The sequence below is a fragment of the Solea senegalensis genome, linkage group LG4 (genome assembly GCF_019176455.1).
Source record: "Solea senegalensis isolate Sse05_10M linkage group LG4, IFAPA_SoseM_1, whole genome shotgun sequence".
Lineage (NCBI taxonomy): Eukaryota > Metazoa > Chordata > Actinopteri > Pleuronectiformes > Soleidae > Solea > Solea senegalensis.
The window spans coordinates 31,566-153,461 of record NC_058024.1 but is presented as its reverse complement, the minus strand read 5'-3'; the positions used below and the strand labels follow the sequence as shown (position 1 = coordinate 153,461).

The window sequence follows — 121,896 nt, the reverse complement described above, 5'->3', positions numbered from 1 at the left end:
CTGCACAAAACCGTTAAATTCCACTCGATGTTTCCTGCAGTGGAAATGCACATATAGTTCCTGCTAAAATCCACGTACAGATTTGAGTAAATGTGTATCTCAGTGTCAGAGTAAACTAATGTTTTTGTTCAGAAAACCAGCAAATAATCCCATTCTCAATATTTATCTAAAATAATTGTGATTAAACCCTGTGCTGTGTTTACAAACTGAAAATGAGAATTCTAGAGGAAACGAGATTAATCTCAGAATTCTTACTTTTTCTCCCTCAGAATTGTAAGATTAAAGTCTATATTCTGACTTTAATCAGAATTCTGGCTTCTTTTTCTTTTCTTCTCTTATTTTCAAAGATGATATTTATGGTTGTGTGGTATATGAAGCACACATCTCAAAAAAAATCGTCATGAAAACCATGTTGGGAGAAGTAGAACGCTCTGGATGGACAATCAATCAAATAGCATCAGAACTTAACAGTAGATACATAGATAGTATCACTGTCACCAACAGCACCATGGATACTTCCAGGTGCCTCCATAGACCTTACGCTGTTTGAGAGGAAAAACAAAGCAATGTTGCCTATATAGACCATAGTTACATTCAAGTATACACAGATGCTTCAAAACCCATCCCAAAACTTAGGAGTAACCCCACACATTGGGGTTACGGGAAATAAAGGACACAATAATATAGATTTAGCAGTAAAATGAAGCAAAACGTAAATGAAGAGCATCATTAAACAAAAACTAAAGGAGAGGTGAGGTTAAAGAAGCGGGAAAGAGGAAAGTGTCATATCAAGGATCAGAATTGGTCATACAGGATTAAATAGTACACTATTCAGAATCAATACACACAAGACAGTTCAGCATGTTCTAACTCCATCCATCCATTTTCTACCGCTTTATCCTCACGAGGGGGTTGTCAGCTGTCCAGGCATGTTCTAAATCAATGTCTAAGTATGAAAAAGAAAGAGAAATTAGGATTCAAAAGTTGAGAGACAATGAAGTGGAGCAATATATGTATGCATATATATGTATATATGTATATGTATATATATGTCTGTGTATATTATATTTTTTAATATACACATATATATTTTTTAATTATATTTTTTTTGCAGTAATAGTACGATTGGACGCGCTCCATACCAGATGGTGGCAGTAATGCACCAAATCGTTGTTTTTCCAACCGCCATTAAACCCCAGCGAAGAAGAAGCAGGTTTGTGCAGTGAAGACCTCCTACCTGTGGGGGCGCTGTTTCGTGTTGTCCTGTAATTGCGGCGCACGCGGAAAGGAAACCCGCCATTGAAGCAAATCCTCAACGTGAGTGTTGCGTTGAAAGCTGTCTCGGTGAAAACAGCAAATATTTCTTTGTTGAAGCTGCCGCGGGTGTTTTGCTGAAACGATGGCGTACAGAGGACAAGGACAGAAGGTCCAGAAGGTTATGGTGCAGCCCATTGTATCCTTTTAATCTCCGTAAACCAAGTCACACGCTCCGAGTGTTTAGCAGCTAACCTAGCCACACAGCGCTTTAGCCAAGTAATCGTTCGTTTTCAATGAACGTGGACGAGGTTAGAGTTTAATTTCAGAGGTGAATACGTGTTTAATCAGGTTATTTCCACGGAGCAGAATTAGTTTGGTTCTTGTAGACGTAGATTTAGCGGAACTCCGTGCAGGACTTGAGGTATTTGTACTGTGTATTGTGTTGTGTTAGCTAACAGTCAGTACTAATGGAGCCAAAACAATGAATTTTATAAGTAGACTTTATATGCGTTAGTGTTTTGAGAAATTATCCAGTGTTGGACCAAATATCAACAGTATGTTATATTTACATTCTCTAATAAGATGATATGATTTTTTTCTATGTGATTTTACAGCGTTTATATTCGCGTTTGTCTTCAAGGTGATTGATGCTAGAACGACAATGTGTTCATTAAATTATCCAACATTCGTAAAGTAAATCATTTATTCTGCTTTTCAGATAAGTGTTAAGACTTTTAATAGGTAAGAGAGATACAGCTTTTAAAATATCAAGCTTTGATGAAATTCTATTTTTAAAATTTAGCCTTATGAAGACTGAGATTTAAAACAAATCCCCTTTACAAGAAGAGCCTTTAAAGCCAGAGCACAGTGCTTTTCTTTTAGGGTTAATGACATATTAATGTAACAGTTACAGAATCATAAAATATCAATATAATCAACAGTAAGTGATCATACAGGACGTTTTATCAGTTTAAACATATACTGCCAGAGTTACATGACTCTATGGCGTGTTTCCAGTGCACAGTTCTGGCACAGTGCAACCCAGCAGTTTATTTTTTTGCTTTTTCATTAGTGATAGTATCTGGTACTTGATTTTGTACCTGCGCTGCAAAGATTCCAATGGCGCATTTCCACTGGCACTACTTGCCTCGCCACGGCATGGTTTAAGTAGCGTTTCCACTAGCATAGTACCTGGTACCAGGTACTATTTTTAATACCTGCTCAGGCGAGGTTCCAAAGTGTGCTGAGTAAGTAACTATGTGATGATAGTTCAGACTGCGGGCCATTGACTGGCCAGAGTGCTGTCACAGGAAGAGATGTCCCACACACAAATCAAGCCGTACAGCGCCCAACTGTAGATCACTTAAAACTACTTAACAATCCTGAAAACGTGGGTTAATCTCCAGCAACTACAGGAGTCTGGCGTAAAGTCACTAGTCACTCGCTTGTGTGAGTCGCGTATAAAACAAAGTCACCGCCGTTTCACTCAGCCGTGCAGTGATGACTCCTGTGAGACCATTCCAAGCCAATGGAGCAGCAAGGTGGATGTCTCTCTTTCCCTATTTCGATATCTGGAAAAGTCTAATGTGTGATCATCAGGCAAAATTATCAGGAAAGAATTAACACAAGTAGCATAAGTAAGTCGCTTTGGATAAAAGCGTCTGCCAAATGACATGTAATGTAACATTTTTGTTTGTCACTTAACTTCCTTAACTCCCCATACCAGAACCTAATTTTCAGGTATCTTCAGAATGTAAGTATTTAGGCCAACATCATTGTATACTCTCTTCTCATTTGATTTTTTTGTGTTGATGTCTGTATGCAGTGGAATTTTCTCACCGGCTATGATTTCCTCAATTCCAGCGCTCGCGTATCCAGGTCTGGTTGTATGAACAGGTCAACATGCGGATAGAGGGCTGCATTATTGTAAGTTATCCATTTGCTCTGTTTCTGTTTGAAGGAACTGTGTAAATGTTTTATTTTTCAATGTTTCAGTGTTTTGAGTATGGCAATTATCAGTGAGTAGTCCAAAGAGGATTCTAACAGCATGGTTGCTTTTGACCAGTCAGATTTGGAAAGTAAGGTTTCTGACTGAGTGACTTGACCCTGATTTATCTCAGTAACAGCCATAATAAGAGTTTGAATTGTCTAAAATCAGGGGTGCCCAACCTTTTTTGACCCAAGATCTACTTTTCAAGTAGCCAACCTACCGACATCTACCAGTCCAGTGTCAACATTGCAAACCCACACACATCGTTTCCAGCATGCAGTAACTAACCTCTGTCACACCCTGACTCTAAAGGCATTACAAATATGCAAGATACACCACTTTGAGGAATAACAAAGTAATTTATTAAACAACTCTCGTAGCTCCTGTGTACTGTTTTAAAATGCTGCTCCAGGTTCCCTTTCTTTGCCAACGCCACATAACACACATACACCCAAAAAATTATTATTTTTTATTTATTCCAACACCCCTCGCCTTGGGATGAGTCCGCAATCCAGCAGTAGACCGCAATCGATTGGTTGGGCACTCCTTCTCTAAATGCTTAGGAAAGGAGCTTCATTGTGTCCTTATCATCTTGAGCGTAGGACACACTGGAGCCATCCTAAGGAAAGATATGCCTAGTCAAAATAGTCACAAATTCTAGTATTTGGCTTAGTACCTACCATACAAGCATTTTTTTTTTAATTATTATTATTATTGTTTTTTGTAATTAAAACAAATTCTTATTTTTCAGATTCTTAAAAGTGATTTTCTTTTGTGTAATAGTGATTCAGACAGACTATTTATACAAATGGACATATAGTCTTGATGCTATGACAGATTTTGCAACTGGAAATTCAGACATCACTTGCAACCAAGTGCCTTTTTGGACAATACCAAATTGCCTTATAAATCAACTGAGAAGTAGAAGATCCTTGTTCTACAGACTTTCATTTTAATGGTTCTTTTTGGAACCAGCACAATGACCCCCTTTGACTTCCATCCTAATTATGAGTCTATAGTTTTCAAACTGGAAGATTACATCAATTTTTAGCCATGTCACAATGCGATATGGACATCGGTCCGATATCAGCCAAAAAACGAGTATCGCATTATATCGGACTGCCTCTCCGATATAAGCGCTCCGATACCAGCACTCCATTCCGCTCCAGCACTTATATCCAGCAGTGCCCGTTGTGATCACATGGGCTCTGTGTGTTGGATGCATGTAGAGACCACATGATCACAACAACAGTGTATGTGTGCTACTGCTATTTCAGAGGTTAAACATTTTTCAGCTGTGTTTTAAATGTGTCCTGAAGCTCCACACACACACAGCGCTAAGTACGTCTGCAGGGCTGGTTTACCTGCGGGACGAGGCACTCAGAATCCAAAATAGTGAAAACAAGGGGGTAGTTCTTATCGGATCGATATCGGCCAATACTCAAGGCTGCTATATCGTTATCGGAATTGAAAAAGTTGTATTGGGACCTCCCTATCAATTTTCATATAGTCTAGGGGTTATTTTTTCATTTGATAGTGTTGAATAATTATGTCCAAGTCTTCCGTCATGTCTGAGTGTTATGATGATCTGCTGTTAACCACTGTCATTTTGAAGTTCCCTATCCATTCATATGACAGGTCTCTGTAACATAAATAGGTTTGCAAATGATTGAGGCTGAAATGGGTCTCAAAGATGTTGGTGATGGAGAAAGGGTGACGTTCCTTTTGTGAGGCAGTAGAATTAATTAGCTTTCGTGTTCTGTCTCAGGGTTTCGATGAATACATGAACCTGGTTCTAGATGATGCTGAGGAAGTCCACATGAAGACCAAGAACAGAAAGCCGCTGGGTAAGAGTAGACCCAACGGTCTGACCTCCTTTTGGTTTGAAACTTTCATGTGTTATTACTGACCTCACTTACGATACGACACACATGCATGTATTGTGGATTTAGTGCAAGTAGCCCCTGTCTGAACATCAGACAAATAACTTTTGAAAATAAGAAGCCATCTTAAATATGGTGTGGATGCAATTGTGCGAGTCATCACCGGTGAAATCAAAATGAAGTTTTTGGATAACAATTAATATCTATAATTACTAATTATATTGAATGACAATTAATATCATATAACTATGAAACATATGCATCATAAGCAAATGTTTTTTCCTACTAAAAATGCCATCCCTCATTAGTCTAAAAACACACAATAAGAAGGTAAAGTAAGGTTAGTAAATCATGTGATGTCATTGCTGAGTATTGTGTTTCTTTTCATATATATTGCTATACACTAAGATGAAGATAAATATAAGAAAAACTAGATAAAAATGAAGGAATTTTATTTATTTTTAATTTTAAGAAGTACATGCTAAAAACACCCTGATGTGAAATAAAACAAGCATTGCTCTAAATGAATTGTGGAGGAAAGGCCAAGCTGTACACTGTTCACTGTAGAGGGCGCACCGATTGTGCCACTGTTGACTGAGTGTGGGGGAAACATTCAGGTGGTTTCAAGTGGTTGTTTGCGATGTGTATATCGTGCATGTTTATCGCAATCATGATATATTTGCGGTATACAGTATTTTGCCACCCTTGTGTTTCTGCTGTGCAAACCAATGCTTACACAAAAATGACGATGAACAGGACACCAGAAGAAAGAAACTGCTAAAAATGTAATAATAAAAACTATTATCTTTTGGTTATTTTGGTAATTAATTAGTTATTTAGTCCAGAAAGTGTTGAAAAATGTCATCAAACTTTGTATCTCTGCGTCCATCTTCCTTATCTGCTCCACCTCCACTTCTGTCTTTGTCTCCCAGGAAGAGTCATGTTGAAAGGAGACAACATAACTTTGCTGCAGAGCGTGACCAGCTAGGGCGATGAAGGCACCCCCAAATCATCTTGCCTTTGAAAGTTTTTTTTCTCCTTGTTTTTCTGTTGTTTTTTTAAATGAAAAAGATCCATCTGTGTTAATGTAACAGGAATATTGTGAGTGTTTCTTTATACTACATGGATCCACTTTGAAAATAAAGTTTGGTTTTTCTTACGACTCATGTCTGAACTTCTCTTGACCCATTTGTAACCTCCTAAACACGTTCACTATTAGGGCCGTTGGGTTACACTGCCCTCAAGTGGCAGACAGCGACAGTACAGTACAGTTATGTAGGTCAAACTCCGGCTTAAAGTAGTGGCTCTTGGTTTCGGACATTTGAGTGATTTTGTCATTTTGTGTTGCTTTACAGAGGACATACTTTCGTTAAATTTAATTTATTCCAAGGAACATTAAGTTGAATTTAGACACGGTCCCCGGTGTGTATGTAAAACCACGTATATAACTAGACCCATTGAGTTTAAATGTACATATCTGTTTGGGAAATACCTAACATTTTTCTATTCTGAATTCATCGAAATATTTTTTAGAAAACCGATATCGGGGAAGAACGGAACATTAGGAAAAAAGGAAACTAAAGATTTGTGTACTCAACAACGTAATTACGTAGTAGTTCATGCAACGCAACGTGTCCCTGTTCCGTGGACTGGGAAGCCCCTAGCGCTGAGCTGCCAACGCCCGGCGTAAAGACCCAAATAGAGGATACGGTAAGAGAAAAATGTCAATATTTATGTAATTATCATGCATCTGTGGTCGACCTGTAGTTTGAATCTCGTCAACAACACATGTGATGTGTACTCGTGTGATTTATTACCTGTAATCATCAGTTAAGATGCATCATTTGGCCACCAGCATCCGCTAAGGTTAGCTCAGCTAGTTAGCCAGGAAGCCGACAGTGGGGGACAGACACACAACGAATGTAATGGACTGCTTAGCAAATCACTGTCGTGGAACTGAATTCACACACATCACGTCGAATTAATTTGTGATTTCAGTTAAATATGGAATCTGTCCGCATGCAAGTGAAGTCAATAAACAGCTCCTCGCTAGCACTTTATTCACAACGGAGCTCAATAAAAAGCCTAACAGACCTTTAACCGCTGTTTTTTCCTGGTAAATTGAAGCATAAGTTAATTGTACAGTTGTATGTTGGGTTGCAAAGCTGCTGGTTCAGTGGACTGAGGTTATTAAAAACACGGACAGCTGGTGGCTTCATCGTCTGTTTAAACCACCGACAGGAAGAAGGCCAGATTGAGGCCGAAATACAGCAGCTAAGGCTGCGTGCATCCGAGCTTGGATATGGTCAGTCTTTTGCCTGTCGTCATTCCCGCTATGCGACATTTAAATAGTTTTACCTTGTCGTTTACGACGATTAGTGTCGTTTTGAGTTTCTCAAATCGTTCGTGGTCACCATGCCAGTCTCTCCGAGTTGCGTTTTTCCATCAATTCGTAGTATGTTGGATGGATAGCACAGGAAAATGGCCTGACTCTGGATTGTATGTTAAGACGTATTAAACGATCCATAACTGAATGTTTTGGGATTAACCTAGCGCGAAGAAGTTGGATAATCCAGTCGTAATTAGTGGCGGGTGATTCTGTCAGTTTTGTACAGATATGCTCTGTGCTCAGATCCGATCACGTTCTGTGATTTTAATGCAATATATTTTATACACGCACACACTGTTCCCTCCAGTGTGGAAACAAGCTTTATGTAGGATGAACTGGCTCTCAGCAGATTTAAATGGTAGTATCCAAGATGGCCTGGCCTCAGTAGTACTGCTGACAGATGAACACAAAAGTGTGGCTGTTGTCCATGGACACAGACTCACTTGGATGTTTTGCATGGAAGTTTGTATATCAGAGTTATATTCACTCTGGATCTTTCGTTTACTCGTTGCCAAAGGCTTAACTTTGTTGTGTTTTGCAATGTTGGGACTGTAATATATGCCTGATTTATGAGTCAGCATAACAATCACAATTATTACATCCGTTCATTAAAATATGCTGAACCTTTGGAACATTGGTCCAAATATCCAGGTAACAGTGAGCAAAGTTTAGACTCGGTGCAGAATGGGAACAGCTCATTTCTTGTTTTAAAATGTTATGAATAACTTACATCCCCAGAACATATGATGTATTTTTTATTATTTTTAGTAACCTGATTTTTTTAAAGCAGCACACCACACAGTGTGTGTTTACATTTCTCTTTTCATCTTTGAAATATTTAATTATACAATCTGATTTGACCTTCACAGACACAAAGAACACTCTGCATCTCATCTGAACCAATAACAAATTGATCAGCTGTGACTGATTTATATAGTTTAAGCCTCTGCCACTGAATCCCAGTCTTTTAGAAGTGATATTAAGTTGTACTAATCAGTAATGGCTATATCTCTTAACTTTTATCTTGCATGTCAGGACATAGAGTACACATTTCATTTATTTTAGTAGTTAACAGGGGTAGTTCAGGTTTATTTGAAGTGTGGTACTTGAAAACAAATTCTAGCCATATAACAAAAGGCTTACCTTATAAAATTCATGTCTGCTTAAGTCTGCAATAGCTTCTCTGCTAACTGCACACTTTCCCACACCAAAGCCCAAAGAGAAAGTCAGCCATTTTACATCTTGGCACACAGGAGTTGTTGATCCTCTGTTGCTTAAGTAAGTTCAGATTTGTTGCTTAAGTAAGTTCAGATTTGTTATTTGTGACTTTGGTATTTCAAATCCTTTTGTTCAGATTTACTGAAGTGACACACTTATCAAATAAGACAACAGTGTACATCTCATGTGTCCCTGGAAGCATTGAAACATTGACTTTCTCTATGGGCTTTGGATCAGGAGAGTAAGTGATTTACAACATCTGTTTCCAGTCAGTAAGTATTCCAGTATTGGCGAGAAAAAGCAGCAACCATATTCTTAAAAAATGTCACTTGAGTGATATGTTATTCCTGGTTCCAGGGGCGCACACAGCAGTCAGCAAGTTAGTGCTGACAATGCGTCAGTTGGGGTAACAAAGAAAAAAATTCTCTTTGGGTAAATTCTTATACACAATTGCTGGACAAGCCAGTGTTTGGCTTCCTTTCATGCCACCTGTTCATAGCTTTACGGTTTTATCCACACAGAACTTTCCCCATACAATCTTTATCTTTATGTGTTGCTGTAATGCGGCTACAGATATACATCAAAATAGGAGAAGGAGACTTTGAGCTTGCCCATAAAGCATGTTTTCCAAAAAAAAAGCATTTCAGTGTTACAAAAACACTGTTTCCGGTAAATAAGCTGATACTAGGGATGCATGATATTGGACTTTTTACAGGAGTGCTTAGGCCGTTAACCAATATTATTTGTGTTATATATGCAGAGGTAATTTAGTCTTTAGAAATTAACACAATATTTATCATATCCATGTCACTGTAGATATACATTTTCATTGTGCAAAATAAATAAACATAAAAAAAGTGTTGGTGAGGGTGCAAGCAGAGATCGTGGGGAGGTAACAGCCTTTTTAGTCATTAGTCACATGGGGGGGGGGGGTTCATATGGTGTGTTTGCCTATATCTGATAATACAATTTAAATCACTATCGGCCGATAGTGATATTTAAGGCTGGACGACATGGCTTATAAAGATTATCTGTATATTTTTAGGCTATATCCCAATATACAAGATATATGTGGCTATAAAGCTGCACTCAATACATTTCTCTGGACTCATGAAGTTTTCTTAAAGGAGTGACAATACACTGTAAAATAAAATATATTCCACTTTTTATGATCTTAAAATACACTCCTTTATTTCAGATAAAATCAGGTTTATTTCTTTGGCCATTTAATTTTAAATGAAGTATATTTGCACGTGTTGAATGAAATGAAATTTACTAAAAATATGGTCACATTCTGCAAATGATGTGTTATTAAGTGACTTTTCAATATATTTTTCAATATATTTAATTTATAATATTTATTTATGTATTCAATATAACAAATATTATTAATGCAACAAATCACAATATGATGATGTTCAAAATCTTGGACAATATCTTGTCTCATGTCATGATATAGATAGATGTAGATATAGATGATATAGATAGTTTTATTGCCCAGCCCTATTGATATCGTGCTGATTATATATAGATTTTACAGTGCATCTTTAGCAGATAGGATATAAAACTAGAGGATTTCCATGATCTCTCATCTCATCCTCATACAGGCAGCAGTGGTGCAAATGAGAAGTTAAAAAGCTGTTTGATAAAACTAACGTGTGTGTGTGTGTACACTGTTTCTCTCTCTCCCTCTTTCTCTCTATGTGTGTTTTCTCTCTTGCCCTCCCTGACTTGTGTCCACCAGTGTCTTCTGTGTGTGTTGTATTTCTCTGTGTAAAGATTTACTGACATGTTTAAAACATCAGGATGTGTTTTTTATGTCTAATTTGTACTTCACAGGAGAGAAACTGTGTTTAAAGTTTAAAGAAAGCCATTAAAACAGTCTTTGAATTTAAATATACTTTTTGTGTTGATTCTACATTCGTTCCATGATTTTATATCAATAAATATCTGTTATAAGCTTCAGGTTTATTTTTGCGATTAATTATAGAAAATTGTGTGATTAAGTAGTTAATTGCTTTAATCAATTGACAGCCCATATATATGTGTGTATATGTATATATATATATATATATATATATATATATGGGCCATTCTACCGAATTCGTGCAAAGTCCAGAGTTGGAAACACATTTTCAAAAGTTGTTTTTTTCCAAAAACCTTGTCCATACATATATTGTACCATATTTCAATGGTACATATCTAGTAAAGGCGCAGTCAAATTTCATATATTAATGTCTGCCTGTTCTTGAAATGTTTTTCAACTCCTGAAATTTGTCACTACCGTAACACAGCAACACACTGCAATAAAAACCATTATATTAATCTGTTAATATTGTGTGTCCATACACCCTCTAAAGAATAATTTTAGTAATTTATTATGAAGGGTTTTACAACTAAATCACTTAAAATTATTTTTTAAACAAAATTTCAAAGTTTATTTTCTAAGACTCATCAAAATTGAAATGCAATCTTTTTTGTAAAATGAATTACACTGATCATAGAGATCTCAGAGTTCATTAGTTATTACATTGAATGTATATTTAACCAATAGTTATCATAAAATGTTATTTAATGACTCAATTCTTATTTTATTTTACAAAACATTCAGTGTTACGGTAGTGACCGCACTGTTACGGTAGTGACTGCACTGTTTTGCTTGTGACCACAGTATTTTGTTTGCAAGGTTGTATTATATCCCCTCAACCTTATTGCTTAATATTAACTCATAACCTGCCTTTTAATGTGAATTTTACAAACACAAATGTTATGTCTCTGATAGGTGAACTTTAGATGTGGGTTGTCTGCAGTCGTGTTGAGAGCTGCCTGTGGGAGCTGCCTAGTGTTTCTCTGAGCATAGAAACAAGATTGTATTTTCTGAGCAACCTGCTTGTCAATGCGCTTCTTAATCCATGTTTCTCTTTATAATTGGCAGACTTGTATTTTTTTCTGCAAATTGTGCATAAGTGTGTTATGGAAAAGAAGGGTCTTTCTGATATGCGCAGGAACTCTGTGCTTCCATACTTCCTTCTGAGTTTTTGTTCTTGCAGAACATTTTGACTTCTCTGGCCTCACGCACAATCTATGGCACCGTTTTCTATATTTTTCTTTCTTCCATTCAAGTTTATTTTTCTGTGGTCACGCATTCCAACGTCTCTTATTAGTCTCACTAGAAGTGCGTGGAGTAACAGTCTCACTAGAAGTGCGTGGAGTAACAGTCTCACTAGAAGTGCGTGGAAGGTAAGGCGGCATGGGAGAAGGCGTGGCAGAGGGTGTGGGAGGTGGCGTGGAAGTTGTGCACAATCTCTCCACCTCTCTTTGACTTTTCACCAATAGCCTGTGATGTTGCTGTCTTTTTCGCCATGATCTTCTGACCTTCCTTTGCTCCCTGTCAGATAAATCACTGATAGATTTGATCTTTCCTCCTTTCTTTCGTTTCTAGTTTCGTTCTCTTTCCTTCTTTCCTTATCATATCAAACACTATTTAGCACTCTGAGATTCTTAAAAATGAAATGTGCTTTACAAATCAAATATAATAACAATATTATTATTATTATTATTATTATTATTATTATCATGTTTAATGAGTATAATGTAATAATAATGATGAAAAATGTCCTTAAATATGTGGAACCGTACACCATAATGATTATGTCACAACCGTAACGTTACAATTCGTTACGGTTGTGACTGTTACGGTTGTGACATTTTTAGCTAATTCCTTGCATAACTCAAACATGCTAACAAGTAATTGGCTAGGAACAGATGTTTGAACAGTTGTACACACAACAAAACATAATATTTTGTTTTGAGCCCCCAAAAGTGTATTTACTTGGAGATAATATGTGTACGGTTGTGACAATTATTAATGTAACATGCTGATTTTCAGACTTTGGAGCCCATTTACTTAAAAATTATGAGAGGTAATATCTCACCATGCAGCCATGAGGGACAGGGATGCAGTGTCATTTCTTGGTCAGAAATTCTGGGGTGTGACTAAAACCAGGCTCCACCCATGTGGTAAAACAACTCGTGTTACGGTTGTGACATGAAAGTGTGGGACAGCATTTTTTAAAGCATGTTTTGTAATTTTAAAAAAAACTTCAAAATGAATCTAAATGTTTTACATTCTGTTTAAAAGAAACCAAACATATATTTTAAAATACACCATTGGAAAAAATGACAAAATTCTTTTAAGTATTATTTTCATGGATTGAAATTTAGGGCTTAGAGATTGGGACAACTACTTCCCAATAGAAAGTACCTAGGAAGGTAGCATAAATGATGATTTTGTATATATTTAGCTTAATTACTAAATAGTTACAGTCTTGTGTTTACCTAGATCATAACATAATCTTAGTAAATATTGAAGGTCTGAATTCTTAATTGTTTTGTTAAATAGTTTTTTTATTGTGGGACAGCAATTTGCACGAATTCGGTAGAATGGCCCATATATACATATATATGTGTGTATATGTATATATATATATATATATCTATATATATATACATATATATGGAATAATATTAAATGAAAAATTGAAAATGAACATATATACATACATAAATACACAATAAAATAGTGCAAATAGTGCAATGTATGTGTATGAGATGGGGAGAGAGGGATGATGATGCTGGGGGCTCCTGAGGAGTGGGACAATTGTCTGATATATTGCCAATCAAACAAGAATTAAAAAGTTCTGAGCTTTTCTCTTTGTGTCTGCTGGACATCACCTGTGCTCTGTTCTTTGATCAAACGTTAGGTGTCTGCAGTTTAGTCCCTCCTCCTGCTTCACTCAGTGACACCCCCACCCCCACTCAGTGGTGCAGAGCTCTGCAGTGGCTTAGCGCTGACATACTGGTTTGTGTACGGGAGAAACGGGGGAGCGCTGTGGTCCACATGCTACACGAGTTGCCTCAAAAATGCTCACTGCATCAAGCTACTTTTTGTCTTCCAGCTTCAAGGTCAATTTAAATGAGGTTAATTTCCCGTAACAGCAGGAAAACAAATGTAAATAGTCAAACTAATGATGGCTGAGTGTCGTGCTGCAGCTAGCAATTGTTTTCATGATGAAAATGACTAACTGATTATGAAAATAATCTTTCATTTCATTCAGTGCTTCAGCACTGTTCTTGTCAGCTCACTGTCACTGTCATGGTTTACTGGGACACTGTAGTAGAATGGTGTATCTATAATGTTAGTCACTATTATGTGCTTTTCTTTCCATGATCAAAGGCTCATTCATGAAGAAGACACTGTCTTTCTGTGCTGGTTGTGGACAGGAACTGTTTCTTACTGTCATGCAGCTGAATCTGTGACCTTTAATGATGGCATTGTTTGGTTCCTGACAGTTTTCAGGACCTAGTTCTCCCCCCCTTTTTTTTTGCACAGTTTAAACTATAGTATATATCTATTGCTCCAGCCACACATCAAACTGTATATATGTATATGTCAAAATGTTTGTTTCCATGTCGATAAGTCCAGTCTTTCTTAAGCACACCCGCTGCTCGGGCTGCACGATTCTTTTTGCTTAGAATTGAGATTCTCTGGCATGATTTTTTACAAATGGAAATGTTTATTGCACTCATGAACAAAAGATTAGAAACATTCAATAGGCATTTAGTGTTCTTTAGACCCTGAATTATTGTTTTTATTTTTGTAGTGACTTAAGTGACTTTTGGTGTGTTTTCACTCACTGGACTCGTGACGTCATAACCAGGGAAAATGCGTCGTCAGGCTGCCGTGCACTGATTGGTCAGAGTACCGTCACAGGCAGAGGCACAAGAATCTAAGCGAACAAAGCTAAACTGTAGATCAGTTAAACAGACTTAACAATCCTGAAAACCAGGGTTAATCTCCAACATTTAGCAAGGAAATGTCTAAAATATCATTATTTAACAGACAGACAGCACTGCTGAAAGCCGAATGCAAACCTTTTTTTGGCACAAGTTCGTGTGATTGTGTGATTCTCATCACTACCACCTGGGTTTTTGTTTCTCCTTTCTCCTATGTTCTGTGCCACACTCACTCACTCACTCACTCACTCAGCGCCGCTGTTTGTAAACTCTCAACTGCAGACGGGCTTCTGGCTCCACTGAATCCTGTGATGTAAAGGCTTCATGTGGTGAAAGAGACAGCTAGAAAACTCAGAGAGGAAAACAGGATTGTTCATTTGTGATGCACCTCATGAAATGCAGACGAATCGTTGTCATTTAGAAATGAGATCACATGTAGTTGTCAATCGAGATCGCAGGTTTTTTAACAATAGAGTCAAATATGCCCTCATCACTGAAAACATAGCCAGCTGTTTTTTTCCGATTATAAAATCATACATCTGTGATATTATAAGAAATATGTTAACTGCTTTTTCTCACCTTTGTACAATATTCTCACTCTGCACCAACGACCATAGAGAAAATCAGTGGTTTTACATCACAGCACTCAGGAGTCGATGCAGTGCTGCCTCCATCAGCAAGTTTACAGTCTTTTTTTATTTCAGTGTTTAAAATTCTTTGTTTGGGCTTATGAAAGAGACACAAACATATCAAATGAACGATCCAGTTTGAAAATAGGAAAAACAAAGGAGCAAAAGCATTCTTAAGATTGTATTTGGTTATGTGAATGTCTGGTATCCCCTGTGTCTATTTCTCATGCTGGTCGCTTGCACAGACTCACACAGCGTTGACTATAATGTCAGAACTTCACACAACCACACTTCAAAAAACCTGAACTACAACTTAATAATGTACAATAACACTCAGATCATATGACCCAGTATTCATTGACATATTTTATTATGTAAATGTATTGTTGTTGAGAGAGAGAATTTTATGGACAGGGGACAATGCCAATCTGGTGTTTTCTCTTTTCTACCATATGTACTCCACCCAAATGGATTTAAGTGAACACATGAACACAGCCACAAAATGTGACTGTGAAGTACATTGATACTGAAATAGTTAGGGCTGCAGCTTATGATTATTTTTATAATTCATTAATCTGTCGATTCTTTTAATTGAAGTAATTGTTTGGTCCAAAAAATAGTGTTTCTAAAACCTGGAAATGATGTTCTCAAATGTCTTGTTTTGTCCACTAACCAGAATTATTCTGTTGATTTGTTTGTTCTATGGAGCAAAGAAACCAGAAAATATTTATATTAAAAAAGCTGAGAAATAAGAAAACAAAAAAAAAAAGAGAAATAGAGCTTTGCACCCATATACTTGTCATTACAGTAGACTTCCCCTCACAGACGAGAATCACTAGCACGTCACACGTTTGTGGCGTCAGCTTCTCAGTACTGTCATTCCTAAATGGTTGAATAACTGCCAAGTATCGAAAATGAAAGTTCTCTTGGATAAAGGGACAGAAGCACTCACTCATGGGACAATTCTTAACTGGTGGTGACTAGAGGAGGTTTTCTTCTCATGAAGCTCACTGTGTCCATACAGTTCAGGCTTTCTTTTCTTTTCTTTTTGAAGGGATTACTGACAAGTTTGTCATGGACTCTTCTGTCTCCCCATGCTCTGCTCTATGCTTTCTTCTCCCTCCATGTCTCCTACTCATACAAAACAATGTCCATGTGGTATAGTAAAGATGCAACTAAGACCACGGTTATCCACAGATTCAAGGCTGCAAATGATACCAGTAATAATATCTTGTTTAAAATGTTACCAAGAGGATACAATGAAATGTGTTTCTTGTTATTTGACTTCATGTAAAGGCTATATGTGTGTTCTGTGTAGATTATAGGTCTTGATATTTGATGGGGAGAGTTGTCTGCAACTTATTAGTGCCTGCTGTGAATTAAAAAGTTTTTTTCTCTCCATTTGTTTTTCTGTTACAGATCTTGAATGAATAGAAAAGACTGTCAAACACAGCTATGCAGACCATCAAGTGTGTTGTAGTTGGTGACGGTGCTGTGGGTAAAACCTGCCTGCTCATCTCTTACACCACAAACAAGTTTCCCTCTGAATATGTACCTACGGTAAGTGTACGCCTGACTGCAACATTACAGATGATAACTGCCAGTGTGTAGAAACGCGTAGCTGTTAATCAAACTCCAGTTAGTCAGTTTCTAGCTCAATGGACAATTTAACATTGATACTGTTTTATGAGGAAATGTTGTGTGTGAAAGCTTAGCCCCGCCCTGTGAGCTGATGTCATCGATAATAGTTTAACAGCTTAAAACACTTCTACATAACACAGGATTGGGAAGCTCTCTGTGCACCATGATTCAATTAAAATTCAGAAATTTAATGAAGAATTGGTCTTTGAACATGGGGCGTTTAATGCTCCGCAATCAAATAATCAGATGTAGTAACTTCCAAAAGACTGTGTGAACCCGGCAAAGAGACATCGGACCTTTAACAGCAGTGATGAAATATTTTTCATTCATTCTTCACTACTTTATGATGATTGACTTGAGTTTTTTTGTCTGTGTTGCAGGTGTTTGATAACTATGCTGTTACTGTAATGATTGGAGGTGAACCCTACACTCTGGGCTTGTTTGATACAGCAGGTATGTCTTTTCATTTTCTAACCATCACCCAGGTTGTCCAGTTCATTATTTTCTGATTAGCACTATTCTGTTGTGAAATGTTTCTTAAAGTGCAATTTAAGTCTCAATAAATAGAGTTGCAGTGTCTTTGTGAATAAACACACATTTACTCTTTTTACAGATTTTGAATGCAGAATATGAGTGATATAAAAAAAATTGGCCTTTAGATTGGAGTATTGTTTTGGTTGTGTTGCTGTGATCTGATCCTGTTTTTCTTTGGTTTCTCCAGGTCAGGAAGACTACGACAGGTTACGACCTCTGAGTTATCCTCAGACAGACGTCTTCCTCGTCTGTTTCTCCGTCGTGTCCCCCTCCTCCTTTGAAAATGTTAAAGAGAAGGCAAGTGAAGCCCATCTTAATGAAGTCTTTTGCTGTTACATTCGTATTATTATTGTCCTGAAAAATGTCTGAATTCCACTTTGGTCAAAAATAGTCACATGTTCTGTTATTGACTATATGTCAGTCTTTGTGGTCTGCATTTGAAGTCAAGTAGTAGCTCATTAGGAACATTGTCTGCTCGTGCTCCATATTTCTACTGTTGAAGTGCTACTACTGGGAAGTCTGCTGTATGAAACTTGTGATACAGTGTGCTGATTGTAGCCCCGTTGTTGGTTTGTGTTTCCAGTGGGTTCCAGAGATCACCCATCACTGTCCAAAGACCCCCTTCCTCCTAGTTGGGACGCAGATTGACTTGCGGGATGATCCCTCAACTATAGAGAAGCTGGCAAAGAACAAGCAGAAGCCCATCACTCCAGAGACGGCCGAGAAGCTGGCCAGAGACCTCAAGGCTGTGAAATATGTGGAATGCTCAGCCCTCACACAGGTAATATACTCAAGATGCTGTACTGTGTGCATACACATGATTCACAGTCACATACACACACACACACAGAATGCAATGAAAAAGTCAAGGAAAGTGGAGGTAATGAGGAACCTGTGCATTTCCCCCTGGTCTGTGCATGCTGTGGTGAAACTGAGTTTTGTTTTGCATGCAGGTTTAGTGTCAGTGATGGATATTACTTTTGACTTAAGTTGTTTTATGAATTAAAACTGATCAGTTGTGTCATAAGGCTCAGAAAGCTGTTTGTAGAAATAGCTAGGTTTGTGTTTTCTATGTTTTCTTCTTTGTTGTTCGCCCATCCAGACTATATCAATGACTGCATTGACTACATTGATCCAGCAGATTCCCCATTTTTTTAGTGCTTTAATATGCCAGGAAAGTGTGGATGGCAGGTGTATTCAGAGCGAATTAGTGCAGTTTCACATGGAAACTGAGTCGTGTGCATGTAGCCACAGAGCTAACTGTGTTTCTGAGGGACTCTCGTTTCAACAGCAACAAATCAACCAATAACAGCAAATCTTACTTCTGAAAATCAAATGTTTGATGACATTTGAAATGTTTTGGTGAAGTTAATTTGGATTTGGTGATGCAGGTATCACCAAAATGACTGCATCAGATATTGGACAGATACAAATGTATGCTTCTCTATACACAGGCTGTAAATGTAAAGAAAAATCAGTAGCATCATTTTAGCTGAGTCATGTCATGGGCTGTTCATTTCTTCTGTATGGGAGAAGAAGATTTGTTACACAGTTGGAGAATTCTCTCTTTGAAATAGCTTGAAATGTCTGTAGTTGGCAAATGTTAAGGAAGAAGTGGTGTCACGCCAAATATGGAATATTGTACTTTTTTTTTATAGTTTGTTCTTGTTAATGTGTTTTTTTATATGGTTTTATTGATTACTTGATTATTGATTATTATTATTATTGTTCATGGTTTTGTGTATTCTTGAGTTGGTCTGCTTGATCGCTTGTGTACACTGAAGCTTTAAAGGTCAAGGTATGGAGCGAGTAGAGTGAACTCAGCAGCACATACAATATGAGTTAGACTTCACTGGGATGAGAACAATAGTGATGATGGAGCCACGGTGTAGATTTGTACAACTCCCAACTCTGCTACTTCCTTCCTCCCTCCCTCCCCTCTCCCTGGCACCACTGCTGCTCAGATGCCAGTGTCATTTCCTGTTTCCTGTGCTGCCTGTGAAATCCACACTACTGCACGTCACCCTTCATCTCTGTAGCATCTGTCCGTGTTCTGCCATGTTCCTCTCCTCCTCTGCCGTCTCTCACTCTCCGTGTTTGCCGTGCTAACCATGCTCTTGTTCTCTTCCTTCTCCTGTCTTTGTAGCGAGGGCTGAAGAATGTATTTGACGAAGCTATCCTAGCTGCCCTCGAGCCGCCTGAGACGCAGAGAAAGAGGAAATGCTGTATATTTTAAACTCTCTGTGCCATTGCTCTCATGGTTGCCATTCGTCTCCTTCCCTCTACCCCCTCACACTCTCTCTATTTACATCTGGACTAGCCTCAGCCATCTAACTAACTAACCCTCAGTTTTTCTGATCCAGTCTAACTCGCCACAAACTACTCGTCTGTAGAGACACTGCATTGTTGATGACTAATATTTGTTTTGGCCACAAATAACTTGCCAGTGACTTGTTGCCTTTTCTAACTTGTAACTGCTGACACTTGCTTTGCTTGATGTTACTCACTCCATATCTCTTTTCTGGCGTGGTCTTTGTGTCCACCTGCTTCATAAACTGTGACTGCTACAAATGTCTTTTTCTGACTTTTCTTACTTAGTGCTCATTAATGTGACTCTTGTACAGGAGTCATTGTACATGGTGTCATTAGTGGCCATTGTTTGCCCGTCCTGGAGTAGTAGTTAATGATAGGGTTTGTACTACAGTGAGGGCTGTGGCTTTGTGGCTTTTCATGACGTCACACTGAGATCGATCTCAACACGAAACAGAGCTTCCATTTCTAATGCTGTGTATTTTTTGTACTACTGTTGATGTCTGATAAAAGAGCATAAGAATATGACTATGGCTGCAAATACAGAGCGTTCAGAAAATATCCAGACCTCTTCACTTGTTTCACATTTTATGTTGCAGCTTTACAAAAAAAAAAACCAAAAACACTCATTCTATGAAAATGACAAAGGTTAGATAAAGGAATTCTCATTGCAGTCAAAGAAGATTGACTGATGATTTTAATGGACTGGCCATTATTTAGAAACACACTGTTTATCCAACACAAGTTTGTCAAAGCTGATGCTAAGCTAAACCATGCAGTGTAAGGAGACTGGAATATGTTGAGGGTCAGATCTAAAACTGTTCTGATGCACTGAAAGCTCCACAGGTTCCTCTCTGCATTATTACATTAGTTTGTTGTAAGTCGAATCCTTTTAAAGCTGCAGGTGGCTGGACTGATAATGTGTTGTTGAGAGTCATCCACAAGTTATTATCTGCATGCTGTGTAGTATGCATCCTGGCCAAGATGTGCTCACAGCTCCCTCTGCTGGACAACTGTCTGCTGCACTTCTAGGCTGTATATACTGTTTGAACTGTTTGTTAGCACATGCATAAAGCAAACTCAAGCAAAGTTGTACAGCTGCTAACTAAACAGAGCCATAAAGTTACTGTGAGACATAGAATGCAATCAGTCAATGAATCATTTCAGTGTAGTCACTGGCTGCAGCCTTAGTCTGAACTTTCTCTGTCTGTGAAACTCTGCTCATACCCCCCATTTGTCATCAATGGAGTATTCAGTGTAGATGGATGTAAGCAGCATATGATAATGTGGACCAAGTGAAGGGGTGTGGGTCCTGTCTGAATGCTCTGCAGTATGTATTTTAAGTATAAATGTGCCATCAGCTGTGGTGCACGTCCTGCTGTCTCGGCAGGTACAAGATAATTTCACTTAAATCTATGATTGTGTGAAATGACCTGTATAATGAGTTAATAAAGGACAAATGAACGCGCTCTCCTCTCTGGCTCCCTTCTTTTCCCAGTGCTTTGTCAGAGAAGAATGAAGCGGGGTTAGTGAACGCTGCAGGGCTTCACTGGTTTACTGCATTAGAGCAGCTCTGGTTACTTCACATGGCTGAGCTCATGGTGGAAGCAGAGTAACACTCGCCTCTTTTCATGAACATAGTCAGTCTTCATGCTGTAAAATGATGAATCTCAAACGTCAGTGATGTATTAACAGGGACAAACACAGGAGGTGTGTGTGTGTGTGTGTGACACAGTAGCTGTTCTGTTGTTGTGTGTTTTCCCTCCACGTTCTTTTATTTCAGCTGCATTTTTGACACTTTATCCCCGACCTGTTTTGCACAACTAATCAACACAACCACATGCAACACGAAAAAGGAGTTATTCATTCAGATGTTTGTTTGTGTGTTTGTACCCCATTACATGGTTTATAACAGGGGGAGTGGAGGATCTAGAAGTGTGTTGGTATGAGGTGAATCAAGGGCTTTTAGGGCAACTGTAAAAAAAGCAACAGAATGTGTGTATTTCCTGTTTATATAACCTCTTTGTAAACTACACACCTGAAAGGAAGCACTGAAACAGAGCCAATCAGCTGACTGTTTCACTTTGGAACCCCAAGAGAAGGGTGGATATTCTGCTATTATTCCTAATGGAAATGCAAAGAAACACTTCAACCAACTACATTTACTCAAACCTGAACGATCCATTTTTTGTTTGTTCCCTGATTCTTTTTCCTCTGTTCAGCTGAAAATGTGCTTCCCCCTCAACCTTTGTTCTTTTTTATTTCAGCCTTGTGTGTGTGTCTGTTTTGCGATGCCGCCTCATTGAGCCCGTATGTTTGTGTGTTTGTGTTCACAGAAAGGCCTAAAGAATGTGTTTGATGAGGCGATATTGGCTGCACTGGAGCCCCCAGAGCCCAAGAAGAAACGGAAATGTGTGCTGCTATGAGAGGCTCCTACACACACACACACACACATACACACCACCATACAACACATCCTTAAATGCACACACCCACACACACACATAAATAGCCACCTCCCCTGCTCCCGTTACTCCTCCCCTTGCTCAGCCTGATTGACAGCACTGGTCTTCCACAGGGAGACGAGCAAAGCAACATAAGTTTCACATAATTCTCTGCAATAACACGACGCTTCACCCCCAGGTCTGAGTGTGAGACAGAGGAGGAGCTTGATCTGGTCGCCTCAGACAGAGATCCACACACACACACAAGTAGAACTCTAATCTTACATTCATCCTCAGTGTCGTGGCCTCGTCAGCGTCTCTTCGTCCTCTGCACTCACACATATGTGTCGCTGTAACACGTGGGGGGGGGTAGCAAGAGTTGCTAAATGCTGCTAAAGCAATGGCAACACATTGTCCAGCGTTGTTGGATGAACAGTGGGGAGAAGAGCGTCCAGAGCTTTTAATCATCGTTTAACATGACGTGAACATTCCTCAATGCGGCACAGCCACAGAATACATATGTATAAGCCCCTCCCAGCCTACTCATACATGGCTACTCATGCTGTTGCCCCACCCCCTCATTTCCTAAGATTGTCGTCAGCCCCACCAGAAGAATTGCAAATAGAGTAGTTTTATTTTCCTCTCCTGAAACACACGACACGTCTGAGATATTTATTACTCTTCAGTCTGATAGGACAGGTGAATATGGCCATGTAGCAGCCAGTCCTGTGCAGAGCTGCAGTGCATTTGGAGTGTGGCGATCACTTGAAGAGCTAAAGCATCTAGTAGTCATGGATCCACAGGAACTGGCCTTTTAGATGCAGGGAATATAAACAGTGTTAGCGGAGCGAGTGGTGTGTCAGGGACCAAGGGAGAAAAAAGAAAAGGTCCGATTTATACGCCATTGCATGACACTTATAAATATATTGATCTGATCCAAAAGAACATAAATGTTCACTGAACACAGACTCTGTTCTTTACAGCTTACATGTTCTCAAATGATTCTATCAGACTGATATTGTTATTCGTCAAAGTCATCACATCTGTGGGATGTTTTCACATGGAGACGACTGGAACCGCGTTAGGTTTTGTCGAGCAGTTACAAAAGTGTCAAATGACGGAGTATAAATCAGACTGAGGAGCAGGACACTGTCGGACACAGTCATCTGATTTCCAGGTCAGTCTGGTGTGTGTGTCTGTCAGTGTGTGTGTGCAGTCTGCAGGACTCCTGTCCACCGTGCTGCATGGAGCTCAACCCTGGTCTCTGCTCTCAGTGATAATTATAATGTAAGCTGGCACACAATGTTGATGTAGGCTCCAGGTGTTATTACCAAAATCTTTTTTTTCTTTATTATTTCTGTTTGTGCTGTAAGTACATATATATATATATTTATATATATATATATGTACATACAGATGTGTATATATCTATATATATACATACATGTACATATATGTATATATGTTTATATATCTATGTATATATATATACATGCATGTACATATATAGTATATACGTATGTGTATATATGTACATATATACATACATATATGTATGTATACATGTATGTATACACATAAATATATAGTATATACATATGTGTGTATATATATATGTATACATATATGTATGTATACATACGTATATATATATGTATATATATATATATATAAATATAAATATATGAAATAAAGGTTACTTTCACATGTAGCGGTGGGAACTCATCTGAACTCTTCAGCTGCCAGTTTATACAAAGAAAACCTGTGATTGGTTCAGAGTTCAATGAAAACCTCCAGTGACAGAGATGCTGTTTGGTAAAGATCATTTGTTTTTGGTTGGTTGTTGTTTTTCTTTACTGGTGGTCCAGAGTTGAGTTGACATCCAGCCAAAGTCAATATTATTATCATTATTATTATTATTATTGTTGTTATTATTATTATTATTATTATTATTATTATTATAATTATTATAATAACCTGTTGTTGTTTTTTGGTGCAAAACCAAATGCTTTGTCTGAAGTCTTTGTTCTTTGTATATGCATTCTTTTCAAAAATATTAAACTTATACCTTTATTGCCTTTACCTCTGTTTTCCCTTTGTATTTTTTTCATTTGTATTTTGACTAGTTTACTATCCATGAATCTACTTATGACTTGGGTGAGAAAGCAGTGTGTGTGTGGGTGGGTCAAACCTAGACTATGATCCACGAACCTTAAGGATCACAGACGTGATAACACTTTTCAGCTGTTGGGAAGTTTTTCAAGATGAGAAGTCAAAGAAGCACACAAAGTGTCATTTTGTTTAAAAATGTAAATAAAAGTACATCAGCATTTTAACTGAGTCATGTTTTTCATTTCTTCCTTCATGAGACACTCTTAAATGTGTCAGCTGCTTCAACGCGTCAGCACACAATCACTTAAAGCTCCACTATTGGCACATTTCCACCAGCTCTACTCGCCTCGCCATGGCACGGCACGGCACGGCACGGCACGGTTTAGGAGCATTTCCACTACAAAATGTACCTACTCAGCGTGGGTGGGGCCATCGCAACACGGCTATAACACGGCTGTGCCAAACTGCTGTGACGTGTGCTGTGACACACACACACACAACAAACAAACAAACAATGGAGGAGACAATGTTGTACTTGCTGCACGGTCTGTTTCTGTTGTTCAGGCACAAAAGAAAAGATTGTCAGAAAAGGCGACAGACGGCGAGACGACATGGTACGAGATGCAAAGAGACGACGGTGCCATCCCACCTCACACCGGGAGACGAGGTGGGGCTATGAGTCCCGCATCAGTCGCACATGATCAGTATACTGTAAATAAACACACACATTCCTCCAAATGTAAACTACAAAGGATAAACCTGCAAAAAAGAAGAGACTGTGCAGCTACAACAAATGCTACAACAAAAGTTATGGAGCGGCGAGACGCGGCTTTCTGTGGTCGTGTTCCCTCAGAGAAGAGAGTTGCTATAGCACTGTGGAAGCTAGCTACTGGCTCAGAGGACCGGACTATCGGACATCTTTTTGGAGAGTCTCAACTGTGTGTCAGTGTCAGACGTTGTTGGTGCCAGAGCAGGTACGGTTTCCTGAATTCCGGGAAATGGCTGCCTACAGTGAAAACAGGTGGTGGCTCCCACACCGATCATAGCACCGCAGGACTGTTACTGTGACTGTGTGCTGGCTGTCCGTCATTCTTCAAGGAGTTGTTGATGGAACGTGTTTTCTGGACTGTCAGCTAGCTGTCATGAGGCCAGGGTTTTAAGACTGTCTGCATTGTGGGAGTTAGCCAGCCGGGGAAACCACATAAACAAAGTCATTACTCACAAGAGTAGAGCTTTTGAAGTTTAGTGAGCCAATCCCCATTTACACTTCTGAGAGACCCAGCTACCATGAGAAGCCGGTCGACTGGAAGAGGATCCTAGAGGGAGTGGAGAAGATCCTGAAAGCAAGGGGCTTCTACCTCAAACCCTGGGTCCGGTCTGGTCAAAGTAGGAGGAAGGACGAGGCAAAGCCTGACCAAATGACTCTCCTTACTGAAGGTGAAGTGGATGTAAAAGCACCAAACCCATTAACTCGTCGCATCCTACTGAGCCAGATCTCTGAATTGTACGACATCATCGGTCTAACGACACCTGTGAAGCAAAAAGGTGGGATTCTTGCGAGGAAGGCCTTCCAGGAAGCTGGCAAGCTCACTAAGGACACTTGGGATGAATCCCTCTCTGATGAGCTCCGAGGGAAAGCAATTGAGCTGTTCATGGAATGGCAGAAGGGACCCGAGTTCCTGTCTAGTCCAGTCGAAGATTGTCCCACAAAATCTGCCGCAAAAGTGGCAGCTGATGCTACGGAAACAGAGAGTAAACTCCAGAAGAATGACTTTACAGCAGTTCTCACCAGAACTCAAGCAAAGAAAATTATATTCCGGTGGTGAAGGCCGGAATTTCACAGATGGAGTTAGCAGGGCTCTAGCAGGGTTCCAGTCGGCAGGACATGAGACAAAATCGACCCCAGTTGAGACCAAGAAAGATGAGACACTGTGGGGAGCTGCACTCATAGTCCAAGTGGGTCTGAAAAGGTACAGCTCTCTAGCTAAGCTCTGTGGAGGGGTGAGTTAGGCCCGAAAGGCTGTAAAGAAGTGGTTCACTTGTCAATATACTCACTATCCCTCCTCTGTACATGACCAAACCATCTCATTCTGGCCTCTCTGACCTTATCTCCAAAACATCTAACATGCTAACGTGCTGTTCCTCTGATTGACTCATTCCTGATCCTATCCATCTTCGTCACTCCCAAAGAGAACCTCAAGATCTTCATCTCTGCTACCTCCAGCTCTGCTTCCTGTCTTTTCCTCAGTGCCACTGTCTCTAGACCAAACAGCATCGCTGGTCTCACCACTGTCTTGTATATCTTTCCTTTCATTCTGGCTGATACTCTTTTATCACACATTACCCCTGACACTTTTCTCCACCCATTCCAACCAGCTTGAACACGTTTCTTCACCTCTTTTCCACAATCTCCACTGCTCTGGACTGTTGACCCTAAATACTTAAAATCCTCCACCATCTTTATCTCCAGTCCCTGTAGCCTCATGGTTCCACTTGGGTTCCTCTCATTCACACACATATATATTCTGTCTTGCTGTGACTAACCTTCATTACTCTCCTTTCTAGAGCATATCTCCACCTCTGGAGCTTTTCCTCCACCTGGTCTCTGCTCTCACCACAGATCACAATGTCATCTGCAAACATCATAGTCCATGGAGATTCCTGTCCAACCTCATCTGTCAGTCTGTCCATCACCACCGCAAACAAGAAGGGACTCAGAGACGAACCCTGATGTAGTCCCACCTCCACCTTGAACTTCTCTGTCACACCTACACCTCACCTCACCGCTGTCTCACAGTTGGCATACATGTCCTGCACCAGTCTAACATACTTCTCTGCCACTCCAGACTTCCTCATACATTACCATAGTTCCATACCATGTGCAGTCCTAGGACAGGAGGGAGGGAACAGGTCAAGAGTTTCTGCGACCTACTGCCTGGACAAGCTGCCCAAGCACTGCGAGGACTGCTTGGTTAAAAGCAGCGTTCTCAGTGTTCTCCTCCCTCCTCATGGCAGCTTCTTGCTCTCTTGCCCTACGGGACTTGTCCAGCAATATCTGCCTATGCCGGTCTCGCTGGGCCCGGATCCGCTCCTGCTGCAGGGCGCGGTCTGCCTGCATGTCGGCTAGGACGCCAGCGAGGTTGTCCTGGTGTGTGCCGGTACTGTTTGCTCCTGCTGGTAGTTTTTTTTTAATGAAGCGTCCAGTGACGACATGTCTGACCAATCAGTGGCTGGCAGTCTGACCAATCATCGCATTGTATACCTATTTAGCACGCCTGGAACCTCACCAGAGACTGTGTTTTTATGAATCTTCAGGGTATGTAGGATAATCCAGTTCAGATTTGAGAAGTCTATGTACAGTGGTTTTTGATGTAGATCTGGTCCAAAGTGGAAATCTGCTGAAAAAACGGTGAAATGTAACTTTATTGCATTTTCGCAAATAGAATAAACGTTTCACAAATCAGAGGCTGTGTTTTTATGAATCTTCAGGGTCTGTAGATTAATCCAGTCCAGATTTGAGAAGTCTAGGTATAGTGGTTTTTGATGTGGACCTGGTCTAGGTATGAAACAAAAACGGTGAAATCTCCCCTTTAGCATTTTCACAAATAAAATAAAAGTTTCACAATTACAAAAGTTAATGTCATACCCAAAACGTCTAAAATGTTTTCACATCAAGAAATGTCCCAAAAAAAAGATAATCAGTGCACATTCGGTAAATTTCCCCTTAACTTTCCCCTTAAGTGCAGAATCGGAAGCTGGCGAATTGGAGGCTAACTTCAGCGTCGTCCTGAGCAGGTACTAAAAACAGTACCTGGTACTATGCTCGTGGAAACGCTACTTAAACTGTGGTGTAAATGCGCCATATGTGACATGAACAATGTAAATATTAGAAATAACATTTGTCAGTTGAGTTCACACCACTCTGTGTTTCTCTGTGCTGCACACAGGAAGTGATTTCATGTCCATACGGATGGAGGCAACAACAACGTTGTGCTAGTAAAGTGAGATGTTTGCATCGACCAAACAGCAGAAGTTATCACTGCAGCTTCATGTGATTGTGTGTCGCTGCACGCTGTTTGACTGACACACGACAGAACAGTGACAAACATGAGCTAACATTTGTTTCTTTGAAGGTTTGATTTGATTTGAAAGTTTATTTGAACTCAGACTCAACAAAGAATGACAACGAGCAAAGAAGAAGAAAAAACATCAAATAAACTTAACACAGAAGAAATCAAATCCCATTTATATTATATGTTTATCCCGCTAACTTAATAATTATTGCAAATGCTACTACTAATAATAATGATCATAATTTTACACACACACAGACAAATGGAAACAAAAAGGCAGAAAGAAAAGAATAAATAAACAGATACTCAGTAACATAAATGATATATTGAACACTATCACATTCTGTTATAACTCGTTATTATATTATAACTGTTATAATCTCAGCTGACAGAGGGCGGTAGGCGGGGCCACATCCTGGACAGTTCACCAGTTCATCACAGGGACACACAAAGAGACAAACAACCATTCACTCTCACTCTCACACCTACGGCCAATTCAGTGACCAATTTACCTAATCCACATACTGCATGTTTGTTTTTGGACTGTGGGAGGAAGCCGGAGAACCCGGAGAACCCACACACACACACACACACACACACGGGGGGAACGTGTTAACTCCATGCAGAAAGACCTTTGTTCCAACCGGGGCTCGAAACCTGGTCTTCTTGCTGCAAGGGCAAGAGTGAATTATTAGAATTGTATGTATGTATATATATATATATATATATATATATATATATATATATATATATATATATATATATATATAGAAATATATACATATGTACATATATATATCTCAGAATCAGAAAAAGCTTTATTGCCAAGTACGATTTTACACATACAAGGAATTTGTTCTGGTGTTGTTGGTGCATAACAAACATTCTCTAAATATAAACTATTAAAATAATAGTGATGGAACACAGCGGTCCTCACAGAAGCTGATGTATGACGTCACAGCCTCTGTGTACTCACCCAGACTGTTGGTAGCAGTCCTGAACAAACCCCAGTCAGTGGAGTCCAAACACGCCTGGAGATCCTCCACAGCCTCACTGGTCCACTTCTTTGATGTCCTCACTGCAGGTTTGCAGAGCTTTAGTTTCTGCCTGTAAAGCTGCCTGTTTTTATATTATCTTTAAATTTAGTATTAATTCCTACCAAATAAAAGTGTTTATGTTATCTTTCATTTTAGTATTAAGTCCTACACAATAAAAGTGTTTATGTTATCTTTCATTTTTGGTAGTTATTCCTACAAAATAAAACACAGGAAGTGACTTCATGTTCTCCTCAAGTGTCAGCTTTACAGAGTGCAGCGCAGGAACGTGACCACAAGAGGTCAGTGTCACACTCGGAGACTTCACTGTGTTTACCACACATCAGATGACACAAACGTGCGTGTGTGTCTGTATTTGTGAGTGTCTATGTGTGTGTGTCTCTGAGTCTGGGTGGGTGCGTATGTGTGTGCGTTTGTCTCTGTGTGAGTGTGCGTCTATGTGTGTGTGTGTCTCTGTGTGTGAGTGTGTCTCTGTGTCTGTGAGTGTGTCTATGTGTGTGTCTGTGTGTGTGTCTCTGTGTCTGTGAGTGTGCTCTATGTGTGTGTGTCTCTGTGTGTGAGTGTGTCTCTGTGTGTGTGTCTCTGTGTCTGTGAGTGTGCTGCCTATGTGTGTGTGTCTCTGTGTGTGAGTGTGTCTCTGTGTGTGTGTGTCTGTCTATGTGTGTGTCTCTGTGTGTGTGAGTGTGCGTGGTCTCTGTGAGTGTCTCTGTGTGTGAGTGTGTGTGTCTCTGTGAGTGTGTCTCTGTGTCTGGATGGGTGCATGTGTGTGTGTGTGTGTGTGTGTGTGTCGTGTGTCTCTGTGTGTGTGTCTGGGTGGGTGCGTGTCTGGGTGTGTGTGTGTGTGTGTGTGTCTGCGTGTGTGTGTGTCTGGGTGTCTGTGTGTGCGTGTGTGTGTCTGTGTGCGTGTGTCTCTTTGTCTGGGTGTGTGTGTCTGTGTGTGTGCGTGTGTGTCATTTGGTCCTGACAGCTGCTTCTCTCAAACACGACAAACAAAAGTAGAATCAGACGTTAGAGACATTCACCAGTAAGATCTGAAACAATTAATCACTGAATTAACATTTAACTCATGTTAGCATCTATTCATTGGTTTGAACGTGAGTTTTTTTAATAATAACAAACAGAACCTTGTTAAAAAGTAACTAAGTAACTTTTACTCTGAGTAAACATAAATACACGTGACATGCGTTGTAGTGGTGAGTGTTCAGTGGTGAGCGTTCAGTGGTGAGCGTTCATTGGTGAGTGTTCAGTGGTGAGCGTTCAGTGGTGAGCGCAGTGATGTGTGAGCGCTCAGTGACATTGGTGAGGCGTTCAGTGGTGAGCGTTCATTGGTGAGCGTTCAGTGGTGAGCGTTCAGTGGTGAGCGTTCAGTGGCGAACGTTCATTGGTGAGTGTTCAGTGGTGCGTACAGTGGCGAGCGTTCAGTGGTGTGTTCAATGGTGCGTTCAGGTTCCGGTACAGATGTCCACTCACCATGTCCACCAGAGCCACACACATGAAGAGTCCAGCGGCACATGGAGTAGTGTCCGATCAGGATACCGGTGATCATGCCCAGGAACACCATCATGGCCAATAGCATGTTGTACAGGATGGCCTGACACTCTGTCATGCCGGCCTTCAGCAGCACCGCAAAGTCACCTGGGAAAAATTCAATAGTTCAAGTCGTTGAGAGCTAGCACTCAACGGAATATTAGCGTGGGAGGGGAGGGGTGTGAGAGGTCTTTCTGCATGGAGTTAGCATGTTCTCCCCGTGTGTTCGTGGGTTTTCTCCAGCTTCCTCCCACAGTCCAAAAACATGCAATATGGAAATTAGGTAAATTGGACACTCTAAATTGACCATAGGTGTGAGAGTGAATAGTTGTTTGTCTCTGGTGAACTGTCTAGGGTGTGACCCACCTATCGGCGTATGTCAGCTAAGATTGGCACAGCAACTTCCTGTGGAGGATAAAGCAGTAGATGATGGATGGCTAATAATAATAATAATAATAATAATAATAATAATAATAATAATAATAATAATAATAATAATGATAATAATAGATCTATCCCTTCCTTGCTCAATGTTTGTTTCTGGAGGTAAAAAAAAATCCCCTGCATGTTTTCAGTCATCATCAAGATCTGCAGAAGCCTAAAAACGAGCCATTCATTAGAATGCCATCTAAAACATGCAGGAGACTTTTACACTAATGTGGGCTTTTGAATGTCATTTACATGCATGATTAATCATCTTAGCCAAAATGATGCCTGACAGGGCATCCATGTTGTGGAGAGACAGGTTATTGGCCGGTAGTTCGATGGGATGGGTCCCTTCTGAGGGTCCTTCAGGATTAGGACATCCTGCCCTGGGTCAGCCACTCTGGGTGGTACCCATCCCTTAGCAGCTGGTTCATCTGCGCTGCTAGGCGTTCCTTGGAGTGCCGTTAGTTTCTTCAGCCAATAGGCATGGATCATATCAGGGGCCTGATGCTGTCCAGCTCTTCATCTTTGACACTCATTCTTGGATGTCTGCCATTGGTTTACTGGTTCTTGTTCTGGGAGGTTACTGTGGTCTACTCTTAGGTCCACTAGCGATTGGGCATCTGGGTTGTGTGATGCCTCTTTTTCCCACATGGCCTTCCAGTGTTCTGCCACCTCAGCTCTTGGTGGGTCTGACCTGTTGTTATTTCCTCCCTGCCACTGAGTGTGCACCTTGGCTGGTTCAGTGGAGAACAGCTTGTTTATTCTCCTGGCCTCTGCCTCCTTGGTGTATCTCTTCAACCGGGTGGCCAATGCTGTTAGTCTCTGTTTGGCAGTTTCGAGTGCTTCAGGTACAGTATGTACTTGGTGTACTTTCCTTTATTCACCATGTTGCCTTTCTGTAGCTCTGCTAGCTGGCTAACTTCTCTCCATGTTACCCTTATCTTGGCCTCTGGTGGATGCTGTCTGTTATGGTTTGAGCCCATCTTGTATCCAAGCATTTCTAGGATTACTATTGCTGTACTGTGTATCAGCTTATTGGTCTCAGTGATGGTTCCAGTAGGGATTGTTGTTAGTGCAGCATTCACATCCACTTGCAGATCTTCTGAAGGTACTTATACTACTACTACTTATCACTGACGCGCTCGTCAGCCGCGCTGTTTCAGACCAAAACCACACCCCCAGAACGTGGAATTGTGTTGTGACTGGCCAGCCAACGAGAGCTTTCCCACTGTCCTGTGATTGGCCAGGAACCTGGAAGTGACGTAATAGATAGGCCAGCTCTCAGATACACAGCTCCCCCTCTGGCACGGTGGATGCTCTGCATCTCAGCAGGTACAACGAGAGTAGTTCTTCTGTGGTTGAATGTACGCAACCGGATGTGCCCGGACTAGTGCCCGCACCAGGAGGCGCTACGGTGCTGAGAGGAGTGGCGAGGATTTCTGATGACGACATCAAATTAAGGAAGTGCCGATCCGCTTCGCAGAGCCCAGGAAAACAATACAACACTATTTTCTCAGCAGTGGCTGAACTGTTTGTTCTGAAACTTTAGAATTTCATAAACGAGGTCATGACGCAGATACACACACAAACGCAGCGTTAATTGGAGCTTCCGGTCTATGTCGCCTTTATATATATATTATATTTTATTGTATATATTATATATACATATATATATATATATATATATATATATATATATATATATATATATATATATATATATATGTATATATATATATATACACATATAGATAGATAGATCGATCGATCGATAGATACTGTATGTTTACCTCAAATAATCAATTTCATGTCTCTTTTGTCTTATGGGGACAGTTCATACCCAGGTTATGTCAGCCACTGTCCTGCAGGTGTTAGATGTTGTTTCTCTCTATCAGGCTTCTGTAGAGCTCGATGATGATATGATATGAAATATTTGAAGTGGAATCAATCCATGTCTTACACACATGGAGGTTGTGTTTCCAGGTTTTGATTGAAGATCATCTAAAGAAGGTGAAGCTGACATTAAAACACATCTTTATGACAGCTGTCTTTAAATGGTTTGTTGCTTCTCCTACACACAGTTCCCACTGAGATGATGTCAGTGTGTACTGCTGTAATGCTGATGTATTCTGTGAGGTGACCTGGATCATCTTCTCTCGCCCTCATCCCTCCTTGTGAAGCGTTCACACATTCCCTGTGTTTCTGGAGTGCTGTCTGTCAGCGCCTTCTTGTGCTGAAGAGACACTGACAGCCATTAATTATCACACAGGCTGAACCAAGGACATTCCACACACACACACCTGGCCTCCATTGGTCTTCATTATGTTTGACAAATGGATGTAAATGTTTTGTCCTGTGGGATCGTCCAGTCAGCATCAGGCCTGGACCAGCGTCTCTGAGAGGAAAGCAGCCGGCAGATTTAGGGTGAGGGCTGCACCAAATCAACAAAACATGCGACGATGTGACGATAATGATATGGTGTTAATGTTTTTCTTTGGTGGATTTGCTGCTAACGTAGACTCTGAAAATAAAACAAACGCCTTTTTACTACCTGAATTGTTCAAATAGATACACATTTGTACAGTTATAGTAAATTACCAGCTGAGGCAGCAGGAGACCAGCGGCTCCTGAATTTGTCATTGATCATTAAAGCAGAGGCACTGCCATGTTTCTGCAGAATGTCACTATTTCTTACACACTGGACCTTTAAATTCAACCAAGCTTCAAATTCTCTCATTTCTCTGCTCAACAGAGAACTGGAACAATGACATTTACAGTATAAAAAGTCATGTGAGGAAAGGGAATGTTTGTTTTTTAGGTTTAGGGCGTCACGGTGACGCAGTGACTAGCATTGTGGCTTCTCTTTGGGTACTCTGGTGTATGTTGGACCTGTGATGGATAGCTACCTGTGACCCACATGTGGAGGATAAAGTGGTAGAAGATGGATGGATGCTTGTGTTTAGAGCTAAGATTTCAAATGTGGTTAGGTTAGGTTGGGGGTTTAAGACCTGGTTTTAGGATTAGGGTTAGAATCAGGCATTTAGCTGTGGTGGTTAAGGTTAGGAAAAGGGGCTAGGAAATGTTTTACGTCTGTGAAGGTCCTCCGTAAGACTGCTGCGCGAGAATGTGTGTGTGCGCCTGGTATTCCTTATGTTGTGGGGACCTAAATCTGGTTACGCAGTCACATTCTGGGGACTTGTCTTCCTTACGGGGACAACAACAACAACAACAACAATAATAACAATAATGATAACGATGATAATAATCATAATAATAAATAAATAAACATTACCAAAACAGTAAGAAATGGTCCATTATGCATAAAGTCAGGACCAGTAGTCCTCATTTGTAAGGAACTAGTTAAGTTTAGGACAAACATTAGTTAAGGTTATGGTTAGTGATTAACTGATTATGGTTAAGTGATAAGACTTTGGTTAGTCTGTCCTAATGAATGGAAGTCAATGCAGAGTCCTGAGAAGAATATCAGCACAAACCTGTGTGTGTGTGTGTTTGTGTGTGTCAGTACATGTCTGAAGTCACTACTGGTCACTGCAAGGATTATTTTGACATGCCAGATTGCTAACACACTCGCCCAGTAACATCAGCCCACACACACACACGCGCACACACAGAGCATTGCCCAGGTGTTAAGGGAAAGTTCTTCACTAAGCACTTACAGACACAGAGGGAGAAAGTGTGTGTGTGAGAGAGTAAAGGCAGTTAATCTCTTAGTGATCCTCTATACCAGCATCCAGAGGTGAAGCTGTGGCAGGTACAGCCCTCATCCACCATCTGCTGGTGTGTGTGTGTGTGTGTGTGTGGGTAAAATATATCTGTTGTGGACAGATGTGAAAAACACACCTGGATCAAAACATAGGTATTTCCATCCAAGTGTCCAACACAGCTGTGTCCACAGTGGAGGTCACTGACAGTAGCAGACATGTTGTAATAATCATGTTTGATCAGAAAAATGATCCACATGCCTCTGCACAGCAGCACTTATCATTCATGGTCCTGGTGCCAAAGGTTAGACCTGCTGGACCTGTATTCTCAGGAGGTTTTTCTTTTTTAAGTTGTAATATGACAAGAATAAAGTTATTATTATTATTATTGTTGTTGTTATTGTAATAATAATAATGATAATAATAATAACCATTCCAAGGTCGCTGTACAGCAGTAATTGAAAAAACCTGCAGGAACAAGTGATTTAGGAGAGTCCATAGTTGGTGCAGAGCTGCAGGTGCAGGAGATGGAGACGAGGCCGAGGTCAGCAGACCGCAGGTTCCAGCAGGGACGGTTCACATGGAGGAGGTCAGAAAGATGATGTGGAGCAAGTGAAGGCAGAGACTTGTAGCAGAGGAGGAGAAGCTTGAAGAGGATCCAGAACTTAACGGCGAGCCAGTGCAGATGTTTGGTCTGAGTGAGAACCCTGGCAGCAGAGTTCTGAACTTGGGTTTTCTTGGGGAGCCCACACAGGACAGCTCTGCAGGAGTGCAGGCGTGATGTGACGAATGCATGGATGAGGGTCTCAGCAACAGAATCAGGGAGTGACAGTCGGAGTCGGGAGATATTTCTGATTGGCACTTCCGGGCTATGAGCTCTTTAATAAAAAATGTAGTTCAGTGGTAGTCAGTCTTTCAACTTGAAGGTTTAGGGTTTGATTCCCAGCTCTGTCAATGTGTCCTTGGGCAAAGCTGTGCCAGCAGTGTGTGAATATACGCCCTCACTGGCCTGTTACATTATCATACCCAGTTAATCAGTGTGGGTTAGCTGTGGGTACATTAGCTTCACAGCTGCAGTGCAGGAAATGGTGTCGCCCTGACTCGAGATGAGACGACAAATTACTCGGTATCTGAATCAGTGCAATACTGGCAAAAACCACTGAATCCGCCTCTGGAAACAGGCAGCGGTCCAATAGCACATGAACCGTCCAGTATCCACCATGTTTACTCCACATGAGGGTCACAGTTCAGGGTGGTTGCTGGGAAGCTCATGTCAGGTCCAGTTATTTATGCATAAACTCTGACATAAATTCTGCCGTCAAGCAACTAGAACAAGGAAATGTGATAATTATGTGAAACTAATAGTTACATTACATGTCATTCATCCAAAGTGCATTTCAACATTTGGGTACAAACAAGAGCTCGAAGTAAGTAAGTGCTTCAAGTAAGCCAAATTATAAAGTGCTATATAATAGTGTTTTTATTTAAGGTGTACTTGGAGCAAATAACACACAACAGGCAGTTGTTTGTCTACACACTTGGACTGAGGCAGAAAAGGCTCCGCTGCATCTGCATGTTTCTGCAACGCTGTCGATCAAAAAGTGGTTTACGCCCAGAGAAGCTGAGCTTCTGTGGAAGTGAGGTTTTTGCCATCAGCATCAAGCTCACGGCCAAACCTATTCTGTGTCGTCACATGTGTGTTCATTATTCAAGTCAATTCAATTCAATGTTATTTGTATAGCGCCAAATCATAACATACATTATCTCAAGGCACTGTACATAGATAACATCAAAGAGAGCAGAGAACCCCAACAGTTCACACAATGAGCAAACACTAGGCATCAGTGGAGAGAAAAAACTCCCTCTTAACAGAAGAAGAAATCTCTGACAGAACCAGGCTCACTCCTTTATGCCAGTCTTTCATTATTGCACTATTCTTTCTCACTTTTGTACATTCTACATTTTATGTTTACATTTTATACTTTGTTTGTATTGTATTGCTGCTGTGTTGAAACAATTTCCCCTTGGGGATGAATAAAGTATTTCTATTCTATTCTATTCTGTGTGACAGTGGTTTTAATGCGGAGGCCGCTACGGGAATACGAACATCACGTAAGTCGATCCGTCATCCGTGATAAACAGCTGATTTTAAATTAACGCGTGACACGTTCTAATCACGTTTATTATTGAAATGTAAATACAACACAGAACATATGAGGTCGCAGGTCACTGGAGTCAATCACAGAAGACAGGTCACCAGTCCATCACAGGTCAAGCAAACATGAGTCCATGAGCTCCACACTTGCCCGTGACAATCATGTTGCACAACAAGGCTTTTACGGTAACTGTCATCACAAACAAGAACCATCTGTCTCATTTGTGTAACTTGTTTTCTTTTAATATGAGAAGTATGCTGAAGAGATGTGGGAGTTTGAGAGAGGCCTGGGAGGGCCGAGCCCTGGCCTAAAGCCAGCCTTCGCCTGGGTTCTCTGTGAGAGTGGCATTAACGTCCAGCCAACCTGTTAACCCTTCACACACAGAGCCGCACATATGCAGAGCTTCAGCACCTGAGGATGATGATGAGGTTCTCTCCTCATCATCAGTATGCAGTATGCACAGTACAGTATGCATATATACATAGACATATGTGCAGGGGCAGCATGTCCATAGAGGGCGCCCCGCCAGTCTCACATGAAGAAGAAGATAGGAAACATCTGCCAAGTTTGACGTTGTTTGAATAAGTAATGCAAAAGATGTCATTATCTGTAAAAGAAGCACGCATTGGCTCTTGCTGCTCTACTGTAGCCACTCCCCCTCTCACTCACACAGCACTGTGACACAACAAAAACTTTTTGTTGTGTATTTTTATTTTCATTTGAGTGAATCTTTTAAAATGATGGTATCAAGCATGAGAATGGTGCTTTGGCGTGTCCTAGTGGTGATATGTGGGGGTTGCTGAGCCAATCTCAGCTGACATAGGTCAACAGGCGGAGTCAAACCCTGGAGAGGTCACCAGTCCATCACAGGGCCACAAACAACCACTCACTCTCACGGTCCATTAAAACTGACCAATTCACCTAATCTCATATTGCATGTTTTTGGACTGTGAGTTCGAAGCCACATGCATGCAAACTCCATGCAGAAAGGCCCTTGTTTCATCCTGGGCTCGAACCCGGGTCTTCTTGCTGCAAAGGCAAGAGTGCTCACCACTACACCAACCGTGTGGCCCCTCATAAGATTATAGGATTCCAAATTAGTCACAAAATAACAAATTTGCACTTACACTGTGGGAGGAAGCTGGAACACCCAGTGAATGAGGATTCAAACCAAAACTTTCTTAGTGATTTATTGTCTTACAGTGATCTGTAAAAACACACTATGTGACTCTACCTCGAGTTAGCAAACATTAGCCACCATGGGCAGCAATTCAAACCAAAGCCGTAAGATTGGATCCGTGAGTCCATGATTGGAAGACGGAATAGAAACCGCTCTGTGTACAATACAAAATAAACTGATGGTGAAAGCCTTGATATTATTATTACCTCAGTGGTTCACTTGTAACTGCCTTCGTCAAAGACGTGACAGAGTGTTTTCCTGCAGATCTTCTTCCTGATCCAGTAACTCAACCGTATGTTTACTGTATTTGTGGCGTGTTTGGGCCCCTGTGAGGATTCTGCATACATGTCAAGTATTAGCACAGAACCAGCTGAGCAGTTTCATTCTGCAAATATTCAAAATGTCTTTCACAAAACCCCACAAACACACACACACACACACACACACAGTGGTAAAAGTCAGCTGTCAGCTTCATGTCTCTGTTACAACCACAGCAAACCACGCGACGTAGTCGGGTTATCGGACTGACTGTACACACACACACACACACACACACACATTCCCAATCAGCGTGGCCACCACCACCATCTCATCTACGCCGCCATGGCAGCTTAACGAAGGACAGATCCTCGCCGTCGCAGACCCACAGCGGTCACAATACCATGTTATTCAGACGGCGTTCAGACAGGAACCAGCTCACGTCAAAGGCACTGAGAGAGTGAGAAAGCTGGAGTGTTCCTGTGTGTGTGTGTGTGTGTGTGTGTTGGGGGTGGTAGCAGTGTCCTATTGATAAAGACAAGAGCAGGAAAACATCTTGTGCCATGTGGTCTGCATTTGGCCGTCATCCCGAGCCCAGTGGTGCTGCCTGTGCCTGTGTTCAGCTGGTCACTAAAACCCAACCAGGCGCTGCACGGAGACACGGCCACAGCTCTCTCCACATGCATGTTGTGCATAGGTGTCGGGGGTTCAGGGGGAAGGACCTCAGGGTGTAATGTACCTCACACAAACAGCACACGCACACACATTTCAAATGCAGCATGGTGCACACTGTGGCCACATAATAATGCAGCTGAAAGACACGGGAAATGGACAATTTTATTGAAAAATGTGTATGTCTCTCAGCAGGGCTGTGTGTGTGTGTGTGTGTGTGTGTTCCAGTACTTGGTGGTGGAATAGGATCTGCTCTTTCACTTTCCATCTTTCTGTTTCCTTGTGTTCTGTCTCTCCTTCAGGGCAACATTGTTTCTGTGGCATTCCTTCTCTCACTCTCACACACACACACACACACACACACACAAAATAATGGACACCAGTCATTTTTGACACAGCATATATTCCATATTAACGTACATTCATAGGCAGTATGGTCTTCTTCAGTGTATAAGTCTTTACAGATCTACAGTATGTCTCTATATGTTGATGATATCACGTTATTTATTATAGGAAAGCTTGGTTTTACTGCGGTGGCACAAGATAACAAGACAGTCCTGACAGTGGCATTGAAAACTGAGAGAGAGACAGAGGGACAGACAGAGAGAGAGACAGAGAGAGAGAGACAGAGAGAGAGTGTGTTTTTGTCGATGTGGACTCTATGTGCGCTTGGAGTGAAAATGCTTCAGTCGTCATGGTGAACATGCTCGGCAACCCTCTCAGACCGCGCGTGCGTGTGTGTGTGTGTGTGTGTGTTTGTGTGTGTGTGTTTTCGGGCTGTCACTTATTCCAAAATCAAGTTTGAACGTGACGCACCTTTTCCATCTATGGTATAAAGCGCTGGACGTCACATGACTCAGTTTCCATGAAACACCATCATGGCAGCCTGAGATGAACGGGACCGGTGCTGGATTTACCCTGTCTACTGCGTTAGCATAACATAGCATCATGTTAGCATTAGCGATGGACAGCGCTAATGCTGCTGTGCAGAGTAAATCTAGTCTGAGTCTGTGATTTAAATCTTTAGCTTGTGTTTGTTCCCATCGCTCACTGTGAGTTTCACTAACATGTCCCCCTGTTAGCTTGTTAGCCGTTAGCCTGTCTCTGTTCTGGCACAACGTCTGTCCACCATCTTTACTTTTAAGATGAAAACAGCTGGTGAAGAGACACACTGTCTGACATAATTATTGTCTGATTCATGTGTTGTATAGTACAGTGGTCCCCAACCCCCGGGCCGTGGACCGGTACCAGTACATGGGTCAGACGGCGCGATGTTACGAGGACGCTGCTAATAAAGTTGCATACACAGTGGATTCACATTTATTATTATATTTAGAAAATAGCTGACATTAAACCGGTCCCTCAAGGACCCAAAATTCTTCCACATGTCACTTTCAGATGCTCTGGTCATGTGACTGTCCACTCATGAGGATGTTTAGCTCGAGTGTGTATGTGTGTGTGTGTGTGTCTCTCTCTCTCTGTGTGTGTGTGTGTGTGTTGGGTGGTGGACGTGCAGGTGAAGGTCATGACCTGCGTTGATCCAAATGAGCATGAAACTCTTTCACAGCATGATACACATTTTAGATCTGATCTGAGACCTGGTCCAGTACAAGGTTTCTGGGTTCTTGTTGTTGCAGGTAGCAGCTGTATGTGTGTGTGTGTGTGTGTGTGTGTGTGTCACCTGTCAGTCATTGGTACTGCTGACAGGTGACAGGTGAAAAGACAGAAAGGAGCTGACAGTGGCTTTCACCTGTTCATCATCATCATCATCATCATCATCATCATCATTGTCCCTCTGGTGGACAGACAGTGAGTTAGTGTGTGAGTGAGTGGAGCAGCATCAGGGCATTGCAGGGGGCAAAACAAGTGAGTTGACCTCAGTGCAGCCGCGTTCACTCAGGAATGAAATCACATCAGGTCCATCTGTGACTTCTTCCTTTGTCTCGTTCGAGTCCAACCTTGGACAGTCTTGGCGTCTCCTTTACTAACACTCCGACTGAGTCACTGAAGCAGCAGCAGCAGCAGCAGCAGCAAGGACAGAGGGCAAATAACACCCCAACCCTTTAATCCCTCCCATCCATCTGCCCATCAATTGGTCCAGTTTGGCCCCTCCTCCGAGGACCACCGCCCTGCACCCCCGTCAGTCTCCTCAGTCTCAACAAATAAGTTAACCATTGCAAAAAAAAAGGATTCTCAACGACAAACCAAACATGAGCGTGAGGGACAGAGACAGACAGCCAGAGACACTCGGGACTCGAGAAGAAACAAACTGCCTTTAAATCCTGTGCACAAACGACTCCTTTCCATACATGAACAGGATGACCTCTGACCTCTCAGCCAGTCTGTTTACGTTGACCAGTGGTAGGTGGGAATGGTGGTTTCAAGCAGGAGGCGAGGGAGCTTCACGAGTCCTCCTCGCTCTCTGAGCGAGCGTGTGGGGGGGGCGTTTGTTTTGTCCATCAGCAGTGCCTTCTGTGCTCCCGCCTCCATCACCGGCACGTGTGCATCTCCACCATTTTGCGGCACTGTTTGCATTTGACGTAACAACACCAGTGGAACTTACAGCTGCACCTGTCCACCACCTCCACCTCCTGCGTCTGGAAGCCGCGGCCGCAGCACATCAGCTCGCAGCCGTCAATGGCCTTTGAGGTTCTGTTACACTGGCGGCCCACCGTGCCCAGCATGCCCGGCGTCCGTGGGTCGTGATCGCAGAAATCCGGACTGGGCTCCAGGTAGACCAGGTCCTCGTCCGTGTGAGGTTTGAACTGAGCGTTGCGAGGCACCAGAACTTTGGTGCTGCCCATCTTGCGCTGCTCCACCTCGGTGGCGCCGTCAAACTTCTCTTTGATGACGTTGCCCACCTTGCGGAAGGGCGGCATGGCTCTCCAGCAGGTCTTCACCTCACAGGAGCCCGACACACCGTGACACTTGCACTCCACTCGCATGTGGGACAGGATGGCCTGTGGAGAACCAGGCAACAATGTGTTCACAGTAACACAGACCATACATGACAATGAAGTAAGGCAAGCTTTATAAACATTTCGACTGATTATTGAATTATAAAAACCAGAACCACTGAAGCGACTGAAGGGACTGAAGGCTACCAGACATCTACATGTTGTTTAATATGCTTATCATTGAAAATGACCCGAGATTAATGATGTAATTGTTCAATTATTCTTGAACAGAAACCGTGTGACAGGATTTGTTTGCTGTGTCCCTCAGGTGAAAACAGGTTATGTCAAGCAAAACTATCAGACCTGTGTGTGTGTGTGTGTGTTCAACTGTCACTTGACAGGCTTCAATTCTCTCATGGATCGATAAAAACAAGTGAGAGCACTTATATCACATATCTGTTATATTAGGAATACAAAAACTAAACACGTTAATGAATGTAACAACTGTGTGAGTGATGAAGTTACACTTCTGCTTTGAATATATAAAACAATTGTCTTCAGTGCTGAAGTTTCAGCCGTTGACAGTGACACTGTCCGTGAAAAAAACATCTTCCTCTGACACTCAAAGTTACCTTTCTGCCCGCCTCGTTGTTGTGCAGGTTCATGAGTGCGCGGCTGGAGGACTGACCTTTACTCCTCTCCCTCACGTCCACAAAGGACTGAGAAAAGGCCACACCGTATGCAATGTTGTCACTGCAGCCCGACCACTGGAACCCTGGAGAAGAACGTTGCATAACCATGATCACCAAAGGTGAGGGAAATTCTGCTACACCATTGCACACACTGCACCTTTAATGCATGACCAACTCATAGAAAATGGCATCGTTTCAGCCGTTAAAATGAGTTTTTTAATTGTCACATATTATATATTAAAGTTATAATAGTTACTGGGTGTGTTACCCTGTCTGTGTGTGTGTGTGTCTGTCTGTGCCTGTGTGTGTGTGTGTGTGAGAGAGAGAGAGACCTACCCTCTGGACTGACTCCATGTACATTGTGGTCACAGCCACATTTTTCCAGCTCTCCGCTGCTGCAGGCCCTTGTGACCGCAAACGCCACACTGGCGGCTGAGATGGCATACACAAAGGCTGCCTCACGGGTGCCTAGCAGAGACACACACACACACACACACACACACACACACACAGTCATATTGTTTCATTATAGAACTGAAAAGAGCTGTGTGTGTGTGTGTGTGTACAGATGAAGAGAGCGTTTAAGTCTTCAAGTCTAAGGGAAGGTGCCCAGACATTAGAACGTGGTTGTACGAGGCACTGACACACACAGTCAGCACTGACTGAAAACCAGAGTTCACCCACATAACAAACATCTCTGTGAGACTCACGTCAAAGATTGTAGAGTTTTTAGCTCACAGCTGTTCTCCTGCTGCTGTCAGATGTAAATCTACATGACAACACTAAAGTCATAAAAGCACACATTTTAACTGACAACATGTGAGATTGTTGATTTTTGTCATGGGCTTTTGGTGTGTGAGAGTGAGCGATTTACACAATGACACAAACCTCAACAAACAAGGTTTAGAAATGAGTTGAAAATCCCTGTAGCCATGTTTTCTGTGAGAGTCTCAGCGCCTCATACACCACACTTCAAAAGACACAGTCAACTATCACTTTAACATGATTGACTTTGGATGACAGTTGAAATAGAGCCGTGTCAACCTACACTGTAAAAAAATACGCCAACAAGATTTGAATTCAATTATGAATGGTTGTCAGGAGAGGACACACAGAGCAGGAGGAGGACACTTCTGTGTGTTTATGTTACATCACTGAGGGCGATCATCGCAGTGAGTGGACACAGGTGAGACAGAGGTAAGACACAGGTGAGACACAGGTAAGACACAGGTAAGACACAGGTGAGACACAGGTGAGACACAGGTAAGACACAGGTGACACAGAGGTGAGACACAGGTAAGACAGAGGTGAGACACAGGTGAGACACAGGTAAGAACAGGTAAGACAGACACAGGTGAGACACAGGTGAAACACAGGTGAGACAGAGGTGAGACACAGGTGACACAGGTAAGACACAGGTGAGACACAGGTGAAACACAGGTAAGACACAGGTGAGACACAGGTGAGACAGAGGTGAGACACAGGTGAGACACAGGTGAGGCCGCGCCTATAACATCCAAACCTCTTCTAATATATTCAGCACAACAACACTCCCTCTCGTGTGATATTGCTTCATAATAATCATTGATTTCATCCGTCATCACTGTGGAGTGTAATCATCTCACCTTGTGTGACCACTTTGCCAAACACAGGCATCGTCTCCAGAGTGGAGCAGTTCCATCGTCGGTTACGAAACTGAAACTGACACTCCTCTATAGCCAGCTGAGCCCCACGACGCACGGCGTCCATCACCTCCACGCTGCGCTTACAGATCTGAACCTGCATCATACAGACGTTCACACGTGGTTATTGATACAGACTAATAACTGAACGTGGTGTGTACAGTATGAAAAAAGGTGCGGACCTGTCTCTGGATGAGACCTCGTAGCCTCTCACACGTCTCCTCATCCCGGATGCTTCCCACTGACGACAGCTTGGCCAAGTACCTGACAGAACACACACACACACACACACACACACACAGGATCTCTTTAGACTGCAGTAGTGATGATGAGGTTGAAGGAAAAAGAAAATCACGTTTGAGAAGAAACAGAAAGTGAAGCCCGAGGAAAAAATGATTTTGTCCTGTTAAATGTTGTTTTTCGTTTTGTTTTGATTAGATTGAGTTTCAATATGAAACATCAATGCAATGACCTTTGACCTCCCTCAAACTTTGTGTGATTTTTTTTAATGATTTCTTTCTAATTTTCTTAGTTTCTTACATATAATTATGTGTAAATGTGCATAATAAGAGGCTGAAGGACAGACGGTGAATCAGTTGAAGACTTGTTCCCATGACGTTGTGAGAATGTTTTGGGTAAATGTCTGGTGATGAGGACACTGAGAGGAGGGAGAGTGTCTTATCGCACACACAGCACCTTCAGGTCAGGCAGATATGATAATCTGAGAAGATGGCATTGGTCTGTGTGCGCTGACCCTCACACGTCCACCTCACTTCACTCTCATATCTCCTGAGCACAGCTGCACCTCACAGAAATAGTTCTTTGTTATAAGCTGGCAGTGATGATTGTGACTGTGCACTGTCTGCACCACAGTGTGTGTGTGTGTGTGTGTGTGTCTGCACCACTGTGTGTGTGTGTGTGTGTGTGTGTGTCTGCACCACAGTGTGTGTGTGTGTGTGTGTGTGTCTGCACCACAGGTGTGTGTGTGTGCACCACAGTGTGTGTGTGTGTGTGTGTGTGTGTGTGTCTGCACCACAGTGTGTGTGTCTGTGTGTGTGTGTGTGTGTCTGCACCACAGTGTGTGTGTGTGTGTGTGTGTGTGTGTGTGTGTGTCTACACAGTGTGTGTGTGTGTGTGTGTGTGTGTGTCTGCACCACAGTGTGTGTGTGTGTGTGTGTGTGTGTGCAGTGTGTGTGTGTGTGTGTGTGTGTGTGCACCACTGTGTGTGTGTGTGTGTGTCTGCAGTGTGTGTGTGTGTGTCTGCACCACAGTGTGTGTGTGTGTGTGTGTGCACCAGTGTGTGTGTGTGTGTGTGTGTGTGTGTCTGCACCACAGTGTGTGTGTGTGTGTGTGTGTGTGTGTCTGCACCAGTGTGTGTGTGTGTGTCTGCACCACTGCACCACAGTGTGTGTGTGTGTGTCTGCACCGCAGTGTGTGTGTGTCTGCACCAGTGTGTGTGTGCACCACAGTGTGTGTGTGTCTGCACCACAGTGTGTCACAGTGTGTGTGTGTGCACAGTGTGTGTTGTGTGTGTCTGTGTGGTCTGCACCACAGTGTGTGTCTGCACCACAGTGTGTCTGCACCCAGTGTGTCTGCACCAGTGTGTGTGTGTCTGCACCGCAGTGTGTGTCTAGTGTGTCGCAGTGTGCAGTGTGTGTGTCTGCAGCACAGTGTGTGTGTCTGCACCGCAGTGTGTCGCAGTGTGTGTGTCTGCAGCACAGTGTGTGTGTCTGCACCGCAGTGTGTGTGTCTGCACCGCAGTGTGTCGCAGTGTGTCCAACATCTTTTTTTTCTTTGTCATTTTGAAAACATTTCAGGAAATGACTCAAAAGGACACTGAACTGTAGTACATGTATCAGACCTGAGTGTGGCGCTGTAACACTGCTACAGAAACACACCACACACACAGAGGAGACGTCGAGCATGTTCGTGCGGCACGGACATCGTGTACTATTTATTTATTTATTTATTTAAATAAAGCTTTATTCGTATACAATGTATACAATCACAGAAACAGACGAAGGAAAGACAATAAAAGTTATCATAAAGTAAACAGAGCAAACACAGGAAGAGGAAGATGACAAAGAGAGAGGTGGCATTATCACACTGTGTATATACATCACTTTAAAAGAATCTTAACATTCTAAATAAACTACATTCAATAATAAAACCAGTCACATGACAGCTGCACAACAAGGTCGTTTAAAGGACATGTGAATATGTGATAACACAACAATTTCATGATGACTTCTGAATATTAATAAAGGCAAATTCCAGCAGAAGTCGCTTTCAGGCTATTATTCAGTACGAGTCAGTGTTTTCTTTTCTCAGGCTTGTGTTCTGAGTCTCAGGTTATGAGTTGTCTGAGACCACACATACCTCAGTGAAGCCCTGTCTGCTCGTCTCAATCAAACCCAGATCCAGACTCTGGACGACTCTGCTGTCAGATTATTGACGACGACAACAAGTCCTGCCTCTTCAGTTCCGCTCAGCTGGAAGCTCAGACGCTCTCTGTGTCTGCTCACAGGGACTAAGGCCCTAGACAGTCGGCATTAGCACACTACTGTTGTCATAACTGTATAATTAGTATATCATCCTGGAGAGGTCAGACAGCTCCTCCTCTCCATTCAGCCTTTCATCTCCTCCTCTCAGCTGTCCAGATAATCTGTCTCCGTGTCCTCTCTGCCTCTTTGATGGCCGCTCTCCTCTCTTCCCACTTCCCACTCATCGCCGTGATAACCACATCTCAGCCACATCCGCTCACTTCCAGCCTCAGGAGTGACCTCACTGTCTCGTAACCACCACAGAGTCCAGCGCTGCGATTATTATTAACGGCACTAACGCAAACCTATTTTAATGGTGTCAGTTTTTGTTTTTTTATCGGGAGATCAACGTTCTTTTTGGCAGAGCAAACTTTGTGGGTTTTTTCACACGCTGTTGCAACAACTAGAAAAACTGCAACAGGAGACCACCGAAGACCGCTAGCTCCTTTAGCTCGGATTAGCTCGTTACGGCAACAACACATTAAACCACGGGACTTTATTCGCTGATACACAGCCTCTCTTATTATTGTGCGGCTCTCACAATAAGAGGAATAAGTCACAACATGCAGGTGACAGAGGTATTGTCAAGTCTCACATAAATAATAATAAAAAAACATTAGCACAAAGCAAGCAGATTAAAAGCATTCAAATGAGAAAAAATAATGAAATTAAGGGACATTTAGAATAGATACAAATGTGCGATTAATGCGATTAATCGTGATGATGATCATGTTGACATCATGTTCTATGGATTAAGATCTGAACACGTTCACTGATGTTACAAATAAAGAGGACACGACACATGACAATAAAGAATCTGAATCCTTTCATTTTCCCATAGACTTTCACTCAAACAGTCCCCCTGGTGGTTCACTGATACTTCTACGTGCCTTTCATATATGCGGTCTGTATATGAGACACAAGGATAGATTCTGGTGTTTCTCCTGCAGCTTCAAGTCTTTTGTTAACTCAGTGCAAGGATGCTTATGCCATGAAAAGGAAATATAGCCACAGTTTGAACACTAAAGAAAAAAACAAAAACATCAATGACAATGCAAGAGAAATGAAACAAATGGGGTTCAAAGTGGGGTTCAAACGCTCTTTGAGGTTATTCTAACTCTGCTCTGCCAGCCTCTGATTTGCTCCACTGCAGTTGTGAGGCTTTTATCAAAGCCATGTGCAGCGTTTGATCCCCTTGTAGTTAAGCGTAGCCCTGGGCAGAGCGCTGCGTTCAGGCCAAGGCGTCCAGCTGGAAGGACCATCACACACAACGCACACACACACACACACACACACACACACACACACACACACACACACGCACACAGGCTCACACAGCTCTCTTGGGGAGGACATTACACTGACTTCCAATCATTTGGACAGACTAACCAAAGCCTTATCCTTAACTTTCACCATAACCAGTCTTAACCTTAACCTAACCAGGGAAGAGGGAAGACACGCACACACACACACACACACACACACACACACACTGACCTGACATTTACCCATTTAATAAACACTGGATAAGTTGTTATTCAGGTGATTTTCTGGATATGTGTGTGTGTGTGTGTGTGTTTATACATGCGTGGGAACAGTTCAGCTTAGGCCTTGAGCGTGTGTGTGTGTGTGTGTGTGTGTGTGTGAGTTTTCAGGCCTGTCTCACTTTATCAGTCCATTCTTCTGTGAACGCCGTTCACTTCCCAGAGACAGAGGAGTCGTCCCACACACACACACACGCACACACACACACACAAGACTTCGCAGCGTCTCTGCGTTCGAACGATGTGGGAGCCAATGAGAGCTGAGCTCCCATAAAAAGGGGGTCGGTCTCCCATGAAGGTAGTCAGACTGTACATCTGTGGGGGCCGTTAAAGTAGGGCGTGGGTCTGAATATGGACAGGTGAGGTGTACGGCCAAAACCTAAAGCACACCTTCCCTTTCTCTGTGGCCTGCAAAGTAAAAGTACTGTTACTTTAAGATAATAATTACTCAAGTAGAAGTACAAGTACTCATGAAAATAATGACTCGAGTAAGAGTAAAAAAGTATGCAGTGAAAAGACGACTGAGTACTGAGTTTCTCCAGATTTATCTTTGAATTATTCAGAGCAACACAAATGGTACAAAATAGACACACCATAATATAAATCAGCACTGTTCACGTGAAGATATGTTAAATAATAATGTTTTAAATAAAACAATAAATACGCTCTTTATAATAAAATAAACTTTTACTAAAACAATAATACATTCATTGTTTGGGAAATTAAATACATCACCCTTTAACTAAAAGTACAATCAATTAGGATTATCCAATTCAGATACATCGGCACGGTAAAAGTATGACAGCTGAAACCCGGAGACAGGAGACCAGAAACCCGGAGACAGGAGTCCAGAAACCTAGAGACAGGAGTCCAGAAACCCGGAGACCAGAGCCTTGGTGTCGGACACATTAAACAACGAGCTGCTGATGTGTTTTAAGTCCACTTGGAGCCGAAATCTGTGGCTAACAGCTGGTGCTGTGGCATGGACAAGTGCTGTCATGTGACTCAACTGACTGCATTTGACTGGCAAAATTTCATCAGCCACAGCCAACAGGGAGAGATATAGATCGCACATGTAATAAAAAAATAAAGTAACAGCGTAAAAGTACCGTTCTTTCTTCAAACATATACTCAAGTAAAAGTAAAAGTATGTTGCAATAAAACTACTCCTGAAATTACAATTTATCCAAAAGGTTACTCAAGTATTTGCAATGGAGTAAATGTAGCGCGTTACTACTCATCTCTGGCCTACAGATTACAAATCACGTGAATGACAGCGACAATTACTGCACTTTGTTTGGCAATCTACTCTGTTAGAACATTTATATGTGTGTGAATATATGTATGTGTATGTGTATGTGTATATGAATGTGTATATGTACATGTATATGTATGTGTATATATGTATGTGTATGTGTATATGAATGTGTATATGTACATGTATATGTATGTGTATATGTATGTGTATATGTACATGTATGTATGTGTATATGTACTGTTTGTGTTTATGTATATGTATGTGTATATGTACATGTACATGTATGTGTATATGTACATTTACTGTATAGGTACATGTATATGTGTATGTGTATGTGTATGTATATGTGTATGTGTATGTGTATGTGTATGTGTATGTATATGTGTATGTGTATGTATATGTACATGTACATGTATATGTGTATGTGTATGTACATTATATGTGTATGTACATGTATGTATATGTATATGTACATGTATATGTGTATGTGTATGTGTATGTGTATGTGTATGTGTATGTATATGTATATGTACATGTATATGTGTATGTGTATGTACATGTATATGTATATATGTAGTGCTTCATTTGTTATCATATGCTTTGCAGAGCTGCTGTTATAATGTGCTGCAAACAGGGAACAGAAAAGTGACAGTGCTTTTACTTTGAAAGGGTGAGGTGCAGGACGTGTTGCGTTTGTGACACAGATAAACACGTTGACCTGCTGTTCAGGTCAGGTCACAAACAAACAACTGCAAAAACCTGCAATACAGAGTGACACAAAGGATCAGTCACTTCATCAGGAAGTGAGATGAAGCTCATGATCCCATGCTGAGAGAGAGATTACATACTGTGGCTTTAGTGCTGTCTCGACACCACTTCAGTGATACAGACACTGATGTCTCAACCATTGCTTCAGTTGTTTTTATGTGTTTTACACTACGAGGCTATTAATAACTTTTCACAAACAAGATGTCACTTGCCTTTAGTTTTTAGTTACACACACGCACACACATAGATACACACACAGACACAGACACACACACAGAGACCATCAGCCCTGGTCTCATCTTCATTCCTCTGCCTCTTGTCTCTCTGGCCTGTGGTGGTTGCGAGCTTAAATCCCAGGGGCCTTTAAGCCCAGTGGAGCCAGTCGTGTTGTGAAGGCTGCCATGTGTAATACAACACACACACACACACACACACTAGTGTCCAGGTGGAATGCTCCATACCTCCCACAGACTCATGGGAGGCTGAAGCTGAAAAGAAGAGATAATTCCACACAGAGGAGCCTCTTATGATGCAGATGAGAAAATAGAGTGTGTTTTTCTCTTTGGTTTTCAATAACACATCCAGTACTGATTACTGCATACATGTATTTAGTTGATAGTCATGTCAAGTCATGTCAAAGAAAAGTCATATTCTGAAAACTGAAAACCTTACACAGTGTTAAAGGTATTTTTACTGCACTGCTTAAAATCCTCTTCACACCCGATTGTAACCAATGAATGAATGAATGAATGAATGAATGAATGCATTGTGACAGAAATGAAGACTGTCAGCTGTAAAAACACCATTCAATCATTCTGGATTGTAAGCATCAATCAAACTGCATCTGACCCCATAACTGAGTGTTCAGTGTGAAGCCAGCAGTTGAACATTGTTGTTGACTTTTAAAAGCGGACTTTCATATTGGTGAATAATATGATGCAGACAATTAAATCCCATTTTAAAATCAGGCAGAAAAAACAGCTTTTCACTCACTGTAAAATCTAAAATGACAATCATAACTGTTTGAACTATATATATATGTATATATATATATATGTGTGTATATATATATATATATATATATATATATATATAACATATATACATATATACATATATATGTATATATAATATGTAATATATATGTTATATGTAACACAAGAATTTCCCCTCTGGGATCAATAAAGTATTCTGATTCTGATATGTATATATATATATATATATATATATATATATATATATATATATATATATATATATATATATACATACATATGTATATACATATATGTACATATATGTATATATATATATACATATATGTACATACATATATAATTTCTCAAACATAAAATATATAAAAATATAGTAAATGTATAGTAATTATTATATTTACAGATTTTATACCATTAATCAAATAGTAAAGCATGAATCCATGAGTAAAGTCGGTGCAGCACTCATTCTGCACAACAAACACTGAATATACCATTTAAAAACAATAACAAGAGAAATACTATATTCCACTAGATATACAGTATTAGTATTCACACACACTCTCTGTGCCACCATCATCTTTTTATGTGTATTTACATGAAAACATCCCCATGTTTGCGTTTCCAGCAGTGGACACACAGTGGAGGTACACACTGACAGGTAAATATAGCGTGGATTGTGAGCAGCATGGTTTCTCCCACAGAGCTGCAGGCCGCGCTGCTACAGTCGCTATGGAAACATTCGTCTTAACTTTTAGAGCAACGACACCATGAGGAGGATTACAGTGAAATAACGTTCACTTACTGCAACAATAAAGCCTTAGATCACTGCAAATATTTACCATCAGACTGACCTAAGATAACCCTCTGTAGTGGACACCGACCGTGTGTAAGACTTTCTGCACAGTGGCCTCTAGAGGGCACTATTCCCACAGTTTCCCTGACTGGACTGTTTTAGACTGTTGAGAAAGACTTTTCCTGAAAAGACTCCAGCTTTTCATTGAAAGTTGATCTGAATAAAGTTACAGAAAAACGGCTAAATTGTTCTACTTTAAAAAAAATAAATAAATACATAAATGTGTAAAAGAATGGCTGCCGTTTTCCTCAGCAGCTCATTTCCATGAAGCAGAAGAAGAGAACATTCAGGGACATGACGGAGCTTATTCAATGTCCACCATGATAATCCATGAGTCAGCAGACACACACTAGACAAGGTCGAGCTAACGTATGATTTAAACGAACAGGAAATGAGCCCCACAGCTTTGTCACAGAGACAATGTAACATCATTGTTATGTCCTCCATCTGAAAATGGGCTCTGTCAAGCAATACTATCAGACCTGACTGGAGGAGTGTTTCTGTGTATAGAAAAGGAGGGGATCGTTCAGTGTGAAATGGTGAAGGAGATTCAAGTGAAGACAGTGAAGTGCCTGGAAGTGTTTTTAATTCTGCTGGGCTCCACGAGAGCTCATTTCCCCCTAAAAATAACTGACTCTGCCAACACCACAGCCCTCTCACACACACATGTTGGACATTCATGACTTGAGGGGACATTGCTTGACTTCATTTCCTGGAGACTTACTCTAACCTTAACCACAATTACTACTGGCCTAATCCTAATCCTAACCCTAACCCTAACCTCAACCTAACCTTAAAACATATCTTCACCTTAAGTGTAGTCATTTACGTTGTGGGGACTTGATTTTTGTCCCCACAGGGAAGACAAGTCCCCATAATGTGACTGTGTAAACAGGTTTAGGTCCCCACAACATTAGTAATACATGGGCACACACACACACACACACACACACACACACACAGACTTTTACAAACTTTTGGTGAGAGACTCTAAGAAAGCCGTGATATTATCCTCCATCTTGGTTTTAGTGCTGTGACCCCAAAGGACCAAAGACGCGCGTGTGTGTGTGTGTGTGTGTGTGTGTGCGTGCGTGATGTCCACGTGTTGTCCTCTGACTCTTTGCCCTGCTGTCGATCTCATGTCAGGTGATGTAACCAGCGCCTGGCGGCCATGTTGAAGGTTCTGAAGCTTTGGGGAAACAATAGCTGTGAACAGCTGATTGTGTCTAAATGCAGGACTTGGCTGCAGATGATATCCTGTGCTGTATACCTGTGATATTTGTGGGTGAAACCACCACCTGAGTGACAAACACGCCGGACGGGTTGTCACGTGGGTCTCTGCAAGGCTGTGGCTGTTGTCACGGCAACAGCCACAGTTATGTCATCACAACACAGATTGAAGCTCCAGGAGGATGTACACAGTGAGTCTCCACGCAAACACAACACACTCAGTGTCAGTATATGAACATGAACACATGAACACATGAATGAAAAACATATCTAACATACATAACTATATATTTATGACATTTATGCTTCCTCTAAAACACGGATAACAACTGTTCAATAGTGGGCGGGTAATATGAGCTTGAAGCTCATTAAGAAGAGCTTGAAGATGATTAAACTGATGATGTTTCACATCATTTCAAAGTAAAAGTGCTTCTTTTGCAAAGGAACGCTGTATAAATCACAATCAATAAATTAATCAATAAACCTAAATAACATGTTAATGTTTCGTCACCTCAGCCACGCGCTGCTTGTTTTCATCGTAACATGATATTAAGTGACGGGCCGCATGTTATTGATTAGGGGGCCACATGTGGCCCGCGGGCCGCCAGTTTGACTCCTCTGCTCTAAGTATGAGTAAGTCATGAAATAAATATGTACTGTTGTATTTATAGTTTATATAATATTATCTGTTATTGTGAGTTTTTGCTCAGTGATTGGATCAATGAGGAGAATCATCACTTCCAGAGAAGCTCAGCATAGAATGTCTGTATGAATCAGTGTTTCACAGAACAGACACTGACACTGGTCTTCAAGAGTTGGATTCCCGGCTGTCCCTGAGCTGGACACGTCACCCTGAGCTGCGTGAAGGACAGAGACGTGCTGGACACAGATCTGTATCACGTAAATCAGCTTTGAGTGTGTGTAAATAAAGGTGGTGGACGCTGGGCTTTGAAACAGTTACATATGCAAATCTGTCCAGGATGATGTTAAATCATATATTACACACTAAATGACCTCTAAAACAGTGAAGGGTTTAATTGCAAACATTGATAAAAGTGTAAACTCAACGGAATTTGTCTTTCACTATAGTGTCAAGTATGAATGAATAGTTTTATTTTCACATTCAGTTTAAATAGATAACAAGATAAACTTGAACTCAGTCGTGCACAGTGAGCAGGTTCAGACACGAACCATCGACTGTTTACTCAGTGAACACACACGTGTGTCACATACGTGTGCTGCACGTGGTCAGTGATGGTTTCAGGTGTGCGTCTCACCTGTGAGGTTCTTCATCACTTCATCACTTCATCATCACCACTCAACAAAATCCCTGCCGTAAATATCCTGAACACTTCCAACGCTGCATTTGCACTGGCATTGATAATTAAGGGTTATGAGTCCACACACACGCACACGCACACATGCACGCACACACACACTACGCACACACACACACATGCACGCATGCACATACACGCGCACCGCAACACACGCATCGCACACACACACACGCACACACACACACATGCACACACACACACGCACACACACATGCACAAACTTCGCGCAGCACACACATGCACGCACACACACACACACACACACACATGCACGCACACACACATGCACACGCATACACGCTACACACATGCATTATCAGCACACACATGCACACACTTCACACACACACGCACACACACACACATGCACACACATGCACACACACATGCACACACGCGACACACACACATGCACACACGCACCACACATGCACGCACTACACACATGCACAACAATCGCACACACACACATGCACAAATCGCACACACACATGCACACAATCGCACGCACACACACATGCACAAATCCGCACACTACATACACACGCACACACACACACATGCACAAACTCGCACACACACACACACACACATGCACACACGCACACATGCACACACACACACTGCACACACACACACACATGCACACACTGCGACACACTGCGACACACATTACGCGCACACACACATGCACAAACTCGCACACACACACACGCACAAACTCGCACGCACACACATGCACACACTGGCACACACACACACTGCTTGCTAACATTTAGCAGAATGAAGGAATGTAAAAGTAGCCTCGGGCAGTTCCTGTTTGCTTTGTACCGTCTCATGTACAGACAACGATCATCGACTTGACTTTGATAGTGGAGACAGAATTAAAGAGAAGTATCTGTTGTGTTTGTCTGTGTTCTGATTTAAAGGGCTGGTCCAGGTTTTTGGACACATGGCCGACTTCACAACAACACATACAACCCACACCTGCTTTAGTCTGTTGATATGCTGCAGGGTCACACGGTCACACTGACCCTCTCTGTGTGGGCTTTGGATGCTTCCTGACTTCAGCTTCCCCTGTAACCTTAAACAGTGAGGGTGAGTGGTAGAAAATGAATGAATGAATTAGGGGTGTCACAATCTGGATTGTTCATCGGATATCAATCCAAATGACATCACAGTCTTGACCTTCCAAAGCAAAGGTGGAATGGAGGAGACGCGACTACACATTAGCTCCTCCCCCTAACCTGACGCTGCTGCCAACTCATAGTAACCATGGCAACACATCACCCCCTCACGCATCTCTGAAATCACTGGTGTGGAAATATTTCTAGTTTTGTCGACAACGTGAACATGAGGACGTAACGCTGAAAATAACAGACACAGACAACTCTTCTGTCCTCATTTGGAGCAAAACTACCTCAAAATTCAACTGCTGCTAAAGCGTGAACTCCAGCTACAGACGTGTTACTGCTTAGTGTTACATTCAAAGACGTGTTATTGTGTGACCTCTGTGTTTCAAAGCCTTCATGCTTACTGAAGCTCAACAGCAATCAGCAGCAGCAGCAGCAGAGCAGCACCTTCCACGTCTGTGAGTTTCTCTGTGGACTTCAGTGCAGGAGAGTGAGCAGTTTCCAGTGTGAAACACTCTTGTCTTGCTGAAGGTGCACCTGGTGTAGGTGCGCGGCGCTGGGATTTCCCTGTGGCTGCACATGTGACACTCTGGTGGAAATAACATGCCACAGCCTCACCACATGCATGTGTGAGGCGCCAGCGCGGACCCAAGGTCTCTGCTGTCTCCAGTTACTCTTCAGCTGTCATCGGAGATGAGTCTACAATCTATGACCACAGGTGTGCATGCAGCACTTCCTGTTGTATCCAGGATGTTGATGATACATGTGACGACCATCTCTCTCTTTCACTTCCTCTCTCCTGAGCATCATATTTACACCATTCCTCTCATTGATATCACAACTATTCTAAAGTACATACACTGAAATGTGTTATACTGTCATAAAGTCTTTCTATTTCTATTTTGTGTTCAGGGTTTTTAGGGTATGCAGGCTAAGCTCCACCCCCTCCCTGGAATCATAGACTGTGAAAGACTGTGAATACTTATATTTATATATTCAGTTTGTTTGTTTTTTAAAAGCCCTCAAATGTCTCAGAAACACTTATTATTTCAAAGTAAGATATTTGCTGTTGTAGCCACAGACCAAAGCTGTAGAGTACAGAGAGACGTTCCTTCAGTCTAATCTGCTCTGTGAGAACATGAGCACGGAAACTGTCAAAGATTAGCAGAATGAAATCATACTGAGATGACCTGCAGCTCAGCCTCATCAGCTGATCTGATAGGAGCTGTGGTGTGTGTGTGTGTGTGTGTCAGACTGGAAAAACAAACTCTTTTTAAATAATTATTAGTCCACAGTAACAAGGTAGACCAGGGATCAGTATTTACACAGAAATAACATCAGTGGTGTTTGATGGGACACAATCTTACTGATTTAAAAGTGGACAAAGAGCAAAGTGAGAGTCAAAATGTCCATCACTAATCTGGGTTTCACTTTCAACACTGGGTCCTTTACAAAGTGGGGCACTCATGCATGGATGGAACCATGTTTTACAACTGGAAAACATGTATTCTTTTTAATCTTGGGGAAAGTATTCCTCTGCATTTGACCCATCTTAGAATTAGGAGCAGTGGGCTGCCACACTGAGTAGTGCCCAGGGAGCATTGGGGGTTGGGTAACTTGCTCAGGGGTACCCCAGCCCCTTTTGGCCGGGTGGGGATTTGAACCAGCAACCCTGCGGTTACAAGTAGAGTTCGCTTTCCACTTGGCCACGGGCTGCCATGTCATTCATTCATAGTTGTCCAATGTGGACTTTTCATGCCTCATACAGAGATTTTTAGATTTATGATTATCATTATTTGAAGTGGCTGCTGTATCAATGATGGTCACTCTTTCTCAAAGCCGTTGCAACAAGCTATGCAAGCTCAGCAATTGCCCAGGGCCCGAGTTTGCCAGGGCCCCCCCCGAGAGCCTTAAAACATGTGTGTATGGTGTGGTCTTTCTGCTTAGTGTGGCTATTTTCATGATGTGCTAATTTAGTTGCTTGATGTTGGAGCTGTGTTTCATTGAAGTTACTTCATGGACATTTAGCACTTTTTGTTTCTCTCCTTGTTTATGTCTTTCCCTCCTTTACTCTCTCTCTCTCTCTCCTCATCTTGAAGGTTGCAGGATCCAGATCCAGTTCCTGAGGCCATTATTATCATACATATCATCACCATTATTATTATGCTATATATATATGAATATATATATACACACACATATATATATATACATATATATGTGTATATATATCTTCATTTGTACATGAGTTTTTTTCTTCCATTTTTTTTATAATTAAAGCTAGTGCAATATGTGCATGTTTTTGTGTATTACTGTGTGTGTTTTGTTGTGTCTGAACGGTCACAGCAACTATTACAAAACTAAAGTACTACTAGTAGTTTTATTTTCACATCAAACACTGCACACACACTCGTGCCTTTAGTGAATCACCTGCCACATTTGATGCCTGTCATGTGATCATGTGACAGTTATATGATCACTTATAATACGTTGGTTTATGATAAAATCAGGACACAATTTTCTGCCTAATGGGAAGTTAGAATGTGTGGGCTCAATAAATAAATGACTCTTTGAATCTTAAGTGAGGATTAGGCTACGAGGTGGTGCAGTGTACGTGGGTTTTCTCGACGGCGGAGGCTACGGAAACAAAAGTGGGGTAAGCGGAGCGGGCTTCGTGCTATCCCACACAGACCGGCTTTGCCCAGTGTCCTCCTTGCCAAAGTCAGGTAACTCGCAAACAAACTGGACGAAATTGAACAGCTGTGTGGCGATTTTCACCGAGACCTGGCTGGACAACAACATCCCCGACACGGCGGTGGAGCTAGCGGGCCGCTCTTTGTTCCGAGCAGCTTCAGACAAGTCCAAAGGCGGAGGTTTGGCGCTGTACATCCACGACTCCTGGTGTACAGCTATGAACGTCATCTCAACACTCTGCTCCCCTGATCTGGAATATCTGGCAGTGAAGTGCAGACCGCTCAAACTGGTGAGAGAACAGCTCTGTTGTTATCATAGCCGTGTACATTCCACCGCGAGCTAATGCTAAGCTAGCACTGGAGGAGCTGTACTGCCTCATCAGCGGCCAAATGAACACGAATCCAGAAGTGGCTGTGATAGTGGCTGGGGACTTTAACCATGTGGAACTAAAGGCTGACTTCAACAAATTCAAATTCATTAACTTTCCAACAAGAGACAATAACACACTGGATCAACTGTACTGTAACATCAAAGGGGCATACAAGGTTGCAGCAGGACCTCACTTTGGCATGTCAGACCATATTTCTGTGGAGCTGATCCCTGCCTACAGACCGCTGATCTGCAGGACCAATCCCACCACCAGGACCATCCAGGTTTGGACTGAGGAGGCCTCTGCAGCCTTACACGACTGCTTTGAACAGACAAACTGGGAGGTGTTCAAAAGGGATGCAGACCTAGAGGATTACACGTCTGTGCTGTCCTACATTCACTTCTGCACCGACGCTGTTCTACCCACAAAAACAATCACGTTTTTTCCCAACCAGAAGCCATGGGTGGACGGCACAGTGCGGTCCCTGCTAAAAGCCCGGGATGCAGCCTACAGAGCAGGAGACAAACTGGCTTATAGCAGGGCCCGAAAAGAACTGATGAAGGGCATCCAGCTGGCGAAACACCGGTACAGGCAACGCATTGAGGAACACTTCCGAAACATGTGGAAAGGCATCAGAACCATCACCGACTACAAGCGTCCCCACTCTGCCTGACACCTTAAACAGCTTCTTCGCACGCTTTGACTCTCCGAGCAGCAGAAGGACTGTACATCTTCCTCAGCCAGAGGTGCAGCACTAGCCTCTCACCCTGCAGCTTCACCAGGTGACGTCCACCTTGAAGAGGATTAACACCAACAAGGCGGCAGGCCCAGATAAGGTGTCAGGTCGGACACTGAAGTCATGTGCGAATCAGCTAGCACCAGTTTTTCTGGACATTTTCAACATGTCGCTGCAGCTCTCCTCGGTCCCTGTCTGCCTGAAGTCCTCCATCATTGTGCCTGTGTCCAAAAAATCCACTGTCACCTGTCAATGACTTCCGTCCTGTCGCCCTGACCCCAGTCATAATGAAGTGCTTTGAGCAGATCCTCCTGAAGTACATCAAAGACGCCATCCCTGCGGGCCTGGACAGCCTGCAGTTCGCCTACAGGGAGAACTGCTCTATGGAGGATGCTGTCTCATTAGCACTTCACACGACCCTGACTCACCTGCAGCATCCAAACACCTACATCAGGATGCTGTTTGTGGACTTTAGTTCAGCGTTTAACACTGTTCTCCCGGACGTGTTGGCGCTGAAACTTCACAATCTGGGTTTGGCACCATCGCTCTGCTCCTGGATCAGCGACTTCCTCACCAACAGGCCCCAGGTGGTGAGGATACAGGGTCCACTTCTGCACCGCTGATCCTCAACACAGGAACGCCGCAGGGTTGTGTGCTCAGCCCAGCCCTCTTCACACAGGAATGCTCTGCTATCCATCCCAGAAACATGGTTGTAAAGTTCGCGGACGACACCACCGTGGTGGGTCTCATATCCAACAATGATGAGACCCACTACAGAGAGGAGGTCCAGCACATCACACACTGGTGCTTCAGGAACAACCTCATCCTGAACACCACCAAAACAAAGGAGGTCATAGTAGACTACCAGCTTCCAATGATAGTTCGGGAGGCGGACACTCTCTCTGTATTTAAAGTTAAACTTAAAACTTTCCTTTTTGATAAAGCTTATAGTTAGAGCTGGTTCAGGGAAACCTAAACCATCTCTTAGTTATGCTGCTATAGAACTAAACTGCTGGGGGATTTTCCGGTGGTACACGCACATTCACTCTCTCACACTCAGCATTTGATTATGACTTTTTATATGTCATTAACCTTGTCTCTTTCTCTCCCTAGTTTGTGTCTTTCCTTCCTTCCCTCTCTCTCTCTCTGTATTCTCATCATGCAGGTTGCAGGATCAAGATCCAGTTTCCGAGGCTACGCTCATCGTCACCATTATTATTATTTTGTAAATTAAAAAGTCGATATCAGTAACTGTATAAATTTGTAACCTGATACAGTTGTTGTGTATCTGCTGCTGGTCTCCCTCTCTCTCTTCTGTCTCTCCCTCATCTCCCTCTTGTCCTTTCTCTCCCCCCATTTTCTGTCCCCCACCTCTCCACTATCCCCCATTTTTCCTTTCACCCCAACCGGTCGAGGCAGATGACCGCACATCTCTGAGCCTGGTTCTGTCAGAGATTTCTTCCTGTTAAGAGGGAGTTTTTTCTCTCCACTGATGCCTAGTGCTTGCTCATTGTGTGAACTGTTGGGGGTCTCTGCTCTCTTTGATGTTGTCTATGTACAGTGCCTTGAGATAATGTATGTTATGATTTGGCGCTATACAAATAAAATTGAATTGAATTGAATTGAATTGAACTACAGGAGGTCCAGGAAGACCTAACACACTCCACTCTGCATACACGGAGAGGCAGTGGAGTGTGTAGACAACATCAAGTTCCTGGGCATCCACATTTCTTCTGACCTGTCATGGACTGTGAACACTTCGCACCTGGTGAAGAACACCCAACAAAGGCTCTTTTTCCTCAGGAAGCTGAAGCGGACTGGACTCTCTCCTCAGCTGCTCACAAACTTTTACAGAGCCACGATAGAGAGCACCCTGTGTCTCAGTGTGACGGTGTGGACTTAACCCGGGTGGTACATTCACGCAACAAGCCTCTGTCCCGTATGTGTAACTGACTCGGTACAGCGTCTGACTCCACATCAGAAGGTTGTGTGTTCAAATCTACATCCGGGTTCTAAAAAAAGTGTGGAAGCACATGCACACACACAGACAGAGCCACCAAAAACAATACTTCACTCCTCCTCCATGCGGCGAAGTAATAAAAGAATTATAAACATGGAGAAATACTCTTTTTTTCATTTTAAACCTGGTCTTCCACTCCACTGGTTATTTCCACATACACCAGCACACGCCATCCAGACCTGGACACGCTGTTCCTCGCTCACAGTGAAGTGTTTAAAAAGCAAACACTCAACTCTTTCTGGCTTTAAAAAAAGAGATTTGCTAAGCAAATAAAGCAGGGCGTCTAATCCTTTTCTGCCGAGCAGATTCATGACAGTTTAACTAAACAAATAAATGAAACGGAGCAAGGCAGCTCTTGTTTTTACTCTTTTCTTTAGACAAATGCCAGATCTGCTGCACAAGTGCTGAGCTTAAGCAACTCACCTTTTGTACACTTGAACCTTTGATTCAGTTATTGCTGTTTATTAAACGTAGTCAGATTTACTTTTCATGTGTGCTTGAGCAGCCGAGCACCTTTGATTGTAATGGTGCTTTTTGATAATGTTACGTTTTGTTTTTGTCTTACAGTCACTGCTGTTCGATTTTGTAGATTTCCTGTTTTATTTTGAAGCTTCCTGTTTTGCTTTTGCCTGCTAGCTTCTCATGTGCCGTTTTCTAATTTTTTTTCATTTACACATGTGCCCTCTGCTTTGTTTTTGGATTCATATATATATATATATATATATATATATATATACATATATATATATATATATATACGGGTTAGGGTTGTATATGAAACATATAGCTGAGACACTGAGGCCAGAGTCAATTCCACATCTGAGGAGCTTCCAGGTCCTACATCACAATCGTGACAGTCTGCTGATCAGTGTACATAAATAACATAAATAATTACAATACTCTCTTCAGCTGTGCCTAGTTGAGTGTGTGTGTGTGTGTGTGTGTGTGTCAGTGTGGTCATTACTGAGTGTGTGCCAGTTTACATACTCCATTATGAGCCAAACACAAAAAATACAGACCTGCATACATAACAGCAGTGTGCAGGTGCAGCAGAAACAGTTAGTGCAGGGTAAGAGGAGGACGAGGAGGAGGAGGAGGAGGAGGAGGAGGAGGGCAATGACAGACAAACTAATGAAAAGTAACATTGAAATCCTTTGGTTACAGCGGCACACTGAACATGACTCAGCAGCCACTGAGACGTTGTTGCAGGTGTCAGTGGAAAGCAGAGGTCAACAAACAGTCCAGCGCAGGCTGTGGTTGACGTGTGTGTGGTGACATGTGAATCCTCACAGGATGTAGATTTAAAGGTTTTCACCAGTGTCTCAGTATCCGTGTAAGTGCTGATAATGTAATACAAACTCAAACTGTAATCATGTAACAACACTAAGTCAGGTTTAAAGCTCAGAACAAGCACCAGACGTCGATGGTAGAACGATGCAGATAGTTGTTGTTTCACATTTAAGACAATGCACAGTGTCAGCACTGAAGTCTGACACAGTCCTGGTCCTGGTCCTGGACCAGTGGACTCTCTGCCTCAACCACCAACGAGCCTCTGTGACTCATCAACTACTCCAGACAATACTGAGGGAAGAAGGGACATCTGCACACTGGATTAATAACTCACAGCAGCATTAGTAATAATAAAATACAAGCACACTAACATAAGATACTGCATGGTAATAATAGGTCAGCATGTATTTATATTTAAGTGTACATGATAAACAACACTACAGAGACTCCATTACCATGTTTATCCATTAGTGACAAGTGTAATATATTTTAAGGAAGAGATGTTTGCTTTTCTTGCAGAATTATGTATTCTGTAACAAGTCTGGTCAGGTGCAGGCGAGGACTGCAGGAAACATGAGACCCTCAACATGAATGAATATGTTTTCATAGCAACACACACAACAAGGAACGAGCCACTCTGCAGAGACAGAGGTGAGTTTGAATATTCATATTAAAGATGGAGAGAACGTCCTGTGTAGACATGATGTTATATTATGGTGACTGGTTAGAATTGTTTTGGTCTGGTCTGCGTCAACAACTGCTGCTCAGGTATTGCATACTGGACCTTTAGGTTTATCAGATTATGTATGCACCCCTTATACATAAACATTCATTCGGTGTAACTAACCCCTTAAACCACTATATAAATGTGTATCTAGTTAATGTTCTGTATCTTTACGGTAAAAACATAATAAAATGAACATGTGATAAAAACAACAGCAGGAGCTGTAGCAGGAACCAATGTGGAGCTGTCACGTTGTTTCCTTTCTCTTTTTACCCCTCAAGGCGTGGCGCGTTACACCGCTACAAGTGTCCAATTTGACTGCCAGACCACGCCCCCTGCTCTGCTCACCCCTCCCTCCTCCTCTCTCTTTACTCAGTCTCAGTCCATTTCTTGGTATTTTTCAAACTCAGGCATTGGGGCAGAGTTAATTACCCTGATGTTTCCACTGTTGTCTGTGGTCGCAGTCAGTGTTTATGTCGAGGTCATGTGACATCATAACAAACAGCAAAACATTTTTAAATCATTGATAGTTGCTGATGTATGGGCCCATACGTCCATAATTCTCAACCTCAAACTTCACTGTCTTGGTTCCATTTGGGATTTAAAATTCAGATTCTCGTCAGTGTGAAATCTCAGTGTAGTCTGGACTTCAGACTAATTAAGGCTTTGAGTTGATGTGTTTTTAAAGCTTGACTCTGTATGTCTGAAACTTTTCATGCTTTCACACACACACTGCTTAGTCATGGACCTTCCTCAAACTGTTCCACAAAGTTGCAGTCTGGTCTTGTGGAGCGCTGCAGTCTGGTAGAGTGCTGCAGTCTCACAGAGTGCTGCAGTCTGATAGAGCGCTGCAGTCTGGTCTTGTAGAGCGCTACAGTCTCTTGGAGCGCTGCAGTCTGCTAGAGTGCTGCAGTCTGCTAGAGTGCTGCAGTCTGGTCTCGTAGAGCGCTGCAGTCTGGTAGAGCGCTGCAGTCTCGCAGAGTGCTGCAGTCTGATAGAGCGCTGCAGTCTGGTGCGCTGCAGTCTGCGCGCAGTCTGTCTAGTAGCGTTTCCGGTAAGCGCTAGTCTGGTAGGCTGCAGTCGCAGCGCTGCAGTCTGGTAAGACACTGCAGTCTGGTAGCACTGCAGTCTGCAGCGTTCAGTCAGTGGCGTGCTAGTCTAGTGCAGTCTGGTGCGCTGCAGTCTCGCGCTGCAGTCTGGTAGAAACGCTGCAGTCTGGTAGAAGCGCTGCAGTCGCAGAGTGTTGCAGTCGGTAGAGCGTTGCAGTCAGTAAGCTAGTCTGGTAGATCGCTGCAGTCTGGTAGGCGCTGCAGTCTTGCAGAGCGTTGCAGTCCCGTAGCTAGCCTGGCAGGCGCTGCAGTCTGGTAAGCGCTGCAGTCTGCGAAGCGCTGCAGTCTGGTAGCAGCGCTAGTCTGGTAGGCGCTGCAGTCGCAGCGTTGCAGTCGGTTGGTAGAGCGCTGCAGTCTGATAGAGTGCTGCAGTCTGGTAGAGCGCTGCAGTCTCGCAGAGCGTTGCAGTCCGGTAGAGCGCTAGTCTGGTAGAGCGCTGCAGTCTGCTAGAGCGCTGCAGTCTCGCAGAGCGTTGCAGTCCAGTAGAGCGCTAATCTGGTAGAGCGTTGCAGTCTCGCAGAGCGCTGCAGCTTGCCTGTACATGTCTGCTCTGTGCTGCTGTCACCACGCCTTCAACCTCAAACAGCACACTTACCTCTGCACTCAGCGAGGGCAGCCACTTCTGTTTGGCACAGCCGTAATTTGACTTATTCTGATCAATCTGTCACCAACATCAGTGAGACGCTCTGCAGAGCTCAGCCCGTACAAACGCAAGAAGCTGGAGCGAGATCCAGTGATTTATCACCAGGAAATAAAAATACAAATATCTTTGTCAACATGCACCTTTCAAGCCCCTAAAGAGACACTCCACACAAGGGACGCTACGAGAGTGTGATTGTCGTGATTGTCAGACTCTTGAGCCATAAATAATGATGAACGCTGTTTGTAAATTAGCTGAAGCTAAGAGAAATGAATGGCAGCATAAAAAAAAGAGTGCAGCCTGCGTAGGAATGTAGAAACCCACCTAGCCTCCTCCCACTGGCTGCTGGGAGAGCAGGCACACACACGCGACCCGACCGACCGGCCCCACGAAGAGGTGGCACTGTGCAGTTCAGCTGCAGGGTAAAACCTCTGTGTGTTACAGTGAACTCAGGATCAGCGACGATCACTTATGTGTAGAGATACCCCAGTTATGTACATGTACATGTGTCCACCTGCGGAGTGAACTGGTAATCTAACAACAGTGTCATTCTGCTTCATGTAATAATGCATTAAAAGTGTGCTTATGGGGTACAGACACACAGACACAGATGACTTTAGTGTTCTGCACACAGAACACCAGCGTGACACATTATTGATATGCTCTCACTGAAAACACTGCAAGTCTAACCTAACAAAGACTATGTCTGCCAAATATATATGTATACATATATATATGTATATACATATTTATGTGTATATATGTCTATATATATATATATAGATATATATGTACATATATACACTATATATAAGTGTATATATGTACATATAAGATATACCCTGCTGTTACTTTGTGTTGCTTTGTAAACTGCATCAGACGTGTTATTGTGTGACTTCTGTGTTGCAGCAGTAAACCAGCAGCACCCGTTTCCCCACAAGCTTAAAACGCCAATTATCTCAATGACTTTGGTGTGGGAGAGTGATGAAGACTAGAGCTGAAACAATGAATCGATTATTAATCGATTACTAAAGGAATCGACAACAATTTTGATAATCGATTAATCAGTTTGAAGCTTTTTTCATGATAAAACAAAATTTCCAATTGTTTCAGCTTCTTAAATGTGAATATTTTCTTTATTTCTTTGCTCTGTGTAACAAAGAAATCGTTAAAAGTCAATCATTTTGGTTTGTGGACAAAACAAGACATTTGAGAACATCATCATTTCCACTGATCAACATTTTTTACGGTTTTCTGATATTTTATGGACCAATCGATTAATCGAGAAAATGATCGACAGATTAATCGATTATGAAAATAATCGTTAGTTGCAGCTCTAATAAAGACACAGTCGTATTCTTAACACATCATAGACTTAAGCAGGTGTAGATGTTTTGTTAAGACCGTGTGATCAGTGAGAGTGTCCATGTCTCAGAGGGTCAGTGCTGGACCTCATGTAACCACAACTAACATCAACTATCCTTAATGACTTCATCTGTGAAAAGCATTAGTGTTGAAATCCATGATGCAAAACCTTAGTTTTATACACTAAATAATTGGCTAATAATAATAATTGAATAATAATCAAGAGCAACATTAATACATCTTAAACGATTGTTCAGGCAACGTATGGATGTTATTTCCATTATTCCAATATTACTGTGATTAAGCGGCATTTCTGTGTATTAATACTGTTTTTAACTGAGAAAAATCAAGACGTTTTTACACTTATTACAGTTAAAGCCTGAGAAACAAAGTGGTTGAAACATGACTTGTGACATCTAAATGAAAAGAATGCACATTGTCTTCATGTGACTTCATTAGCTGAATTAGTCAATTCATGTGGGTGTTATTAAATCATATATTATATTACTATATATCGACTATACCAATATATAACACTGAAGAAATGCCACGCCTGCGTCTTTCCAAAGAGAAAGCGATTTTCCCCGGTGTGTGCGCGCGTGGATGCAGCGGTGTGGGTCTGGGGGAGACACAGAGAAAGTGGGAGCTGTCATAAAGAGAGAGTGTGAGTGCGTTTGGATGGTTAACCATTAACCTGCGCGGAGGAGGAGGAGGAGGAGGAGGAGGAGGCTGTGAAGATGATGAGGAGAAAGAGAGCAGGTGAATGATAAAGAGAAGAATGAGTAGTGGAGTCTAAAATACTAAAAGGTCTGAAATAAAATCAGGGGTTAAAGGGTATGAAAGTCCAACTTACAGCCAGTTACTGGCGTTGGCGGAGAGGAGCGCGCAGCAGAGCATCAGGACGAAGCGCACAACACAGTCTCCGGTCATCATGAGAACAGGCTGAAATAATCCCGAGGTGCGAAATATAGTTCTCACAAAAAAAAAAACAAAAACAGAGTAGAAGCAGGATCCAGAGGTGTCTGTCACTCCATCATCCTGCAACCAGTGGATCAAACCCCGGCGGAGACGCTCCGTCCGCCTGCTTCTCCCGTCCCTTCCTCTGCCGCTGCGCACTCAGGAGGGACGGGGACAGGAGGGGAAGCAGGGATGCTGAGATCAGAGGAAAAAGTACCGACTACGACTGAAAATCCCAGAGCAGCTCGGTCTGAAGCAGAGTTTTCCTTTTACTTTCAGTCAGTCAGTCAAATAAAGAACGAATGATTCTTCCTCCAACACCCCCTCCTCTTCTTCCTCTGAAGGGCTTATCACCAGTTGCTGGCTCCTAATGTCCTCCTGTCTGTGTGCGTGCGCCTCGGGCTCTCCAAGTCTTCCCCAGACGCGCGCGCGCATATATATATATATATATATATGTATATATACACACACACACACACACACACAGTGTGAGCGCAAACACGCACGGCTCTGCTCCTCACACAGCACCGTCCCTCGGTGTGTCTGTCTGTCTGTCTGTCTGCCACAGGAGAGAGTGTGTGAGCTGACTTCAGCTGAGGGGCGGCGCGAGGATGTGGAGGTATGAGAGAGAGAGATGGGAGTTTTCTGGGGAGGATGAAGGAGGTGCTAAGGTACTCTCTCTCTCTCTCTCTCTCTCTGTGTGTGTGTGTGTGTGTGTGTGTGTGTGTGTAGACAGAAGTGTGTGTGTTTTAGAGGTCTCCTGGGAGGATGCAATAGCACAGCCATTCACTAATGCCCTCCCCTGTCACAATCCACTCCTCTCCAACATACACATAACACATGTAAACACACTCTCTTTCACTCTCTCTCTCTCTCTCTCACTCACACACACACTCACACACTTTTCTTGGCAGCACCTCTCTCTCTCTCTCTCTCTCTCTGTCACACACTCAACCAAATATTCTGTGGTCAACAGTCTATTTAAAGCTTGGCTTCCAAATGTCTACATTCAAAACCAGCAAATTCCAATAATATGACACATGTCAGCGATTGATTGATGAAAACAAACATGACCACTGCTCAGCGGGGACAGGAAGTACATCAGACGTTATAAAAAGTGTTTATTGTCCGGGGCATCAGAAGTGCCCGCAGGTCCATCCCTGGAGAGTTTCTTCAAATCCACACGACAGTGAGGATCACAACATTTCCAAATATACCAAATATGTCAGAGTGAATTATGCAGAAAAAAAGATGTGCAAACATGGAGAGTGTTTCAGCCACAGTAAACAAACACAGATTTCCTTAAATACTGTAGTTATTTAAGAGAAATGTACTAGTGTACTCACACAGTACACAGGTCCATACAATATACCACACACTGTGTATCAAAACACATTTTAATTAAAATAAATAAAAAAAAGTTCTTTTATAAAATAATATTATAGATGTAAATGTGTCTTCACGGTGCACTGTACACTGTAAATGAAACATGTAAACAAACAAACAAAATGTCATGAAACAAGAGAAACCAGTGGCACAGACTGAGAAATGAATTTTTACAGGCTAAGTTTGGAATAAACTAAGTCTTTAAAGGATCTGGCTCTTTCAAGTGTGGATGTAAGAGGTCCTGACACAGTCCAACATGCCCTCCTGTGACGAGAATCAGCTCCACACACAAATGATCTTTCCAAAAAAACCAAAACCTTTGACAACAAGGAAAAAACTGTTTTTGCCACTTCACATAAACCTAATAATATCTCATGTTTACGATGTAGTTTATGTCCCTTTAAGGACAGTGAACATACATGTTCACATGTGATGTCAGAGCTGTTTTCAGGCGTGGAAAGAGCCACAGAAACTCCCACAGACGTGAGACTTCTGTGTGTGTGTGTGTGTGTAGACTAATCTCATTTCACTTATTGGGTTGTATGGAGCTAAGAATACACCCTGCTGGGACCAGACGCTGCCGCCGCACCACCAGCTGTGTGCAGTGTGGCTCCTGGCTGACACACACACACACAGAGTATAGCATCGTATGACTCGTCATCTGTCTGGTTTTGTACCATCGAGTGAAGTTTTGTCCTCAGAGCTCAGATCAGAGCAGACACACTGTGCTGTCTCTGTCCTCCACACGTCCTCTCTGAACGTAGCCGTGGAAACAGACGGCACCTGCAACAAGATCAGGGGAGTGTGTCAAACTCACAGCTGCCACAGTCTGTGAAGGCTGCGTCTTCATCTGCACAGGTCACCTGCATCAGCTCTGCCTCTGACTGGCCAACAGAGGGGGCCAGTGAGTAAAGGAGCTTGTTGGTCAGCAGCAGGGAACCACAAACTGTACACATAGATGTCTCTTACATCATGGAGAGGGACCTCATTGACATACAGGTTACATATCTGTGAGAGAGAAGTGAGACTGGTATAGAAAAGTGAACCAACCCAAAAGAACATGTTACTTAATGCTGTCATAACAGTTCAATAATGTTTTAACTAACCATTTAGTAATGTTATTCAGGTTAATTAAGTTATTTATTCATTTTTCACAGTCACTCAGGCAAGCGTGTTTGAACTAAGCACGACATAGAGTGAACCATTTCTACAATTCTGTGACACAGAGATGGAAGGTTCAGCATCGTGGAAGAAGGGTTAGGATGCAGGGAGGAAGAGGAAGGAGACAAAACAGGGGAAGAGGGAGAAGAGGCCAAATACATATGCAGATTCCTAATGACATTAGGGCTACAGTTGTGGACCATGTTGCCAATCACGGCCTCACAATGGCTGAGGCTGGTCGACGGGTGCAACCAAATGTTGGAAGAACCACTGTGAATTCAATCATTCAAACATTTGCATTTGAGAGATAGAGAATAAAGTGTCATCATGAAAACTTGCTTTTGAGGAATGGACTCTGGAATGTTGATGTGAGAAAAAAAAACTGTAATATATGAATTAATACTTAAAATGCTTATAAGAGCATTTGCTAAAATGAATTAATGTACCTTCATTTTAAAGTGTTACCAACATGGATTAGTGACCCAGAATTGCGTCCACATCTACTGAATCTCTAAATAAATAATCTGTGGTTAGAACCAGATGAAATGTGTTACAGCTGAGAGAGATAGATTTATAGATATAGATATCAATAGATATCAATAGATTTATTATAGATATGATGCTACAAACACGTCTATAGCTCTAGTTAGTTAGTTTAGCACCAGCTGAATTTAGAGGAAGTTTTGCTCCAAATGAGGAGAGTTGTTCTCGTAGTTATGTTACATGCTGATGATGCATGTGGAGACGTCCTGTGCTTGGCAGACACAGGATGACGAATGAGGGAAGGACACGTTGTGACGCCACAATCAGGAAGTGAACACGGGTTTCTGACTCACTCACACTTTGATGGATTTACTTTTCTGATATTCTCCATTTAAACATGCTTAAACATTTAGAAACTTTAAGTTTTTAAGTTTGTGTACAGGTGGCATTAATGTGATGCATTTAAAAACTAATACACCATCAGTGTGGATATAGCCTCAGTGTGTAGCTGTGAAGGGAACTCCTGAAGTGCATGCTGCACACAAACACAATCAAAGCAAATTTGCATAAAACACACAAGCACGAAACCGCTTGTTCCAACTAGAGACTTGAACCCAGTGCTTCCTCTCCATACTGTGTGTGACTGTGTGTGATTACCATTCAGTTTTCAGGTTGCGCCAATGTCTCTACTGGACACACATGTATGAGGGACAGTCAGGGATATTATTCAGAATAACCTCTCCCACAAACATGTGAAACACTCTCACACATACGAGTGAAACGCTCTCCCACAAACGTGTGAAACGCTCTCACACAAACAAGTGAAACGCTCTCACACACGTCCCACAAACGTGTGAAACTTCCACACGTGTGAAACATGTGAAACAGAAACAAGTGAAACGCTCTCACACATATGTGTGAAACGCTCTCACACTTACGTGTGAAACGCTCTCACACAAACAAGTGATTCGCTCTCACACATACGTGTGAAACGCTCTCACACAAACGCGTGAAACGCTCTCACACAGGTGTGCATCACTTGTCATATTTGCATTGCCCTGACCTCTCAGGGCCACCGTACATTCTGATACAAACTTAACCGACAAATTCAAAAATACTGACGGACAGATCTGACGTCCTGACAGACAGATCTACTGCACGTCTGTCCTTCCTAACAAAGAGATCCCTCCTCTGTGGCTCTTCCCAAGGTTTCTCCCATTTTCCCTGTACAGGAGATTTTCCTTACTCAATGTGAGGGTCTAAGGATCGAGGCTCTAAAGACCGAGGGACCGAGGATCTAAGGACTAAGGGTCTAAAGACTGAGGGACCGAGGAGCTAAGGACCGAGGGTCTAAGGACTGAGGGTGCTCACACAAAGACGCACACAAATCACAATCAATCAAATGCAGCATGATTGTAAATCCACACTGCACTAAAGACAAACACACACTCACACACACGCAGACACACACACACACTCACACACACGCAGACACACATCTATGTGAGACAGACAGTCATGGATGCCGTTCGTTCTTGCTGGAGTCAAAGAGGGTCATGAGAGAAAAGGTCTGAGTCAGGATGTGTTACCCTAACAACACCCACCCCCCATCCCCATGACAACAGAGCTGGCACACATGCACAAAGGCATTCTGGGAAAGCACAGGTTTTATATTGCCCCTGCCTTTACACTCCTGTGCCATCACCCTGGTAACACTAATGCTGCTCAGCACCCTAACATTTACACTTGGGCGACACACACACTCATGCACAACTGAACACACACACACACACACACACACACACACACACACACTTCTGAAAGAATAAAGAATTACAACAAGTCTGACAAGTGTCTTCCTCTATCTGTTTCCCACTGAGCTCTCTCTCTCTCTGTTTGAAGAACAGGGTTCAAGGTAAACTAATACAAATGTTAAAACAAATACTGATGTTGTGCGTTGTGTTTGTACATGTAAACATTATCTATAGCTTGAGGAAACGTCTTAGAAGGGCGTTCAAATTCCCTCTTATTCTCTTGAATAATCCTGAATAACAATGGAAACGTATTCATGCTGACATTCAGGGATTACATGATGAGGAAGCTCTGATTTATATGACATAACTATGTCATATATGTGCATCACTGTGACTGCATTAACTGTGCATTAATCGTACTCCAGAGGCAAAGTTCTCAACTGAGACGTCAATCTGCAAAAAATGACAGATAAAAGCGTCTAAGTGAGTTTTGTCTGTGAGGAGCTCGGACATTTGGCAGAGACTCAGAGTCGAGCCGTGACTCCTCCTCCACACACACACACACACACACACACGTATGATCAATGCTGATCAATACTGACTGTGGACATCCATGATAACATGTGATGTCTTTCTCCACCTATCACACTGATGGATCTGAAGAAAACAAGTCTAAATAATCATGTCATCATTTGAAATGACATCAGGTGTAATTTAGTGTAACAATGATAATGAGTGTGTGAGCGATGCTTCACTGCTTCCTGTCACTCGGTCAAATCAGACTGAAACTGGAGTGAAATCTGTTGTCAGCCTCTCTTTCGCTTTTCTACTTGTGTCTTATCGAGAGTGGAGTTACTGATTACCTTGGGTTGACCCCCCCACCCCCCTTGCTCTAGCCATAACACAAAGGTCAGAGGGCAAATGCCCCTTTGCCCTGTTGTCCCACATTGTTACCCTTCCTCCTCATCTTCCTTTTCATTTCATTCTCTTTTTTCACAAAGTGGATGTTGATGTATTTCCTGCTCAGAAAGAGAGTTAGAGTGATGTCAGAGTGTGTGTCTGTGTGTGTGTGTGTGTGTGTGTGTCAGGTGTTGTAAATGAACAGCTGACAGTGGTGATTTAGTCTGTATAAAAGGAGCACAACTGTCATAACAAAGACGCTTTGACAGCAGGCCAACAGGAGACAAAGGGGAGTCAGCGGCCCCCACGAGGCCTTCAAAGACACACACACACACACAGGTTTGCACAGCTATTCTTCTGAGGACACTGCATTGATTTCCATTCATGTGAACAGACCTAAACAAAGCAGCTTCCCTAACTTTAACTATAATCAGACAATGATGAACCCTAACCTTAATCTAACCTTAATCTAACCAGAATTCAAATATTAGCCCTAAAACTTAACTTTCATACATTAGAACCAGGTTTCAGTCCATGAGGACTACTGGGCTTAACAAGGTCCTGAAGAGGAAACAAATGACAGACACTCACACAAACAGACAATGAGGACAATGAGGAGCCAGTCGCAGACTCACTCCCAGAGGCTCGAGGGACCAGACCGAGCCCAGATGATCGGACCTGAGAGGAATCCATTACACAAGTCCAACACAAGTCAGACCCTGTTCAAGTCTGGTATCACAGTAAAATCCTAAGTGGATCGCTCCATGTACAGGTGTGTTCTGAACGCTTCCTCCCATTCACAGGAGCCACATTTGGAGGTGGTTTGGGGACGTGTGTGTGTGTTTTGTCACTCGATGTGAGGGTCTAAGGAGAAAGGATGTCACACACTGTGAACAAACTGTGTTTGTGATGTTGGGCGATATAAATAACATTAGTTGAACACAACACTTTGCATGGTTTAAATCTTGATTTCTTGTAGACAAAACCAAAACATTAACACTGATCAACACACATTTTATTTCCTTTTATATTATTTATTTTATCTGCGTGAGTCGTGATGTGGTTTATTCTGCTCTTGGGAACAGAGCTGACATCAGTGTGAATGTGAACCCAGCCCAGGGGAGTGAGGTCCAATCATGGGCTCATATCAAACACATCCACGACATGTTTTAGATAATCCATAATCCAGTATATTTGGGATTGGATGTCTTCGTGAACTGTCTGAATGGGGTCTCAGCTCTCGCTGAATGACACACAAACAAAAAAAAAACAACAGAAAAAGAAAATCCTCTCCTTTCAATCTCCATTTTTCTTTCATTTTGATATGACAGAGGATTTTTGTTGTGTGTAAAAGTAAAAGTGAGAATTCAACCACAAAATGTGAAAAAAAAGCCAACAGTTTGACAGGATTCACACTTGTTAATGAGTTAGTGAATTTGATGATGCAACTTTAAAGAATATGATGAAAACAATAATGTTTGCAGAGCTCCTCTTCAGTTGTGGCTCCTCCCCCTCTGTCTCTCAGCTGCTGCAGTAAAAGGACAAGCGTGGCGCCTTCATCCCATTAGGCTCCGATTAATCAGCCTTTTCTTCAGGTTGGAGGAGCGTGATGAGGGCAGCATTGAGCTCTGTGTGACCCCCGCCTCTCCACCAACCCCCCCGCCCCCCCTGCTCTCCTCCTTTCTGCTACCCATCCACCTGCTGTGGCTTTGTCTGTGATTTGGGAGAGCTTTAAACACTGACCACACACTTCAACATGACGTGCTCTCACACACAAACACACACACACACACACACACACTGCTGTGCTGCCACACAGAGAGTGCCCCTCTTCTGCAGGTGGATCAGGGTTTTGACCATGAAGGTCTTGGTCCTCTCTGCCCTCAAAAACCTGCTGAAACGATGTGAGTTGTGAGTGCATGTGAGTTGTGAATTCTCTCACACCACAGTGGAACAATGTCTCCGCTCGAGAGATCGGACACAAACATAAACACATGTCCTGCATATTCTGATGGTGGTGGAATCTGATCAAATTATAATGATAACTTTCTGTTACCGTGAGATTAACAGCGTGAAACATGTCTGAAGACAATCTCGTTGGTAAAATGTATTTTTACTACAGACTGTGAGAACACACGCCCGGTGAGTGCTCAGCATTCATGTACGATCCCAACTTTTACAATAAAGGTTTCACTCTCCTCACAGTTGTAACACAATGAGTATATATCATATAATATGTGTACATATATATTATTTATTAATAATAATAATTATTACTATTGTATAATTTGCAGCCTTTCTGCATTGAGTTTACATGTTTTCTCTGGTTTGTGACTGTAGGTGTGTGAGTGTTGTTTGTGTAGGTGTGTGAGTGTTGTTTGTGTAGGTGTGTGAGGTGTGTGAGTGTGTGTTGTGTAGTGTTGTGTGTAGTGTGTGTGAGTGTTGTGTGTGTGTGTTTGTGTGTGTGTGTGTGTGTTGTGAGTGTAGGTGTGTGAGTGTTGTTTGTGTGTGTGTGGTGTGTGAGTGTTGTGTGTGTGATGTGTGGGTGTGTTGTGTGTGTTGTGGTGTGTGTGAGTGTAGGTGTGTGGAGTGTTGTTTGTGTGGGTGTGTGGGTGTGTGAGTGTTGTTTGTGTGGGTGTGAGTGTTGTTGTGTGGTGTGTGAGTATTGTTTGTGTGGGTGTGTGAGTGTTGTTTCTGTGGCTGTGTGAGTGTAGGTGTGTGAGTGTTGTTTGTGTGTAGGTGTGAGTGTTGTGTTGTGTGGGTGTGTGAGTGTTGTTTGTGTGGTGTGTGAGTGTGTGTTGTGTAGGTGTGTGTGAGTGTTGTTTGTGTGGGTGTGTGAGTGTGTGTGTGTGTGTGTGTGTGTGTGTGGTGTGTGTGAGTGTTGTTTGTGTGTTGTGTGTGTGAGTTTTGTGTGGGTGTGAGTGTGTGTGTGTGAGTGTTGTTTGTGTGGTGTGTGAGTGTAGTGTGAGTGTTGTGTTGTGTGTGAGTGTGTGTGTTGTTGTGTGGGTGTGTGTAGGTGTGTGTGTGTGGTGTGTGGTGTGTGTGTGTGTGAGTTTTGTTTGTGTGGTGTGGGTGTGTGTGTTGGTGTGTGGGTGTGTGAGTGTGGGTGTGTGTGTGTGTGTTGTGTGGGTGTGAGTAGGTGTGTGAGTGTTGTTTGTGTGGGTGTGTGTGTGAGTGTTGTTTGTGTGTGGGTGTGTGAGTGTGTGTGTGAGTGTTTGTGTGTGTGTGTGTGTGTGTTGTGTGTGTGTGTGTGTGAGTGTGGTGTGTTTGTGTGGGTGTGTGAGTGTGTGGAGTGCTGTGGTGTGGTGTTGTTTGTGTGGGTGTGTGAGTGCAGGTGTGGGTGTGTGTGTGTGGAGTGTTGTTTGTGTGGGTGTGTGTGTGGGTGTGTGAGTGTTGTTTGTGTGTGAGTGTTGTTGTGTGTGTGTGTGTGTAGTGTGTGTGAGTGTTGTTTGTGTGGGTGTGTGAGTGCAGGTGTGTGTGTTGTTTGTGTGTGAGTGTAGGTGTGAGTGTTGTGTGGGTGTGTGTGTGAGTGTTGTTTGTGTGGGTGTAGGTGTGGTGTTGTTTGTGTGTTGTGTGAGTGTTGTTGTGTGTGTGTGGGTGTAGGTGTGTTGTTTGTGTGGGTGTGTGTGTTGTTGTGTGTGGGTGTAGGTGTGTGAGTGTTGTTTGTGTGGGTGTGTGTGAGTAGTGTGTTGTTTGTGTGGGTGTGAGTGTGTGAGTGTTGTTGTGTGTGTGAGTGTAGGTGTGTGAGTGTTGTTTGTGTGGGTGCGTGAGTGTAGGTGTGTGAGTGTTGTTTGTGTGTGTGAGTGGTGTGAGTGTTGTTTGTTTTGTGTGAGTGTAGTGGGGTGTGAGTGTAGGTATGTGAGTGTTGTTTGTGTGGGTGTGTGAGTGTAGGTGTGTGAGTGTTGTTTGTGTGGGTGTGTCAGAAGCTTCCAAAGACATGACATCTTCATTTGGGCTTTCCCAAATTGTTTAAAGGCATAATAATCTTAGTGTTTGTAAACTTCTGACTTTGAAGAGAGTAATAAAAAATTGTCTAAAAAAATCCTTCTCTCATTATTCTAACATTTAGCAAATAGAAATAATTTTGGTAATCCTAACGGACCTAAAACAGGAAAAGTGATTGTCTGATTTCATGTCAGACAGTGAGAAAAAAAGCATATGTGTCTTTTTATATAGTGTATGTAAACTTCTGGTTTCAACTGTATGTATGGAATGGCCGCTCTATAGCATAGTGTATAAGCATTGATGACATGCACATATACACATGTGTCTAACTGTCATAAACTGTCGGAATGCACCTTTAATGAGGTACACGTGTGTCAGGAGTGGACATGGTGAGGTCTTCTGCTGCTGGAGAACATCAACCTCCTCTGCTGTGTTGAGTAATCTACATAAGGTCACTGGGTGAATGAAAACATTCAGAGGCGACGAAAAGCTGATTGTGCATTAAAATAAATCTGTGACAGGTCCAAGAGGAAAGGACACATGTGTGTGTAGACTGATATAAAAACTGTTTGGTATTTCTGGATTTGGTTGATTTAAATGTGATGTTTTGTGATAAAAACATCTTTTTTAGCTCTGATGATGAAACACAAAAACACACTGAATGATATTGTGAGGGATGGAGTTTAATTGTTGTACTATAACAATCAGACACACATTTTTTTCTTTGTCAATGTCAGAAAGCGATGGACTAAATTCAAAACATTTTCTAGTTATAATAACAAAAATTAAAATCACTAGAAGACAGAAATGGAAAAATGCTAATTTTTTCGTATTGTCCGACCGGAAGTTGACGTTTTCTGGTAAGCGCGTTCAAAGTGACCTGTGGTTAAAGCTGTGGTTCGCCTTGCCCAGGCTCAAATGTCTTTAAAACCTTACTCTGACATGATTTTAGACACGACAAAACAAGGCCTGACATCTGCACACATCTCTGCACGCACATCGCACCAAAGTGGGGGTGAGAGAGGATTTTCTGCAAGAAATGTGAGGAGATTTTCAGCTGAAAAAGGTGAAAAAGCTTGATGGTACATTTGGAGTTAGAGGTGGTTAAAGCCGTAACTGAGGTAGGAACCTGCTATATCTCCCCTTTGCTCCTTTGATGTGTGTGTGTGTGTGTTTGTGTTGCACATGCACGCACTAGCATTGTCTATCAGCTGGGATCATTTTGTAATGTTAAAGTCATGTTTTTTATTTTTTAGACGGGACCTACACACGGAAGGAGGATGATGAAGGGGTTCAATCCCTTTCTGACATTGACAAAAAAGCCTTGTAATTCAATTTTAATGTTTGTAATTTAAAACTAATTTTGTTGTTTTTGTGAATTGAAAATCGAATGACCAAAAGATACACGGACCAAACACGAGTAAGGAGAACTAAGCTGATTCCTGGAGCTGCTTCTACTGTGACCTGTTTGGATTTAATGGCTTTTAGTTGAATGTTGGAATGAATGAATGAATGAATGAATGAATGACACACAAATAGCAGATCTTTTCTGAAACTTTTACTGAACTGAATTCCCTCTCAAAGATGATGTTCAGTTTGTTGAATAACAATGACACTGACGAGTGGCCAGAGGACGCTCGAAAATACCTATAATGTTCTGTTCTTATTCATACTGTCATAGAGGTGTTGACATGATTATGTGCTGTTTTAGATCATATTTAATGAACAGAATATTCATTAAATGCAAAGTATTGTCCAGTCCATCAGCACTGACGACATTCACATATTTCTGAACGTCTCACACAAATGTCACAACATGCTGAGCAGCAGACAGGATGACTGAAATCTCTGACAGGCCATTTATTTTGTCAGGCTCTTAAATAATCATTTCAATAACACACAGTCACCAAGGTCAGTACGAAAAAGGAGTGAGTGGTTTACTAAGTAACACAGACTTCAGTTAGAGGCAGTCTATCAGTGAATGGGTGAATAAGTCTGCCACTGGTTCCTCAATCAAGAAATCAGAACTATCTCTTTAGTGTATGACACACCACTGTGGACACTACATGATAACAGAGTAGTTGCACCTTCATGTTCCAGTCAGAGCACTGAGGTAACACAGTGAACAGCCTAGATTCAGCCTTCCCAGAAGTCTTTGCTGAAACCAGGTGGGCTTTTATTTATTTTTTGTTAATGTATCATTATTTGTTATCATTCTTTTAATGGCTACAGTTCTTATCATCCCTTCTCCATTTTTACATATCGTCTCAACTGCTGTCTTTTTACTCATTTGTGACGTTCCTGATTGTATTTTATTCCTTTAACAACAGGGTTTGATTTTAAATGTGCTATATAAAGACATTTGACCTGGACACACACACACACACACAGCACAAACTCACACTGAGCCGAACACCAAGGAGATGTGTTTTTAAGAGACTTGAACACCAGCCGTGATGAGGTCTGAAGTCTGAGAGCTGCTACCACGAAGCTTCAGCTCCAACAACAACTGATCAGCTCATTATGTCAGGTAGAGGTAAGGCCAAGCAAAGCAACTTAGACACAAACAATAACACTTCAAATTGATCCAATGGTTTCCTGTGTCATGTGTCAGTGGGATTGTTGTGTTCACCTGGAGCCAGATCGTTGCCTTCAGTGTTCAGCTGCTCGGCCAACACATGAGCACAGACGCTCTCAGCTGAGTTGGATTTGTTTTGGGTGTTGAATCATGTTCCTCTCTTACCTGCCCAGGATACGACATGTGTGTGTAAACACATGCTGTAGACAACACAACATGAAGATCAGCTGCAGCAGTCAGTCTCTCTCTCTAGTAGGTTAGTTTCGCTAACTTTAGCTCTCTGTGTTTCATTAACAGAACATGTCTGTCCTCATGCTGGTGATCATGGAGCTAACTTTATCTGAGCCTGATTTAACCATTGTAAGTCATAACAGCAGAAAGTGACTGCACACATGTACATCTCTGGCCTTTAAGCCTTCACTCATTCACTCATTCACTCATTCTCTCATTCACCCATTCTCTCATTCATACATTCGCCCATTCTCTCATTCACTCATTCTGTCATTCATTCATTTTCTCATTCACTCATTCATTCACCCATTCTCTCATTCATTCATTCATTCACTCATTCATTCATTCACCCATTCACTAATTCTCTCATTCACCCATTCTCTCATTCACTCATTCATTCATTCTCTCATTCACTCACTCATTCTAATTAGTAGGCTAAGTACCTGTCTGCAAGTGTTTTCTACCTTTCACATATGCACATTTTTTCCATTCCTGTTCATGTTTCTTCTCATAGATATTAAAAACCTCACATTCACTCACAGCACCACCGTAAGCTGTCCTCACTTATCTATCCCACCCGCTCCACACACATCCAACACCTTGTTGCAGGGGGTCTATGGAACTGCCAGTCAGCTACCCGCAAGACTGAGTTAATCTCTGGCTTTGCTACTGAGCAATGCCTGGACTTCCTTGCTCTCACTGAGACTTGGATAACACCCTCCAACACAGCCACCGCTGCGGCTCTCTCCTCCACCCACTCCTTCTCCCACACACCCAGATCCACTGGAAGAGGTGGCGGGACAGGTCTGCTCATCAACCCCAACTGGATTTTCACTCTTTACCCACTGCCACACTTCTCTTCACAGTCTTTTGAATTTCATGCTGTAACTGTAACTCACCCAGTAAAACTCATCATTGTTGTCATCTACCGTCCACCAGGCCCATTGGGACACTTCTTGGAGGAACTAGATGTCCTCCTCTCAAACATCCCAGAAAATGGTCCACCACTTGTTCTTCTTGGTGACTTCAACATCCAGTCAGAGAAGTCAACCGATCTACTTCTTCTACTTTCATCTCTTTCTCTCTCACTTCCTCCGACCTCAAGGTAACTCCACTTCATGTCTCTGATCATTTCTTCATATCCTACATTCTCCCACTCTCCCACTCTGATGAACTCATCTCATCAGATATTGCACTTGTCCGTCGTAACATTCGCTCTCTCTCTCCCTCCTCTCTCTCCTCAACTGTTCTATCAGCACTTCCTTCAGCTGACTCCTTCTCCCTCATGCATCCCAACTCTGCCACAGACACCTTCCTCTCTACTCTGTCCTCCTCTCTTGACTCTCTCTGTCCTCTTACTTCGTAAGTCCTCCCCAGCCCCGTAGTTGTTGGAGTGCGTGCTGAGAGAGCCACGATACGGGCAGCAGAAAGAAAATGGAGGAAATCTAAACACCCTGACAACCTGCTTTCCTATCACTCTCTTCTCTCCACCTTCACTGCCTCTATCTCTGCAGCCAAACAATCTTTCTATCAGACTAAAGTTCAATCCTCTTTCTCTAACCCCAAAAAACTTTTCTCGATCTTCTCTAATCTCCTCAACCCCACCTCCTGATCTCACCACTCTACCAACCACAAATTCAGCTCCTTCTCTATCCTCTTTCACCCCTCTATCTCATGATCAAGTTCTTTCCCTAATAACCTCTGCCCGCCCCACCTCCTGCCCCCTTGACCCTATCCCCTCTCACCTTCTTCAGTCAATTGCTTCTGATCTTCTTCCTTTCCTCAACCACCTCATTAACACATCTCTATCATCTGGTTGCTTTCCGGACTCTCTTAAAGAGGCCAGAGTGACCCCCCTCCTTAAAAAACCCACCCTTGACCCGTCTGAAGTAAATAACTACAGACCTGTCTCTCTTTTCCCAGCTCCGACACACATGTAGCAGAACGGATCTCCGCTTGTCTGACTGACATCTCTCAGTGGATGTCTGACCATCACCTGAAACTCAATCTCGACAAGACTGAGTTTCTTTTTCTCCCAGGAAAGGGCTCTCCCACCACAGATCTAACCATCACCCTCGACAACTCTGTGGTAACTCCTTCTCATACCACAAGGAACCTGGGTGTGACACTTGATGACCATCTCTCCCTCACTGCCAACATTGCTGCAACAGCTCGATCTTGCAGATACATGTTGAACAACATCAGAAGGATACGGGACAGAAGGCGGCACAGGTTCTGGTCCAGGCTCTTGTCATCTCACGCTTGGACTACTGCAACTCCCTCCTGGCTGGTCTCCCTGCGTGTGCCATACGACCTCTGCAGCTCATCCAGAATGCAGCAGCTCGACTGGTCTTCAACTTACCAAAATTCTCCCACACTCCCTTCACTGGCTTCCTGTAGTTGTTCGCATCTGCTTCAAGACTCTAGTGCTTGCGTTCCATCCGGTCCGGTCCATCCGATCCGGTCCAGCCTACATCCAGGACATGATCAAAACCTACACCCCAGCCCGCCCACTCCGCTCTGCATCGGCAAACTGGCTCGCTGCCCCCTCACTGAGAGGATCGCAGAGGCATTCGCAGAACTCCAGACTGTTCACTGTTCAAAAACAAAAACTTATACATCACACTTATGACTAGCACTTCATAGTTTGGCTTACTTGAAGCTCTTACTTATTTCTAGCTCTTATTTGTACCCAATTGTTTAAATGCACTTATTGTAAGTCGCTTTGGATAAAAGTGTCTGCTAAATGACATGTAATGTAATGTAATTCTCTCATTCACTCATTCACTCATTCACTCATTCACTCATTCTCTACAAAATCAGTTTAGAATATTTTGCAACATGTAGCAGCTCCTGGTGGATAAAAGTGAAAGTACTCGACAATGTCACCTGACAGGAAAATGTTTTTTAAAGCAGTATTGACACGAGTCATCACCCCCAACCTACATACACACACACACACTCACTTACCATCCTCTGTACACCTCTCTGTGTGTGCGTGTGTGTGTGTGTGTTGGGCTATCAGATGGCAGACAGAGATTTATGCTGTGTGAGGTCAAAGCTCTGGTATTTCCAGTCAGAGTCACAGCGTCAAACCAACAACCCCCAATCACCAGCACACACACACACGCACGTGAAGATGCCACTGCCACTAATGCACTGCAGCATTGATGCATTTCTACATTACAGCAAATGCAGGAACACTTACACTCAACAGTCTCAGTGCAGAGGAAAGTATCAAGTGTTCAAGTTTCATGATTCTCCATCAACATAACGGCTAAAGAATCGACCCATTTAATGCACCAACCACAGTCCTGTGAGCACACGTGAGCCGTCATTGTGTTCTTCTTCTTGTTTGTTTTTAATAACGTTGTTGTCCCAGCTCTGCCTCGTCTGTGCAGTGAAGGAAGTGTGTGATCACACACGCTGTTCCAAAGCTGAACACAGTCAGGTTATAACCTGAACCAGAACATAACATAACCAGAACATAACATTAACCAGAACCTAACCTTAACCTGAACATAAGCTGAACATAACCTTAACCTGAACCTGAACATAATCTTAACCAGAACATAAGCTTAACCTGAACATAACCTGAACCAGAACATAACATTAACCAGAACATAACCTTAACCAGAACATAGCAATAACCTGAACATAACCTGAACCAGAACAGAATAACCTTAACCTGAACATAAGCTTAACCAGAACATAACCTTAACCAGAACATAACCTTAACCTGAACATAAGCTTAACCAGAACATAACCTTAACCTGAACATAATCTTAACTACAGAACATAAGCTGAACATAACCTGAACCAGAACATAACCCTGAACCTGAACATAACTAACCCTAACATAACTAGACATAACCAATCCAGAACATAACCTAACCAGAACATAACCTTAAGAACATAACCTTAACCAGAACAAAACCTCAACCAGAACATAACCTTAACCTGAATATAACCTGAACCAGAACATAACCTTAACCTGAACATAACCTGAACCATAACATAACCTTAACTGAACATTAACCTAGAACAAAACCTTAACCAGAACATAACCTAACCTGAACATAACCTGAACCTGAACATAACCTTAAACTGAACATAACCTGAACCAGAACATAACCTTAACCTGAAGACAACCTGAACCAGAAGATAACCTTAACCTGAACATAACCTGAACCAGAAGATAACCTTAACCTGAACATAACCTGAACCAGAACATAACCTTATCCTGAACAAGTCCCCATAATTTGACTGTGTAAATATGTTAAGGCCCCCACAACAGTACCCACACACACACACACACACACCCTGGGCTCCAGGGACAAAAGTCTTGACATGCTCTGGTGGGGTCCTGCCACTAATCCACACAGCTTTAGGGGCTGCAGCCAGCAGACACATGCAAGCAGAGGGAGAGGGAGAGTGGGAGAGAGAGCGAGAGAGCATAGAACAGATGTATGTGAGAGAGAAATGTGACACACACTGGCAGGATCTATGAAAACACACAGTCACTCTCACACGTGGACACAGACAGTGGGTGTTGTGTTAAGACCACGCAGAGCTACTGGCGACAGGTTGGAGAGCGGCGATGGCTCACACAGGGGAATGCTGTCTGTCTGGGCCACCTGACCATCATACCGCTCTGTGTGTGTGTGTGTGTGTGTGTTTGTACTGGAGTATATGTGTGAAGTCTGGATGGAGGCACTCATAATTGGGGCTTATCACCCCCAAACAGGGCAGGAGGAGCGGTGCCAGAGCAGGACTGAGGCGTCTGACTGGAGCTGGTGTCATAATCAGTCGTCCAGATTGTTACGGGCAAGGCCTCACACACAGCCGGAGAACATATTCCATCCCATAAAACTCAGCGTCAATTACTTTAAGCCACAGATCAAAGACAGAACAAAGTGTTTGATGTTCATCTGTTCACAGACAGGTCCCACAATCCAGACTGCCGGGTCTGGTTAGCTCTAGGTTGATCCAGTTGACAGAGTGCTGGAATCCATCCATCTGTCCATTATCTATTCTGCTTCGGATCCCAGCTGGGAGTTGGAGAGAGTAGGAGCTCCCTGCAGGGTTCAACAATTCCCCGTCACCTCTGAACTCCAGATTCATGATCTCCAATACCTCGACTTGTTGTTTTGTTGATCTGTATTTTTCGACAGACTGGGAGACCTTTTTGTTGTATATTAGAGGCAAAAGTACGGGGAACCTTCTGTTCCACTTCCATTTAAGATCCTTGAATGAAATTCTAGAAACCAAAAGGTTTTTGCTGACCTGTCATTATTTGTTTGCTGTATGTTCAAACTGAAAGACCAGGCAGTGGTTAATGTAAGAGACGATGAAACAGCAAAGTCACAAAGGTTTACCACTCAATCTCAAAATATTCCAAAAAAATGAATTGATTGCTTTTATATGAAATGATTAATTATACTGCTGTCAGGCACCTTCCTCCTTGATTTTCACTCAGAGAATGTTGAAGCAAATCAAAAAGCATCAGCAGAAAAAAGGGACAAATTCCAATAGGCAGCGTTTATAAGACTCTTAAAAAGATTATATTACATACTTATTTTGTAATAAGTGAGCTAATAGCTAAGAAGCTAGAACCTCTGCCCAAAGAAAGAGCTAAAGCTATTGAACGCTGAACTAAATGATCATCGTCATCATCACGACCACCTGACGTCAGAGAGGATATGTGATGTGCTGTATACAATGTTTAATAACGGCTTCAAACACCCGCTCCATTAAAGGGATAGTTCAGCTTTTTTGTAGTGGTAGTGTGAGATACAAAAATCTAAAATTTAGGATACACATTTAAATATTAAACTAATCTATAAAAAGAGTACGGATGAAATGAATGCTCAACTTTAGTTCAAACACAGTAAACTCAGATTTATTCTGACATCACTCTCTGCATGCATGCTAAATAAACGGCATCATCTCTGACCTTGGTGCAGGAGAGTGAACACCATTCCAAACGTGAGATAAAGCAGGAAAACACATTCTTAAAAATGTTAGACATATTAGACATTATCTGAAATAGATTTTTTTTTATCAGGCAAGCCTTTTGTTGAATGTCTAAAATCCGTTTTCGCTGAGCGTGAGCAGCTCAGTGCAAGTCAGTGGTGAATATACGTGTCACTACCTCATACAACCACACTTAATACACCTGAACTATCACTTCCTGTGTACTCCACAACACTGTAGATATTAGTACTGACGAAGTAGCAGCTGAGCAGATGATGAAGGAGGACAGACAGATGCTGGTAAAGCAGCAAATATGCAACGTCATTTCAGACTATTATTAAAGTGGCTTTTTTCTTCGCTAATTTATGACTGATTTCACATGCAGCAATTTCTTTTCAATATGAACTATTCTAACATGTCTGTAGTAGTTTTTTAAACTTAAGCTCTCTACGAGGACTCAAAGGGAGAGCCAGTGGTTTTGGATGAGCAGTTACAAGTCACACTCCATTGTTTGGTGAATTTCTTTGAACATGGTTTAGAGTTCTTGTGTGCAGACGTCGAAGTTTATGTCGTTTTTTCTGTGCTCTTTTTTGTCAGATTTCCAGCATCTGGAGAGTTTCACTGGAATCGGAAGAGACATTTATTGATTTTCTTCTTTAAACACTTGGCCTTTCAGCAGCCGCTCTGCTTCTCTGGCACATCACTTGAGCATTGTCGCGGAGCGAACTTGGAAGGAATTTAGAGATTAAGATCCAAAGGACATTCTGAGCTGTGCCATAGTTGTCTCTGTCGTTTAGACTGCACTTAAAATTCACTATTGAGGAAACACTGAGACTGAGAACACAGCTTTACCCAGGTGTTTCCGAAAAGCACGAGTTTGAAGCAGCCCATTTTATTTTTGACATGTACTGTAGTTGATATAAAACAGTACATTATACAGCACACATGAAATATCACATCTCGTCTATCTTGCATATAGCTCACTTATCTCCCTCCAAAACTAAAAATCATCCCACAATGAGACACAATCATTTTATATTCTCCTTTATCTTCAAAGGTGTCCATGTGTCCGTCCACTCTGTGTTCCGTTGTTCAATTCTTAAACAGATAGTACGACACAGACCACAGTGGTAGAGTGGATACAACATTGTTAAATCATCAAAAGTAGTTCTGGTAGAGAGTTTGGGTTTTAAACCACAAGAGAGAAGCTATATATATATATATATATATGTATATATATATATATATATATATATATATATATATATATATATATATACATACATATATATATGTGTGTGTGTGTGTAGGTCTCTCCGCCCGCAGTAAGTACAGTTAGATGGATCTCACTCATGCGGCAGAGTTGTGCATTTATGTTGCATCCACTCTACTCATACAACTTAGTGTTCAAAAATCCAAACTGCCTCTTTAAAGAGAGAAAATTAAATTTCTGAAGTGTGTTTGACTGAACACAGTTAAACTGAACACTGGGCTAAATGTGCATAGTTTAAAGGCTTCACCTGTTAGCGTGTACTTGCCTCTAAATGGGAAGATAAAACTATAAAACTATACTATTAAGTCATGTTTACTGTTGTAGGCTCACTTTACCATAGACTTCCATTCAAACTGACTTAGTCAATACCTGATTGAATAAATCATTGGTAAGACATGCACTTTTTATATGTATGGTCAATGCAACAAAGCAGTGATGAGGTATGAAACATCCCAGAATAACGTATGCTAATGTAAAACAGATCTATGGCTGCTAATGCTAAATGCTAATCCACCTTAACTTCTCTGTTGCTGTTCACGTCGTAGCCTTTAACCTCTCGTCTAAGCGTCACACTCTCCCTTTGCCCTCGACCCCCTGATCCGATGCTGTTACTGACACTCCGAACCTTCGAGAAGCCGCCGCTCTCATTCTGCCCTGTGGTCCGACTCTGTCGTTGCCTCATGCTGCTCCCAATGTGGCTCTGATTAATCACACTTACCGGTAATCGGAGTGCCCTTCTTCCCCTCCGCTCCCTCTCTCGTCTTCCATGGGCTCCAGATGACTGTCTGATGTCGGGGCATGAGACAATGGGATCCAGATGCATGATCGATGGAGGACGGACGACGTTCATGTGCGGCGAGGCATTGTGGTTTCGAGTTACAGACACGCGGTCCCGTCCACTGGCCTGGCCTGCCTCGTGTGATTAATGGGACTTTACTGGCAGCGAGAGGGACCCATTTCCACTCTGACACAGACGCACAACAACATGTTGCATACAGCACATGCTGTTGTTAATGCTGGGATTCATTTACACGCTCAAACCCCCAAATATGCTCTGCTGACAAATTGATGGGTTCCCAGAGGTCATGGGGTGGGTATGTGATGTGATATGTGTATGAGGAAGAGAACACAGCCAGGACATACAGTGAGAGGATGAGTACTGCTCGGATCACCATCGAGAACCTGGTACATTGCATGATCATTGTGCAATGAGATATCATTATGCAAGCCGTCATCTGGAAAGAATCACCCGAGCACGCATTCAAACAATGAGCATGAATGCGTCGGGCAAATTTGCCACACATCAACGACTGATAACCGTCTCTGCTGTCGTTCCTCCACGTCTTCTGCTTTACGCCACAGTCTCATCCCTTATCTCTGATGTTTCCCTCTCACCCTGACTCATTTTTCTCTGCAGAAGTGCATCAGATCAGAGCGCCGCCGCTGCTGCTCGGTGCTGTGTGGCGTGGCTGCAGGGTCATATGCTGAGCAGATGTGGGTCTGTGTGGAATCTCTGGGTGGCTCCGCACGCCGTCTGATGATAAGCAGAGGAGGAGATCTGATCACAGCAGACTCAGGACTTTTCTTTCCATTTGTAACGAAGGAGTCTGATTAGTTTTTTAAAAATGTTTTTTACTTATTTATTTCTCTCTGTGAACGACACACAAACACACCCCACATGAAATGCATTAACTACAGTGAGCAGTGTGGTGTGGATTAGCCATGGAAAAAGATTGCAGATATGCATCTGTGTGATCACTGCTCCAAAGCTCTGCACTCAAAAAAACAATGATTTCTGTCCCTCAATGCGCTTCTTCAGTGATATCATTATTGTTATTATTATCACGTCATGTGCTGACAGTTGAGTTTTGTGTGAAGGTAAGACGTACTGGCAAGGAATCAGTATGAAAACACCAACTCTTGCTTTCACTACAAACACAGCTGCCAGCAGGAATCGCTGCTCCTGTCCGAGTAACATCGATGGAATCTTTTTTTCTCTGTCAGATACGGCTCACTCCCCTGTGATCCCCTTGTGATTTTTACAGTTGTTGGTTCACTGCTGCCTCTGTCAGTACATTTAAATGTGTTTGAAATGGACTTCGAGACACAACCTGACCAAATGGGAGAGCAGCAGACCAACAACTCCATGTTCCTGTGAACTAAAAACACAGACTTTCTCCATGGACTTTGGTAAAGATGAGTGAGCAGTTTATAAATGTCTAACAGTGACATGAAGTGTGCAAGAATGTGTGATATCTGTTGAGACTGTAACAAACGGTAAAGCCTCTTTCCCAAGTGCATTAGAGAATTACATACCACATGGTATAACAGCAGAAAGGAGGTCGTTCTTCAATTGTGTGTCACTTTCCACATTAAAATACAAAAAACATACCGTGGCGTGTCTGTTTGTTCAGTTTAAGTAAACATAGAGTACAATGTTCAACGTAAGGCAATGAGAAACTACTTATTTTCATTTGAAAGTGAATACACACCTATACATCTCTCTATAAATCCTCCTAAATGTTACTCACCTTCATGATGTCATTGATTTATGCAGGCATAGATTTTATCAGCTGAGCCATTTGCCCCCGATTGGAGATATATGATTATTTCTTATAATTCCTTTCAGCTTTTTATGTACAATTTATTTTGCAGTACAATGCCAACAAAGCATAACAAATACATAATACGCAGAGCTACACCTGGCTGCTAATAAAGCTGAGCTCATCTTATGAGTACAGAGGAAAAATGATGATACAAAACAAATACACAGACGTATTTAAAAAACAACAACATTCATTAAAAACAACTAAAAAACACAGAAAACAGAGTTTGGTAAGTATGTGTCACAGTTCAATCAACAGTTTCCACTCACCTGTGATCACAGCTCCTCGTCTCCTTATATAAACCAGCTCCACACTTGTTCTTAGCCCTCATGCAAGACTCTCCAGCGTTTATTTCCGGACTGACTATAGATCGTTGACCCTGCCTGTCCTCGACCTGCCTGCCTCTGATTCAACTCTCCGCAGGTTCTTTGACGGGTAACAGCAGGCGGGTAGGTTGCTTGCTGTTACCCCTATGTGCACATCTGCCTCTCTGTCCATGAGAGCCTTCACATACCTGCTGATTCGTCCTCTCGTGTTTGTTTGCCATTTCCTCTGCTGTGCACATAGTGTTACAACAGTCACGTCTGGAGAGGATGGAGAACGTTACTCAGCTGCATGAGGCTCTGCTCGCCTCCACTGCAGCAGAGGCAGCAACAGTCGCAGGCCTGCAGAGCACTACACAGGGGATCCTGAGAACTGTTTGATCCCACACACCTTCAGGAGGCCTGGGTGGCACCATCAACCACCTCACTGGGAGGGCTCACCTGTGGGAAACCTCCGAGTGGGAGCATCGGACTCCGGCCTGCAGCTCTTTCCATGCTCGCCTCTGCTGACTGTTCGTCAGGGGGCCCGAAACTGTGGCTGAGTACTCTGTTGGCTTTCACCCAGTGGGCCTGGAGGATTGCGTGTCTCATATGATCTTCCCATGTGCCCAAGGCGCTTTGACCAACATATTCCAGTCCACCCTTCACAACATCCAGGAGGGGAGTCTGAGCTCATGCAGGTCGGCCAAACCAGTCTGACACCCGAAGCATGCCAGTTCCGCTGCCAGGGGAACCTTTGCCTGAAATGTGGCCAGGCCGGCCACCGGTGAGTCCGGTGACTGTTCCCCAAGAGGCGCATCCTCTGCCAAGCTCACTTATTGCTGGCTGGGAGTTCACACACCCTGGCAATATTCATTGACTCTGGCGCTGATTTCTCCCTCATTGACGACAAACTGACACGGCAGCTCGACATCGACACGGTTCCACTGCCCCAGCCGGTTCTAGCGCCCTGGATGGATATCTTCTGAGGATTCTCCTCTCTGAGCTTCCAAATCCTGAAGTCACCCCACATTCCTCTAATTGTGGTGTAACCCTGGCTCCATCATCACAACCCCCACATCAACTGAGCGACAGCAAAGCCAAGGCCACGTTCCTGCCTCCTCACTGCCCCTACGACTGCACCATTGATCTAGTACCTGGCTTTCACCTTTTGACAAATAATCATTAGTATTATTCATTTCTTGTTCAGAGCTAATTAGGTAATATCATTTGATGGAATGTCATTAGCGTAACAATAGCATTGTTATTTAAAATAGTTAAAGTGTTAAAGTGAGTCTGCACTGAACCACATGAGTACATGCTGCTTTAACAAAGGTTTCCACACCATCTGAAAATGGATTTGTAAATTGCTCCCCGTACACTCAATCTGTTCCAGTTTGGCAATGGAAAGCATCTTGTTAGCCACCTTTTTTTTTTGTTAAACACAGAGATGGAGATTTCCAGTCCAGCAACAGTAATTGTTTTGCAGCAATCATTAATGATTTTGATGGGAAGAGAGCTTTCTTGACCTGTCAGAGGAGCCACACATAGCCAGGTTACAGCCTGGAAAAATAATAATTGTATTTGGAGAACCAGCTAAAGATGCCACTTTAGGTTGGGCTCAGAATTGTACAACACCAAAACAGTTGTGACTCTTCTGCAGTGTCTCACCTGTCACATGTGCCCAGCCGTGTGGACAAACCAGGAACAAGTCACCTCTAAGCTTTCCAACAATCTCTAACACATGGAATTGTGAAAATATTTGAATGTAGGCACTCCTCAAAGATGTTCACCTGTTGTGTGGAAAAATGATATGATTTTCTTTTATTTACTTAAGTAAAAATGGGCCCTGACAATCTTACTGAGTCTGTGTAAGATCTTTAATTGTATGAACCTGTATCTATCCTTTAGCCTTTGATATATCTGATATATATCATTGTATGTCCTGGCTGTGTTCTCTTCCTCATACACATATCACATCACGTACCCACCCCATCATTGGAGACTGTAACTCAGATCCTTGTCCCAAGCTTCCAGAAGGTGAGATGTATCTCCTGATAAAGTAAAAGCTGTGACAAAATGATGATTAATGATGATTTGAATGTTGTTGCATGACAAGTAAATCATAGAAGATGTGGCTTTTAGTTTTAACCTTTAATTGTTAAATACTCCCTTGTATAAAGTGATTTATTTGGATACAATGAGACTGGGGAGATAGAACCTAATATGACATTTGAGAAAATTAAACTTCACTTCAGTCCTCTCACCTTCTGTCCATCAGCTGGCTTGAACAAAAGCGTATATGTGTGTATAGACAGAAGCAGCTGTCAAAACTCAAAAATCTTTGAATGAAGACTGTGTTCCTGAGAAGTGCAGTGCCGGTAGAGAGCATCTTGAATTTAGTGTGGACTCCATCTTCAGCAGCTCTTCTTTATATACCTGAAAGATGGGTGTTGATAATGTGAGGCTGAGGAAAGAATGAGACGCCTTTCTTTTAGTTTCAAACACTTTTTGTCCCTGAAATACTTTGTAAAATACACAGGAATTCAGATTCATTTCAGGTGTTAACATCTCTACTTATTTTGTTCAATCCCTCCATGACTCAGTCAGCCATCCTGCCAAGAAAAGCACACACACACACACAGAGGCTCCAACATGTATCATCTTAAGTGTCAGGGATTAATAATACAACAGCTTGAATCAACAAGCGATTAAAACGTCTCTGTGAGCGAGACCGCCTTGTGCGGAGGTTTTGCTGCTGCCGTGAAAATATTGTCTGACGTTAAACCGGTCAAAAAAGGTTGGGTACCGCTGGTCTACGTGATATTTTACTCGCACAAACATTGTGGCAGCCTGTCAATATGTGTGTGAGTGATTTACTGTAGAACACATTGCTCTAAACTGTGTTTGAATGGTGGCAGGCCTCTTGGAATCCCAGGTTAGGGTTGGTGAGGTTACTGACGAGCTGTCCAGTGTGACCCCGCCTATCGCCCTCACTCAGCTGAGATTGGCACAGCACCTCCCGTGACCCTCCGCTGGAGGATAAAGCGCTGATAATGGATTGATGGGTGGATGAATGGATGGATGGGTTGGTGAGGATGTTTCCCGTGTAAAGAATTCCTCTTGATCTTCAGCATCTTCACCACCGCCTCCTGTAAAAGCCATACATCCTAGCAGGTCTTACTACTGTCTTGCAGATGTTCCCTTTGACTTGTTCTGCTGTGCTTCTGTCACACATCAGCCCTGAGCATCGTCTCCTCCCTCTCCTCCCTGGCTGCACCCTCTTCTTCATCTCTCTTCTGCACTGTCCACTGCGTTGCTGTTGTTGACCTCCTCCAAGTTCTTCGTTCTTCTTCTTTCAAACTCTTCTGAACAAACTGAAGTGAAACCTCACAGTTGAGCTGAGCTCTGCTGTGACTCCAGTGAGACAGAGGCCAGCGGTAGTAGGCGGGGCTAAAGTGATTTGTTCACTCACTGCAGACAGGCTTTTTCAAAATGGGAGGTGACTACATCCTTACTCAATCTGAAATGAGGTGGAGGCACCAGTCTGGTGTTAGCCAGGCTAGTTAGGATCATTATAGTGATTGTTTGATGTACTTTAATAATATGTACTTTGTATTCTGTGTAGTTCGGGTTTCTTGATGAAGTCACACGGTACAGTAGTTAGCATTGTTGCCTCACAGCAAGAAGAATCCAACCCTGGTTGGACCATATGCGGGCCTTATGTTTGACACCCCTGCTCTGAATTGACTGTAGGTGTGTTCATCTCTGTATGATGACCATTTGATGGACTGGTGACCTGTCCAGGGTCTCTCTGTCTCAAGGTAGTTCCTGACACATGTGGCACACACAGCACAGTCAGAACCTCATACAACCACACTTCACAAAACCTGAAAGATCACTTCCATGAGGTGTCACATGTTCAGGAAGCAGAGATAAAACATCAAGTGATAGCCACAGGCTGACAGCAAAACCACTGACTTTGTCAGGACCAGTAGTCCTCATGAAGACCTAAACTTGGTCCTAATTAGGACTAATATTTTAATTGTGGTAAGGTTAAGGTTAGGGAGACAGGCTGTTTCGGGTGAATTCCGTGTCCTCAGAAGAATACCTGTGCAAACCTGTGTGTGGTTTGGAGTTACTGGTTGTTAATGTGACTGTGTGTGTGGCTTGGCTGAGTGTGTGTTTTGGCTTGTGTGTGGGATCATGCTGGGGGTCACCATGTATTGTGGGTCACTCTGAGGGTCTCGGATGGAATTACCTAACGCTGTCACACACACACACACACACACACACACATACACACAGAGTAATCACAGAATAGATTTTTACTGACTCCAGTTTAATGTGACAACCACACCATGTTCTGACAGTATAGTGTGTGTGTGTGTGTGTACAGTGTAATGTGTGTAAGTGTTATTTTGTGTATGTGTCTCTGAGTGTGTGTGTGTGTGTGTACTGTGTAATGTGTGTAAGTGTTTTGTGTGTATGTGTCTCTGAGTGTGTGTGTGTGTGTACAGTGTAATGTGTGTAAGTTTTATTTTGTGTATGTATCTCTGAGTGTGTGTGTGTGTATACTGTGTAATGTGTGTAAGTGTTATTTTGTGTATGTGTCTCTGAGTGTGTGTGTGTGTGTGTGTGTGTACTGTGTAATGTGTGTAAGTGTTTTTGTGTGTATGTGTCTCTGAGTGTGTGAAACTTGCCACCCAGGATGGAAACTATAGTCTAAGGAATCTGCCTCAGGCCTACTGTGCCTAAATGTGTGTGTGCGTGTGTGTGCGTGTGTGTGTGTGTGTGTAAGCTCCTGGGCACAGCATCCTCTCTCTCTTTGTTAACTCCCACTATCCAGATGTGGAACTGTGCTAGCAAAGGTGTGTGTGTGGGCGGGACAGTGTTGTGATGTTTCTACAGAGTCTGTGATTTTATCTGTGCAGTTGTGTATGACTGGTGTGTGTGTGTGTGTGTGTGTGTGTGTGTGTGCGTGTGTGTTTTGAGGCTGCAGGGCAGCTTTAGGATGACTGATATGTTGTGAGCAGTGCTGAGGGACACTTGAGACAGCAGGCGGATCAGATGGACATTACTCCGTCAGTGAAGTGTTGGGAAGTCCCACGCACACACACCTACACACGCACACACAAATACACACACACACACACACACAAACACCAATCAGAGAGAGGAAGAGGACGCAGTGAGATGAGATGAGACAGTGAGTGAGAGGGTTGTGTGTGCGTGTCAAGGTGGAATGTGTGTGTTTGGCAGGTGAAAAATGGGGAAGCTGTTTTGTAGACAGAATGAATGTAATTAGTAACACACACACACACACACTTCTGTGAGGCCTGTGAAGTTAGTGCTTAGCTTTGTGTTTGAATGAAACTGTCTGAGCTCTTCATGCACAATTTCTCATTCATGGCAAACTCAACAGCTCATGTACCAGGATACACAGTATTTAACCACCACCAGTTAGCTGCAGGGTACTTTCACTCTTTTAAAGTAAAGTTACTTTCATTACTTTACTACTTACTCTCAAAATGAAGACGAGAAAGACGGGATGAGGCGAGAGTGGGACAAAACCGCTGGTGTATGTGCGGCAACTGCGTCTCCATGGTAACAACTCGGTGCACATCAGCTGGCCACTGTACCGCTGCATCTGACGTGTCTGAATGTTACACTTACGTATTGCTTAACTGACTGAAGAGGGGAATTATTAGCTTCCTCTGTGACCAGTGGCATGTCCGATGGTTCGGCAACTGCAGGTTCAGGAGAGAATCCAGCGTCCCTTGTCTATGGCGCTTTTTAACACGCGTTGCACTCGCTTCCCGAGGGCGTTTAGGCTTCTTATGTGGGAAAATTGTCAGAAAAGCATTTGGTTTTAGTCTTCGTTTGTACCCAGCCGCTCCGGTGAGCTCTTTCAGCAGTTGTGGTCGACTAAAAGCCTTGGATCTTTGGGAAGTTGTGTCCGTCCACAGGCATCTACCAAAAGCAGTGCAAATTCACATCACTCCCCTTGTTGCCCTTTGACTGGAAATTGCATCCAAAACGCAGCACAATGTGGCATTTTACTCAATTTACTTACTTTCTGTAAGCAAAGGCACCGATTTATATTTTTGCCCGCGGGTGCCCAAATTATATAAATACCTTCATATAAAGATCACATAATTCTGACTATATAGGAGTGGCATGCTCACTGCTTCTGAACATCTGATTTTACAAAGAATTTCTTTGTTTTCTAATTCATGCTATATAGCAGGGGTGGGCAATTATTTTCCCCAAGGGGCCACATGAGAAACAATAAATATTGTTGCGGGCCAGGCCAAATTTGAATTCATTTGAATTGAATTTTATCTCTTTTATCTAAAAAAGCAGTAAATTGTATTGTTTTGGTGTAAACTGGGCAGCATGCAAACACACAATAAACACAATTACCAACCAACTCTATTGAAAATATCAAATAACTACACTAATGAATACTATTATACAATACTACCACATACTCAATGGCCTTTATCGGCTTTACCTTTGACGCCTGTCAATAAATATTAATTTTCTTGTTGAAAAGTGCAGCCACCATACGTCATCGAGTGCATTGCGCGCGGAAAACATATTATAGAATAAATAAATATTATAGATTTTTAAATCCATGGCAATATTTTATGTGTTTCTGACAACATATTTAGTACAAGAGAACAATTGTGGCTTATTAGGGCCTACAAGTCTTCATAGCCAGGGTTCCTTTCAATATCTTAGCTTGCATAGCATTTAGCAGGTGAGGTCAAAACATAAGTGTGTTTCCTTGTGTCTCCATGGTTCTGGTGCAGGAGCAAACATGACACCGCCAACTGCTCGTTTAAGATAAAGCTCAAGTCGTCAAGAAATAAAGGTATAAATGTCAACGCGATGTTTTCTGAATACGTGTGTGTGTGTGGTGACAACAAACCTCAGGCATACACATATCAGACAGGCGCAATCAGAGCGGGAAGAGGAGGAAGGAAAACAAATTCTCTACAAATTGGTTCCTGTTGATGACAGACAGGAAGAAGGACTGCTGCCTTCTTCTTCCTCACTTGTGTTTCTTCTTGCTGCTGCTGTGCACACTGATAAAAACAAAGGAGGAGACTTTGACTCCTTCACTCCCGCCTCCCCGTGTCGCTGCCCTGCCGCTGTGATGCAGCAGAGGATACGACACAGGCCCATTCACGGCCAGACACCTGACACTGAGCCGCTGCTCTCACACGCGGATTAACACTGGCATTCCACCATCCATCTCTCCCTCGCGTATGATTGCTCCCTCCTCATTTACCCCGTTCCCTTTACCTGTTCCACCCTTTTTTGCATTATCTTCATCTTTTGCCCACATTTCTCATTACAGCCTTTTTCCTTTCCTCCTTTCCTCAGTTCCTGCCTACATACATAACCTATTCCTTCTACGTTATTTCCCTCATATTTTTGTCTTTCAAAATGTTCTTAAACTTTGTTATACAGTATATCCCCTCTACGATGCCCCTTTCCCCACTTACATCTATCTACATGTATCCTATTTCTTCTTGTTCAGTCTCCCCATCCCTCCCCACTCTCAATGCTGAGTTCTTGTGGTCTGACCTCGGAAACTCAAGATCACGGAGGATCCCTGACCTCGGATTTTGACTCAATCATACACCTACAAGTGTTTCATTGTTATCATGGTGCGACACAGTTTTTGTGAGCAAAATACCACATAGGTCATTGTTGGTAGAGTTGTATGTCTCGGGACCGCTCTCCAGACCACTTTTAAGAGGTCTCGGTCTTGCCTTGGTCTCGATACCCTCTGGTCTTGGTATCGTCTTGGTCTCGGTTTAGGTGGTCTTTTTTCAATTAAAAAGACTTAACCATCCTAAAAACGTGGGTTAATCTCCAAAAACTATCAGGGAAAATGTCTAAAATCTCAATATTTAACAGAGGAGTGCAATTAGCCACAGCACTGCTGATCACTAACCCTGACGCTGTATTTGAGTCCAGTGACTGTGTCAGACAGTGTTTGTGTCGCGTGTAAAACGGAAGTCACTGTTGTTTCATGCAGCCGTGCAGTGATGACTCCGCCCACATTGAGTTGGTACTTTTTTTTGTAGTGGTGATGCAAACCTAAACCGTGCCGTGTCGTGCTGTGACAAGTTGATATCATACAGTGTCATTTAGCTGCTACGATGGGACATGATGCAATTACAGGTTTATAATTGTGTATCTTCATTTTGATCTTACAATGTCATCTACAAATGAATTCTGATTTAAATCAATATTCTTCAGTATCAGTCCTGTCAGTCCTCAACAGAGTCTCAGTAACAGTCGTCATAGTTGATCTCAGCTGCTCACATGACATAAACTCTCTGTCTCTGTAATGTTGAAATAAAACCTTCTCACATGTGTTGAACCTCAGTATGCTGCTGTTCTTCTCTCCATGTAAGTTATGGTGGAACTTCAACACTAATCTGTTTTTGTTACTGGTCTCAGTCTTGTCTCTACTTGGTCTTGGTCTTGACTTGGTATGTCTTGGTTTTGGTCTTGGTTTAGGAGGTCTTGTCTTAGTCTCGGTTTAGGAGGTCTTGGTCTTGGTCTTTAGGAGGTCTTGGTCTTGGTCTCGGTTTAGGTAGTCTTGGTCTTGGTCTTTAGGAGGTCTTGTCTAGGTCTCGGTTTAGGAGGTCTTGTCTTGGTCTCGGTTTAGGTGGTCTTGGTCTCAGTTTAGGTGGTCTTGGTCTTGGTCTCGGTCTAGGACAGGGGTGTCAAACATACGGCCCGGGGGCCAGAACTGGCCCGCCAGAGGATCCAATCCGGCCCACAGGATGAATTTGTTAAAATTTCACACTACGATTACAATCTAAATCTCTCCCAGATACCTGTGACTAAATGTTTGTGCCTTTATAGAGCCAGTGTGATGGGTAAATAGCACATTTAGGCACGATATTGTTGAAATTACACTTATATTTCTCAAGAAACTTCATGTTTTGTAAAAATATCCTTCATTAAATGTAAAACAAAGGAGAAAAAAAGCAAGGCGTTCTTGTTGTTCATAGGTTATTATGCTATTATTTTTATATTGAGATCAAATTGTGCTGTATGTGGCCCCTGAACAAAAATGAGTTTGACACCCCTGGTCTAGGAGGTCTTGACTTGGTCTTGGTTTAGGTGGTCTTGGTCTCAGTTTAGGAGGTCTTCGTCTTGGTCTAGGAGGTCTTGACTTGGTCTCTTTTAGGAGGTCTTGACTTGGTCTCGGTTTAGGTGGTCTTGGTTTCAGTTTAGGAGGTCTTGTCTTGGTCTTAGGTGGTCTTGATCTCGGTTTAGGAGGTCTTGTCTTGGTCTCGGTTTAGGAGGTCTTGGTCTAAGAGGTCTTGACTGGTCTCGGTTTAGGTGGTCTTGGTCTCAGTTTAGGAGGTCTTTGTCTTGGTCTCGGTTTAGGTGGTCTTGGTCTCAGTTAAGGAGGTCTTTGTCTTGGTCTCGGTTTAGGTGGTCTTGGTCTTGGTCTAGGAGGTCTTGACTTCCAAGATACATTGAACTTCTCTCACACCCATTGACTTTAATTTAATTTAAGTCATAAGTCATTTTAACTTGATAGTAAAACTATTTGTACTTAATGTTTCAAATGTAAAGCTATCAGTGAGAGTGAATTTCCTTCCTTATTTTCCTTCCTATCCTTCTCTCATTCCCTCACTCTTTTTTTTCATCTATCTTTCTTACATCTATTCTTCCTCTCTGATCATAATTAACCTACTTTCTGTCCTGACCCTAACCTGGACCGTTATCTGGACTTCATTTGGACTTTCAGTTTCCTGAATTGATTTGAGTTGTATTTATTGTCTTGTGTAGTCGTAGTGTTTGTCTGTTTTATTTTGACACATCCTGTTTTGTTTGGATACTGTGTTTGGATGATTCTGTTTTGCTCCTTGCATATTGTTCCCCCCCCCGTGGTTTTGAGCTGTGATGTTTTGCTTTAGTCTTCCTTTGTTTCATTCATCAAACAGAATGTATGGCATTATGGCACCAGCACTCACTGGGACTGGCTCCAGCTACTGAATATGGACCTTTTTTCATGTTTATAATCAGTCATCATCCAACCGCTTTATCCTCCACCAGAGGGTCGCGGGGGGTGCTGTGCCAATCTCAGCTACATCGGGCGATAGGCGGGGTACACTCTGGACAGTTCGCCAGTCCATCGCAGGGCCACACACAACTAGAGACAAACAACCATTCACTCTCACACTCACTCCTACGGTCAATTTAGAGTGTCCAATTCACCTAATCCCCACATTGCATGTTTTTGGACTGTGGGAGGAAGCCGGAGAACCCGGAGAGAACCCACGCACACACGGGGAGAACATGCAAACTCCATGCAGAAAGGCCCTTGTTCCAACCGGGGCTCGAACCCGGGTCTTCACGCTGCAAGGCGAGAGTGCTAACCACTACACCACCGTGTGGCCCCATGTTTATAATAATTATTATTATTGTTGTTGATGTACAGTATATTGTTGTTTTTTGATAGATAGACATGTGTTTAAGGCCTGAGTAACGCCTGAAAGATAGATTATAGAATAGATTTTGGATGCATTACTGCCGTAACCTTTTTGATACAATATTACTACTTTGTTTAATTAGTCAAATGCAGATTCATAATATCCCTTTATATTTTTGAAAGGAAAAAGCATTCATGATCTGACACAGTCACTGGTCTGAAATACAGTGCTCGTGATCAGCAGTGCTGTCTCTAAACACACCAGACTCCTCTGTTCAATACTGAGATTTTAGTTATTACCCTGGTAGTTGTTGGAGATGAACCCACGTTTTTAGGATTGTTAAGTCTTTTTAACTGATCTACAGTTCTGCTTGAATCTTGTGTGGGACGTCTCTTCCTGTGACGGCACTCTGACCAATCAGTGGCCGGCAGTTTGGCGACGTCAAGCATAGTACCTACTCAGCGTGCTTGGAACCTTGCCAGAGCAGGTACTATGCTAGTGGAAACCCAACTTAACCGTGCCGTGCCGTGACGAGACAAGACGAGGCAAGTCAAGCCCGTGGAAACATGCCAAAAGTTATTGTCATGATAAAGTGTGATTGCTGACAGAGAGAGAGAGAGAGAGAGAGAGAGCTGCATAATGGCTGTTGGTCCAGCAGTCCAGGGCTATGGCAGCATAAGTAAATGTTTCAAAGTTCACTTGAACCAACTCTAACTATGAGCTTTATTAAAGAGTTGACCTTTAAATGTGGGGAGAGTTTTTTCTCCTGGACCCAAAGTGGGAGCTGGTTCTTCAGGAGAGGAACTTGGTAGTTACAGGTTCTGCCTCCCATTCTACTCTTAGAGACTCTGGGAACCACAAGCAGGCCTCCATTTTCAGAGCAGAGAGGTATATTTGGGTAGTAAAGAATAGTAATTAAGGTGACTAAGTATTCAGGTAGAGCTTCCCTCAGGTGGTTAGGACTTGGGATTGACTCCAGCAGCCCTGCAACCCTCATGTGGAGGATAAAGCAGTAGATGATGAACTAAAGGTAGAACTTCCTTTGACGTTGTAGTAGGAATGGTGTCAAGGAAACAGGTTGACGGTTTAGATCCTGCCACCATTGAATGAGTGAGTGAGAAGTTATCCAAACGACAATCAGTATTATTAGTGGGTATGATGAGATCAGTGTTTCTCTGAAGGTTGTCATCTTGTTAGTGAAGAAGTTCATAAAGTCATTACTACCTAGAGTTCTTGGGATGGTCGGTTGCACTTATGATTGTTCTTGTTTTCTTCTGTCAAAGATGAATAATAGGAGCTTCTAATATTATGAAGGGCTTTCTTGTACGTTGTCAGGCTAAATAGGGCTCCTTGGTAACGTGTGGTTTGTTTTAAAGCATGTATTGTGCAGTTACACCACACTAATCTTCTCTGACTCACTACCTTCCTTTTCAGAGGGGCAACACAATCCTGTGTTGCTCGTAGTGAAGTTGCTGTACGATCAACAAGATCATCAGTTTGAGTAGGATCTAACCTCGCTTAGATTAACACTGTGCAGCTCTCTCCTTAACTTTAGATACAGCCATCAACTGTAATAATAGCTATTTCTAAATCCACTGTTAGTGATGGTAAGAACATTATTATAGTATAGTTATTATATATAGTATAGTTATTATAGTCAGAAAGTAGAGGATTATGGGTGCCACAGGTCAATATAATATAAGAGTTCACTGCAGACATAACAGCAATCAGTGTTGCTCAAGTTACTTGGAAATAGCAATTTGTTACTGATTACTTCTCCAATAAAGTTATCCAGTTCATTTACTGATGACTCATTTTCAAAAGTAATTAGTTACTTTAATAATTACTTTACTTAGTTACTTTTCAAACACATGATGCACAACCTGAATACACTCAAAAGCAAAAGACCTTTCCGCCTAAATCTATTCTTTCTGCATATTCCATCATATGAAAATGAATCAAATTAAACAGAAGCTCAGTGGTAGAGTGAGCTGTCTTTCAACTTGAAGGTTGTGGGTTCAATTCCTGGTTCATGCTGATGTGTCCTTGGGCAAGACACTTAACCCTAGCTCCTGACCTGATGTGGGTGAATGATAGTGATAGAAATTGCGCTGTACATAGATGCGCTGTATGAACGTGTGAGTGAATGGGTGAATAGCTTTGACTTAGTGCAGTGTTTACAGAGAGTGGAGCAGCAGCTCTCTGGGAGAACATGTCTTGTTTATGTCAGAGGAAAAGAGACAGAGTAGGTTCAGAAGACAGAAAGACAACCATAAGTTAAATAACCACTCGTCACAACCAAGGTATGAGGAAGACTATTGTTGCATGCAGATGGACGACAGCAGGGGTCACTCTTGACACTTAATTAGGTGTCATGTGTACCTAATAAAGTGGCCATTTAAAGTGAAATATTCAATATGGAGGTGTGCGTGTGTGGGGGGGACCACAGGGAGCTGTGAGGAACTGGAAGTGGGTCATTGGGAGCACACCTGACAGATGCAGCCTCATCACCTCTGTATGTGTCTGTCAGCACACGAACATTCTGCTGCGATCTTATCTTTCAATTACTGCAGCCAGCACATTCCTGCTCACCACACACATGCATGCATGCACATACGCACCTGCGGATTCAACTCAAAACATCTCAATGAGAGGCTCGGCTGATAACTGCTCTTACATTACTGCCAGTCATCACTTAGAGGAAAGTTCAGGTTTATTTGAATTATGCTGCGTTCACAACTGGGAGTGATGTCATTCAGTTCAATTCAATTCATTTCAATTCAATTCAATTCAATTCAATTCAATTCAATTCAATTCAATTCAATTCAATTCAAAAAACTTTATTGATCCCCAAGGGGAAATTCCTCCCCGAGTTCAAGAAACAAAACATGGATGCAAATGAATCTGTGGTTAACCATTGTCAGCAATACCAGGTAATAACAATGTAGCAACATGTCTGCAGTTAAAGTGCCAGAGTACCATGTGCACGACTTATTTACTGTCACAGAAGTGCTGTAGCAGTGTGTGTGTGTGTATGGTGGCAGCCAGCTGAGTTTGATCCGAGTTCCTGAGCTGGAAATCTGTGTTCAGGAGCCCCGGCGACCTCCATGACCTCAGAAATTCAGAATTCCGACTACAAATGGAAAACAGCGTTAGTCTCTCGCTGAAAACATGGCTGTTTGAAAGTGAGCGTCCATGTCTCACACATAACAGTCAGTGCTGACTATAAGTCACAAACCCCCCCCCACATATCATCACTTTAATGTGCAACAGAAAAATAACATTTAGCTCAGTGAAATCACAATTACAGCCACAGCCTCGTTGTCAGATGATGAGGAATTGCTTTTGCCACGTTCTATATTTCACTGACATCATGTAAGCCATTAGCTGTCATGATAACACATGTGTTTCTCACACTCACATTCACTGAGCTCTCTGAAGGACAAATGACTCTCAAACACTCTTTGGGAACTCTTTGGGAATTTTTACTCACTGACTCATGCAAGTAAAAAAAAAAATGTCACACAGAACATGATGCTCTCACACACACACACACACACAGACCTTAAGAACACATGTGCACCCACAGGCCGTGATGACGAGGGAGAGACCTCAAAAGTACTCCTTATGAATCGTTAGAATATCCAGAAACACATGGTTTGTGTGTGTGTGTGTGTGTGTGTGTCCTTTTCTGGCATAAACAGGACCAGTTGTCCTCATGTAGACCAAAACCTTGTCCTAATGTGGCAGAGCCTCATTTCTGAGGAAATGGTTAAGTTTAGAGCCAATATTTGAATTGTGGTTAGGTCAAGGTTGAACTGATGATGGTACAGTTTAGGGATATGGCTTTATTTAAGCTGTATGAACTGAATCAATGCACAGCTGTGCCGGCATGCCCATGTGGCCTCCATGACAATATGGGTCCCAAGCGGGTTTGTCTGTGGTTTCCAAGGTGGCCCCACCTGAGTTTGCCCACTTAGTACCCATGTAGCCAGGAGAGGTTACTAAGTGGGCATGGGCATGGAAGTGGGCACATTACACAGGTCCCATATGGTTTCAGTAATATGGGGGAGGAACAAACCTGCTGCTGGGACCTGAATATAACCCTGAGGCCCACATGGACATGCTGACTGGGTGCGTGTGTTTCTGAGTGCTGGGCCCTGTACATGCCACGCAGTGCATATCAATCATAGGACACTAGGACGCGGACTTTGTGGGAATTGCAAAAGCAGTGTTGGTTTTAAATCAAACTAAAACAAGCATTCCTCTCTCTCTCTCTCTCTCTCTCTCTCTCCCTGTCATAGGCTTATATTCACTTAAATAAAGCTGTATCCGTAACTATTACAGGTTAATGCCTACACTGTAACTTTATCTGATCCACATTTCACTTCAATTGTAACCTGAACCTCAGAAATGATGTTTTGTCTCACTTGAACCAGGTTTTGGTGAGGACCATTGTTTCAGACAAATGTGGTGTTTATACCAGAACAGGTAAAAACATCATGTAAAAGTGGACGTAGTGTTTCAGTTTGCTGGGCTGAAGACAAAAATATATTTGTTAGCCACCTGAGGGCGAATGCACTGGTTGAAATAGGAGAGGGGAAATGGCCTTCTACTTTGACTTGATTTTTAATCAGTGTTACCAACTTTGCAACTCTGTCACTATATTTATATTTAGTATTCAGAACTATCATTTCTAAAAAAGTGACTAGTTGGACATTCATGACTTGAGGAGACATTGCATTGACTTACATTCTTTTCCTGGAGACTTACTCTAACCATAACCACAATGACTACTGACCTAATCCTAACCCTAACCTCAACCTAACCTTAAAACATATCTTCAGCTTAAAATGTTGTCATTTACGTTATGGAGAGGCGTTATGCTTTTTGTCCCCACAAGGAAGACAAGTCCCCATAATGTTACTGTAAACAGGTTTAGGTCCCCACAACATTAGTAATCACTCAACAGCTCAGAGAGAACGATAGAGAAAGCTTGATTTACACACTCGCTGAAGCTCCATGACAACCCCCCCTCCACATGTCTTGTAATTGTGTTATAGTTTTTGCTTGTTTATTAAAAAGAACAGGATTTTGGGAAACACTGTTAATAATGTCAATCACTCGTTTCAATTCTAGTAAATTATACTCCCATTTTATAGAAAACAAGATGATTAAAGTGTGAGTAGATGCTCCAAACATTATCCAAAATTCATGACTACATGCTGACTTTTACAAGGGACACGCTGGGTTTTACCTTTTAGCTTAGGGAAAGCTGAGTTTCCACTATGAAAAGTATCTTAATTTCCTCCTCAGTCACTTCACTTCTCTCTCTCTCTCACACACACACACACACACACACACACACACACACACACACACACACACCTTGCCAGCCTAAAGGTTTTACATGAGAAAATGTCTCTGCCTCAATCTCCATTTCTGACCCTGTGCCCCAAACAAATCCTGAATTAATTAAAAAGGGAAATCCCAAAGGTCCTCAGGTAGACATGCTCTCTCTCTCTCACACACACACAGACATGCAGATTGAGTGTCTCTCATCCTCGTGCAGTGGTCCGGGATTAGTGGAGCTCGTTCAATGATGGGAGTGTTTCCAGGTTGACAGAGAGTGACGGAGCTCAAGCAGCTTTGGTTCAAACCACATTTGGGCAGAATAATTGTCCAGTTGTGCACACACTCTGGAGCCAGTCACACCAGCACAATCCAAGGTCTCACTAATAGAAGTAAATACACTATTACTCAGAATCAGGATGGCATATGCAGAGCGACGGGAAACACGTCAACAAAGGTGCTTGTTGTAGTTTCTTAGGATTGATGATGATCTCTAATGACATGGAGCAAGTAACTTAAAATGGAAGCAACAGCTGAATCGAAAGACAGCAACTCTTGGCCGCCATGCTCTGGCATCATTGCATTAAATCCATTTCTACCGCAATGGGGGAAAAGCCCATTGGTGATTTTTCTGAATTTGGCCAACGGTTGGATTCTGCAGTGAAATTAAATGGTTGGCAGACGTTGGCTGCTTTCATGCAGAGTCAATGTTTCACTGAACTACACAGAGAAAAACTGCTTTAACTCACATCTTGATGGATCACCACAGTCACATAGTAACGTCCATACATGTTACAATAGTGAAAAATGTACAAACCACCAAACATTCCAAACTAAGTTCCCTCATAATGTAACATAACAAACAAGAAGTAAATAAAACCAATGTGCTGTGTGTTTATATGGTCAGGAGAGAGATGGCGTGTAAATGACTGCACAGTCAGAGCACAGACTCTGAGGTGGGATCCAGCTCCACTTTGTTCAAGACTGATACATTACTAATCTGAACGTCATATCTGATTACATAATCTGATGGATCACACAAATTACATGTCAGCTGCCTAAAGGTCACGCTCTTTTACTTGTTAAGAACACGGGAGCTGCTGGTCGACTGCTGCCATGTTTGGCACTTATGTAAATCGGAATGAATGAATGATTCTCTCTATGGACTGTTATGGTATGGTTAAGTGAGCAGTTTTCAGAAAGTCTAATGAAATAAAGCATCAAACATATTCTAAGGACGTTACATAACTTTCCATGATACACTATTTTTCTTTTTCACTCTCAAAAGGTTTTCCACAAATCTCAGTGCATCATTCTTGAAATTACTGTATGCCATCCTCATCATATTCATCATATTCATCATATTCATCATGACTTTAGACACCAAGAAGAATGTGGAGCCGAGGATTAAATGGTGTAAGCTGAAACAGAAGAGTGTTGTGCAATTTCAGGGAGGAGTTGCAACAGAGTCTGAGAGGTAGTGAGGAGTTACCAGGTGACTGGGAAAGTGCAGCTAATGTGGTCAGGGATTCAGCCAAGAAGGTGGACAGAGGAAAGAGAAGCGGATGACAGAAGAAAAAGTGGGAAAGAAAGTAGGCAGAGAACTGGGAGTCTAGAGAAGGCTTATTGTGAGGTGTATGAGACAAATGTGGCAAAACCCTCAATTCCAGGGAAGCTCAGCTTCTCTGGGAGTCAATGGAGCAGTGGGGATTTTGTGAGAGAAGCCTGTAGACACATTGTGTGTTATTTACTTGGCGACATCCATCCATTATCTACCGCTTTATCCTTCACCGGAGGGTCGCGGGGTGTGCTGTGCCAATCACAGCTGACAAATGGCGATAGCGGGTCACATCCTGGACAGTTCACCAGTCCATCACATGGACACATAGAGACAAACAACCATTCACATTTTTGAAATGTGGGAGGAAGCCGGAGAACCTGGAGAAAACCCATGCACACACGGGGAGAACATGCTAACTCCATGCAGAAAGACCCTTGTTCTGGGGCTCAAACCTGGGTTCTTGCTGCAAAGGCAAGAGTGATAACCACTACACCAACCGTGTGGCTGTCATTTGCACAAACTACTGTAAATAAAAACACATAATATATAGCATTTTTTATTTTTTTTACATAATTATTGAATTTTTCTTGTTCTAGTTGTTTGTTTGCAGAGTTTGTGTAAGAAGAGTGGACAGACCGTTGGTCCAGGTGATGTACCTGTGGAGGTATAGAGAGAGAGAGCAGTAGAACTTTTGACCAGACACAATCTTGTAGAGCAAGAAAATGCTGGGAGAAAAAAAGTAGTGGTACTGATCTTCATGAACAAGGGTGATGTGCAGAACTGTAGTAACTACAGAGGGATACAGTTGATCAGTCACACCATGAAGATGTGGGGAAGAGTGAATATCAGGAAAGAAGTGAATATCAGTGCACAGCATTATGGGTTCATGCCGAGAAAGAGCACAGATGTGATGTTTGCTTTGAGGCTGTTGATGGAGACGTATAGAGAAGACCAGAAGCAGTTAAACTGTCTTTGTGGAACCAGAGAAATCTTATGATCGAGTGCCAAAGTATGTGAGGATGCTGCAGGACATCAATGAGGACAGTGGTCAAGATCAGGGATCAGCTCTGAGTGGTGATGGACAGGTTGACTGATGAGGTCCGGCAGGAGTCTTGGTGGACTGTGTTGTTTGCAGATGATGTTGTAATGTGAAGTGAGAGTAGGGGAAGAGAGTCTGAAGAGGGGGAGGTCTGTACTGGAGAGAATACCTGGGGTCAACCATCCAAAGCAATGGACAGTGAACAAGAGAGTGCAGGCAGGGAGGAGCTTTGTCAGAGCTGAAGATACTGGGATTTTCATTGGGAATGACCAGGATTGACAGGATTAGAAATGGTTTGGAGGTAAGAGAGTCAAGGTTGAGATGGTTTGGTCACATGCAGAGGAGGGATAGTGATAGTATTGGACACAGGAGGTTGAAGATGGAGCTGCTGGGCAGGAGGAAATGAGGAAGACCACAGAGAAGGTTCATTAATGTTGTGAAGGAGGACACAAGGACAGCTGGTGTAACAGAAGAGGACACAAGAGAGAGGACAAGATGGAGGAAGATGATCCACTGTGGCGCCCCGTTAAGGGAGAAGCATAAATAATAATAATAAGATGCCGTATAGGTGGGACATATGCACTGTGAGCAAACTTCCATCCATCCACTTTCTACTGCTTTATCCTCCACAGATATCGTCCACCAGATCTGTCCAGGTCACACCCTGGACAGATCGCCTGTCCATCACAGGGACACACATAGAGACAAACAACCATTCACCATTCACTCTCACACCTACGCTCAATTTATTGCAATATGATTTTTTATCCAAAAACATATTGCATGATTTTAGACTGTGGGAAGAAGCCGGAGAACACCCACACATTTATTTTTTGATAAATAATAAAGCTTTATTGAAGAAGTATATATGAACACAGCCAGGTCAACTCAGGAACACAACTACAAGTTCACATCAAGAAAATAGAGCAAACAATCTGCAAAAACAGTGATTGCAAATTAAAGAACAAGAGATACGTTGATTTCGAAGTAAAGCTATGGTTGTACATGAACACATGACAATGGAGTTATAAGGTTATTTCACTCTGGGAACCATTTCAGGGCTGGTTCCATGTTATTCATAATAATAATAATAATAATAATAACAATAATAATAATAATAATAATAATACTAGTAATAATAATAATAAATTTTATTTAAAAGAAAAGCACCTTTCTGTCACTCAAGGTCACTTTACAGTAAAATACAGTTAAACAACACATACACAGTTAAAACAGATCTATGCAGCTATTCTAGTAAAAACAGACAGTACAATTACAAGCCAGTTTAAACAAGTGGGTTATAAGTGATGATGTTGATTAAAGGATTCTCTGAAAGTCTTTTTCGTGTGTCCTTGTGGACACAGATTTTATTCGGTCTTGGATGGCAGCCATGTTTGTGATGTGTGAAGATGAATCTCAGTGCAGAGACGACGAACAGTCAATGGGACCTTCAAATGTCGTCACCAGTGCAACATCATGCATCCGTGTATGTTTGATTTGTCCCATGTTTCAATAAAGTGCTGATGGTTCTGGACGACAATGACCAAAACTCTATGAGGAAATATTTGTCAGATAAAATTGAAAGTTATTGTTGCCTGTAAATTGACAAAATATGTATTTAAAAGTAGCAGACATGCCTGAGTCCATGACAGTAAATTAACACCCACTCAGCTTTACTGGAAGCCCTTTGTATAAATGACGCAATAACATGATAATGACAACCAGGCCCAACAATCACATACAGGCCCAACAATCATATTCTGCTTATGTTACTGACCTGCCTGCTTATGAGCTTAATGTTTGGTGTAATTATATTTCTGCTTACTGTATCTCCCCACAAAGCTTTTTTGTGGAGCTGAGTCTGTCTGCCTGTCTGTCTGTCCTGCTGATAAAGGATGTGGATCTGAGAGAGGACAGGTCCCCCCCTTCTTTGTTTAGACACGATTAAAACAGCTTTAGCCTGTGATCCTTTTGCTCTCAATGATGTAGTTATGTATAATGAGTCTGCAGATCTGCTCCTTCGCTGCTTATTATATCCAATAATACATTTGAAAGCCAATGTTGGAGGATACTGATATCTTGCTGACAATATGGTGCATCCCTAGTTAGTAATTAGACAACCTTTTTGACTGGAAAACAAAACTTCTGTTAACCACTCACTCTCCCATACCAAAGGCCATAGAGAAAATCAACAGTTTGACATCACAGGAGGATCTTATTTTGAAAATCAACAGTTTGACATCACAGGAGGATCTTATTTTGAAAATCAACAGGTTGACATCACAGGAGCGCTGAACCATGTTCAAATATCTTATTTTGAAATCTTTTGTTGGGACTGACCTCAGTGACAAAAACTTACCAAATGTAAGTAGACCTGAGCTCCTGAGACTTCAAATGCAGATTTTCTGTAATGAGTCTGGTGCGGGAGAGTGAGAGCTTTAGATGATCAATGTTCCACTCAGAGAACGGCTGTGGAACAGTGTTTCCAGATGTCATAAGAGAAACAATGAAAACAATGAAAACAAGCAACTTCTTTCTCTCAAAAACATGAGCATGAGAAGGACTTTTAACATTTAACATTACAGAGGGGACATGAACATTTGCAAATCAATACCAAGTACATTATGTACACAGTAAACCTCTGATAATTATACTTTGCACACACATAAATTTCATCCTGAATCAACAAATGTGTCATTGCTTTTCATGTGCTCATCTTCCTTTTATCTTTTAGGATTTAAACCAATATGTCAGGAAAAAAACGCTCTTTCAGATTTACTGGGAGTGTTGTTGATGAAACATGAATGTGTTTGTTTCTTGTTAAGAGAAAGAACCATCAAAAGATTTCAAGACGTGGAGGAATGTGTGTGTGTGTGTGTGTGTGTGTGTGAAGCCCGCTCTGGTCATTTTTTTCCCCTTCGTCCTCATCATTTATTATAATTTATTATAATTTATTAGCTTCATTATTTTATTACTTTTGTCCCATATATTCATCCAGTGTGCAAAGACCTTATCACTGAACTTTTCCCGAGTTCCCAGAACCGGAAAAAAATACTCGTAATACCTGGCTAATACTCGTATAGCTTGTGTTCTCAACCTCATACAATAACCCTTCAGAAAAACCAAAAACAAGGTTAATCAGCAAAAACACAATAAAACTGGGATTGAAGCTCGTTTGTTTCTGGCGTGAAGCTTCAGAGAACTGGGAATCAATTAATCACCTGTAATTAACTCCTCATCTCATCTTGGTTCTTTTCAAGCTGCCAGAGTCGAGCGTTGCTCGGTAAACAAAGTCACAGCTGCAGGAAATCAGGGAAGTGTGGAAATCCAAGTGGCCGGTGATTAGAACAATGTTGCCTGCATGGCCACAGTGTTCTGACTGTTACCTCTGCTGTCTCAGTGATGATGCAGCTGCCATGCGAGGGGACAGGTTGGTGACACATACACCATCTTTGCAGCAGAAGTTGGACAATTGAAGAAGCATTCTATATAATGTGCCTGAAGTAGATGAAAATGGCTTTTGTACAAAAGTGAATAGCACTCTCGCCTGGGTTCACGACCCGCTCAGAACCAGGATCTTGTTTCTAAATACATCCTCTCTAAAAAGTCACAGTCAATACTTCATACACAAAGCTGTGTCATTCACACACTAATAAATCAGGTTTGGTTGTTATTCATATTAATAGCAGATGCTCACATGCTCCTGTTACAGATTATAATACTTATTCTATACTCATCCTAATTTGATCCTAGCAGCAGAAAATGCCACCTTCCCAAATATAAAAATAATCAAAACATTCTATATTAATATTTGTTCCACTTTAAATGAGTCTTTTAAAGGTTCTTCAGCCTGAAATATACATATCAAATATTAAATATATTTTTTGGCATTTTAACCCTTTAAAGGCCATTATGTTTACACAAACAAAAATCCAATCATTTCCATGAAATACATTTCAAGGAGAATTTGATTGTAATTATTATTAAACCCTGAGATGGGTCAATGATTAGCAGAAACATTGATTTTGATGGATTGTTTTAAATAAATCAGATTTAAATAAATAAATAAATAAAAATAATAATGAATCTTTCCTATTTGATCCTAGTGGCAGAAAATATCAACCTCCCAAAAACTGCTGTAATATTATATATTAATATTTGTTCCCATTTTAAATGAGTCTTTTAAAACTACTTCAGCCTGATTGTTGATATATCCTGATATATGCTTCCTCTAGGGAACATTATTAGAAAGCATAACATACACTTTCATTGTTATGCAGATGACACACAGCTATATCTATCGATGAGGCCGGATGAAATAAATCAGGTTGTTCAACTCCAGGAATGTCTCAGAGACATTAAGTCCTGGATGACCTGTAACTTTCTACTTTTAAACTCAGATAAAACTGAGGTCATTATACTCGGCCCTAAACACCTCAGAGAAAAACTTTCTGATCACATTGTCACTTTAGATGACATCACCCTGGCTTCCAGTTCCACTGTGAGGAACCTTGGAGTTACTTTTGACCAGGAAATGTCATTTGATTCACACATAAAACTAATTTCCAGAACAGCCTTCTTCCACCTGCGGAACATTATGAAAATTAGAAACATTCTGTCTTTACAGGATGCTGAAAAACTAGTTCATGCTTTTGTTACATCTAGATTAGATTACTGTAACTCCTTATTAGCAGGATGTTCTAACAAGTCTGTTAGAATCCTTCAGTTAATTCAAAATGCTGCAGCACGAGTTCTGACAGGAACTAGAAAGAGAGACCACATAACTCCAGTGTTAGCTTCTCTACACTGGCTCCCCACAGTTTAGAATTAAATTTAAAATCCTCCTCCTCACGTACAAAGCACTTAATGGTCAGGCCCCTTCATACCTGAAAGACCTAGTCTTACCCTATCATCCTAATAGACCACTTAGGTCACAAAATACAGGTTTACTTGTGGTTCCCAGAGTCTGTAAGAGTAGAATGGGAGGCAGAGCCTTTAGCTACCAGGCTCCTCTCCTGTGGAACCAGCTTCCAATGATAGTTCGGGAGGCGGACACTCTCTCTGTATTTAAAGTTAAACTTAAAACTTTCCTTTTTGATAAAGCTTATAGTTAGAGCTGGTTCAGGGAAACCTAAACCATCTCTTAGTTATGCTGCTATAGAACTAAACTGCTGGGGGATTTTCCGGTGGTACACGCACATTCACTCTCTCACACTCAGCATTTGATTATGACTTTTTATATGTCATTAACCTTGTCTCTTTCTCTCCCTAGTTTGTGTCCTTCCTTCCTTCCCTCTCTCTCTCTCTCTCTCTGTATTCTCATCATGCAGGTTGCAGGATCAAGATCCAGTTTCCGAGGCTACGCTCATCGTCACCATTATTATTATTTTGTAAATTAAAAAGTCGATATCAGTAACTGTATAAATTTGTAACCTGATACAGTTGTTGTGTATCTGCTGCTGGTCTCCCTCTCTCTCTTCTGTCTCTCCCTCATCTCCCTCTTGTCCTTTCTCTCCCCCCATTTTCTATCCCCCACCTCTCCACTATCCCCCATTTTTCCTTTCACCCCAACCGGTCGAGGCAGATGACCGCACATCTCTGAGCCTGGTTCTGTCAGAGATTTCTTCCTGTTAAGAGGAAGTTTTTTCTCTCCACTGACGCCTAGTGCTTGCTCATTGTGTGAACTGTTGGGGGTCTCTGCTCTCTTTGATGTTGTCTATGTACAGTGCCTTGAGATAATGTATGTTATGATTTGGCGCTATACAAATAAAATTGAATTGAATTGAATTGAATTGTTGGCATTTTAACCCTTTAAATTACATTATGTTTACACAACTCCACTGTTTTTCTTCATCCACAAAAATAACACAAAAAACAAAAACTATATAATAATTTCCATTTCCATACATTTCAAGGAATATTAGGTTATTATTATTATTGTTGTTATTATTATTATTAGGCTCTGAGATTGGCAGAAACATTGATTTTGATTCACACAGATTCAATTTAATAATCTTAGTTTATAATGGTATATGATGATTTTTCACTACAAGTAAAATATGTTTTAAAATAATATTTAATATAAGATAAATAAACAATACAAGAATAGTTTGAACCAGAAAAACAACAACATTATTTTGCAAAGACAAACATTGAATGATCTACACTGAAATATGAACATTGAATATCAATGGGGGCAGTTAGGTGTGTTGTTGTTTGAGATGGGGAGAGGGCAAAAGATAGAGATGGCTAATGTGTGAGTGAGTGAGTGAGTGAGTGAGTGAGAGTCCAGCTCAGGTGCTCAGGTGGAGCAGAGACTCCAAATGGACTTGCTGTGGTCTTTACATGTAAACTCCCCACATTTGCAGCAGGTGCTGCCAACTCTGGTCTTTCTATCGGTGCAAAAATGGCCCTGCCTCCTGTCCTCACATTTACTCATGAGAAAAGGACCTGCAGCAGCAGCATCATCAGCAGAAGCATCAGCAGCAGCAACACCCTGCAGATATGCAACCATTCCTGCAGCAGCTGATGAGCGGGGAAGGCGTCCTCTCCTCTCCATGTGTGGGGGGTCACGCAACAATAGTTGTGTGTTAATGAACACATGTGGAATGTTACTGGCTTTGTGCAACTGCAAATATGTACTACTGCTTTATATGTTCTTGTATGTTTTTGTTGTCCTCTCTCTGTCGTAGCTGTGTGTTTGTGTGTTGCCATATTCTTCAGCTGGGTCAATCATTTTGATTTATGTTGTATTTTATCCATTCATGCGTTGGATGAACTTCTTTAAAGCTTTGCAATTTACTGACTGTGCCTTGAACGAGTTACATTTCTTCATGCATGTTTTTTGTCACGTAAGAAAAACTGCGTGATCTTGAGAGATTGTGTGTGTGTGTGTGCAGGTTCAGTTCAATTCAATGTTATTTGTATAGCGCCAAATCATAACATACATGATCTCAGGTCTGTACATAGACAACATCAAGGAGAGCAGAGAAACACAACAGTTCACACAATGAGCAAACACTAGGCATCAGTGGAGAGAAAAAACTCCCTCTTAACAGAAGAAGAAATCTCTGACAGAACCAGACTCAGAGATGTGCGGTCATCTGCCTCGACCGGTTGGGGTGAAAGGAAAAATGGGGGACAGAGGAGAGGTGGGGGACAGAAAGGGGGGAGAGAAAGGACAAGAGGGAGATGAGGTAGAGACAGAAGAGAGAGAGAGACCAGGAGCAGATACACAACAACTGTATCAAGTTACAAGTTTATACAGTTAATGATATTGACTTTTTAATTATGGCACAATAATAATGGTGATGATATGTATGATATGAATAGCCTCGAAAACTGGATCTGGATCCTGCAACCTGCAAGATGAGAATACAGAGAGAGAGAGAGGGAAGGAAGGAAGGAAAGACACAAACTAGGGAGAGAAAGAGACAAGGTTAATGACATATAAAAAGTCATAATCATATCCTGAGTGTGAGAGAGTGAATGTGTGTGTACCACAGGAAAATCCCCCAGCAGTCTAGGTCTATAGCAGCATAACTAAGAGCTGGTCCAGGTTTCTCTGAACCAGCTCTAACTATAAGCTTTATCAAAAAGGAAAGTTTTAAGTTGTGGCAGGTGTGTTCAGTGTTAAGGTTAAAATTCTGTGATGAGTTCGATGCCACTACAGTTTAAACTGTAATGACCTGTGGGCCACTGACTGTCTCGACTGGTCAGTCGGGGGCCAGTCAAGTAAAAAACAAGCCCAACTTTTTTGGGAAAAGCAACAGTTGCAGTGGACGATATAAGCTCAAAATGATGAAAAAGCTTTTCTGTCTTTACTTCTTCTGTCTTTTAACCATTATTCTGTACAGCACTTTGGTCCACTGTGTTTGTTTTAAAGTGCTTTACAAATAAAGTTGGATTGGATCATTTCAAAATATAAGTGCTTGTTTTAATATGCAACAATAAAAAAAAAACATATTTATGATGCAACATTAATCTATTCATTTAAAAATAAAAAAGCTTGATATTGTTTGGGGGGCCACATGAAATATTAGATTATTATTATTACATTGCATGTCATATATTTTGAATGAATGTAAGTTTTTTTGTTTGTTTTTTATTCATTTTTGTCAATAGTTTTGTTGAATTTCAGTTGTTAAACAACGTGAAGAAGTAAAGACATTTTTCTTTCCAAATAAAACACTGTGGATATTGAGGAGGATGAGAGAGAGATCGTCACGTGTGTGCGTGTGTGTGTGTGTGTGTGTGTTACTGTTAACGGTGCTCCTTGCTGCTTGTGTCAATATTAACATATTACCAGTACTACTACATATTGATACTGCTTATCAGTCATTTTACTCTTATTGATTCTATGTGTTGCCTTTGAGGAGAAAACATTAAACAAACTGGTAAAGAATGAACATGTCTTTGTGTTTCTCAGTAGTATTAAAAGTATTAAACAACACAGTGAAACTTTTTGTCTCAAACTAGCGGACGTTAAGGGACAATTTCACCAAAAATGCAAATGTTGGTACTTTTAAAAATACCAAGTTCAGTACCCAACCCCAGTGTGAGTGTGAGTGAGCTTTCATCAAGTTTTCACAGTTTATGTAACAATGACATCCTGTCATTCAGGAATTTGACATCTTGAATGTAAAAACAAACAATGAACAGCTTGAGATAATGAGAACATTATACACACACACACGAGTATAACAGAAGGGTACAACGATTCCATGACAACAACAAACAGCATTCAAAGCCTGCTGACAACACATCACACACTGTTGTTGTTTACGTACAAATCCATACAACACAAACACACAAACGAACAAACCGCAGACACATAAAGGCTCTCAATCCAAACCATACGCAACATCATATACACAAACCATAATTATAATCAGATCGCTCAGACACACACAGATATACAGGACGCACACATGACACACCTACGCATGCACAGCACAGACGCTCAGACGGTGAAGAGATGCAGCTGTGCAGTGAAGGACAGAGGAGGCAGGAGGCAGGAGGCAGGGGGCAGGGAGGAGACATGACACAGCTGCCGCTGATGAGTGCTCTCAGTGCAGGGAGAACTGACTCATTTAGAACAGAGGTGAGGATTATATTTAGATTAAAGGGCTAGTTCAGGTTAATCAAGCTATGGCTCACACAACCAGACACCTACGGAGCCCAGGACAAAAATTGTGCCCACTAATACTGTCATGGTTCCTGGACAGTTTGATAAGCAAATTGAGCGCACCTCCTCTAAGGTCAAAGGTAGAGTGGCTAAAGCAACACGATGGACAGAGATAGTGTGATCGAGTTTTATTTTAGGCTGGGAACGAGCTACAAAGACATTCTAAAAGGCAGGTTTCTTTACCGGCGCAGATACGACAATAACAACACAACACCGCTCGATTTGCTTACCCAGGTGTCCAGGAATGATGATATTATTAATTAGTATTTTGTGCGCACATTATACCTACTTCATGGCACGTTATACTTATTTTGTGGGCACAATTTAATTTAATTTATTACCATGTCACGTCTGGGTTTACATCATTAAAGTGAACCTGGTGGATAACTGCGTTAAGGTTAAACACCTTAATACTTAAACAATCAGGGAAACAGTCGACATGTTATCAGATCAAGTTGTAATATCTGTCGCAAGAATTATCTCTCCTACAAATATTCAATGGAATTTTGGTTTACTCCAAACGTGGCAGGTGACTTATTAGCAGCACCAGTGTGTGTCTGTTGTGTTGATTTTGACGTTTGGATAACAAATGCAGGGGAAACGTGATGGAGAAAAACATTATGTTAACTAACCCTTTAAGGTCAGGACTGGGACATGGGTACTTCTTTAAAACAGTGTTTGTGCTGACGCTGTGACTGCACACAAGATGAATGAAAACACACATGGAAAATGTCAAGTTGAAGAGAGTTGAAAGAGAAGGAAGAAGAAGTGGACTCAAAGATTGTTGCATACATCGTTAAAATACACAGCTGTCAAATTTACATGACACAAACGAAACCCTGCAAACATCTGCTTCACATTCTGTGTTTTTCAGGAAGTAGAAGCACAGGTGTTAGTGATAACATTATACAGTTCTATGCTTTTTCTATAGAAGTGCATATTTATAGTTGAAACCAGAAGTTTACATACACTGTATAAAAATTCAATTCAATTCAATTTTATTTGTATAGCGCCAAATCCTAACATGCATGATCTCAGGTCTGTACACTCATTGTGTTGAACCAGACTTGTGCAAGTCCACAATTCTCTTCCTGATATCTTGGCTGATTTATTTTGACTTTCCCATGATGTTACACAAAGAAGCAGTGTGTTTCAGGTGTGTCTTAAAATACATCCACATGTGTGTCTCTAATTAACTCAAATGTTGTCAATAAACCTATCAGAAGCTTCCAAAGACATGACATCTTCATTTGGGCTTTCCCAAATTGTTTAGAGGCATAATAATCTTAGTGTATGTAAACTTCTGACTTTGAAGAAAGTAATAAAAAATTGTCTAACAAATTCCTTCTCTCATTATTCTGACATTAATAATCCTAACGGACCTAAAACAGGAAAAGTGATTGTCTGATTTCATGTCAGACAGTGAGAAAAAAAGCATAATGTGTCTTTTTATATAGTGTATGTAAACTTCTGGTTTCAAGTGTAGTTCTTTGTACAGAGAATACATAGTAGTAGAGTTCTTCAGGGTTCTAAAACATTGTGCCTGAATCCAAAAAGACTCTGAAATGATGACCTGGAGATATGTTCTCTTCAAAGTCCCAACGCTGATGACTTCTTTGTCTTTATGATTATATAATATAGATATTTAAAAGAAAAACTGCTTCAGAAGAATCATTTCACCAGTTCATCTATCCTCCACATGAAGCCAGTCGTGGTTAGCACTCATACTTTTGCAACAAGAAGACCGGAACAAGGGTCTTTCTGCATGGAGTGTGCATGTTCTCCCTGTGTGTGTGTGTGTGTGTGTGTGTGTGTGTGTGGGGGTCAGGTAAAGGGGGGGGATCAGGTAAAGTGGACACTCTAAATTGACCGTCGTATAGGGGGGAAAGGTGATGACAGTAATTCTTTACTTGATTAAGCCAATTTTAAGAATGATTACATTAGAATTGTAATAATAATAATGATAAATATATTCTTGTGATACAAACTAAGAAGTTTTAGGTCCACTGAGAATTTTAAATATTCACTCAGTACACCACATAACTCTATGTGACACCCTTTGAATCACAGATGTGTGAGTCCAACATGGTAATGCTATGCAAGGCTGAGATTTTTCTGAGTAGCCAACCCTGACAGACAGGAAAACACTCCCTGAGATCAGTTACAGAGCTAATATCTACCTGTCAAGAGCCCTAATTACACGCACACACACACACACATTTCACCTGTTGTTGCTTCCAGTTCACCTGACCAATCCCCAGCTGTACAACAGTCTGGGGACAAACTGGTCGCGGCCTTGGCCTCAATGATGCAGTGACCAGTCAAGGTTAGCAGCACCTATATTTGGGCCTGAGACACACACACACACACACAGGGAGGTCACTCCATGTCAGATTGGAAGTGGTTCCTGGTTCCCTCCCCCTCACACCTGCAGTTTGACAATGAGAGGAGGAGGAGCCAACAGGTGGAGACGAGCCAGAGCCGATAGGCTCCGCCCACTCCCGTGTCACACGTTGTTGAGATCAGAGCTCAAACCTGTTAGAAAGGAAGAGAAACTCAGACAGTCGTGGTGACAGAGCGGCGAAATGGCAGCAGTTCAGCTGCAGAGAGAAAACATCTCTTGTTCCATCTGTTTGGATCTTCTGAAGGATCCTGTGACTCTTACCTGTGGACACAGCTTCTGTAAGAACTGTATTAAAGACCACTGGGACTCAGAGGAGCAGAAGAGGAGCTACAGCTGCCCTCAGTGTAGAGAGGCCTTTATGCCGAGGCCTGAACTGAAGAAAAACGTCATGTTAGCAGATTTAGTGGAGGAACTGAAGAAGACTGGACTCCACGCTGCTCCTGCTGATCACTGCTATGCTGGAGCTGAAGATGTGGCCTGTGATGTCTGCACTGGCAGGAAACTGAAAGCTCTCAAGTCCTGTTTGGTTTGTCTGGCCTCTTACTGTGAGGAACATCTCCAGCCTCATCATCAAGCACCTGCCTTTAAGAAACACAAGCTGGTGGAACCATCCAAGAACCTCCAGAAGAACATCTGCCCTTGTCATGATAAGATGATGGACTTGTTCTGCCGCACTGATCAGCAGTGCATCTGTTCTCTCTGCTCTGTGGACGAACATAAAGACCACGACACGGTCTCAGTTGCAGCAGAAAGGACGCACAAGCAGAGAGAGCTGGATCTGAGTCGAGAAGAAGTCCAGCAGAGACTCCAGGACATAGACAGAGACGTGAAGGTGCTTCAACAGGAGAGGAAGACTCTCACTCTCTCTGCTGACAAAGCCGTGAAGGACACAGACGAAAGCTTCACTGAGATCTCACGTCTCCTGCAGAGGAGAAGCTCTGACGTGAAGCAGCAGATCAGATCCAAGCTGGAAACTGAGGGGAGACGAGTCACAGACGCCGAGGAGAAGCTTCAGCAGGAGATCACTGAGCTGAAGAAGAGAGAAGCTGAACTGAAGCAGCTCTCACTCACACACGACCACAACCAGTTTCTCCTCAACTACCACTCACTGTCAGCACTCAGTCCATCATTGTCCACCATCCACGTCCGTCCTCTGAGACACTTT

General features: G+C 42.2%; 4 protein-coding genes across 5 annotated transcripts in view; 3 read left to right on the top strand and 1 right to left on the bottom strand.

The window, feature by feature from the left end:
- Nucleotides 1-1,274: 1,274 nt before the first annotated feature.
- snrpe (small nuclear ribonucleoprotein polypeptide E) lies at nucleotides 1,275-6,296 on the top strand. Its single transcript, XM_044023593.1, has 5 exons — nucleotides 1,275-1,453; nucleotides 2,984-3,010; nucleotides 3,121-3,183; nucleotides 5,016-5,094; nucleotides 6,063-6,296. The coding sequence occupies exons 1-5, from the start codon at nucleotides 1,400-1,402 to the stop codon at nucleotides 6,116-6,118; spliced, it is 279 nt and encodes a 92-aa protein (XP_043879528.1). The 5' UTR covers nucleotides 1,275-1,399; the 3' UTR covers nucleotides 6,119-6,296.
- Nucleotides 6,297-6,756: 460 nt separating this feature from the next.
- Nucleotides 6,757-23,474, top strand: cdc42 (cell division cycle 42). 2 transcript variants are annotated; one of them, XM_044023591.1, is made up of 6 exons: nucleotides 6,757-6,840; nucleotides 16,582-16,722; nucleotides 17,184-17,256; nucleotides 17,525-17,634; nucleotides 17,921-18,118; nucleotides 21,984-23,474. In XM_044023591.1, the coding sequence occupies exons 2-6, from the start codon at nucleotides 16,618-16,620 to the stop codon at nucleotides 22,071-22,073; spliced, it is 576 nt and encodes a 191-aa protein (XP_043879526.1). In that variant the 5' UTR covers nucleotides 6,757-6,840; nucleotides 16,582-16,617; the 3' UTR covers nucleotides 22,074-23,474. The 2 variants fall into 2 exon arrangements, with proteins under 2 accessions (XP_043879526.1, XP_043879527.1); XM_044023592.1 differs by lacking the exon at nucleotides 21,984-23,474 and adding an exon at nucleotides 19,484-20,000.
- A 16,184-nt stretch (nucleotides 23,475-39,658) lies between these two features.
- wnt4 (wingless-type MMTV integration site family, member 4) lies at nucleotides 39,659-68,708 on the bottom strand. Its single transcript, XM_044022927.1, has 6 exons — nucleotides 68,012-68,708; nucleotides 44,729-44,810; nucleotides 44,490-44,643; nucleotides 43,201-43,332; nucleotides 42,805-42,947; nucleotides 39,659-42,235 (listed from the first exon to the last, which is right to left on the bottom strand). Exons 1-6 carry the CDS (start codon nucleotides 68,089-68,091, stop codon nucleotides 41,765-41,767), a joined length of 1,062 nt encoding a protein of 353 aa, XP_043878862.1. The 5' UTR covers nucleotides 68,092-68,708; the 3' UTR covers nucleotides 39,659-41,764.
- A 52,180-nt stretch (nucleotides 68,709-120,888) lies between these two features.
- The window catches only part of LOC122767729 (E3 ubiquitin/ISG15 ligase TRIM25-like), a 1,955-nt gene continuing 947 nt past the window's right edge, over nucleotides 120,889-121,896 (top strand). The window contains exon 1 of the mRNA XM_044023184.1: nucleotides 120,889-121,896. This exon is cut by the window's right edge and continues 947 nt beyond it. Within this exon, the coding sequence (XP_043879119.1) occupies nucleotides 120,913-121,896 (984 nt within the window). The 5' untranslated portion in view covers nucleotides 120,889-120,912.

Excerpts from the sequence above, each read along its gene's own strand:
- snrpe (XM_044023593.1), top strand. The coding sequence starts at position 1,400 with ATGGCGTACAGAGGACAAGGACAGAAGGTCCAGAAGGTTATGGTGCAG. Across the intron at positions 1,454-2,983 it reads AGGTTATGGTGCAGCCCATT|AACCTAATTTTCAGGTATCT; the intron begins GTATCCTTTTAA and ends TCCCCATACCAG. Across the intron at positions 5,095-6,062 it reads CAAGAACAGAAAGCCGCTGG|GAAGAGTCATGTTGAAAGGA; the intron begins GTAAGAGTAGAC and ends TTTGTCTCCCAG.
- cdc42 (XM_044023591.1), top strand. The coding sequence starts at position 16,618 with ATGCAGACCATCAAGTGTGTTGTAGTTGGTGACGGTGCTGTGGGTAAA. Across the intron at positions 16,723-17,183 it reads CCTCTGAATATGTACCTACG|GTGTTTGATAACTATGCTGT; the intron begins GTAAGTGTACGC and ends TCTGTGTTGCAG. Across the intron at positions 17,257-17,524 it reads GGGCTTGTTTGATACAGCAG|GTCAGGAAGACTACGACAGG; the intron begins GTATGTCTTTTC and ends TGGTTTCTCCAG.
- wnt4 (XM_044022927.1), bottom strand. The coding sequence starts at position 68,091 with ATGATGACCGGAGACTGTGTTGTGCGCTTCGTCCTGATGCTCTGCTGC. Across the intron at positions 44,644-44,728 it reads GAGGTCTCATCCAGAGACAG|GTTCAGATCTGTAAGCGCAG; the intron begins GTCCGCACCTTT and ends TGTATGATGCAG. Across the intron at positions 42,948-43,200 it reads ACATGGAGTCAGTCCAGAGG|GGTTCCAGTGGTCGGGCTGC; the intron begins GTAGGTCTCTCT and ends GTTCTTCTCCAG.